Source organism: Pelodiscus sinensis, chromosome 18, assembly GCF_049634645.1.
Source record: "Pelodiscus sinensis isolate JC-2024 chromosome 18, ASM4963464v1, whole genome shotgun sequence".
NCBI classification, from domain to species: domain Eukaryota; kingdom Metazoa; phylum Chordata; order Testudines; family Trionychidae; genus Pelodiscus; species Pelodiscus sinensis.
Genome location: NC_134728.1, coordinates 33,013,541 through 33,149,193, shown reverse-complemented (window position 1 = coordinate 33,149,193; position 135,653 = coordinate 33,013,541). Strand labels below are relative to the sequence as shown.

General features: G+C 66.3%; 4 protein-coding genes across 7 annotated transcripts in view; 1 reads left to right on the top strand and 3 right to left on the bottom strand.

The window, feature by feature from the left end:
• Nucleotides 1-4,491, top strand: part of GSS (glutathione synthetase) — a 15,058-nt gene extending 10,567 nt beyond the window's left edge. For both annotated transcript variants that reach the window (XM_075901487.1, XM_025181443.2), the window contains exons 8-12: nucleotides 1-34; nucleotides 621-815; nucleotides 1,085-1,166; nucleotides 1,755-1,944; nucleotides 3,445-4,491. The exon at nucleotides 1-34 is cut by the window's left edge and continues 33 nt beyond it. In XM_075901487.1, coding sequence (XP_075757602.1) covers nucleotides 1-34; nucleotides 621-815; nucleotides 1,085-1,166; nucleotides 1,755-1,944; nucleotides 3,445-3,568 — 625 coding nt within the window. In that variant the 3' untranslated portion in view covers nucleotides 3,569-4,491. The remainder of the gene's footprint in view (nucleotides 35-620; nucleotides 816-1,084; nucleotides 1,167-1,754; nucleotides 1,945-3,444) is intronic.
• Nucleotides 4,492-6,377: 1,886 nt separating this feature from the next.
• On the bottom strand, nucleotides 6,378-47,890 carry ACSS2 (acyl-CoA synthetase short chain family member 2). 2 transcript variants are annotated; one of them, XM_075901485.1, is made up of 18 exons: nucleotides 47,715-47,890; nucleotides 44,610-44,805; nucleotides 24,790-24,881; nucleotides 24,158-24,261; nucleotides 23,863-23,935; nucleotides 23,264-23,339; nucleotides 21,739-21,853; nucleotides 14,613-14,750; nucleotides 14,266-14,436; nucleotides 13,381-13,514; nucleotides 11,747-11,879; nucleotides 11,351-11,407; nucleotides 10,950-11,030; nucleotides 10,204-10,312; nucleotides 9,993-10,061; nucleotides 8,845-9,021; nucleotides 7,954-8,028; nucleotides 6,378-7,666 (listed from the first exon to the last, which is right to left on the bottom strand). In XM_075901485.1, exons 1-18 carry the CDS (start codon nucleotides 47,836-47,838, stop codon nucleotides 7,539-7,541), a joined length of 2,052 nt encoding a protein of 683 aa, XP_075757600.1. In that variant the 5' UTR covers nucleotides 47,839-47,890; the 3' UTR covers nucleotides 6,378-7,538. The 2 variants fall into 2 exon arrangements, with proteins under 2 accessions (XP_075757600.1, XP_075757601.1); XM_075901486.1 differs by lacking the exon at nucleotides 47,715-47,890 and adding an exon at nucleotides 47,239-47,370.
• Nucleotides 47,891-67,272: 19,382 nt separating this feature from the next.
• LOC106731525 (uncharacterized) lies at nucleotides 67,273-75,331 on the bottom strand. The gene is made up of 3 exons (XM_075901551.1): nucleotides 75,313-75,331; nucleotides 71,824-74,283; nucleotides 67,273-71,754 (listed from the first exon to the last, which is right to left on the bottom strand). Exons 1-3 carry the CDS (start codon nucleotides 75,329-75,331, stop codon nucleotides 70,913-70,915), a joined length of 3,321 nt encoding a protein of 1,106 aa, XP_075757666.1. The 3' UTR covers nucleotides 67,273-70,912.
• A 3,383-nt stretch (nucleotides 75,332-78,714) lies between these two features.
• On the bottom strand, nucleotides 78,715-120,665 carry MTCL2 (microtubule crosslinking factor 2). 2 transcript variants are annotated; one of them, XM_075901484.1, is made up of 15 exons: nucleotides 119,730-120,665; nucleotides 104,255-104,479; nucleotides 102,207-102,365; nucleotides 100,585-100,647; nucleotides 92,233-93,414; nucleotides 91,021-91,161; nucleotides 89,324-89,449; nucleotides 88,717-88,947; nucleotides 87,855-87,962; nucleotides 86,888-87,055; nucleotides 86,014-86,244; nucleotides 85,067-85,138; nucleotides 82,958-83,028; nucleotides 80,972-82,376; nucleotides 78,715-80,387 (listed from the first exon to the last, which is right to left on the bottom strand). In XM_075901484.1, exons 1-15 carry the CDS (start codon nucleotides 120,351-120,353, stop codon nucleotides 80,238-80,240), a joined length of 4,956 nt encoding a protein of 1,651 aa, XP_075757599.1. In that variant the 5' UTR covers nucleotides 120,354-120,665; the 3' UTR covers nucleotides 78,715-80,237. The 2 variants fall into 2 exon arrangements, with proteins under 2 accessions (XP_075757599.1, XP_075757598.1); XM_075901483.1 differs by having other exon boundaries at nucleotides 91,021-91,164; nucleotides 119,730-120,664.
• Between the last annotated feature and the right edge of the window lie 14,988 nt (nucleotides 120,666-135,653).

The following is a 135,653-nucleotide window of genomic DNA, read 5'->3' as shown; positions in this document are numbered from 1 at the left end:
AGAAGGCTATGTGCCACAGAACTATAACAAACAGGTGGGTACTGGCTGCTTTTAATTAACTTCACTTTGTATTTGTTTTGTATCCTGAATGGAATCGCTCATCTGTAAATTACCTTGGGAATCCCCTAATTATCTGAGCTTCCGTGCACCCCTGGCATTTGGCTATTGCAGGGGTGAGGAATATCTGGGCATGGGAACAGATTTCTTCTCGAGTTTCTCGCTGCTCATTGTCATGTTTATAGAAGCAGTTGAATGCCTTTACTAAGCTGAAGCCGACCCGTTGGCTAGGAATGTATAGGGCTGTCCCTCTGTCTAGCGGTAGTGCCTGGCCTGGAGAAATGCATTAGGACCGCTTCGGAAAAGTCCCTAGACTGAAATGGATTGTTTAGGGCACTTCCAGAGCTTCCACCTCGATCACGTTAGCAACGCTGAGCTGTCCGTCCAGTGGAGAATAACCAGGTTGACGTGCTGCTTGTCGGTAGCAGCAAGGGACCCCCTGGCTTTGGTCTGCATGCCTTCCGTGTGGGCCTTTCCTGCCCGCTGAGCCTGCATGCCGATGGCTAGCTCCAGGAAGTGGAGTGCACCCGGGACCAAGTGACTCTTGTTCTGTCTCCCCTTAGAACTGGGAGGCGCGGTTGTTGATGGAAAGGTCCAAAGCGGTGAAGTGTCCTGACATCGCTACCCAGCTTGTTGGGACCAAGAAAGTGCAGCAGGAGCTGAGCCAGCCAGGAGCCTTGGAGAGCTTGCTGCCCGACTGGCCTGAGGCAGTTGCTCGGTTAAGAGCGACCTTTACTGGCCTCTATTCCCTGGATATGGTAAGTAGGCTCGTGTGTGCGATGCGTGAAGCAGCACTTTGTTCCGCCTGCTTGGGTTTGATTGTGCGAGCTGTCAGTCACTCTGCCGCCCAGGACACAGGGTGACAGCCGCTGGGAACTCTCAACCCCGCGTCCCCTCCAAGGCTTTGAGCCTCCCTTTCTGGCCTCTTCCGCGAGCTGTGCTCTCTCTGCTCCCCTCCAGAGCGCAGCCAGCTGGCTGCGTGTCCCGAGGCACAGGAATACGGATCGTGCTCTCTCTCTCCCACTAGGGCGAAGAAGGTGACAGGATGGTTGCTATGGCCATTGCTGACCCGGAGCGCTTCGTGCTGAAGCCTCAGCGGGAAGGAGGAGGTATTCAGCTTCCCTGAGGTGGGGCCTGTGAGCTACAGAGCCCAGCAGCCTTTGCCTTTCTCTCGGACGTTTGCTTTGTATGGTCATTGCAGTGCCTGGGCCTTAGGGCACCATAGCGGGCCCTTTCCCAGCTGTGGCACTAGGTGACTTAAGGCCCTCTTAGCCCCTGTGTGAGCATCATCTGTGCTGCCCAGGCAGAACCGGCATCTTCCTCTTGCCAGCACCCCGTGTTGGCTTGTCAGGGTTTTTGTTTTCCTGCCGATGTAACATGATGAGGCTTGTCATGCTGACCTGTCGGTGCAGGCTGCTCCGTGGCCATGAATCTGGCCAGCGGCAGAGCGAGCGTATCAACCCATGCCCCCCCCCCCCCAACAGTGCTGCTGATTGTACTTGTCCCTCAGCGCTCACCCCCCACACACCAGGACCCAGATCAACAAAGCCAGGCCCATAACATGGAATCTGAAATTCCCTGGGGAGCCAGTGCGGATCCTTCCAGCAGGGTGACTGCAGACTGTGTTGCTGGGGGGCCATTTGAGTTTCTTCAGGGCCATCTGTGACTTGCTGAAATGTACGATTGTGTGTTCTCAGGGAACAACCTCTATGGGGAAGAGCTCAAGCAACTTCTGGAGAAGATCAAAGACAGCCCCGAGAGGACCTCCTATATCCTAATGGATAAGATCACACCTCGGCCCTCGCTGAACTGCTTGCTCAGGGCTCACAGCCCCCTGGAAATCTCCAGCTGTATCTCTGAGCTGGGGGTGTTTGGTGTCTACATCAGGTGAGGAGTCGGCTCTTTGCAATAGTGCTGTGCCCAGCTCTCAGCCCTCCCCTGGGTTCTGGTGAATTCACACCGCTCTGGGAGGCTGCATTCCAGTGCAGCCGCCAGGTGAGTGTGCGGACGTGAGAGTGCATAACAGAAATGCAGCTGTTAGCCACTCACAGGCGAGGTTGGGTCTGTGTAGTGCACGGCTACGTCAGTGGCACACCTGCACTCTGCTAGGGCCGGCCCATCGTGCTTCAGCCTATGGCTAACTCCTGCCGCTCGCTGCGGCCCTGCCGCCTGAAGTAGAAAGGTTAGTGAGCCGGGGCAGTCTGCGAGCCTGGGGCTGCAGAGGAAAGGCTGGCGATGGCAGGTCTCCACGAACCCTGCGCCGCTCAGTTCTGCAGCGGCTTCGAAGCTATTCCCGGCCAGGGGGTTTCATGGCATGCCCCATGCCCTGGGCAGGACTGCTAAGACCAGTGCTTCTCAGCCAGTGGTACCAGGACCCTTCGGGGTACCTGCGAGGAGTCTGGGGAGTGGGGGGGAGGGGTACATCCACAACTGAACTTGGGAGAAAACTGAACCTGTCTGTTTTCCAGCACTTTATTCTTTTTGTACTTTTTACACCCAAAAATGTCAGCGCCCGCCTGGCTACGATTAAGTTGTTTGAACAAATGTGTTGCAATGGTAGAAAAATGTTTTGTGTGTGTGAAAACTGTAGGTACTGGGGGTACTTACAGGTTTTTTTTAAAGGGGGTACTTTATTTAAAAAACAAATAGCTTGAGAAACACTGGCTTGGAGCACAGCTTTCCCTGGGCTCCGTGTGTTCCTGCCGTGTCGGCTGCTGCTTTGACTCCCCCCTCCGCCCCCCTTTGGTTAAAGAAAACAGCCCCTCCCCGGGCCCTGAGAAACACGGCCATGCTTTCCAACCCCACGGTGTGTGAGCAGAGTGACAGACCTGTCCCAGCAGCACTCGCAGCCCCGGCGTGCCCCCGTGAGGAAGAGCTACTTTGACTGGCCGGTGCACACGGCCAGCACGCCTCCAGCAAGGGGAGCTCTTGAAGAAACTGAGAAATGGAACTAGCGCTGTAGGAAGTGTCTCCGTTGTGCAAACATTTGAACGCGGCCGCGGCTTTCGTTTCCTGCCACGTGTTAAGGCATAAGGCCTGACGAATCTCCTCATGTGCCCCTGGAGCGCTCTGGGCGGGGCTGGGGGCCACTGGCTGTGGGATTGGGCTGGTCTCTGGGTGAAGCAGGTGCAAGCTGACTCAGGGGCAGGGTCCGTTGCTGAGTCACCCAGCACCGAGCAGTCCTGGCCCAGGACTGGAGCTCTGGGCCCTACCGTCGTTCAGGTCTGTTCTCCGCTGAAGAGGCCTCACGGCTGGGTCAGAGCCTGTTTGCACACGTCCCGCCCTGGGCTGTGCGCAAGGGGACCAGGCCCCTCAGCTCAGGGGCAAGGCCCGACGCTGCATCCAGCTTTGCATGCGGCAGCCACTCACCGTACGCTTCCATTGCAGGCACGGGACGGACCTGGTTGTGAATAAGCACGTCGGTCACCTCCTGCGCACCAAGGCCGTTGAGCATGCAGATGGCGGCGTGGCGGCTGGGGTGGCCGTACTGGATACCCCCTATCTGGTGTGAAGAGGACAGCTCCCACTGTGCTGCTGGGCAGGGCTGGCATTTCTGTTGGGGATTGTTTGATACATGGCTGCAGTCAGGGCCCCAGGGCGTTCCCCCTCCTGGCCATGGAACGGGCCAGCTCCTTTTATGCCACCCCCTCCCCTTGAAAGACTTGGCTTCTCCACTGGTCTTCCAAATGTCACATTCCCTAAGCCACCGCCCTGTCCCCACCCTGCACCGGCAGCCAGCTGTGCATGCCACACTGAAGTGGCTGGAGTCGAGCTGAGGCTCGCCTGGCGATCAGAGCTAGGAGATGACAGCTGCCTGGATGTGCCTTAAGTGCCTGGTCCAAAGGCTTAAATGTGCCTTGGTTTGAGCTTGTGCTCTTCCACACTCTGCTGCTCAGGGGGTTGCTGCGGCTCAAGGCCAAATCTAGGGCAGCGGGAGAGCAGCTCGGTTTCACAGAGAGGGAGCATGGATCTGGGAGCAAGGCCTGAGCCCTAAGCCCTCAGCAGGCTGAGTGGAAGTCAGGTCTCCTACCCGCTGCCTGCTTCTGGAGTTGGTACATGAGCTTAGCCAAGGCAGCCCTAGCTGTGCTGAAACACTGGCCCTAATGTAAAGCCAGGACTCCCTGCCCCCCGCGCAGTGTAAAGGCAGCAGGCTAGAATGATCAGCCCAAAGGCCCATCCAGCTGTGTCCTGTCTGCCCACAGTGACCAAACGCAGGTGCCCTAGAGGGAGGGAACCCCCCTGTGAGCCCTCCCCTGGCCCCCATTCCCAGCTTCTGGTGAACAGAGGCCCAGGGCCATCCCTGCCCAGCCTGGCTAAGAAGCACGGGGGTTTGCTGAAAGCAGCAGGTACAGGGTTGTGGGTGGGTAACGAGCCAGGTCCCAGTGTAATGTAACTTGGCTGGAGCAGTGAATAAAGGAGAAAGGCCTGGTGGCAGCAGGGGAGTCCTGCTTACTGCGCTGAGCCCTGGGTGCGGGGCAGTCGTGTGAGCAGCCAGCCCCTCAGTGGGTCTGGGTCAGGCTGTGGAGGGCTGCTGGTCTGCTAAGAGCCTGTTGATCCCTTCTCTGCACACACTGGGCCCTGAGTAAAGGGGGGGCGTGGCCTATGCCAGGCTGGGGCGGTGCTAGTAGCCTTAGCCCATTTTGAAAACCAAGATTTGCTGTTTGAAGGCGTTGCCCTGGCAATGGTGCAGGGGGTCTGGCTCGTGGTAGAAGAGGGCAGGCTGCCTGGGCACCGTGGTACCTTCTGGGATGGCACAGGCTGTTCCAGGGGCCTAACACACTGAGCAGGTTAGGCTAGTTAACAGCTTGACCCAAGCCAATCCAAGAGGGCGCCCCTGAAACACTGCTCCAGCCACATGCTGCAGGGAGAGCCACGGGGGCTCGCTTGCTGCTGGCTCCAGAAGAACGGGGCCTCATGAGGAATGTGGCTGTAGGTAAGCCGGGCTCGTCGCTGCCCTCGCACGCAGGAACGGCTGGGCCCACATGCCACAAGGGGCGATATTGGCTAGTGGGTGGGCTGGTAGCGAGCGAGACCAGCGCCATGTCACAGCGAAATGGGGGCCCTGCGTTACCACGCGAGGAGGGACCATTCAAGGGGTGGTGGCCTGCACAGGGAGCCTGTTGGTACCGGGTTACCGCTGGTTGTACTGAGCTGTAATCTGGCAGCTGGCCCGTCCATGAGCGTGCCCGCCTAGCAGCTGTTTAACCCCCCAGGCTCATCTTGCCGAGGGGCCGATACAGAAGTGTTCACCCACAGGTGCCTTGGGTGGGTGGGGCCAGCTGTGGGGGGTTCAGCACGGTTCAGGCCTGCTGGGCAGGGTTGACCCCACCCCACCCGCCAGCCCCTGCAACCCTGAGCAAACCAGCACCTGCCCACATGTCAGTGTTCACTCAGGGGCCCTGCCACAGGCCAGGTGCTGAACGCTCCCTCCAGGGCCAGGCCTGGTTTCAAGTTGCACCTTCCTAGGGCAGGGCCAGGGCAGCTGAGAGGGAGGCAGCGTCTTGGCCAGGGATGCAGCAGCTGGCTTGGGAGTGTATCTGTACACCAGGAGGGGCAGAGCCGCACGGGGGGGGGGGGGGGGGGGTACACCAGAAGCATGGCAGGACAAAGGGCCGCTAAAGGCCACTCCCTCCTGGGCCAGCCACTGTCATTACGCTGGTCCGAGCCCCCCTCAGAGTTAACCCGAGGGACTCGGCCAGGCCCTGCTGCCATGCAAGGGCCCCCTGGCCCTCAGCGCTGAGGTGAAGATGCTGGTGTCTGACTGGGACACAGGGTGGGGGGCAGCAGGGGGAGCCCCTGGGGGCAGGGTGCTGGGGTCACTCAGCAAAGTGCCCACCCCGGCGCAGTCGCTCTGACTGACCCCGGCCACGGGCCAGGCCTCAGCCCTGCTCCCGGCAGCCAAAGGGTTCCAGGCCCCCAGGCGGGGGAGCTGAGCCTTGTGCAGCACCTGGAGAGCCACACGCAGCCCAGCAGCGGTGCACACAACACTGGGGGGAGCCCAGCTGCCCAGCCTCCCCTCTCCAGGAGGTAGCCGGCCGCTTGGGGCTCCAGCCGATGCACCAAGCCTGAGCAGGGGCTTTGATCTTCCTGCCCAAGCCAGGACACGGTCCAGTCATGGCCCCACCCAGCCCTGGCCCTCAGGCAGGAGCCTGTGGCTCTGCACCCTGAGAGTGACCTGGGGCCGAGCTCCCTGTGATGCAGTTACACGCCCACCGCTACATGCCGGCTGCAGCCGCAGGAGTGAGGGGCAGGTCTGGGGGGATAAGCGGTAGCCTAAGTCCACGGGGCACCGCCTGAGACGAGCAAGCAGCCACTGCGCCGCCAGGCCGGGCTCACGTTTATTCCAGCGAGAACCCACTTCCAGCCATTTTCCAACAAAATCACAGACCAAGATTCAAAGGACACCGGGGGGGGGGGGGGGGGTTGAAGCAAGGTGGAGGACCACAAAGTAGCAAGCCCCTGGCAGCAGCCCACAGCCGGCAGAGCCGCGTGGGAGGTACAAGCCGGAGGTACGCACAGCACGAGAACAGCGCGCAAGCACCTGCGAGCAGGGAGCAGCCAGGGAAATGCTGGCGGCGTCCGGGGGGGCTTGGCCTTGGGATGGAGCTTTGAGGGGTCGGAGCCGATTCAAGTGCCGGAGTCACGGGGCAAGGCCCACGCCGGCAGCCACGAGGGTTGTGTAAGTTACAAAACGAGCCAGGCAGCTGTTTGCAACAGGAACCCGCCCCAGGCCGGGGCTGGAGCTGAGCAGCAGGGACGGAGCAGAAACCCACCCCCAAGCTGTAGCCAGCTGGCAGGATGCTCATGGGGGGCTCACGGCTGTTGGGGTGAGGTCCCAGCTGAAGGCAGCCTGGCCATGCTCAGGCCTTGCCCTCAGGGTTCTGGGAGAGGAACAGAAGGCCCTGGCTGCCCCTTTCCACCGGCCTGGTCACCTTTGCCACTGCCCCAAGGCACCGGGCTGAGCACCCCCTTCGATGAACCAGCCCAGCATGAGCCACAGGCAGCCGCACTAGGACACTGGAGCACGGCCAAGGGAACCCAGGCCCCCCGGCTCCGGTTCCCTCCTGCGCCCACTGCTCCGGGGGGCCTTGTGCAGGCAGAATCCAACTGCTGGGGTCAAGCAGTGACCGTAGCCAAATGGGGGTACCAGCACATCCCCCAGGCCTCCCCCCATGCGGTGCCCTGCGCTCAGCTGACCCGCCGTGGCGGGAGGGGCTCGGGGGGGCAGCCGCTGGCCTCGCCCCTTGCACGACGAGCAGGACGGAAAAGGAAATGGCGAGGGACGGAGGCTGATTCCAGATGCGCCAGGCCGGTTGGCAATGTAACGCACCTCCCCAGAGGCACAACACGAGAGCCCGGCCAGGCCCGTCTCCTCCCTGCCGGCGCCGGCGTCCCGCCCGCGAGTGCAGCGCTCGGACAGAGGGCGCCGCTCGCCCAGGGCCGGGCGCGCCGGCGTCTCCTCAGGATGGCCCAGCGGTCGGCTACTCGGCAGCCTCACAGCGCTGCTGGAACAGCTGGCTGATGACGGCGGGATCTGCCACCGTCGAGGTGTCCCCCAGCTCCCGGTCGTTCTTCGCAATCTGCCGTAAGATGCGCCTCATGATCTTGCCTGTCGAATGGAGCAACGCGGGGATTAGCCGCAGCCCCAGCCAGTCAGCCCGTGTCCGCAGTCAGCCCTGCACGAGCCGCATGGGGACAGATTCCTCCCGCGCCCAGGCACACCAGAGACCTGGGCAAGCTAGGACCATTCCCAGCACGAGGGGCCCCCACCAAACCTCCTTCCGCTGCCCCCCCAGCACCCCGGTGACTCCGTTGCTCTAAGGAGGCCCGGCCTGCAGAGGCCAGGCGCTGTGCCGCTTCCCAGCGGGGGGAGCAGGTGACCCGGGGGGACCGTACCTGAGCGGGTCTTGGGCAGGCCAGGCGCGTGCTGGATGTAATCGGGGGTTGCTATCGGCCCAATTTTTTCTCGGACTAGAAACAAGGGATTTGCAGGAGCGTTATGGTGCTGGAGCGATTTTTCAGCCCCCAGGACTCAGTGAACCCCCGAGCAGCAAGAGGGGTGCGTGCCCAGGGGCTGCGCAGCAGCGACTCCGAGACCACCGCTGTCGGCACGGCACGGTGCCTGCCGCGCGAGCCCAGTTGCTCTGGGGCGGGAGACCCGCGGCTGGAGGGGAGGAGCGAGCACGCGGCTCTCCACGGCAGGACTCACGCCTGCCCGCTCCAGCCTCTCCCTGCCGCCCGCAGGAGGCCCAGGACACGAACCAGCTTGCCCCAGGCCGTGCCATGGAAACAGCCACCTTCAGCATCACACGGCACCCAGGGCCAGCCTGATGGGCCCCCAGCTTCCCCAGGCTCCCCGCGCGGAACGGCTCTTCACGCCCGGCCAGAGACAGCGGGCCCACGACTGACATCCCCGGACACGGCCCAGAGCCGCCCGGCTACGGCGAAAAGGCAGCAGCAAGAGCAGCCCCCGAGGGCCCACGCCCCAGCTCACAGGTGCAGGGCCAGGCCTGCGGCCTCACAGGCTCCGTGCGCCGAGGGGGCTGAGCTCCGCGGCAGAGGTCGCCATGGGAAGCAGGAGCCTCATGGGGCTGCCAGCAGCACACGAGCAGCCGCAACCTCGGGGATCTGGACGGGGGCTCCGCCAGCCCCGGGCCGGGACGTTGGGCCCAGTCCTGGCAGGGCACGGGGGTTCGCTCGGCCAGGGGCCTTCGCCAGGCCCAGCAGCTGCTCCCCACGTCTCTGGGGTGGGGCCCCGCCGAAGCACCCTCCCCCCCCCACCGTTACCTTGGTTTCTCAGCTCGTCCCTCAGGGCCTTGGTGAACTCGTGCCCGTCCCGCAGGGTCACAAAGCAGTAGAGGCACTCGCCTTTCACGGGGTGGGGGTGGCTCACCACGGCCGCCTCGGCCACGGAGGCGTGTCCCACCAGCGCCGACTCCACCTCCGCCGTGCTCAGCAAGTGGCCTGCAAGGAAGCAGAGGCTGCGCTTTGGGGCCTTGCGGGGAGCAGGCCCACGTGCCGGTCGGCAGCCTGCTGGCCTGCAGGACGGGGCAGGCTCCACTCCCCGGCCCGGAGGCCCGACGAGGGGCAGGCGCTTTGCATGGCAGAGACACGCATCCGAGCGGGCCCCTCGCTGGCTGCCGCTCCCTGCCGGCTGTCGCGCTGGGACATGCTCGCCCTGCGCAGGGGGCCCGTAGGAGCTGGGGCATCACAGGCCTGGGGCCGACACACACAGGCCACCGGGCCTGGCCCAAAGGCCGAGGGAGCAGGTAGCCAGAGGCTGCCCAGGACAGAGCTCAGGGCCAGTGACTCCAAGCCCTCCCCACGCAGCAACAGCTCCGCCTGGGGACCTGTGGCGGGTGGAGCTGAGGGGCCGGAGCGCACGTGGGGGGCATTCTGGGGCACATGGGAAAGGGACGGGGTGCTCCGCGCGGGGAGACGGGACAGGACATTCCCTGGCAGGCAGCCCTGAGCCCCAACGCGCGGAGACCGGGCACTGCAGGACTGCGGGTTTGGAGCCAGGTCGCTGCAGGCGCGATTCTCTGCCTCGCCCCACACCCTGCCTTGTGCTGCGCTGCCAAGCGCGCTAGCCCCGGGCCCAGCGACCCCTCGGCCTGCCTGGAGCTCAGGGGGCTCCGGATCTCGGTCCTGGGGAAGGGGGCGGGCAGGAATGCGCCACAGGGCTCCAGAGCCTGGAACTGGGACACGGCTCCGCCCCGCCCAGCTGGCGGGAACCACGGGCCCCGTCACAGGCTGGGGGTAGCACAGGGCCCAGGCCGCCATAGCAAGCGCCGAGTAGCCCCCCGCCGGGCCGTACGCTGGCAGGCAGGACTCGCCGCGCCGGCTGGGGGGAGGGGGTTCCTCCCCGCTGGGCAAGGCTTGGCTGGGAGGCTGCGCTCTCCTCCTCTCCCCCCGGCCCCAGGGCCCGGCCTCACCGGAGACGTTCAGCATGTCGTCGATGCGCCCCGTGATCCAGTAGTAGCCGTCCTTATCTCGCTTGCAGCCTGCAAAGGACCAGCCACCGCGTGAGGCCGCCGCGCCAGGGCCAGGAGGCGGGGAGCAGCCCACAGCCCGCCGCGCAGAGCAGGGACGCCGCGGGGCCACGCACGCTGCCAGGCCCCACACACGGCTGCTGTCTGGACTCACCATCCCCCGTCACATAGTAGCCCGGGAACTTCTTGAAGTAGGTGGTCTCGAAGCGCTCGTGGTTCCCGTACACCGTCCGCATTATTCCAGGCCAAGGCTGCTTGAACACCTGAGGGGACGCACAGACGCGGGGTCAGCAGCCTAGGCTGTGGGGCACAGATGGTGTCCAGAACAGAGATAACAGCCTGTCCGCCCTGCTCCAGAACGGGGCCAAGAGCCCCCCCCGCCCCCCCAGAACAGAGACAACAGCCCGTCCGCCCTGCTCCAGAACAGAGACAACAGCCCGTCCGCCCTGCTCCAGAACGGGGCCCAGAACCTCCCCAAAATAACTCCCAAGCTGCCTCTGCTGGAGAAACTTCCAAGCCGGAGTTCCAAGGGCCGGGGATGGAGAATGCCCCCAGCTCCGCGGGAAGGGTTGTGGGGCAGGGCAGAGCTGGTCCCCGCTAGGAAGGGCACAGGGGGGCTGTCCCCGGGGCAGCCGATGTCCAAGGGGGCACTGGCCTCTCCACGCCCTATTCCCGCTGCCACGAGAGCAGCCAGCTGGGAGAGCCCCCGGGGCTTCCTAAGGGGAGGAGGATCCCGGCCAGTGGCCCAGGAGCTCCGATGCCCCCGCAGGGCTCCCGGGCGGCTCCCGGCAGAGGTGCACGAGGGACCCTTGGGGAGCTGGGGAGGGGGAGGGCCCGGCTTGGAAGCGCCTGCCCCCCCAGCAGGACCCGGCCCGTCAGCGCAGGATCCCAGCTCCTTACCAGGTAGCCTTCTGCTTCCCCCTCCAGCTCCTCGCCGCACTCGTCCAGGATGGCGGGGACCACGCCGAAGAAGGGGAACGTCTGTGGGGGACAGCGCAAACTCACGCCCAGCCCCAGGCCCGGGAGGGTGGGAGGGCCTGGCTCTGGGGAGGGGCTCAGTCCCGGACAGGAGCCCCAGGGGCTTGGCCCCACCTGGCCAGGCTCTCCCAGGGGCGCCGAGCCCCCCTTATCCAGGGAGCGCAGTCGCGCCGGCGCCGGGCCCAGGCAGCGGCGCTCACGGAGGGGCCCAGTGTCGCTAACCCCCCTCTCCCCCAAGTCACTGGCCCCCGGGAAGTCGCCCCAGCAGGAGGGCACCAAGCGGAGCCCCCCCAGCCAAGGGCGCCCAAACGGTCCCCACTCACCGCGGAGCCCGGCTTCATGGGCGTGGCAGCGGGCAGAGGGGTCAGCACGTGGCCACCCTGCAGGAGGAAGCAACGATCAGCCCTCGCCCGGCCCGGCCCCCGCAGGCGGGACGCGGGGGCGAGGGGCCAGGGGCGGAGCGCAGAGAGGCAGGCGAGGGCCCGGACCGCACGGCCAGCAGCCCAGCTGGACGCCGCGCACAGCCCCAACCCCCGACCGAGGGGCAGGCCTGCGAGCCGAGGTGCCCCAGGCAGGGGCGGTTTGTCCCTCCCTCGCCCCAGCGCCGTGGGGGCAGCGTGGCTGCGAGGCCCCCGGGCCAGTGACACACACGGGGCTGCCTGGGGCCCTCGGAGGAGCTGGACGCCCGGGGCAGGGCGCGGGCTGCGGGGGGGACTCACGGTCTCCGTCTGCCAGAAGGTATCCACGATGGGGCACCTCTCCTCCCCCACCACCCGGTAGTACCACAGCCAGGCTTCGGGGTTGATGGGCTCGCCGACCGTGCCCAGCACCTTCAGCGATTTGCGGCTGTGCCTGCGGCGAGAGGCGGCGAGTCGGCACCCGCCAGCGGAGAGTCGGGCAGGCTGGCGCGGAGCCCCAAGGGCCCGGGCACCAGGGACCCGCCGACGCGCTGGCAGCCGGGCACGCGGCAGGGGCCAGTCCGGTCGGCCTGCGTGCCCAGGCAGCGGCTGCTCCACCACCCGGCCCACCCCTCATGACGCTGGGAGCAGCGGCCGGCAGGGGGGGCCAGGGAGCAGCGGCCGGCGGGGGGGGCAGGGAGCAGCGGCCGGCGGGGGGGGCAGGGAGCAGCGGCCGGCGGGGGGGCAGGGAGCAGCGGCCGGCGGGGGGGCAGGGAGCAGCGGCCGGCGGGGGGGGCAGGGAGCAGCGGCCGGCGGGGGGGGCAGGGAGCAGCGGCCGGCGGGGGGGGCAGGGAACACCCCCCGGCAGGCGCCTCCAAGCCCAGCACAGCCCGGCGTCCCGGCCTCGGCTGCCGGCTCCCATGGGCCCACGCCCGCCCCGCCACGCACCCTCGAGCCCTAGCGAACAGGCCAGCCACAGGCAACGCGCCGCACGGCCACGGCCCGGGAGCGCTCAGCCACCCCTCCCCCTGCCCGGTGCCTGCGGAGCTGTTGGGCCTTCTCCCGCCCACAGAGCTCTCGCCCCCCCCCCCCCCGCCGCCGGGCACCCGCAGAGCTCTCAGCCCCTCTTCCCCCCCCACCAGGCGCCCACAGAGCTCTCGCCCCCCCCCCCCCGCCGCCGGGCACCTGCAGAGCTCTCAGCCCCTCTTCTCCCCCCCACCAGGCGCCCACAGAGCTCTCGCCCCCCCCCCCCTGCCGCCGGGCACCCGCAGAGTTCTCACCCCCTCCCCCCCCACCGCCGGGCACCCGCAGAGCTGTCAGCCCCCCTTCCCTCCCCCACCAGGCGCCCGCAGAGTTCTCACCCCCCCCCCCACCGCCGGGCACCCGCAGAGCTGTCAGCCCCCCTTCCCTCCCCCACCAGGCGCCCGCAGAGTTCTCACCCCCCCCCCCACCGCCGGGCACCCGCAGAGCTGTCAGCCCCCCTTCCCTCCCCACCAGGCGCCCACAGAGCTCTCGCCGCCCCCCCCCCCCGCCGCCGGGCGCCCACAGAGCTCTCGCCCCCCCCCCCCCGCCGCCGGGCACCCGCAGAGCTGTCAGCCCCCCTTCCCTCCCCCGCCAGGCGCCCAAAGAGCTGTCAGCCCCCCTTCCCCCCCGCCAGGCGCCCACAGAGCTCTCGCCCCCCCCCCCCCCCGCCGCCGGGCACCCGCAGAGCTGTCAGCCCCCCTTCCCTCCCCCGCCAGGCGCCCAAAGAGCTGTCAGCCCCTCTTCCCCCCCGCCAGGCGCCCACAGAGCTCTCGCCCCCCCGCCACCGGGTGCCCACAGAGCTCTCGCCCCCCCCCGCCGCCGGGCACCCGCAGAGCTCTCAGCCCCTCTTCCCCCCCCACCAGGCGCCCACAGAGCTCTCGCCCCCCCCCACCGGGCACCCGCGGAGCTGTCAGCCCCCCCACCAAACTTACTTCTTCACGGGCTCGTCGCCGAACTTCATGAGCAGCCGGATGGCCGTGGGCGCCGTGTAGAACTTGGTCACCTGGTACTTGTCGACGATGCTCCACATGCGGCTGACGTCGGGGTAGATGGGCAGCCCTTCAAACTGAGCGAGAGACGGGGTCGGGACAGGCCCGGGGAGCTGCCGAGTGAGGCTGGGCCCGTCTCCTCCCGCCCTGGGCAGGAACAGCGCAGCCCGAGGACGGCTCTGAGCCCCCAGCCGGCGCCTCCACGAATCCCCCAGGCTCCGCAGCTGCGCACAGGGAGGGCCCAGGGACGCCGAGGACACAGCTGGGGGGGGGGGTAAAAGGCGAAGGGAGGAGCAGAGACAACCCTCTTCGCACCTCCCCTGCTCCTCCCAGGCCCAGCCCCTGCCCCCGGTCTCCCTTGGCTCTGGCCGCCAGGCAGGGACCGGCCGGGCAGAGGAGGCCTGGCTCCAGCCCCTCCTCAGCACTGGGCCCGAGGCTCTGCCCTGGTGCTCCAGCAGGGAAAGTGGCTAACGCCAGCCACGACACCAAGGCCAGCCCACCGGCAAACCCTGCACCCTGCTTGGGAGACCAGGGGCAGCACCCTGGTCACCGCGGGGCGCGCACGCCGGCTCCCGCCGGGCAGCACCCTGGTCACCGCGGGGCGCGCACGCCGGCTCCCGCCGGGCAGCACCCTGGTCACCGCGGGGCGCGCACGCCGGCTCCCGCCGGGCAGCACCCTGGTCACCGCGGGGCGCGCACGCCGGCTCCCGCCGGGCAGCACCCTGGTCACCGCGGGGCGCGCACGCCGGCTCCCGCCGGGGCTTACGCACTCCCCAGAGATGCCCCAAAGCAGCACACTGGAAGAGGCTCCAACCCTGCAGAACTTACCAAAACGCTGGTTGCCCCATTGGCCAGCGGCCCGTAGGTGAGGTAGGAGTGCCCAGTTATCCAGCCGATGTCGGCCGTGCACCAGTACACGTCCTCAGGATGGTGATCAAACACGTACTTAAAAGTGGCAGCAGTGAAAATCATGTATCCACCCACCGTGTGCACGACGCCCTGCAACGAGAACACGGGCTCAGCCACCAGCGCCGCGCAGCCGGAGACGCCGCCGGGCACTCGGCACTCCGCAGCGGGCTCCAGAGCGCAAGTGCCAGGCGGGCCCCGTTCCCATGGTCCGTGGGCTGGTGACCAGGCGGGACTGGCCTGGCCAGGCGCTGGCCACCGACCAGTACCTTGGGCTTCCCCGTGGAGCCGCTGGTGTAGAGAACGAAGAGCTCGTCTTCCGCGTCGCACCACTCCGGCTCGCACTCCTTGCTGGCGTCCTTTACGAGCTCGTGCCACCACCGGTCCACGCCCGCATCCCAGGGAGTCTGCAGGACAGGGGAGAGGGACAGTCAAAGGCCTCCTCGCCCCTCCCTTCTGCCCCCGCGCTCAGAGTTCGGGTGGGGGCCGAGACGACGGAGACACATGAGACGAGTCGGGCAAGTTGCAAAGGGGCGGAGAAAGCCAACAGACATTTTATTTCCCCTGCCCACGAGAGCCAGGGCTTGGCTGGTAAGATCAGCAGGCACCCGGCCCACCTTGCACCCCTCAGCCTGCGGAGCCCGAGGCCAGGGACACGGGGAAGCCCAAAGAAGGAGGATTGTCCAAAGAGAACCGGAGATGTTGCTGCTGGCCAGGATGGTCAGGGATGTCTCGTGGGTGCTGGGGGGCTCCCTAGTCCCTGCAAAAAGGGGATGGATTTCTTGCTGAGTTCCTTCCCTCGGGGCACCTGGCCCCAGCCGCTGGCAGCAGACTGGATCCCGGGCTGCACGGACACTGCTCTGCCCCAGCCTGGCCGCTAAGCCGGGCATGCTACAGAGAGGAGCTGCTGGCCCTGGGTGGGATGTGGGTCGCCCATTCCTCCAGAGGCCTCTGCCCTCCTGGCGCCCCTCGCTTCACAGCCACACGGCGCCACCCAGCCCTGCGGCGCCGTGCAGCACGTGACCCGAGCACCCTGCAAGGCAGAGCAGAGGGCTCCGGACAGCACCTCCGCTCTGGCTTCAGGGCCATTTTTAGCAGCTTCCTCGGTTTGTCCATCCCCTGCTCTAGGGGCCTGTGGTACAGCCGAACCGGTCCTACCAGCTAAGGGAAGGGACGGGACAAAAGGGAGTGTTGGGGGAAGGGGCTGTTGCTGGCTGGGAAACATGGAGGGAACTGCCTGGGCTGAGGGGCTAGGGGTGATGCACCCCACCCCAAGGGGCTGAGACACCCTGGCCCTGACTCCTGTAGCCACCTCACGTCTGTGCTGGGCTGTGTCCTGGAGAAGCAGGAACCCCCCGTTCTACTGGCTGGCGAGTCTGTTCTGGCTGCTCCGGGGGTGCAGGATCGGGGGGACCCCGACGCGCCGTCACCCCGCTACTCCCTGGTTCCTGCAGCTCCAGAGACCCTGCCCACGGCTCCCAACTCGCTCCAGGATGGCCTCTGGAACCCGGCTTCTGCCCCTCGGCTTGGGCCAGGCGGGCGCTCATCCCAAACGACACGGCCTGGCCAGCCAGGCAGGCGGCCCCAGAGACTCCCCCAAAGGGCCTGAGGGATCAGCACCAACTCCCCTGGCTCGAGCACCCAGTTCCCTCCCGCTGCCGGCCCACCCCCGGGCACAGCCGGTCAGCGCAACCGGAGGTGTGCCACGCCCACGCCCACACCCACCCCCGGGCACAGCCGGTCAGTGCAACCGGAGGTGTGCCACGCCCACGCCCACCCCTGGGCACAGCCGGTCATTGCAACCGGAGGTGTGCCACGCCCACCCCTGGGCACAGCTGGTCAGTACAACCGGAGGTGTGCCACACCCACGCCCACCCCCACCCCCGGGCACAGCCGGTCAGCGCAACCGGAGGTGTGCCACGCCCACGCCCACCCCCACCCCCAGGCACAGCCGGTCAGTGCAACCGGAGGTGTGCCACGCCCACGCCCGGGCACAGCCGGTCAGTGTAACCGGAGGTGTGCCACGCCCACGCCCGGGCACAGCCGGTCAGTGCAACCGGAGGTGTGCCACGCCCACGCCCGGGCACAGCCGGTCAGTGCAATCGGAGGTGTGCCACGCCCACGCCCACCCCCGGGCACAGCCGGTCAGTGCAATCGGAGGTGTGCCACGCCCACGCCCACCCCTGGGCACAGCCGGTCAGTGCAACCGGAGGTGTGCCACGCCCACGCCCGGGCACAGCCGGTCAGTGCAGCCGGAGGTGTGCCACACCCACGCCCAGCGCAGCAGCAGCTTGCCAGCAGGACCAGGACACCTGGCTGCCGCCCAGCTCTGCCCACCGACGGGCCACCCGAGAGCAGGCGGCCAGGCCCACGGCCCTGCTGGGTTACTACAGGGCGGTGGCACCAGGCCATCGCCTCCTGGATGAGCACACACTGTTATCAGCTGAGAGCCCTGCCTGCCAGCTGGGGCAAGGGCCAGGCAAGCTCCTGCCTGCTCAGATGAGCCTTCTCCGTCCAGACAGAGCCCCCGGGGCAGCCCTTCCCCGGCGGGGGAGTTCCCCGGCCCGCACTGGAGGGTTGGCCGGCGCCGGGGGTCAGCAGCGCTCTCCTCGCCCAGACCGGCCGGGGACGGCAAACGGGGACCAGGCGCGAGAGTCACTTTCCAGCACAGCCCCTGCGGGCGGCCGCCGCTGACCAGGCTGTCTCCGCGCCACCCAGCGGAACCGGCCGCTGCCCTAGCCACTCACTGGGCACCGGGACGGGCAAACCCCACACAGCACAGGAGACAGGCTCCGCAGCGCCGCCGCCGCCCCCTCGCACGTAACACGAGGCCCCGCCCTGCCCGGCCATGCAGCCGCTGTGCCCGCGGGGGACGCTGCCGCTGGATGGAAATTCCTTCGGGCGGGTCTCTCCGGGTGCTCAGTCTCCTGTCGAAAGCCCGGAGGGAAGCAGAGGCCCACACTGGCGCTTGGGCCGTGCCCGCGCACGTGGGGGCCCCAGGCTGGCCCAGCAGCCAGCACTCCCGGTGTCTGGCCGATGGACGCTCAGCCAGGATCCTGCCTCTCGCTGCCATCTCCAGAGCCCCTCCCCTCTGCCAGGGGCCACGTGGCCCGGGACACAGCTGATGGGACGCCCAGGGAGCGCCAGGCCCAGGCCCACAGCAGCATCGCGGCGCACTGGAGCGGATTCCCCGGGGGAGGCGCTGAGCACCCTGCACCCGCCCAGCCAGGCGGCAGAGAGCCTGCTGCTTGATGGTCCAAGGTGCCCAGGCGCCCAGGGCCAGTCGCACACCAAGAGGGCGGCGCGCTGCTCACCAAGAAGCCCAGCCCAGCTCACCAGGCGCAGCACGGCCAGGCAGGCTGTGACGGCACGTTGGGATCCCCCACCTCCTGCACCCCCGAAAGGGCACGAACAGACTCCCCCAGCCGGTAGAACAGAGGAGTTTATTGCTTCTCCGGGATACAGCCCAGCACAGACGTCACCAGGTTACAGGGCAGGCCTAGGATGCCTCAGCCCCCCTTGATATGGGGTGGGGGGTCCGGCTTCTAACCCCCCAGCCTGTTGCTGAGGCTGCTTCCTCCATGCTCCCAGACAGAAACTAACTCACTCTCCTCCAGCCCTGCCCCCCAGCCAGGGGCAGCATCCCCCTTCCTTTGTTCCTCTCCATGGGGGGTAGCTGGTCAGACAGGTTTGGAGCCCCCTTTGCATAATGACCAGACAGCAGAGGTCACCACAGCCCTAGCAAGGCCCCCCCACTACGTCACAGGCCAACACCCGGCGTCTCCCCAAAGCTCGGCCCGCCAAGCCCTTCCCAGGCTCGCGAGCGACCCCCTCGCCTCTGCGAGCTGCAAAACTGAACCCCGGGATGGGCAACTGCAGCCCACTGGGGCCACCTGGGACCTGCACCCCCCGCAGAGGGGAGCCCCGCACTTCCTAAGCCCCCCCAGAGCTTGGGCTGTGAATCGGCTGAGTTATAGCCCTCCACAAGTGGGGGAGGAGTGGAGGACGGACTCTCCCCCCCACCCCTCCCTGCACTTGCCCCAGCCCCCCTCTCCCCAGAGCCCAAAGGACCACTCACCAGCCGGTCGAGGGGGTCAAGCTCGGGAGGGAGGGGCTGGAGAATGAAGTCCCCCCTCGGGCACTCACGGGGCTCTCCGAGTGCCGTCCCCGCGGGTGTCGGGGGTGCCCCTCGCCGGCCGTCAGAGCCTTTTCTTAGCAGCGCCTATGGCCCCCCCCTCCCTCCCGACTGCCCAATCTGCTGCAGGCTCCCGAGCACCGGGCCCCCCGTCCCCAAGAGCCAGTCTCCCCTCTGGCGCGCCCCACTCCACAGCAGGGGGCTTGGACTCGTGCTGGAGCGAGGGACGCGGGAGCAGCCGGTCCAACCGTGGCCGCAGGGCTGGGAGCGTCTCGCTGCTGCCCGGTCGTGTCCTGCACCGTGCACAGGCGGCCTTGGCGCTGGCGGGTCCCCCGATCCTGCACCCCCGGAGCAAGAACAGACTCCGCCCGGCGTAGAACGGAGAGGGGTTATTGCTCCTCCAGGACAGCCCAGCGCAGACGGGATGTGGCTACGGGGCCAGGGCCAGGATGCTGCAGACCCCAGGGTTAGGGTCCATCACCCCTAGGCCCCAGCTTAGCCTCCTCTCTCCCTGCTTCCCAGACAGCCCCTGCCTGCCCCCCAGCCAGGGGCTGGTCTCCCCCTCCTCCCTTTGTCTGTCCCTGGGGGGCTGAGCCTGGGTGCCTGGTTAATCCACATTTGGGAGAGTCAGTGAGAATCTCCCGGCACCGTGCAGGGGCCCCGGGTCGCAGAGCAGACAGCCCCCCACTGCGCCGCACGGGGCTATTAGGGAGACCGCGGTCTCGGCTCCGGGTTGGCCCGTCCACGCCCTCTCCACAGGCCGCCCAAGGCTGGCTCTGTCAGCGCTGCTGGCTCCGGAAGAGCTCGGCCCACGGGCAGGGGTCCCACTGGGTTAACGCTCGCTCCCTGGGGGCAGTGGAAGCCCGAGACTCGGCCTGGGCCCCGAGTTCACAGGGCGAGTGGCTCAAGGTGTTTTCCCAGGAGGCCATCTCAGGCGCAGCGCCCTGGCCTGGCCCCACGAGCGCGGCAGCACTTCTGGGCAGGGCCCCGGAGCGCCCACGGGAGGCTCGGCTGTAGCCAAGCTGCGTCTCAGTATCGGCTGCAAGGCTAAGTGCGGCCTGCAAAGATCTGGTCACTCCTGAGCCTCTCGCACTGTGTGCTGGCGCGCGAGGGGGGGGGGGGGGGGGGGCGCCAGCAGACACCAGGTGGTCGAGAAGTGGGGAACTTGCAGGCAGCGAGGAAACAGCCCTCGTGTCTGAGGCGAATGGAATTAGCAGCATTGGCAGAGCCGTGGGGACAGGCAGAGACCCCCTGGGCCGCCTGACACCCCCGCGAGGGCAGCCCCGGAGAACACCGATTGACCCGCAAATCCAGACTCCAAGGGGCACTGACCCGTGTAAGAACGGGGGCTCTGGCCATGGCCTCTGGGTTCAGCCTGAGGAACCCGGCTCCTCACTCAGCCTGGCCTGGCCAGTAAGACACACTTGAGCCACGGCGCACTGGGACCTGCACCATCTGCAGGACGTGCGTGTGGGCGTGCTTGTGTGCGTGTGCCTGCTTGTGCGTGTACATGCTCGTATGTGCGCGTGCTTGTGCGTGTGCACGTACATGCTCGTGTGCGCGTGCATGCTCGTGCACGTGCTTGTGCATGTACGTGCACGTGCACGTGCGCTCTCTTTCCCTTTTGTGTTGTTAGGAAGTGCGGCGTGTCGCGAAGCTCCTGGGGATGCGTCAGAGCCTGACACTCCCGGTGTCACTCTCCTTAAATCCAGGAGCGGGCGTGGCCACACGGTGACGCTCTCGCTCTCCTCCCTTCGAGACAAAACACGTTGTTTGGAGGAGTTGGGGTAACTCCCTGGAAAAACGAGGTCGAGGGAAGGAGTCCGGAGGGGGGGGGGACTTAACGTCTCTCTTCTCTCGTTTTCCCAGCGGAGCTGGGACCTGTGCAGCGGCGGAGGGAGCGTTGTCCAGGCTGTCTGCGAAGGAGGGAAGGCCGTGGCAGGCTCCAGCGGCCGCGCGAACAGGAATGGGGGGCTGTGCCGTGCGTGCCAGCACTAGGACTGACACCCAGAAGCGCTGGAGGGAGGGGCAGGAGCAGGCAGGAGCAAGGCTCCAGCGTCCCAGTGCACAAGCAGTGTGGAGGAGGGGGGGGGGGCGCGCGGGCTGCAGGGGGAACCTCGAAGGGCCGCACGTGGCCGGCGAGCTGCCCAGATGGTCCGGACGGGGCGTGGCCCTGCCACGAGGGCAGGGATTGGACTTGATGGCCTCTCCAAGCGCCTGTGAAAGTTGCTCCCTGCCCTGGGAGGGGCGAGCACCCGATCCAGTAGAGCCGGGGGCAGCATCGGCCCCAGCCCCGCGTCCCCGCGGCGACAAGCCGAGAGCCGCAGGACCGCAGAGCCAACGTTGCACTTGCAGCCCCGAAGGAGGGGCGGGGGCGTCCAGCCAGCCTCCAACCCGGCACCTTCCCGTTCCGCCCAGCCACCCCGCCCACTGCCGCCGGCTTCGCTCCCAGGCACGGCGGAGCCAGGCCCGGAGCCGCGATCCTCAGGGCACAGGCGAGAGCTCCGGCGAAGGGCGTGACTGGCAGTGCGGGGGAGCTGGCAGCGGGGCTCCTGGGCTGCGCACGGGCACCACGCGACTGCACGCCCCTCGGCAAAGCACGGACACACCACGGCCCGAGCGCCTCCCGCCCGACGTGGTCTCCATGCGGCTCCCTGCGGCCCCTGGCCCGGAGCGAGTCGTCAGCGCCGCAAGGGCGCTCCGCACAGAGCTCCCGCCGGGCTGGGCAGGATGGGCCCAGGGACCTACCTAAAGTGGGAGCTCCCCTCCCAGGCCCCCTCCGAGGGCAGCGGGCCATTGCGAATCGCTGAGAAGCCCCTCGCCCGCCCCCCTGCCCGGGGAGGGGCCGCTCGCCCGAGGGCCCCCGGTGGTTTCGAAGGCGGCTGGGTTCTCTCGGGGGACGCCCTGACCCCCAGCGCGCTGGACGCTCGCTGACAGAGCAGGGCCCGGGGCTCGGCCCAGCGCAGCTCACGCCAAGCGCCCGGCAGCTGCAGCTGCTTGACCTCTCCGACAGGCGCTGGGTTTGCTCCAGGCTCAGCTGACGGGGCGGCCGTGCCGGGAGAGAGAGCAGCCTGCACTGGGAAGGGGGGAACGGAGCCGTGGTGCCTGGCACCAGCGGGGCTCTAGGAGTCAGGGGTGGGCGGGGGGTCCCTGCGAGGTCACGTCACACGGTAATTCGGGGGGGACAAGAGCAGGAAGGCTGCGGACGGGGCGCCCCGAGACCCTGAGCCATCCCTTTGGCTCCCCCCGCGGGGACTCACCGGCACGTCCTGGCACAGCCTCTTCAGGGGAGGCGACTTGCCGCACCTCCCGCCCGACACCAGCGCCTCCCTGCCCAAGTGCTTGACCACGATGCAGGTCCTCAGAGGGGCGTCCCTGCCGAGGGAAGGGAGGGGAGAGGAGGGGCCATCAGCCTGCGCCCGGCACACGTGGGCACTGCCCTGCCCGGGCCTGCCGGCGCCGCAGTCCCCAGGCAGCCGCGAGCCGCGTCGGCTCGCTCCCCAGCCGCCGGCTCCTGGGCTAAGCGGAGGGGAGTCTCCGTCTCTCCCTGGCGCTGACACCGGTGGCTCGGCCCGCGGCGGCGCTGCACAGCGGGGCAAGGCCCACCAGAGCTCCGAGCTGGGCTCCCAGCTGCTCGGGACGGCGTTTCCCAGTTAGCGAACCAGCGCGGGGGCATCGGGGAGGCCGGCTCCAGCCGTGGCGACCGAGCACACGTGCGACACGAGGTCAGAAGGCCTGCCGCGGGGACCCGGCCCAGAGGCACGCTCAGCCCCGCCGCTCCGAGCGAAGGGGTGTCTCCGCGTCTCTGGGCGCACAGCAGGGCTCTCCCGTGGCGGGTCGCTCACTTCCAGCCCTGTGGCCGGGCCGTCTCCGACGGGCACCAGCAGGCGCCCACAGAGCGGGCAGCGCTTTCCGAACGACCAGCACCAGCCAGCAGGCCGCCCAGTGCGGCACTCCTCGCACGCAGAGCCCACCGAGCAAGGGCGACGAGCCCCCGGCCACCATCCCACACCCAGGAGCGGGCCCAGAGCCCCGTGAAACCCAGCAACGCAAAGCTCGGACGCCCCCCGCCCCGCCCCGCCCCGCAGGACGAGGCTGCAGGGTCAGGCGGCTGAGCCCTTGTCACAGGTGGGGGATTCTGAGCCACTGCGCAGAGCAGGGACCCAGCCGGGCAGCCCCTGTGCCTGGCTGAGGAGAGGGAAGGAAGCACGAGGCGGCAGCGTGTTGGTCAGGACCCCGCGGACCCAGCGCCAGCCGGAGCGGCCGCTGTGAGGGGCCGGGGCTGGGAGGCAGCAGAGCAGGTCGGCCTGCGTCCCTCTGCCACCGTCTCCCCGTGCTGGTGCCCCTGAACGACTGTTGCCCCGCCCTAAGCCGGTGCCTGGGCCTGCCGGAGCTCAGCCTGCGCCCAGGCCTAAGCTCCCTGAACGGGGAGGAGCCCGGCCGGAGCTAGGGCCTGGTGTACCGGAGCACTGGGACCCTTCGTCACCCTGCCCAGAACCAGGGCTCGGCCCGAACACAGGCCAGAGCGCCCCAACCCGGCCTGGCCGCCCTCCAGGCCCGCACCCGGGCGTTTCAGTAGGAACCCGCTGCCGCCAGCTCCCTGCCACGGCCCTGACCGGAAAGGCCCCTCCCGCGCTGGCGCACGGGGCTCTGCCGCGTGGCAGGAACCACCCCGTACGGAATTCCCCTGCCGGCCCAGAGCCGCCTGCAGCGCGCACCCCCCCATGGGCGGGCGGCTCCGCGGCCGCGAGGTGCATCGCGCCGCGCCCTCCGGCGGGAACTCACTTGTCTCTGCACTTCTGCAGGGCCTCGTCCGCGATCTGCTTCAGGTTAATCAGCTTGTCCCCTCTGTAAAAGGCGTCTGCAACACAGCGAGCGAGTCCTCACCCGGGCCCTCCGCCGGGGCAGCCGGGCGGGCGCACAGGGGGGCCCAATTCCTCCTGGGGACGGGTTCAAATGTAGCCTGCCCAGACCCCCTGGGGACGGCCGGGGGGAACAGCCTGCCCGGCCACGTCGGCCTTCCCCGCGCCCCGGCGGGGGGAATGGCACTGCCGTTGCCACGGAAACCCCGGCTGGGCTGCCGGGCAGACCTCACGGCGCCCCACACGGACGGACACCCTGCTCTGCCAAGTGCAGACCTGCAGCCACCCGGCCCCGGGTCAGGGCACCACCGCAGCGATGGCAGCCAGCGGCCCCTGGGCCTTTCCAAGACGCCGGCTGTGCACAGCGCTCCCAGCGCTCCCCGGTCATCAGAGAAAGGGAAAGTCCCTCCTGCACTGCCAGGAGCTGCCCAGCCCGGCTCGGCCGCGGGACGTCGGCTCCCGTCACCAGCCGCTAGCAGAGCTGCTGCCGTAGCATCGGCCCAGGCCAGCCGGGGGCGTTACCTGCCGTGATGAGGAGGGAGCAGTTGGAATCGAGGATCCGTTCGCAGAGGGATTCTGCAGAGAAACCTGCAAACTGACAAGGACACAGTCATTCAACTCGGAGCACAGCGGGAACGCCCGGGGCTCCCCGTGGAGCAGGACGGGGGGAGGGGCCCAGGGCGGTGGCGGAGCAAAGCAGGAAGCGCTCCGCTTCTGCACTCCGGCCTTTTCGCAGGGCACGGGCCCTAGGAAACGGCACCACCCACGTACCCACTGCCCACCCCCCCGCCGCGGCTCCCCGCTGAGCACGTCCTACCACGATGGAGTGCAGGGCCCCGATCCTGGCACAGGCCAGCATGGCCACCACCAGCTCCACGATCATGGGCATGTAGATGGAAACTCTGTCTCCCTTCTTGACGCCTGGCAAAGAGAAGGGCGATTTCCCAGGCTGGCAGAGCGCGGTGCCCGCTGCTCCTCACAAACCCAGCAGGAGGGGAGGGGTCGCCGCCAGCCACGTGCCCCTCAGCGGGCCCCAGGCGAGTGAGCGCAAGCTCGTGGCTCAGCTGGCGGGCGCAGGGCCCTGCCGAGGGCTCCCAGGGACATTGGCCTCGGCGAGGGACCCCAATGCTCCAAGGGGGATGGCGACACGGCAGCCCCTGGCCCGGCTACGCCAGGTCCCTGCAGACGCACGATCACGCCCGGGCCCCTGGCTGGGGGAGGCGCCAGGAACGGTTCTCGGGTGCCAGCTCCCTGCGCAACGGCTTCCGGCTCCAGCCAGGTGCCGGTGCAGCTCAGCCAGCCACAGGGGGTGGTGGGATCGCCCGCTCAGCGGCTCTCAGCCCTTTGGGGACGTGGGAACCGGGCCCGGGGTACAGGCCGCTGGAGCGCCTGGCGCCCCGCCCAGAGGCAAAGCCACCTCCCACATGCGAGCCGGGGCTCAGCACGTACCTTGTGCCCGCAGGACATTGGCGAACTGGCAGACCTGGTGCAGCAGCTCGCTGTAGGAGATCACGGTGGAGTCCCCGGGTTCGTTCCCCTCCCTGCGAAGCCAGAGAGCACAAGGGAGTCGGGGGGGGAGCAGCAGCTGGGGAGCTCAGCACAGCCGGGCGCCTCCAGGGACTGCCCTTCAGAGCAGAAAGGGCCCAGCCTGCCCAGCCCCAGGGGCCACGCTCGCCCCAGCAGGAGGGTGTATCCGGAGCCAGAGCCCGGCTGAACCCCCGCTCCGGGCAGGGCAGCCGGGAACGCACCGAGCAGCAGGAACTGCCAGTGCCCCGAGGCCAGGCACTCGCGCTGTGCTCCAGCGCGCACCGGGCCTCTTGCACGGCTCCCGCGCTCCTGGAAACCAGGCCAGGCCTCGGCCCTCCCGCCCCACCAGCTGCAAAGAGAAGGCCCAGGGCAGGGCAGAGGGCTCCCTTCCCCCGCACTCCTGCCCTGCCGCGCCCCAGGAAGCGCCTGCCGCCATGCAAGACACCCAGGGCCTTGTTTCCAAGCGGATAACCTGCTGCAGCCACCCCAGGGACGCGCACAAGGCCGGGCGCGCGGCTACTCGAAGGGTTAACGGGGGTGCAAAGAACGCCAGCCCGCAGACTCAACGGGGGCCCCTTCCAGCCGCCGGTCCGGCCAGTGCACAAGCAGCAGCCACGTTCCCCGAATCGTCAGCCCCCCCCCCGCGCGGCCAGGGTCGGCCCGAGGGTTGGCGGGGCCCTGGGCAGAGCCTGCGCCCGCCGGCCGCCGGGAGGAGTTTAGGCCCCTCGGCACGGCAGGAGGGGAATCGCTTTAAAGCGCAGCACGTTCAGCACGGCCCAAGGGCGGGCTCTCCCCCGTCCCAGGCAGCGTGTGCTCAGAGCTTGGGCAGCCTGGCTGGCTTGCAAGGGGAGGGGGGAGCAGAGCCACAGCCCAGGGCTAGGAAGAGGCAGGTGGGTGGACACTAAGACCAGGGGTGCCCCAAATGTTTGGGTGCTCTACGCAGCTGCAAACGGGTAAGGAGGGCTCCGGGCACACAGCATGGCCCTGGCAGGGCGTCAGACGCACGAGAGGAAACAAGCGCTGCTTTGGGGGCGAAGACAGAACCGTCCCCCCGCGCCCCCAAGGCCACCCTGCTGCAGGGTCCCGGGGGCAGAGTGCCAGCGTGGGAGCCCGGCGCCAGCAGGTCCTGCTGCTGAGTCCTAGCTCACGCTGGGCCCTGCCCACGTGAAACAGCAGCGCGGCCGACAGTGGCGTGCACATGCTGCCCACGCACTGCCTCTATCCGCACGCAAGTCTGCAACAGGCCTCCAGGCACTGGCAACGGACCAGGGGTGTCTGCCTGGCAGGTGCAATTCAGTGTCAGACGTGCCCAGGAATCCCTGCTGGAACACGCAGGGTATAAAACAGCGGGGACTAAATCAGCTGTTAACGCTCAGGAGAGATCTCAAGTCATTGTGGAGAATTCCCTGAAAACATCCACTCGGCGGGCAGCGCAGCCAGGAAAGCAAACAGAATGTTGGGAGTCATTAAAAAAGGGAGAGAGAGCAAGACAGAGAATATCTCATTGCCTCTGTATAAAACCAGGGGACCCCCACATCTTGAACACGGCGTGCAGATGCAGTCACCTCATCTCAAAAAAGACTCGCTGGCGCTGGAAAAAGTTCAGAAAAGGGCAACAAAAATGCTGAGGGGTTTGGAACGGGTCCCATCTCAAGAGACATTAAAAAGACTTGGACTTTTCAGCTTAGAAAAGAGGAGACTAAGGGGGAGTTTGATGGAGGTCTATAAAATCACAACAGGTGTGGAGAAAGTGAATAAGGAAAAGTTATTTACTTGTTCCCATCATATAAGAACTAGGGGTCACCAAATTAATTTAATGGGTAGCAGGTTTTAAACAAACAAAAGGAAGTTTTTCTTCACTCAGCACACAGTCAACCTGTGGAACTCCTTGCCAGAGGATGTGGCGAAGGCCAGGACTTTAACAGGGTTCAAAAAAAGCTAGATAAAATCATTGCAGTTAAGTGCATTAATGGCTATTAGCAGGGCTTGCCGAACTGCGGCAAGCCCTGCTCGCCAGCCGCGCTGTCCGACAATCTGCGCATGCGCAGATCGCCCGAACCCGGCTCTTCCGGGTTGCCATCTACTCGCCATGGGCGAGTAGATTGCATTATTTGTTGAGCCCTGGCTATTAGCCAGGATGGCTGAGGAATGGGATCCCTAGCCTCTGTCTGTCAGAGTGGAGATGGATGGCAGGAGACGATCGTTCCCTGTTCTGTTCACTCCCTCTGGGCACCTGGCATTGGCCACTGTGGGCAGACAGGACTCTGGACTAATGGACCTTAGCTCTGACCCAGCCTGGCCGCTCTTATGTCTTGATCACGGGCCAGCGTGGCCGCCTGCAAGGCGAGGCCAAACACAGGGTGAGAGGGGAACTGAGGCCTGCGCAGGAGGCTTGGGCCCTGCAAACGCGAGACCGTTGTCAGACATTTCCCGCCCTTGCTGAGCTCGGCTCTGCTGCCAGGGGAGGCGCTGGGCACCCGTCTGTGAAGAGACCTGCTTGGCGGGCGGGCAGGGCGGGTCACTGGCAGCAGATGGCACCCCCGGGCAGTGGAGCTGCCAACGCTGCCTAGCGCAGCTCACTGGGCTTGTGGGGCAGGGAGCCGGGTAAAGCTGCCAGGGCGTCTCGGGACCACGGCGAACCCGGCCCCCTGCAGAAGGGAACAGCAGGGCACAGCTCTTCCGCCCACAGGCCCGGGCAGCGCGGGGCCAGGCTGCACGAGGCGGGAGCGTGTCCGGGCACAGGTGCAGCGTGGCCTGGACAGCAGGCAGCTTTGCTGTAGCCAAGGACACGGAGCAGCATGTCTGCCCCCCCGCCCCCAGGCTGTCTGGGGAAGCCAGCCACATCGTGGGGTGACCTAGAGGCGGGAGACGCAGCAGACGAGTGAAGCCCTCGGCGCCTCCCTCTCCTGCTGGCTGGCCTGGCTCCCTCCCCAGGCGGCACTTGGCTGCATTTAATTCCTGGGCCATTAACACATTCTTGCATCAGCAGCCAGCTCCAGCTCCCGCTCCCGCCCGGGCAGGGTGGTGCCTGCTGGGCTCAGATGAGCTGATCAGTCCACCAGGGTGCAGCAGCCAATGAGAGCAGACAGCACAGCCACCCAGCGCTCTGCCCAGGGTCAGAGCACTGGGGAGACGGCCACAGGGCCGGGAGAGGGAAACCGAGTCAGAGGCCAGGACAGAAGGGAGCACTGAACCCTCCTGTCACGCTCAGTCCAGAGACCTTTGCTGCCGCCACCCTGGAGCAGATCAGCGAGAAACAGCCCCCGGGAGAACCCGCAGCCCTTCGCTGTGAACGTCACCCCCTGTGCCGGCCGCACGTGCCAGGACTCGCCAGCTGGCCCCGGGCTCCTGCAGACAGAGCGCGTCGCGCTGAACAGCCACAGCCAGTGCCCAGGGCCTGTCCCCGGCCTCCCCCTCGCTCCTGGGGCCTTCGGCAGCCCCCTCCCACGGGCCCGGCTGGACTCGGCCTCCCCCAGCAGGCATCCCGGCCAAGCACGGCTGGGCGCTTCGCTGCCCCGTTATCAGCCCCTCTGGCACAGCCCCTCCCTGGTCGGTCCTTCTCCCTGCCTGTGCACTGACCGCGCTCACACACGCCGAGCCCCGCCAGCTGGCTCCCTCGGGGACAGCTCACCGCCCCCGCGTTTCGCCCGCACGGCTGCAGGTCAAATCGTCCCCCACCCCACAGAAAACCCACTGTCCCCCCGCCCAGCGCCGCTAGCGGCCACGAGCACCGGGAACCTCTTTCCTAGGCGTGTGGATCGCGCTGGCTTCCCAAGGCACGGAGCCGGTGGGCACTTCCCGGCCTTCTCCTTTTCTCTGCCCCCAAGGCAACCAAACGGGAAAACGGCCGTCCAGGGCCCTCCGCTGAAGAGGCACCTCCCGCAGCCCGACCCCCGGGAGCGGTTAGCCAGAGCCCAGGCGGGTGCACTGGAAGGGAGGCAGGTCTGGGGCAGGAGGCTCGCACGCTCTCGGCACGCATGGGGAGGGGAGGAGGAGCCGGAGGACGCGCCGCGGCAGCCACCCCAGTCCAGCAAGGCCGCCGCGGTAACGGCAGTGATAACGCAGCAGCCGGCCCCAGGAAGCCTGCCCCGAAGGAGGGAGGGAAACAGGAGACGCTGAGGTGCCAGGAAAGCAGCCTGGGACCAGCCCAGGAGACCGGGGGGCCAGCAGGGGCCACAGAGGAAGGGCTGCCAGCCCAGGGAGAGGTGGGCAAAAGCCACCCCTCAGCCAAGGCCCAGAGGAGGCTGCACGGGAGCCCGGCAGAGCTCCGTACCGGGCGGGGCGGGGGGCTCTGGCACAGGCCGCCCGAGAGCTCTGCACATGGCAAAGGGCCACCCCTTCGCCAGCAAGGTGGGTGTCTGAGGGAGCGGGCACAGGAAGTAAGGGCTCCCCCGGCACCCACCGCCCCGAGGGATGCCAAGCACCTGCCCCCACACGAGCCAAGCACCAGAGAGGCCTGGCGGGCCCCAGTGAGCCCAGGCCAAACCCCACAGGCCCCATGGCAGGGCCATGGTCCAGGCTGGCGGGGGAAGGCGGAGAAGCCGAGCGAGGAACAGGGAGCGCTGCCGGGCTGTGGGACAGGCCGCTCCCAAGGAGGCGCGGCCCCACGGCGCGGAGCAGCCGGACTGCGCCTATGTCAGAGCGTCACCCCCCCTAGGGCAGGGTGTGACGGACCGGGCCGTGTCTGGGCACAGCTGAGGGCGTCCGCTCAGGGCGAAATGCTCAAATCCAGGGCTCCTTACAGCCCCCAGACTGGTGACCTCTCCAAACAGGCCACAAACCAGTCCCACCGAGCGCTTCAGCAGCCTGCCTGAAGCCTCACGAAGCAAAACCCCTCCGACACCCCAGCAATATCCGTGCCCCAGATGGCCCCGGGCCTATACACACCTACTCCCACCTACCCCGAACAAGTCCTGTCCGGTTCCAAGAAACCAGCCACAGATCCCTGGTCAATTTACCCTCTGGACCTTACCACAAATCACGCTGAGCCAATCCTTTAGAATCTAACAACTAAAGGTTTATTATCACAAGAAAGAAAAGCCTGAGAGTGAGGTTGTTAAAGGATAGTACGTTACATGCACCGAATCTCCCAGTCCTCGATGCAGGCTCTAGCAGAGATGTTGCAGCTGCTGGTTTAAAAGTTCTTGTTGCGCATCCTAGAATCAGGATGGGTTCACAGGTCTTCCGGGCTCTTCGATCCCTGCAATGCTGACTCTGGGATGAGAACAAAATGGAGTCCCCCACATGGCCTCTTTATCCCTCGTTCCTGGCCTCTCTCTGCTGCAGCTCTTGGGCCTCCGCCCTCATGCTTTAGGTGTGTCCTTGGCCCATCGAGTGCCATTGTCCCACAGGGCCTCACTAATTAGCATGTCCATAGGCCAGGCTCCGCCCAATGCTCAACCACATTCACAGAAATATTCAGCTTCCACACAGATACAGATTCCTACCTACACACACACAGACATTCTACACTCACATAAATAGCGTACACAGGATCAGCAGACAGTGAGCTTCTATTCAATACCTCACATGCCCCCTTCTATACCATTCTTGGGGCCAACAGCCCCACCTATGGGTGCATCAGTGATCTGGCTGCTCCCCTCAAGATCCAGTAACGTGACACCCCCAATGCAAAACTGATGCAGTGGAGTCACTGCTAATGGACAAATTGTGTCCATCAGGCACTACAACAAGTGCCTCACACAACAAGCTGCTGCCTTTTACAGGCAGAGCTTTCTCCTGAATGCCTTCTCCCAGCAAGGCCTTGTCACCTGCCTCAGTTACTGCAACCTGCTTGCTACAAGCACTGCCAGGACTCTCCTCCCTATGAGCTTCCTTAAGCAGCAGTTCACCCTTCTCTGGCTCTGCAGCAGCATAGCCCTGCTGAGCCACAACCAATTCCTCCTGAAATTCCTTTACTCCTTGAGTCCTCCCTGGCCCCTCCGGTGGATTCACAGATAATCCCCTCTCAGGCATACAGACAGACTCACAAGATACAAGGTCAGAGGCACCTTTTCTCCCTTTGCAGCTCTCTAGATGGCTGTAAACTTCCTCAACATCATTAGGCTCCAGAGTTAACATGCCCTGATTCCCTCCTTGTGCCTGGGCTAAGGGGTCACCCTGGTCCCACAGAGTCACTTCCCCCTCTTCCAGCAACACAGCAGCATCAGGCACAACATCAGGGTCCCCACTGTCTGGTCTCTGGGGTTCTGGCAAGACACTGCCTGGATCTACCCAAGTCACAGCATCCTCCTCCCCAGCAGACACAAACTTAGAGACACCTCCTTTCTGGGCCTTCTTTGTATCCAGACCCAACTCTGGGACAACAGCCCTGCTCTCAGCCAACACAGGCTGTGGGGCACCTTCCTCAGACAAAGGAAGAAACCCTTCCCCACACACAGACAGGCAACCAGAGACAGTTTCTCTCTTGTCCCAATACCCCTGGCTAATTTCAGGCATAGAGCTAGACACTGAGACAGCTTCCTTTACTGCCCCACTGCTACTTCCACCAGCCAAATCGCCAGCTTGCACACACTGTGCTTCTTCACACAACTCACTTTCAGCTTGTGCAGGTTCAATTTCACAAACCTCACCAGCCACCAACTCCTCAACTAAAACTTCACTCTGGCCAGCCACTCCCGACTGCCCCAGAGAAACATTTCCCTGACTTCTGGGCCCTTCCTGCCCTGGTTCTGATTCCAGCATCACCTCTGAGGCATCAGACAGGCCCTCGGGTCCCTCACTCACAGGCTCACTGCCCCCCTGCACAGACACACAGCTATCTGCCACAGGCACACATGTAGAGACACTTTCCCCTTGGTTACAGTAAAACTGGCCAACCCCAGAAAACTCTCTCTGATTTCTGGGCTTTTTCCTCCCTGGTGCTGATTTCAGCCTCGCCTTTGAGGCACTAGACAGGCCCTTAGAAGCCTCACTCGCAGATTCATGGCTACCCGCCACAGGCAAACATTTAGAGACGCTTTTCTTTCGGTTACAATAAGATTGACTAGCCCCAGAAAGCTTCCCAGAGTTACCTGTACCCCCCTCACAAACCCCACACATGCTTCGGGGCTGGGCTACAACATTACCCCACATGCTCACACGGTCACACACCGAACTTTCAGGAGGACATGGTTCCTTTTATGCTTCAATTCTTTTGGGTTGAAGTTCAAATCTGGCAGCTTTTTCCCGGCCTTGATTGATTTGTCTGTCCCACTCTGCCATTCTCTCTGCATGTTCTCGGTCTCGCCTCTGTATTCTCTGTTGTGATAGCAGACGAGACTCCTCCACTTCTCGTTTACATCTAAGTTGCTTTCTCCTCACTGGATCCTGCTCTCTTATTTCTTCTGCAGCATTTCTGACCATTAACAAAAATGCCAGCTCCGGATTAGAAACTTCCTCATTAAAGGCAATGCCTCCTTCCAAGCACAAGAGTTCCAGAGCTTCTCTGTCCAGACTTTCATACTGTAGCTCACTCACTGCAGCTGCTCTTTAACCAACCAAACTCTCAGTAGCTAAAATCAAATTTAGACAGCGTGGGGTCCTGATCCCAAAGCTCAATTGACCAAGATCTGTGGATCCTGCCGACTATGCCACTGTGACGGACCGGGCCGTGTCTGGGCACAGCTGAGGGCGTCTGCTCAGGGCGAATTGCTCAAATCCAGGGCTCCTTACAGCCCCCAGACTGGTGACCTCTCCAAACAGGCCACAAACCAGTCCCAGAGTGCTTCAGCCGCCTGCCTGAAGCCTCCCGAGCAAAACCCCTCTGACACCCCAGCAATATCCGTGCCCCAGATGGCCCCGGGCCTCTCACACAGGTGGGGGGTCCTAGCACCCAATCCCACCTACCCCGAACAAGTCCTGTCTGATTCCAAGAAACCAGCCACAGATCCCTGGTCAATTTACCCTCTGGACCTTACCCACAAATCACACTGGGCCAATCCTTTAGCATCTAACAACTAAAGGTTTATTATCACAAGAAAGAAAAGCATGAGAGTAAGGTTGTTAAAGGATAGTACGTTACATGCACCGAATCTCCCAGTTCTCGATGCAGGCTCTAGCAGAGATGTCACAGCTGCTGGTTTAAAAGTTTTTGTTGCACATCCTACGATCAGGATGGGTTCACAGGTCTTCCGGGCTCTTCGATCCCTGCAATGCTGACTCTGGGATGAGAACAAAATGGAGTCCCCCACATGGCCTCTTTATCCCTCCTTCCTGGCCTCTCCTTGGCCGCAGCCGGTCACCTGGCCGTTAGCCTCTCTCTGCTGCAGCTCTTGGGCCTCCGCCCTCCTGCTTTAGGTGTGTCCTTGGCCCATCGAGTGCCATTGTCCCACAGGGCCTCACTTTAGCATGTCCATAGGCCAGGCTCCGCCCAATGCTCAACCACACTCAGAGAAATATTCAGTTTCCACACAGATACAGATTCCTACCTACACACACAGACATTCTACACTCACATCAATAGCGTACACAGGATCAGCAGATAATAAGCTTCTATTCAATACCTCACATGCCCCCTTCTATACCATTCTTGGGGCCAGCAGCCCCACCTATGGGTGCATCAGTGATCTGGCTGCTCCCCTCGAGATCCAGTAACGTGACACAGGGGACCAGCCAGAGCCAGCTCCGTGGCCTGCCGCCTGCTCCCCTGTCCCCGCCCTACGTGGGGGAGGGCGCTGGGCAGGGGCACGGGCAGATCCTTCAGCTCCCCACCCCGCTGCCCCCTGCCTTGGAGCTGCCCCCGTCTCCTGCTGGCTGGGCAGGGTGGGGGAGGCAGAAAAGGGGGGCTGCTGTCAGGTGTCCCCGCAGGGATGGAGGGACTTGGCTGGCTGCTTGTGGGAGTAGTGCAGGGCCAGGGTGAGTCTCCTTAGCCCCACAGCACCCCCCCCAGGAGCCACCAGCTGGAGCCCACACCCCGACCCTGACCCCTCCTAGTCCCATCCCTTAGCCCAAGACCACAGCCAAGCCCGGTGAACGTGAGGGAGGGGGGACGGAGAGAGCAGGGGCAGGGCCTGGAGGAGGCGGCAGGACAAGGCGTTTGGGTGTGGGGCAGAGCCTGGGGTGCACGTCAGTCAGGCCCTTGGGCTCAGCACGCCTGGGCCCCGTCCGAGGAGACACCGTTACACGGGGGGGGGCACAGTGGGGGAGGGGTATCTGCCTGGCTACCACAGAGGCAGGGCGAGGGAGGTGTGGGCCCGGGTCGAGTGGCCGGGGGGGGGGGCACAGCCCGTGTGCACGGAGGGGCAGACCCAGCGTGCCAGAGGGAAGCAGACCCTGCCGAAAGCCCTGGTGCAGGCGGCTACTGGGGGGAGCGGGGGGAGCGCGGGACGTAAAATGGCAAGTTAGCCAGGAGGGCCCGAGACTGCCACTAACTTGAAACCTGCCCCTCTGCCGGCCCGCGGGCTCGCATGCCGCCGGGAGACCTGCTCCGGGTGACCGCTCAGGAGAGCGGCCTGCCCGCCGGCGGACCCAGCGCCAGCTCGCACTGGCCAGGAAAACAGCCCTGAGGGCAAAGCCCCTCATCGGCCGCGCTGCCAGCGCCCTGGGGCCCGGCCGAAACGCTCCCCCGGGCCTGAGACGGCAAATGTAACCCAGAGGGAGTTGGCAGCCTCTGGCCAGGAAGTGCTGCGCGAGGCCGGAGCACACCCCACAAGGGACAGCGGAGAGACCTGGCTCCCAGCACGACGACAGCGCAGACCCACCAACCTTGCGGCCAGCGGGGCCGGCGCCCAGAAATGGCCCAGCCAGTCAAACCGGGGTGACTGGGAACGCTCGGTGGCCAAGAGACACCACGAAACCAACCACCCATAAAGGGAGGGGGGATTTGCCCTGGCAACCGGGACGACGAAACACTGATCCAGAAGAGAGATGGGGCGGAAGGAGCCTCAAATCCTGCCCCTCCGAAAACGGGAACTGGCGCAAGGCATTCGGCTTGGACAGAACCCCCCAGGCCACGCGGAGCGACCAGGGTGTGCGGTCCCCTCGCACCGACTGACGCGCCACGCCACGGAGCTGCAGGGACTCCCCACGCAGCCAGCCCTGGCTACACAGCCTCGCAGCAGCTCAGCCGGGCAGCCAGCGCCCGCCATGGCGCGGTCCCCCGAGCCCAGAGGCCACTTCCAAACGGCGGTGGCTGCGCAGGATGCGTGTGCATAGGAGGTTCCGTGGCCCAGCCAGAACCGATCCCCAGGGGCCCCGTAGTTACCGGGGGAGGGGGCTGGCGGCAGAGTGATTTCTGCAAAGGCCTCGGCTTTGGACCCCACACTCCCCGCCCCCGGTCAGAGCATTCCTCGTGGCGAGCCAGGAAGCGCGACGCGGCCCATCGGGCCCCTGGACACAGGGGGGCTGGCAGGCGCCCATAGGGACCCGCTGCTCTTCGGCCGCTCAGACCCTCTCCTCCGAGGAAGGGGCTTTGCCCACCAACGCTCCTGCCCCACCTACACATCTGTGTTCTCTGTGGTGCCCCAGGGCCGGTGCGTTGCGCCTGAGCGCTCCAAGGGCCTCCCACGGGAGGGGTCAGTAGCCCCGGTCTACAGCTAGGGAACCGGAGGCAGGAGCCCAGTTACCCAGGACAGCGGCAGAGCAATTCTAACCGACTCTGGGGCGCCCCGTAGATGCCCAAAGCCGGGGCGATTGTGGACCCTTCAGCCCCGCTCCACAGTCACTTCTGCAGCGATTCAGGCCCCGGCAGAACCCCGGGGATAAACCTCGGGAAGGAATTTGTTTTAATGCTCCGGTCTGGCCCCACCCTGGAACAGTGTCTATCGCCTGCAGAGGCCCTGGGCCCGGCCTGGCCGAGTGACACTTCGCTGGTGTCTGAATGCAAGCTGCAGCCGTTAGCAGCACAGAGACTCCAAGCAGCAGCTCCCTCCTCCCGCGCCCGCGCTGCATTAGCGTGCTGCCTTTCGGGCACGGAGGCTAATTCAAGCAAGGCAGTAAATTCGGAGCCATTCCCATTACTCACAGCCGTCAGAGCCCCAGCCGCTGCCAGCAGCTTTTAGGCAGATTACACGCGCTCTTTGCAATCCCAAGCCGGCTCTGCACCGTGCAGCCCTGACGGCCCCGTCACCCGGCTGCAGACGGACACTGCTCCAGAGCACGGACTGGCTCACGAGCGTCTCTGGGTGGGATCGTTTCGCCTGCTTTGGGGAGCTGGGCAAGGGCAGGTACCGTGTTTCGCTGGCCTGTCGACTCTGCCTGGTCACGGTTACTAACTACCCCGCCCAGCCAGCAGCCTGCATGCCCGCTGGGGAAGCAGAGCAGATCAGTGTTTTGCACGGCCTCAGTTAATCCTACCGTCTCCGAGGCAAGTCCAAGCCCCTTACGGAAACTCTTCCTGTGACACCTTGTGTTTCACCGGGCAAGCCCCAGACTGCCAGGGACGAACGTGTCAGGTGACTGCAGACGCTGGCCAAGTGCTCAGCAGCCCCACGGAGCTCCCCAGGGGAAGCGTCTCTCTCCCTCCTCCACAACTTCGGCTTGCGCGGCTGCCGGCCTCGCCGGTAACTGCCCCTCAGAGACCCCAGCCCACCCCTGCTGGCTCAGGCCCAGGCGGCACTTGTTAACCAGCACGCAGGTCGGCAATTGGGACGCCCCCCCTGGGACCGTCCAGAGCCACAGGCAGCCTCGTGACCCCTCTGCCTTCGCAAACGGGGCTTGTTGGTGTCACACTGACAGAGCCCTGCGAGGACACAACACTGGCACCTGCATCTGATCCACACACACAGTCCATGGGCATCTGCAGCTGCGGGTGCAAAGCGGGGATCTGCAGACTGGCAGTGCACTACCGGGACCCCAATTTGCCAGCCAGCCCAACTCCCTAGGTAAGACCGAGTACAGCCTGGTCCCCAAGCCCGCTGGAAGGGCACCCGCCGTAGTATCCAGCACATCACCGGGTGCTCCCAGACATCACCAGCCCCGGCCTCCTTGTGTCGATTTCACACGGGAGGCAGCGGCGGGGGGAGAGACTGCCTTCCCTTCTCCTGGAGGGAACCCGGCTCTCCGTGTTAAAGCCCTCCAGTGCGTGTCCATATGCACCGTTCCCATCCGGGGGAATTACCGGCCTGCCACCTGCTCCCCCACGCGACAGAGGAGCCAAGGGCCAGTCACAGCACGTTTCAGGAGAATCGCTGTGGATCTGAGGGGACACACTGCGTTGGAGCAGCTGGTAAAGCGTCAGCCGTCTGACCGCCCCGGTGCGCTGCTGCTCAGAACCTGCCTGGCCCCCCCGGGAACATTTAAAATAGATAAAAATGCCTAAAAATAAACCAAGATAATATCGTGCACCACGACTACAAAACCACGTCTACAGCTGGCTCAGGGAGGGAAAGGGTTACCAGCGTCAGCCTGACTGGCATGCTGACTGGCGGCCGGTTAATGGGTGGCCCAGCCCCGCGGAGCAGCCCCCGCCCGCAGCATGGCGCGGTGAGCCCTGCCTGGTCCAGCTAGAGCAGTCCCCGGCCCCTGCTGTACAGGGCTTGAATCCCAGTGGCTCCCTTGCTGGCTCGATAGCCCAGGTCCCGCCATTCTCCAGCACTGTCCAACTCCAGATCTTTGTGCTTTTCTCTCCTGGCCAGTCGGGGTCAAATGTTCCCCCCAGGCTCCAGCAAGAGGTTTTTATAGATCAGCACCAGGCTGCAGCGCACAGGCCTCTGACAGTGCCCCGCGCCAGATGCGCCGGAGCAGCGGCGCTGGAGCTGCGGCGCTGGAGCTGCAAGCAGCTCCGGGCAGCACGTCATGATAAACCGCTCTGGGACGGAAGAGAGAACTGAAGTCCCTGGGCTGGGCGCTCTCGGGTCGCTCAGTCGGCTCCTGGTGTCCCGAGTGTCACGTTACCGGAGTTTAAGGGAAGCAGCCAGGTCACTGCTGCGCCCATGGGGGGTGTTTGCCCCAAAAGTGGGTACGAAGGGGGCCATGTAAGGTGTCAAATGAAAGCTTCCCTTTTGCTGAGTCTGTATCTGCTCTTCACACACCTGTATAATGTCTGCGCGTGGAGTTACGGATATGTACTCTGCGGTAATACTGGGAGTTTCTCTGTCTGTGGGCTCAGCCTATGAACATGCTAATTAGCAAAGCTCCCGGGAACAATGGGCCTCTGAAGGCCAAAGACACACCCAGCCACTGGCCATGTGACTGTCTGCAGCTTGGAAGAAGCCAGAGAGGGGTATAAATATGCCATGTGGCATCCTCCATTGGGGATCCAGTTTTGCTCCTGATTCCAGATGCAACCTTGCAGGGAACAGCGAGCCGGGAAGAACTGTGGCCTCATCCTGACCTAGGATGCACAACAAGGACTGTTAAGCCAGCAGCTGTAACATCTCCGCTAGAGGCTGCACCAAGAACTGGGAGATTCGATGCACGTAACGTACGATACTTTAACAGCCTCACTCTCAGGCTTCTCTTTCTTGTGGCAATAAACCTTTAGATGTTCGATTCTAAAGGAGCGGCTCAGCGTGGTTTGTGGGTAAGGTCCAGAGTGTAAATGGATCGGGACCTGGGGCTGGTTTCTTGGGACCGGACAGAACCTGTTCAGGGAGGGTGAGATGAGGTTCTAAAACCCCTCACCTGTGTGTTAGGCCCGGGGCTGTTTGGGGCAAGGAGAGCGCTGGCGTGTCTGAGGGGTTTTGCTCGTGAGGCTTCGTGCTGGCCAGACAGGCAGCTTAGCGCTCTGTGAGACTCGTTTGTGGCCTGTTTGGGAAGGGCCGCCAGACTGGGGGCTATAAAGAGTCCCGAGTTTTGAGCAATTCGCCCTGAGCTGACGCTCTCAGCGGTGCCCTGACCTGGCCCGTCACCGTGTTAGAGGAGGGTGCAAACACCTGCAGGCAGCGGTGGGATACCCTGCCCCAGACACCGCCCCGCGCATCTCTCAGAGGCTGGCGCTTTGATCTCGCTGCCAATCTGCATTAGCTGGGACTTCTCATCCAGGTACCCTCTCCGGGGGCAGCAGGGCCCCCAGATTTACTAGCGGTGCCCCCACAGCACGAACGAGCAGGGAATGACCTTACCCCTGGCATGTCACCTGAGGCGCACCCCATCCCTGGGCTCCCCTTGCCCTCAGCAGGGAGAGGAGCCAGCGGACAGGTGAGCAAGCGGTCCATGAACCAGGGCAAACCTGCTGCAGCAACGCGAGGCCGCTCTAGCCCCACGACTCAGGCGGGCTGGGCTGCGTGCAGCTCAGGGAACGCTCTCCCGGAGCAGCGGCTCCTTCCACAGCGGCGTGTACTGCAGAGTCCAGCAGACAGACGCTCTCCGGGGAGACATTCTGGAGCTAGTTATCGGGGTGGGCCATGGCGACGGAGGAGCCCGACTGCCCAGCTGCCCCAAGGAGCTTTCCTTGGGAAGAGCACTGCCCGGCAGCGGCACTAAAGGGGAGGGGACTCGAGCAGAGGGCCTGTACTTCTCAAGGCCTGGGTCCCTCGGCGCGCAGGGCCAGGTGCAGCCAGGCTCACGGACCCGCAGACTAAGGCCCCCTCAGTGCCGTGAGCCACGCGAACCATGGCTCCGAGGCGCGTGTCCCTTTTTCAGAACCGGCCCGGCCCCAGGCAGCATGCGGCCGCGAGACGCTGACCCAGGCACCAGGCCTGCCCAGTAAGGACACGTGCGGAGTCACCGGAAGAGTCTTTCGACCGCCCCCTTTGCGCTCTGGAGCCAGCTACCGGTGGGATTTAAACCCCCCTGCCCAGGGCATGGAGGCAAACGCCACGACAACCCCCCAACCCGGATCGCTGCAGCGTGCCGGGCAGACAGACCACTCCGGCCCCGCTGCCGCAAGCCACACCAGCAACAAGCGGCCTGTCCCGTCAGGGTCACGCCGGGCTTCTCGGGTCCCGGGCCACAGGCAGTTGGTCAGTTTCATTCACGCACAGGCACATTCCGAACAGCCGGGCGCGTGGGAACTCTCCTGGGGGAAGAGAACTCAAGTCGAAGCCCAAAAAGCAAGAGCGCTCCCTTCCGCCCCCTTCGCAGCTGCCAGGAGGCCGGGGGAGGCGAGAGCAAAGAATCGGCCCCTGCCCGGGCGGCAGGGGGAAAGCAGGGGCCAGGTGTTTGGAAGGACAGAAAGAGGAGACGTGATGTTTACCGCACACTAGCAAGGTAGCAGAAGAGGAGTCGTGTCTCTGCACCCCCCCCCAGCGGCCCCGGGGAGGGTCCTGGCACACGCCCCTCTCTGGGCAGGCAGGGACCAGGAGCTGCCATCTCACAGATGCATCTGCCCGATGGGTGAGGTCCCCCCACCTCTGTGGCTAGCAGGGTCAGTCCTCTGGCTCCAGCACCTTGGGTACAGCTCCCAGGACCTGCAGGGTCCCTGAGCAGGGAGGCTGGAGGGTCGGAACAGAAATGCAGCAGCCAGCATGACACCGGGAACGCGAAGGGCAGGACGAAGGGAGAGCCAGCGGGCGAGGACCACGCGGGACGCGGCGCAACCGTCTCTGGGAGGCAGCGGCCTGGCGTGCGCAGCAAGAGGGAGCCTGACCAAGTCAAGGGAAACAGAAGCGGGCGGAGCAGGCAGCCAGGAGCATCGCACAACTGTACACAAGCACGTGCGCCAACTGATGAGCACGGCGACAACGCTGCCCGGGTGCTAAACGCGGCACGACCACGCTAACGGGGGGGGCCCTAACACCCCGCTAATCGGATCCGACCAACACGGAGACAGCCAGACCCGCTCCGGACGCAGGGCAGCGCAGCGCTGGCGAGATCACAGGCGTGCAGCCCTTGCCAATTTACGTTCTGCTCTTTGACCAACCCTGGCAGTAGGTTATACTCAGCAAATCCTGCCGTACACCGGGGGGCGGATCGCCTTAGGGCCACGGACCCACAGACAAGTCAGTCGGGGGCCGTACACAAGCGAGACCCTCCCCACGTGCCCCTCCGTAGATTGTGCGCGCTCCAGCCATGCGGGTGGGGGGCTGGAGCACCAGCACGGGCTCCCCAGTGCTGAGCCTCCGGGGCCAGACCCAGGCATCCGGCCCCCAGGCCTGAGGACGCCGCAGGTCCACAGCGAGCACAGTGGCAGGAGTGGGGTGGCCAGGGAATTGTGGCGGGGACGGGGGCATGCCCAGTTCTCAAGCCCGGCCCCTCAGCGCCTGCGCTTTCTGCTCCGGACTCGGGGCCTGAGACGCACACAGAGGACTTGCCCCGGACGGAAGCGTTGGTTTAGATGTCCAAGCCTCGTGCTGGATGCTTTCACCCCCGCCCCAGCTGCAGCCCCTCCCTGCCCCCGCCCTGGTTTGCCCTGCCCTGCCGCGGACGATGGGCACGAGAGCAGCTTTGAGTTTGGCACAACGGGGCTTCTGGAGCAGCACTCGCGAGCCCCTGCGCCGTACTGTCGTGCGGAGCCACGTCGGCGCGCTGGCACCAGGGCACGCCCCCGCCAGAAGGGCCCCTCAGCTGGACGAGTCTCTGGGCCGTATTGTCGTGCAGAGCCACGTCAGCGCGCTGGCACCAGGGCACGCCCCCGCCAGAAGGGCCCCTCAGCTGGACGAGTCCCTGAGCCGTATTGTCGTGCGGAGCCACGTCGGCGCGCTGGCACCAGGACACGCCCCCGCCAGAAGGGCCCCTCAGCTGGACGAGTCTCTGGGCCGTATTGTCGTGCGGAGCCACGTCGGCGCGCTGGCACCAGGGCACGCCCCCGCCAGAAGGGCCCCGGCAGCTGGACGAGCCCCTGCGCCGTATTGTCGTGCGGAGCCACGTCGGCGCGCTGGCACCAGGGCACGCCCCCACCAGAAGGGCCCCGGCAGCTGGACGAGCCCCTGCGCCGTATTGTCGTGCGGAGCCACGTCGGCGCGCTGGCACCAGGGCACGCCCCCGCCAGAAGGGCCCCTCAGCTGGACGAGTCTCTGGGCCGTATTGTCGTGCGGAGCCACGTCAGCGCGCTGGCACCAGGGCACACCCCCGCCATAAGGGCCCCGGCAGCTGGACGAGTCTCTGGGCCGTATTGTCGTGCGGAGCCACGTCGGCGCGCTGGCACCAGGGCACGCCCCCGCCAGAAGGGCCCTGGCAGCTGGACGAGTCTCTGGGCCGCCCCACGCGAAGGGACGGGCTCAGAAGCGAAGCACAACTCCTGCTGGAGCCCTGGGGGGGCGACGGGGACACGCCCTTTTCCTGCCCCACACAAGCCCAGTGCGCTGAAACGCACTGCTCCTTCCGCAGGCGAACCCACCACGCCCACTGCAGTCGCTGCGGCGGCACGCGCGCCGAATCACGTTGCTTGTGGCCCTGCATCATTTCATCTGGGAGACGTGGATCTGCCCTCCCCGAGGTTAAACCCGTAATGAGGACAAATAGTCACTTAGAGGAGAGTTCAGCCAGTCAGCCACCGAGTTTAATCACTTAAAGCCTGGCAGAAATCCACGCCGGCAGAAGACGACAGATTTACGTCTGGTTTTGTCTTGCCAGGGAAAAACGCCCCGGGAGCGAGAGAGAAAGTCCCCCCATCTGCTGGTGCCACCGGGGCAGTCTGGCTCAAGTGGTAGCTTAAGTGTGCTTGGGATTTTCTCCTTTCGAACGGTCACCCGACTTTTAAACGAGTCTTCCACGAACAGTCTGCCCTACAGCGTTCTCGCCCGCCCGTGCCAGCCAGCCACGGCACACGGAGCTCAGGTGAACGAGCCAACACCTCCCACGGGAGAGCCACGTGCCGAGCAGGGCAGAGCTGCAGCAGGGTTCCCGGAAAGGGCTCCAGTTCCCAAACAAGTTGGACACACTTGGCTTGGCCACGGCCAGAGTCCTCGCCTGGGGCGCCGAGGGCGAGGGCACAGAGGGAGCAGGGAGCCGAAGCAAGTTAGTTGTAACGTCTGCATTCCCTGAGCTCCTCGCTGCACCCCCCCTCCCCTCCCGTCACCTCCCCCTCCGCACGCTGCACGCACCCCGCCGGGCAGGAGGAGGGAGCGAGACGCAGAGGAAAAGCTGCCGCTGCAATCAGGCCTGGTGCAGCACCTGACGAATTCCAGGCCCGGCTCCTTGCAATGCGACGTGATGCCGAGTACGGCCGAGAAAGGTCCCGCTGCAGCAACGCAAACCGCAAGCTCCTTCCCAAAGGCAGGCAGCCGGCAGGGCTCGGGAGCAAGTCCCCACGTGAACGGGGCCAGTGCTGGGATGGACATGCCGGGGGGACTGGCAGGCGAGGACACAGCTCCGCTCTTCACCGCGAGTGTGGGGGCTGGGCAGAGCCAGCGGTGCCTGGGCGCTCCATGTGCACAGACCCTTCCTTACGGGCACCGGGCCCCTCTGCTCTCCTCCTCCAGAGCCCGGGACGCCCCGCGTCTGAGGGCGGCAGCATCCCAAGCCCAGAGCACGGAGGCAACGCAGGAAACAGCCGCCCGCAGGCTGGGCTCGCAGAGGGGCGCGCCCTGGGAGTGGAGCCCCCTCCCACCTGTCAGAATAAATGCCCAGGCACCCTGGCTAGCCGCTGAAGCAGCAAAGATCCTGCCAGATGCTTTCTCTCTCCAATTCCCCCCGATATTTGCTCCTTCGTAACGCAGCCGTTCACGTCCCCCCACGGCTCAGACTTGCAAGGCCATTCATTGCAACGGCCGCAGGCTTTTTTAAACAGAGCTGAAGTAAAACTGCCAGTTTGTGATCGTCACTTCCCCCTTTTAAGGATGATTCATGTTTTGTGCCCAAGAACACAAGGAACCAAACCGCCTGAGCGTGATCAGAGCCAGCAGGTGCAGGAGCCTCAGAGCTCTGCCACCTCTCCCCTGCCTCCAACAGGCCACCACTCCCCTGCCACGCCTCACTGCTCAGCCCACGGCCTCGCTCCCCGGCCCCCTCCCAGCTGCCTGGCTCCCCAGGGCTGTCCCTGCAGCTGCACGAGGGGCAGGCTGGCTCGCTGCCACGGGCAGACCAGCGTTTCAAACCCGCTACTTACCCACACGGGCGCTGCTGTGGTGCGAGAGGAGTCGCGTTACGGGCGCGCACCCCCAGAGCGGAATAGACACCATGAGCCCTGCAAGGCCACACTTCCCCTTTGGACTTAGAGGCCGAGGCAGTGTCCGGGAACTCGAGTTTTGCCTCCCGATGGGTTGTTACGTTTAACACCTCAAAATACCGGGCAGTGACCGCCCTGGGACCTAGCGAGCCTCAGCGCTGAGCACTAACTGCTACGCACCTGGGGGTTTTACCGAACGATCCGGCACGGGGGGGTTTCTATGGCTTGTGAGGCAGGAGCAGGAAGAGGCGTCCCGAGCGGCAGGGACAGACAATAAAAAGACTGTCAATTGTTCCTGGAGCAGGAGATGCCCAGGAACGAGCTGCAAGGGGAAGAAACTGGAACAGGTGGCTACAGCCTCTACTCCTGCTACCGACAAAGCGGGTCCTACTGCCAAGGGACTGAGTGAGGCAGGAGACCAGAGAGAAAACGGCTGCTCCGTGTCCTGAGAAAGCAACAGTTCTGCTGCTGCGAGGGGGTTCACCATGGCATGCCACCAACTCGGCTCTGGTCTCCAGCCTGGCCACATTGCGACAGTGTCTTCCATTGCAAACTTCAACAGCAGCCAGCTGCACACAGTCCCCGGTGACGAGCAACTGAGCCGTATCCTCTCCCCCGCAAGAAACTCCTAGCTGCAGGTTTCCTCACCCAGCCTGAATTAACACAATATGGGATCTCCAACTTAATTCCTGTCACTCGGGCAGCCCCCTCGGCCCCGGCCCGCAGCCCCCGAGATGCACGGCCAGAGGCCGAGCAGCACTGCCCCAGCACGACACAGACATGACACGACACGATACTAAAAGCAGATCGTTACCAGTAAAAAGCAATTTTGTCCCCAAGTTTCTTTTCGTTGACGTTTCTGTCCAGCAGGTTGTAGCAGATGTTGGTGGTAGCCCCTTTCATCCATTCGATAAAGATGGGCCCTTTTGTCACATCGAAGTTGTATTTCAGAAAGGATCCCGAGGGTTGGGTCCTCCAGTAAAACTCCTTGGCAATGTCACCCCAAAACTCTGCAAAAACAACAATCGGACCTTAAGTGACAAAACACGGCTCAAGACACGTTTCACATCTGGAGAGAAAATTCAGGAACAGGGTCAGATTCAGCGGAGGCTGCAGACCTGCCACACGTCAGGCAGCGAAAATGTGCATGCGCTCAGGCTTCTTTTAAAAGCAGCTTTTGCCACCCACATCTAGTCCTCCTCGAATAACAGAATCCAAGCGGGAAGGGCCCTTGGGAGCTCGTCGAGTCCCATCCCGTCCTCCTGACAGGGCCAAGTATCGTGTAGACCAGTGGTCTCAAACTCTCATCCCGTGGGCCAAATCTAGCTGGAGCCACTGCACAACCTGTCCTGGGATTCATGGCAAGCTGGGGGCCCTGTCCACCTCCCCCTTCCCGCCAATGCCCCGCCCTCTAACCCTGGCACCCCCATCCCCAAGCACGTGGCTTTCCAGGCCAGGAGTTTGAGACCTTGATCTAGACCATGCCTGACGGCATCTGTCCAACCTGCTCTGAAATCTCTCCAGCGATGGAGATTCCACAACCTCCCTGGGCAACTTATCCCAGTGTTTCACCACCCGGACAGTTGGGAAGTTTTTCCTAATGTCCAACCGAAACCTCCCTTGCTGCAGTTTAAGCCCCTTGCTTCTTGTCCTGTCCTCAGAGGCCAAGGGGAACCATTTTTCCTCCCTCCTCCCTGTGACACCCTTTTAGGTACTTGAAAGCCGCTCTGTTGTCCCCCCTCAGTCTTCTCCTTTCCAAACCAAACAAGCCCAATTCCTTCAGTCCTCCCTCCTAGCTCGTATTCTCTCGACCTTTCTTCATTCTTGTTGCTCTTCTCTGCACCTTCTCCAATTTCTCCACATCTTTCTTGAAATGTGGTGCCCAGAACTGGCCACAACACTCCAACGGAGGCCTGACCAGCGCAGAGTGGAGCGGAAGGAGGACTCCTCGCTCACACAGAACCGGTTCCACGCAGATTACAGGACACAGCATGGAAGCATTTTACCTTCCTCCAAAACCGGGAGCAAACATGTTGCATTTCAACCTGGCAATTTCCCCCCGTTCAAGGGATCCCTTTCCAGCGGTGTCCTCACACCACGCAGGTTGTGACCACGCCCTCGCTTTCTAACAACGCCCCACCCTTTCTCAGGGAGCAGATTTTTCCACTATTCCACTTTGACCTTCAAAGTCATGCTGAAGTAATTCCTGGGGACACGGCCACGTCCTGTGTCTAAGGAAAATGGACGGTGCCCAACCGATGCCCCTGCCTGCCAGGCAGGAGGGCATTGCCACTTCCACAGGAGCAATGCTGCCACAACCCACCCGGTTCTGATCGACTCAGCTCTGCACCTGGCACCGGGCAAGCAGAGACGTGACCAGGAAGCACTGCACGCGAGGGGCAGGCAAGGGACAGGACGGGCGTGAGGCCTGCGAGCTGCAGCCTCGAGCGCACAGGAGCCAGGGCCAGCAGAGGGACTCCAGCTACTTCCTCCGCCTCCGCTGCCAGCCACACAGAACGCTGCTAGACAATTCGCCCCATGCTCAGTGCCCGCCATAATCATCCCCCCACCTCGGCACCCCTCCCCTCGCTACACCCGATCCAAGCTGTTACCAGCCCAGAGCCCGGGAGAACTCTGCCCCTGCACGCGGGCCAGCTGACTGCCCGTTTGCCAGCCTCACACAGGCGTTCGTGTCTGCACCACTCCACCTAGCGCGCAGAAAACGATTCCTGGGCCTGCACCATCAGCAGGCTGGAAGTAACTTACATCTCTTAGGGGTACAGTCATAGCCACCCACTGGGAGCAGAGGGCTTGCCAATACACAGGCTGTCCCGGTGCAAAGTGGGACAAGGCACGCCCTGAAGGTAAGGGGTGGGGCCAGTTCTGGCATGGCCTAGGGGAGGGCAGGGTGGTGGGTTCAAGTCCTCCGGGGGCCCCTCAGGACAGGCGGAAGGGGGTTGAGATACTGTGGGGTGGGGCAGGGTGTGGGGGGCTCAGGGCAAGGGGTGGAGATGTGGGGAGGGTGAGGGTTATGGGGTGTGAGGAGGGGCTTGGGGCAGAGGGCTGGGGGAGGCGCAGGAGTGGGGGGCTCAGAGCTGGTTGGGGTTGCTGGGGGGGGCTGAAGCCCCCATACCCATTCGTACCAGGGCGCTGCTTGCTCCTCCCTTCCAGCCGTCAGGGAGCGAGAGGAAAGCACACAGCTCGTCCACCCCCCCGACAGTGCGGGGCAGGAACAGCAGCGTCCTGGCACAAGTCTCGGGGGGGGGGGGCACTCTCCCCTAAAAGCCCCCCTTTGGGAGCCGGGACTGGGACTGCCCCAGACAAGTGAATGGAGGCCGTGACCCCAGCCGGCCCCTTCCCCTGCCTGCCGCTCAGCCCATCAGCGCGGAGCGGAACCCCGGCCCCCAGCTAGGAGCGGCCCCCTCCCCCCGGCTCCTTCCTACCGGGGCGCACCGGCTCGACCAGCCGCCGCCGGGGGTGACCCTCTGGGTGCCACCTCCTGCGGCCCCGCCTGCGCTGGAGCGGGGCCCCCCGGGACCCCAACCGGGCTGGGGGCGTCGGGCAAACTCCGCTGGCCGGGCAGGCGGGGCCAGACGCGCGCAAGCAGCGAGCTGAGCGGGCGGCACAGGGCGGTCCTCGGGCAGCAGGAGCCGCGCGGGCCGGGCAGACCCGGAGCCGGGCTGGCAGCGCAGGGGAAGGGCCCGGGGGCGGGGCGCAGACCCCCCGGCCAGGCACGGGGCGGGACCAGGCCCGGCCCGGAAGCGCGGCGCGGGCACGGCTGGAGGAAGATCACGGTGCGGGCGGGGCTGCGGCTGCCGCGCCCCGGGGCCGGTCGCTCCCGCGGGCTGCGCTCGGCACCGGGCACCGGCTCGGCCGGGCGGGGGCTCGCTGGGGGCCGGGACCCGCCCGCCCCGCTCACCCTGCGGCTCCTCCAGCGAGCGGCGGTAGCGCTCCCGGTAGGCGGCCAGGCTGGGCACGTGGGCCCCCCGCGCCAGGCTCGGCGGCGCCGGGAACAGCGCGTCCCCCTCGGCCGGCAGCGCCATCGCCCCGCCGCTCTGAGCGCGCCGCCCGGGAGCCGCCCGGGAGCCGCCAGGCCCCGCCCCCGGCCCCGCCCCCGGCGCGATCCCGGCCCCGCCCCCGGCCGGGCGCCCCCCCCCGTGTCTCTGCCGCGCACATGGCCCGTGCGCCCGCCCTGCCAGCAGGGACACTGCTCGGAGCCCAGCGGCCGGGCAGTGCCAGGGGCTGCTGGGCGAGGAAAGCCCCTTGCCCAGCCCCCGCCGGCGTGAGGGGCCCTGTCCTGGCCCGCACCCAGCCCGCTTCGGGCCCTGCCAAGTGCCTGCCGGCCTGAGAACTGCGGGGCCGGGGCAGGGAGCCCGGGCCGGGAGCCAGAAAATGCTGCTCCCTGCTGAGTCACTGCACGGCCTTGGGAAACACCCTCGCTCCTGACTCCTCTTGAGAGAACCAGGGACCCGCGGGCCAGCTTCTTCCTGGGCTCTCTCTGCAAAACTCGGACAGTTGAAAGCGGCTCCGGGGCCACGTTTCAGTGCACGAATTGGAGAAGGTGCAGGGAAGAGCAAGCAGAAGGGTGGAAGGTCGAGCGCACATGAGCTAGGGGGGAGGCAGAAGGAACTGGGCTTGTGCAGGTGGGAAAAGAGCAGACAGAGGGGACAGGAGAGCGGTTTCAAGGCGTTTGGAGGAGGAGAGAGAAAACTTGCGCTTTGGCCAGAGGCGTAGCGAGGGTGTTATGCGCCCGGGGGCAAAGGCAACATTTGCGCCTCCCCCCGCCGCCATGTGGCACCGCCCGAACCTGGTGCACAGCTGAGGGGAACTTGTACCGCATCTTCCACCCCCGGGCTCCCGCATGCACTAACCCGCCGGTGGAGATGGAGGAGGGTCGGGCTTGGAGCAGAGAGGAAGGGAGGAGGCTCCAGCTGCCGGTGCCAGGCGGAGTAGGAGCATGTGAGCTGAAGGGATAATGGGGGAGCAGAATGGGATTACATTGGAGCCTCCCTAGCATGGTGCCCAGGGACAACTGCCCCTCTGGCCCCCTCGCTACGCCACTGCCCCCCCTCCTGCAGATCTATCATCTTATGCACGTGCAAGATCCGTGAGAGCCGTCCCATGCACCTGCAGTTAGTGTCTGTGGCGCCAGCTTCTGGGTGGTGTCTCAATGATGCCACATTCACCTCTAGAGGGGGCTTCCCAAAGCAGGCCCTTGCTGCAGACCCCCAAGGCATCCACAGGTCCAGTCTCCTTTCAGTGGGCCCACTGCCCAGGGCTCATTGATCCTGGATCTGGCTTCCATCCCCTCTCCAACCCTTGCAACTGCCCAGAAGTACTCATCTTCCGCCTTCTCCATTCCCACCTCATTCACCCCACAGGGCCAGTCTCTGCCTCACTTGTCCTAGGGACTATTCTACCGAGACATCATACAAAGTTTCCATGTAAAAGGACTCGCTACAAAGCTAAAAACTTCAATGAGAGAATGATTAATACAGAGACGTGTCTACATCTGCTGCAGGGAGACACCTCTGCCTGCCTCCAGCCCTCTCCCCAAGGCTACATCTACACTGGCATCCTTTTCCAGAAATGCTTAAAACGCAACAGTTTTCCGTTATAAGTATTTCCGGAAAAAGCGCGTCTACATTGGCAGGATGCTTTTCCAGAAAAGCATTTTTCCCGGAAAAGCGTCCGTGCCAATCTAGACACGCTTTTCTGCAAAAAACCCCCATCGTCATTTTTGCGATTGGGGCTTTTTTGCGGAAAAGAAATCTGTGCTGTCTACACTGGCCCTTTTCCGGAACAGTTTTCCGGAAAAGGGCTTTTGCCCGAACGGGAGCAGCATAGTTTTTCCGGAAAAGCACTGATGATTTTACAGTAGATTGTCAGTGCTTTTCCGGAAATTCAAGGGGCCAGTGTAGACAGCTGGCAAGTTATTCCAGAAAAGCAGCTGATTTTCCGGAATAAGTGGCCAGTGTAGAGACAGCCCTAGAGTCTACAGCCCCATTACAAAGCGGGGGAGTGGAAGGAAAGAGGCTGAGGCCCATCAACGGGACTGAAGCAGTCATGAGCAACCCATGCCCGGGAGCCATTCTCCTGTCCATTGCTGGTGCACTGTTGCTTTAGGCATGCTGAAATGCAGTCACCTCTAGGGTGGGCTGGACAGCTGTTTAACACCTGCACAAGGTTTCAGGCAGGGGGCAGTGCGGGCTGCCTTCCTGCAGAGCCCCCATCAGAACTACTGTGCCCTCCTGACTTAGGAAAAGAATAAACAGGAGGATTGGAAATTAACCCACTCAGTCTCACATCCCCTAGGCGGGGAATGAGCCATCTACATTAGGCCCCAGCTGGAGTATCATGTCCAGTTCTGGGCGCCACATTTCAGGAAACGTGGAGAAACTGAAGAAAGTCCAGAGAAGATCAACACAAATGATGAAAGGTCTAGTGAACATGAGCTATGAGGCAAGGCTGAAGAAATTGGCCTTGTTTACCTTGGAAAGAGAAGACCCAAAAGGGACATGAGATCAGCTTTCAAGTATCTAAGGTTATGTCTACACTAGCCCCCTAGTACGAACTAGAGTGGCTAATGTAGGCATTCGAAGTTGCAAATGAAGCCCGGGATTTAAATATCTCGGGCTTTATTTGCATCTTCCCGTCCGGGCGCCATTTTTAAATTCCCCTAGTCCGAACTAACTGCCCGCGGCTACACGCGGCAGTCAAACGTTAACTCCAACTAAGTCCATTAGCCTCGTGGAACGAGGTGTAACAGTTAACTCGAACTAAGGACTTAGTTGGAGTTAACGTTTGACTGCCGCGTGTAGCCGCTGGCAGGTAGTTCGGACTAGGGGGATTCAAAAATGGCGCCCGGACGGAAAGATGCAAATTAAAGCCCGGGATATTAAAATCTTGGGCTTCATTTGCAGCTTCGAATGCCTACATTAGCCTCCCTAGTTCGAACTAGGGGACTAGTGTAGACATACCCTAAAAGAGTATCATGAGGAGGAGGAAAAATTGTTCTGCTTGGCCTCTGAGGTTAGGATGAGAAGCAATGGGCTTAAATTGCAGCAAGGGAGGTTTAGGTTGGACATTAGGAAAAACTTCCTGTCAGGGTGGTGAAACACTGGAAAATTGCCCAGGGAGATTACGGAATCTCCATCCCTGGAGATATTTAAGACCATGTTAGACAGACGCCTGTCAGGGATGAGCTAGGGCAACTCAACTTTGGAAGCCCCAGGGGCCACACTGATACTTACAGAACATGCCGAGGGCCTCAACTTAAGCGTGGTTGCATATGCAGGCAAATCTATACAAATAGCTTCTCTCACACGGACAGGCATGAATACAAAGATTAAGGCAAGACTACACAGCACACAGGCCCCATTTAAGTCAGCTCTGCTGATGTTAATAAAATGCAACATTTACCCGACTTCTACCCATGTGACAGCACTTTTCATGAGCAATGACAGTCCAAGAATTTAACTACTAAACGGCATCTCAACAGAAGATCATTACACTGACTACTTTTTTGTTTTGGCTCCCACTCGCCGGCCACGTATTGATCCCCACATAAACCCAAACTGCACTGCTGGGTGCAAACAAACTGGCCATGGGCAGCATGCCAAGCTATTAATAAATATTTTATAACCCTTTACCTTTTCTCTCTGCTGCCATGTTTCCTCTCCTTGCTCCATCATCTCCCCTGGTGCCTGCTGCCCCCCAATTCCTCACCCTCCTCTGCTGTCCTGACTCCTGCTCTTCTCACTGCCCTCAGCCCTCCTGCAACCTGCCCCCTCCACCAGCCCTTCACTCCCTCCTGTGCCCACTCCTCCAGTAGCCCCACTCTGATCAGGTGAGCTACCCCTCCTCATCCCCTCTTCTAACACCTCCCTCTACACACCTGTCCTGCCTCTCTCCTCTGGTGCTGGTCCCTCCCCTGCAGGTGTCTGCCCTTCTGCTTCACCCCAGAATCCCCTGGCACCTGCACCCTCCTGGTGCCTCCCCCTTCCCTCACTGCCCCTGCCCCCTTTGCTCTCTTTTTCCCTGATACCCATCCTCTCACCACCCTCTGCCCCATTCCTCTCATGCCCCTGTGCCCTCACACATGCCTTGCTCCATCCCCCTTTCTCATGTCCACCCCTCCTTTCAAGCCTTCTCCCAGCACCTTCCCCCTTCCCCCTCTAGACCCTAATGCCCTTCCCCTCTCCTCTCTTCTCACAGCATCACCCTGTCCCCCTCCCACTGACACCTCCCCTTTTCCTCGTTGTCTGCACTTGGACCCCTGGCATTTGTCTCTCCTGCACCCCCGTCCCTTGGTACCTTCCCCTTTCTTCCCCCTCCCCCTCCACACAAGCCCCTTCCTCTCCCACCCCTTCCCCCTAGTTTTCCCCCTCCCCCCACACAAGCCCCTTCCTCTCCCACCCCTTCCCCCTAGTTTTCCCCCTCCCTTACCTTCTGCCTTCTACTTTGCGGGGCCAGAGTCTGTGCCCGGGCCGCGGAAGACCCCGGACTCGGAACCCGGAGCTAGGCTGCACAGCGCAACGCAGCACCTCGCAGTTTTAAAGTCCCGGGCTGTGATGTCATGTCATACCTGGGCATCCTTCCTGCTTACCTGCAAACGCTGCTCATGGCAGCAGCAGCAGCTGGCAGCATGCGTGGGCAAGGGGATGCCGACTAAATGCTGTACAGGCAGGGACGGTCTGGGGCTGCGGGGGGGACGCCCATATAACTCGCCGTCCATGCCAGGTGAGCCTGCGCAGTGTGCGCTCGCTCTCACCCCTAGCGTGGGGCCCCAGGGCAATTGCCCCCCCATCCCCGCTTCACTACGCCTCTCTCCTTGGCCTCTGAGGACAGGACAAGCAGCAATGGGCTTAAACTGCAGCCAGGGAGGTTTAGGTTGGACATTAGGAAAAACTCCCCACCTGTCAGGGTGGTTAAACACTGGGATAAGTTGCCCAGGGGGGTTGTGGAATCTCCATCTCTGGGGATATTTAAGAGCAGGTTGGACAGACACCTTGGTCTTGGTGCTGGGTCCTGGCATGGGGGCAGGGGCTGGACTTGACCTCTGAAGGTCCCTTCCACTCCTAGGATTCTGTGACTACACACATACTCCCCAGGGTTGCACAGACATTACCCCCGAACGAGCAGGGACACAAAAGCGAAGCTTCTCGTTCCAACGAGAGACTGAGGCACACAGATGCCTGGGCCCCCGCATGCGCAGGGCGCAGATGAGCGAGGCTACGCCGACTGGCCGCCACTAGCCTCCTGCTCCCGAGGGCGTGGAGCGGCGCGAGCCAGGCACCAGCCAGCGGCCTGCTCAGTCAGCGCCCCCGGGATTAAGGCCGTGTCATTCTGCGGGCCGTTGCTTCACGCCCTTGTTTGCAAACATCACTGCTCCCAGCACCTGAGCAGCAGCATCTCTGGGCCAGCTGGGTCCTTCCTTCCCCTTCCGACGGCTCCGCCCAGCTCTCGCCCCGCCCCAGCGCCCCGTGACGGTTCCCCTGCTCCAGCCTTGCCGGCCCCCTGGCAAGTAACAGGCTGAAGGAAATGGCGAGGGGAGACAAGGAACTCGGGGTGGGGGGGCCTTCCCACCCATTATCTCATGCTGGCCTGTGCTGCTGCCTGTCGGAAGAGCCGTGCCCGGGGTTCTGGCTGGCGTGCCTGGTCCAGCGGCAAACACACTGGCGGGTGGCGGGACCGGCTCCCCTGCTCCACGCGGGGGCTGATCTGCTCCTGAACCTCTGAGTAGGCTGGCAGGTGTTGGCGTGAGCAATGCCAGCTCCCTGCTGCCCTGGGCACAGGGGCGGGGAATCACACGGCAGCAGCACACAAACCTGGGCAGGTGGATCAGACCCAGCCCAGCTGCAGCCTTGGACTCTGAGAATCCGTCCAACAGCTTTGGGCTCCTCACAAGCCCCGTGGAGGGCGGGCAATGGCCTCTCCACCCTGCCCCATCCAGTGAGCCAGGCCTGCAGCCAGCCGCAGCCCTGGAGCAGAAACCCAGGGGTCTCCCGCCCTCCAGCGGCGAGCATCGGGCATTGCAGACGGGGAGTCCGGGTCCAAATTAGCTGCATCTCAGCGACCACCCTGCCCAGCCCGCGCGGTCGCCATTCCGGTTTCGGAGCTCCTGCTTCTCACCAGGTGTGAGACCAAATTGGACCTTGCAGGGCAGACACAGCTGTGAGCTGTGAGCGTTGCCGTTCCCCGGGAGGAGACCCACAGTGCCACACGGTGACCGCGCGGGCCGGCACGGCCAACCCTGCTGCTCTGCAGCTGCACGGGAAAAGCCCCGGGAAAGTTTGACTTTCAGTTCCCGTGCGGCCAGAGTCGGAGCAGGCAGCGCCCCTGGCTGGGGTGGACGAGAGTTTTGTGAGGGCGCGGGGCCTAGTGAAGCGCAGGGCCCAGGGCAGCCAGCCCGCTCGCCCTGCCCTATATCCGCCGCTGCTCCTGGCCATGAGTTCCCAGGGGTGCAGCGAGCAGCAGCATGGCACCTGGGCCTGCAGCTTAAGGCGCACCGTGGTTAACGTGGCTGCCGTCGTGCTGTGACGCTCAGTGGGGCACAGGCTGGGTCCGTGCTTACGTGGCAATGGCGTCTTTGCGGATAGCTGGGGCCAAGGCCCAGAGAGACCGTCTCCCGTCTGCCCTTTCACGCAGGGAAGGAGACGAGTGCATTATGGCCGCTGACGACAGGTACCTAGACCGCTTGTGGCACAGGCTTGGTCCCGGCGTGCACCGGGAGGGCGCATGGACCGAGGGACAGAGCCCCGCAGCATCGCTTTCACGGGGGACGCTACTTGGAATCGCCTGGGGCGTCCGAAAAGCGGGTGCTGAACAGGCAACTTTTAACATAGTCGCCCCAATCCCCAGGGCAGCCATGGCCTGCGTGTGCTGGGCAGAGCCTTCCCCCAGCCAGCTCCAGCGCCGGCTCCGGGCCCTGCCTCGGAGCTCAGCACCGAGAGCTCCAGCGCACCCTCGCAGGGGCGCTTGCCAGGCTGCTTCCCAGTGGCTCTCCCTAGAGTGAGTGAGTCATTCGACGATGGCCACCACGCGGGGCTCCCAGAAGAGCTGGACGGACGGCGGCGTCCGCCCCGCCCCCAAAGTTCTCAAAGGGGGCCTGGCGAAGCCGAGGAGCTGGGAACCGTGCTCCGGAGGAGCTGAGCATTTCCCGGGCCGGGGCCGGGGCATGCTAGTGACGCGGGGCCTGTCCGAATGGGCTGGCAGGGCAGCGGAGTCTCCTGCTCTGGCCACCCCACAGCCCTTGGCCTGCAGGGATGGGATGGGGAGGTGGAACAGAGCTGTGCTGCTCCTGATACTCTGGGGCGAGGACCCACCCGGGCGCTGGGGCAGGGCGGGGAGGCGCAGCCAGCTCGCTTGTGGCTTCTCCCCGCCCTTGCCCCTCGCTCTGCCCAGAACGGCAAGGCAGGGCATTCACTGACCCCCCCGGCTGCCACTCAGGGAGACGTGCATTACCCCCCAAACAGCACGGCAGCTCTGCCGGGCCTGGGCCAGCGCCTCTCTTCACTGACTCAGGCTCTGCTGCCTCTCCTTGGCACCTGGGGTCCCTGAGGTGCACGAGCCACGTGGAATCGGTCCCCTCAGCGTGTGCAGCCTGGCATGATGACACCACGTGTGGCGGGAGCCAGATTTTCAGCACAGGGAGTGCACCTTGGGAGCTGAGCTCTTCTGGCCTTGAGTGGAGCACGGAGCCTGCAAACCTGGCCCCACCGTCTGCGTACAGCGTGGGAACCCTGCTGCCAGCGCAGCATTAAGGATGCGTGCTCGGAAGGGGGAAGCAAAGCGCGAATGAGTAACCTTAACTCTGCCCCTTGCACACAGCCAAACGGTACTGCCAGCGCTTGGTGGCTTCTGTTGAGATTCCCGATATTTGGTATTTTTCTTTACAGGTCCTGGAGTCAGGTGGTTACATAGCTCTCGGCTTTCGTTAAAATAGTAACAACGTAAACAGCGAATAGTCTGGCAGCCCCTTAGAGACCGACAACACTTGGCGATGGGATCCGGAGCTCTGGAGGGCACAGCCGGCCTCTCCAGATGAAGTCTCTGCCTTTGTGATTGTGGAGAAAATGCCCCCCCTTGTGGCTCAGAAACCAGACCACAGAGACGCAAACTCATCTTTTGTAAGAGCTTGTCAATTGTTTAGCCGGTTTCATGGTTTCGAGGGGCCTGCTGCCGAGCGTGTGAGCCCTTGGGGTTGGCCGTCTCCCGTGCAATCGGCTTCACTGCACGGCTCCCGCCGGCGGCGTGTTGAACACTCTCATAGTACATGCCAGGGATGGGTCTCAAGCGGGAATCCCGCACACACATCACATATCGGTAGCACAAAGGGTGCACCGGGCTCCATTCAACGCTCTAGAGCAGGGGGTCTCCACGGCTCACCTGGCTCCATGCAAACCTTTCCACAGACCACTGGCCAGCCACCCCTGATGCCCAAATGGGTGCAGGAGGGGTTGGTGGCGCAGGGGCTGGGCAGGAAGTAGGACACAAGCAGGCCCGACAGGGGGAGGGGGCAATTGCACCAGGGCCTGGCCATTCACAGGGACTTAGAGCTCCTTTGAACTGCCACGGGGTGACAGAGTGCCACTCTGCATGGCTTTGAGGCTGGGGTGCGGGGGGTGCCAGCACCATGGTCCAGGTGGTGCTAAGGACTGACTGCCCTCAGCCCCACCTCTTCCAGGGGTGCGGAGCTGGCCCCCCCACCTTGCCCCGGGGCCCATGGTGGCTGTTGGCCCTGCTGGGTGCAGAAGCAGGCTGGGGGTGGGGTGTTTGAGCAAGAAGGAAAATGCAGAAGCAGGCTGGAAATGTGGGGGTCTGACCAGGAGGGAGGGTGCAGGAGTGGGGAGGGGGTGTGGGATCTGGGAGTGCCCCCGTCGTTCTCAGGCAATGTCTAGACCACAGAGTTTTGCCGGGATACCGCTGGTATCCCGAAAAAACTCCACCGCGTCCGAAATAGTTTCCAGAAAAGCGGATGGGTTCTTTCAGCATCCTTGTGCTCCTCTCAGTGAGCGAAATAAGGGATGTTCCGAAAGAGGAGGTTTTTCTGAAATTTGGCCCCGTGCAGACAAGTCAAATTTTGGAAAAGCCTCTTCCCCCCAAAAAAGTGGCAAAAGCTACACAAATTGAGGTTTGCAATGTGCGTATCTTTTTCCGAAAAACCCTGCAGTGTAGACCAGCCTCAGGCATTGCATTCCAGGCACCGCCTCCCGCTGCTCCCATTGACCACACATCCGGCCAATGGGAGCAGAGGGGAAAGCCTCCCGGCAGTGTGGGGAAGGGGGGAATCAGCATGTGAAGCCGCTTGCTCCCGCTGTGAACGGGATCTGGCCCATGAGGCTCGGGGCTCCCCCTGCAGCGGGAAGCCGGTGTGGGTGCAGCAGTCTCGCGGGTGGGGGGCTGCCACATTATTGGCTTTGCAAGCGAGCAGACAGATCACGGCTGCACCCGGGGGGGCGTGTGCCCCGAAGTCGGCCATGTGAGGTGTCAAACAAAAGCTTCTGTTCTGCTGATTCCGTGTGCGCTACTCATGTGCGTGTGTGATGTCTGTGTGGGGAGTTATGCATATGGGCTCTGGGCTTGCTACGTGAAGGGGCTCTGCCTGAGACAGAGCGGTGGGTCTGGGCTGCCGGGTGTGAGGAAGGACTGGCCAGTCCGTGACTGTGCTAATTAGCCTGGCTCCAGGGACTGTGGCTCACAGAGAGGCCCACACACCTGAGGAATGTGTCTGGAAGCCTGCAAACCAGCCAGGGCGTAATGGCTGCCGACATGTGGAACACAGACAGGTCACTAGACCATGTGATCAGCTCCAGCTTGGGAGACACCAGGAGTGAATATAAAACACCATGAGGTGGGCTCCATCTTATCTTCAGTCTTGCTACTGATCCCAGATGCAGCCCTGCGGGGACAGCGGGCCGGGAAGGATTGACGACCCATCCTGACATAGGACGTACGCCAGAGCTAGCAGTTTGTAACGTCTCTGCTAAGAGCCTGCACCAAGAACTGGGTGCCTGGGGCACGTGATGAATTCTCCCCAACAACCTCACTCTCCACCTTTTCTTTCTCTTGTTAATAAACCTTTCGACTGTAGATTCTAAAGGCCTGGCCCGGCGGGCTCTTGCGGGTAAGATCCAGAGTGTAAACTGACCAGGGACCTGTGGCTGGTTCTTTGGGATCGGGAGGGTCTGTTTGGGGGAGGTGAGATTGGGTTCTATAACCCCGCACTGGTGTGCAGGCCTGGGGCTGATTGGGGCACAGGGAGAGATGGGCTGTATGAGGGGTTTGCTCGTGAGGTTCCTGCTGGCCAGACTAGCAGCTGAAGTGCTCGGTGCAACTGGTGTGTGGCCTGTTTGGGAAGGTCTCCAGTCAGGGGCTGTAAGGAGCCCTGGTTTTGAGCAATTCGCCCTGAGCGGTGCCCAGCTGGTCACAGGGGCTGAGCTGTGGGTGGCACCTTGCGAGCTGCTGCTCTAGAGCGAGCTGTAGGAAGTCAGCTGCCAGCTCACCGGGAGCCACTCCCCGCCTCCAGCACCGGTTTGCTAAGGAGCCCGGCAGAACCCCCACCGCAGGGCTCCAGGCAAACCCGCCCAGCGAGCAATCGGTGAGCACCAGCTCGGCTGAGCGCAGGAGCCGCGGTGCAGCCACGCGTCACAGGGCCCGGCGTGGCCAGGCAGTTTCTGCTCCATTGCTCACACCCACGAGAGACACTTCCCCAGATCCCAGAAATGGCGAGAACCCTCCCATGCAGCATCCCGGGGAGCAGGAGTTGGAGAGACGCTAGAGCCTGGGAAGCAGCCTGCCAGCCATCGCCAAACTCGGCTTCTCCCCCGTGGGAGGCAGCCTCCCAGACAGCCACTCAGTCGGCTCCTCAGCGCTGGCAGCAAGGGGGCCCGTCGGCAGCCAGCGTGTGGGGACGCGTCGGGGGAAGGGCCAGGCGAGGGACAAGAGGCTCTGGTGGTCAGGCCACGGCACGGCTGCCAGGACTGCAGGTTTCCCCGGGGTTTGCGGCTGTGAGACAGAGGCCAGGTGCCAGGTCGGTGTGTCCCAAACAAGGCAGCCGGCTGCTCTGGGTCCTGGCCAGCACGCTCAGGGGAGCGTTCCCTGCTCCTGGCCTCTGAGGCCGTCTCCCCGGCTCAGGCAGCCACTGGGAGCTGCAGCACGGAGCTGCCCTGGCCAAGTTCCCTCTGGGGCTGCACTCGCCTGTGCCTCACTAGGGCTCTGTAGCCGCTTGGCGTTTCCCAGGGAATTGTGGGAGGACGCCCTGGCCCCCAGGGAGGCTTCTGGAAGGCACCGGCGCACTGCCAGCACGAGAGCGACCTAGCCTGTACCCTCGCCGCGCTGGGGGGGGGGGGGGGTTCCAGCCGAGTGGAAGCGACACCCCGGCCCCGGCCTGTACCCTCGCCGCGCCGGGGGGGTTCCAGCCGAGTGGAAGCGGCACCCCGGCCCCAGCCTGTACCCTCGCCGCGCCGGGGGGGTTCCAGCCGAGTGGAAGCGACACCCCGGCCCCAGCCTGTCCCCTCGCCGCACCGGGGGGGTTCCAGCCGAGTGGAAGCGACACCCCGGCCCCAGCCTGTACCCTCGCCGCACCGGGGGGGTTCCAGCCGAGTGGAAGCGGCACCCCGGCCCCAGCCTGTCCCCTCGCCGCGCCGGGGGGGTTCCAGCCGAGTGGAAGCGGCACCCCGGCCCCAGCCTGTACCCTCGCTGCACCGGGGGGGGTTCTAGCCGAGTGGAAGCGGCACCCCGGCCCCAGCCTGTACCCTCGCTGCACCGGGGGGGGGTCCCAGCCGAGTGGAAGCGGCACCCCGGCCCCGGCCTGTACCCTCGCCGCACCGGGGGGGTTCCAGCCGAGTGGAAGCGGCACCCCGGCCCCAGCCTGTACCCTCGCCGCGCCGGGGGGGTTCCAGCTGAGTGGAAGTGACACCCCGGCCCCGGCCTGTACCCTCGCCGCGCCGGGGGGGTTCCAGCTGAGTGGAAGTGACACCCCGGCCCCAGCCTGTACCCTCGCCGCACCGGGGGGGTTCCAGCTGAGTGGAAGCGACACCCCGGCCCCAGCCTGTACCCTCGCCGCACCGGGGGGGTTCCAGCCGAGTGGAAGCGACACCCCGGCCCCAGCCTGTACCCTCGCCGCGCCGGGGGGGTTCCAGCCGAGTGGAAGCGACACCCCGGCCCCAGCCTGTACCCTCGCCGCGCCGGGGGGGTCCCAGCCGAGTGGAAGCGACACCCCGGCCCCAGCCTGTACCCTCGCCGCACCGGGGGGGTTCCAGCTGAGTGGAAGCGGCACCCCGGCCCCGGCCTGTACCCTCGCCGCGCCGGGGGGGTTCCAGCTGAGTGGAAGCGACACCCCGGCCCCGGCCTGTACCCTCGCTGCACCGGGGGGGTCCCAGCCGAGTGGAAGCGACACCCCGGCCCCAGCCTGTACCCTCGCCGCGCCGGGGGGGTCCCAGCCGAGTGGAAGCGACACCCCGGCCCCAGCCTGTACCCTCGCCGCACCGGGGGGGTTCCAGCTGAGTGGAAGCGGCACCCCGGCCCCGGCCTGTACCCTCGCCGCGCCGGGGGGGTTCCAGCTGAGTGGAAGCGACACCCCGGCCCCGGCCTGTACCCTCGCCGCGCCGGGGGGGTTCCAGCCGAGTGGAAGCGGCACCCCGGCCCCAGCCTGTACCCTCGCTGCACCGGGGGGGTCCCAGCCGAGTGGAAGCGACACCCCGGCCCCAGCCTGTACCCTCGCCGCGCCGGGGGGGTTCCAGCCGAGTGGAAGCGGCACCCCGGCCCCAGCCTGTACCCTCGCCGCGCCGGGGGGGTTCCAGCCGAGTGGAAGCGGCACCCCGGCCCCAGCCTGTACCCTCGCCGCGCCGGGGGGGTTCCAGCCGAGTGGAAGCGGCACCCCGGCCCCAGCCTGTACCCTCGCCGCGCCGGGGGGGTTCCAGCCGAGTGGAAGCGACACCCCGGCCCCGGCCTGTACCCTCGCCGCGCCGGGGGGGTTCCAGCCGAGTGGAAGCGACACCCTGGCCCCAGCCTGTACCCTCGCCGCGCCGGGGGGGTTCCAGCCGAGTGGAAGCGACACCCTGGCCCCAGCCTGTACCCAGCCAGGCCGGCTAGCTGAGGTGTAAAGCACCAAGCTCGGCGCATGGGCCTGGAGGGGCCAGCGGCATGGCGGAGCATGAGCCTGTGTTGCCTGCAGGGGAGAGGCAGCCTCCGAGCCGGGCATTCTCAAGCAACAGCCCCGCTCTGGCCAGCCCACGTGCTCCAGCATCACGAGCCTGCTTAAGAGACATGTCGGGGCCAGGCTTCCGAGCCCGGGAGAGTCGCTTTTCCACGGGGGCTAGAAACGTCCCGTCCCACACCACACGCAGCGAGGAGCAGGCGGCCACCAGGCTCGGAGCGGGGCGTTCGGAGCCACAGCCGATAGCGTGCGTTTCCCAGCGGCACCCTGCTAGCCACATGGGGTCCTTGGGCTGCCTTTCCCTGCACGCTCTGGGCCTGCAGGCTGAAAGCTGGGCCATGCCTGGTGGGTGGCAGGCGGCGTTTGGCTCGTCATCCTCTGCTGGAGGGCGGCGAGCCGGCAGGCCAAGCAGAGAAAGCCGGCTGTGAGAGAGCAGGACGCTGTAACCCAGCCATATGGACCAGAGCACGGCAGACGGGGTGTGACGTGGGGGGGCTGTCTGCTTTGGGACCTGGTGTCCCCACCTGGCTGTGCTGTGATGGGTGATTCCCACGGACTCACATCTGGCTGCGGAGGGGGGTGCAGGGTTGGAATCCCCAACGCGCCATCACACGGGGGGGGGGGGGGAGTACCAAAAAGGGTGTACCCAAAAGGACTGGCCTGGCCCAGCCAGAGCCCAGGGATGGATGGAATAGGCTCTATCACAGCCCGGGATGGGTTTTTCCTGGGCGGAGGGGTGGGGGCTGCAGCAGCTGCTGTGCTCTCCCAAACACGGAGACTCGTCCCTGGGGGACAGTGTGCGGATGTATACATGGCTGCACCCCCGGCCCCTCACAGGGCTGCCTGCCCCATAGCCCCAGCTGGCTGTGCAGGCGGAGGATACACACCTGGACAGCAGGGGCCGTGTGCTCTCACACCGGCAGCGTGGGGACCAGAGGTGTGCAGAGCAGCAGGCTGGCAACCAAGACTTCCTGGCTCTCTTCCCCTCTCCCTCAGGAACTCACCTGGTGAGCGCCGGCCGCTCCAGCCTGGCAGGTGCACATGGACTGCTGCCTGCAGCATCGGCGCAGACTTCTGCTCCAGCCGGGAGTGTTCAACCCCCACCCCGTGCCCAGGCCCTGCCCCCTCCACCGCTTCCCTCAAGCCTCTGCCCCCACCCACCTCTTTCTGTGTCCTCCCCCAGGCAAGCCATGTCCTCACTCCCTCCCCAATGCCATGAAACAGCTGGGAGTGGGGGGGCAGAGGGGGAGCTGAGCACCTACGCATGCAGGTGAGCAAACCCCCAACTTGCACGGGGGACTCGTGCCACGTGCACAAGCTGTGCACTAGCAGAAATGCCTGCATATGTCTGACCATTTGACCCCGAAGGCCTTTGCCCCTCAGTTTTCTCCAGCAGGAGGGGCAGACGAGGCTGCTCCGTCCCATCCCCAGAGGGCTGAACACTGCGCTGCAGGGGACAGGAGTGACGCAGCCTGGCCTGTTGGAAGCAGCCCTGGAGATGTCAATGGGACATGAAGAAAATGACGTTGCGCCCTGTTGGGGTAAAACCCCCCACAAGAGCGTCTGGCGGGGAGTTTCGGGGCCACACGCTGGCGCCCCCCGGCCTCTGCCTGGGATCTCAGCAGTCCCTGGTGAAGGACTTGCCGGTCCCCCCGCGAGGGCCTGCGCGCCAGTCCGGGCCCAAGGGACACCCCTGGAGGAGGGGGTGGCTCTGAGCAGGGCTTGTAACCAGCCCGTATTTCTCCCGCGTCCTTTTGAGCCCACATTTTCTCGCAGCCTCTGGCCTAAAGCTGCGGGGACCTGCTGCCCGATTCCCCCCCCCCCCCCGCTTCTTTACTGCCTCCGCCCACTACCTGCGCCGGTCCAGCAGGTGCTGCGTCGCCATGGAAACCGCCTGTGGCTCCCATGGAAACGGGAGCAGCCAGGCCAGTGGAACCGTGGCTCTGGAAAGGCTGCTCCAAGCGGGTCGCTCGGCTGCCTGGACAAGCCCACTGGGGCGCGGACCTCTCCTACCCCCCAGGGCCCGGCCTCAGACACCAGAGCCCCCTGGGGCCTGCCACAGGGGATGGGGGCAGGGAGCCTGTCCCCTTCCAGCAGGGCTGGGTGATGGTGCCGGGAGACAGGCCAGACCGAGCCTCCCCCCAACAAGAGCCAACCCCCCGCTGATGTGCAGAGCTGGGCAGTGAATTGCTCCCGGCTGCTGGGCCTCAGAGTCTTCCGGCTCCCCCAGCACCGTGTCCGGAGCCACGCCGCCACGGTCCGTGTCCCCGCGAGAGGCCGGCGAGAGTGGTCGCAGGCCGGGCTGTCATAGTCCATGTTTGCTACCCAACGGGCTAAGGGCCCGTCGCTGGGACAGGCCGGGGTAAGAGGGGGAGGCTGGAGCCCACAGGCTGAGACCGGGCAGCATGAGTCTGGGCGAGGGGATCAGAAGAGGCTTGTGGGTCGCTGATAGAGCTGGGGAGGGTTTGGACTAGGGCTTGGGGCTGGGCTGGCTTTGAGCCCATAGTCAGAAGGGGTACGGTCCAAGCCACTCTTCTAGGGCTGGCTAGTGCAGGAACCCACATGGGGTGGGGATGAGGGGTGGAGCCCATGGGTGAGATGTGGGGATGAGGGGTGAGGCCTGTGGGTGGGATGTGGTGACAGGGCAGGTCAGGCCTGTGGGCGGGTGGGGAAGGGAGGTGGGGCCCATGGGTGGGAGGTGGGAACAGGGCAAGTGGGGCCTGTGGGGCAGGTGGGATGTGGGAATGGGAGAGGTGGGGCCCGTGGGTGGGATGTGGGGACAGGGCAGGTGGGGTGGGTGGGGACCATGAGTGGATGTGGGGACAGGGCAGGTGGGGTCTGTGGGGCAGGTGGGATGTGGGAATGGGACAGGTGGGGCAGGTGGGGCCCGTGAGTGGGATGTGGGGACAGGGCAGGTGGGGCCTGTGGGGCGGGGGCGGGTGGGGCCCGTGAGTGGGATGTGGGGACAGGGCAGGTGGGGCCTGTGGGGCAGGTGGGATGTGGGAATGGGACAGGTGGAGCGGGTGGGGCCCGTGAGTGGGATGTGGGGACAGGGCAGGTGGGGCCTGTGGGGCGGGTGGGATGTGGGAATGGGACAGGTGGGGCGGGTGGGGCCGGTGGGTGGGATGTGGGGACAGGGCAGGTGGGGCCTGTGGGGCAGGTGGGATGTGGGAATGGGACAGGTGGGGTGGGTGGGGCCGGTGGGTGGGATGTGGGGACAGGGCAGGTGGGGTGGGTGGGGACCATGAGTGGATGTGGGGACAGGGCAGGTGGGGCCTGTGGGGCAGGTGGGATGTGGGAATGGGACAGGTGGGGCGGGTGGGGCCGGTGGGTGGGATGTGGGGACAGGGCAGGTGGGGCCTGTGGGGCAGGTGGGATGTGGGAATGGGACAGGTGGGGTGGGTGGGGCCGGTGGGTGGGATGTGGGGACAGGGCAGGTGGGGTGGGTGGGGACCGTGAGTGGATGTGGGGACAGGGCAGGTGGGGCCTGTGGGGCAGGTGGGATGTGGGAATGGGACAGGTGGGGCGGGTGGGGCCGGTGGGTGGGATGTGGGGACAGGGCAGGTGGGGCCTGTGGGGCAGGTGGGATGTGGGAATGGGACAGGTGGGGCGGGTGGGGCCGGTGGGTGGGATGTGGGGACAGGGCAGGTGGGGCCTGTGGGGCAGGTGGGATGTGGGAATGGGACAGGTGGGGCGGGTGGGGCCGGTGGGTGGGATGTGGGAATGGGACAGGTGGGGCGGGGCCCGTGAGTGGGATGTGGGGACAGGGCAGGTGGGGCCTGTGGGGCGGATGGGATGTGGGAATGGGACAGGTGGGGCGGGTGGGGCCGGTGGGTGGGATGTGGGGACAGGGCATGTGGGGCAGGTGGGATGTGGGGACAGGGCAGGTGGGGCCTGTGGGGCAGGTGGGATGTGGGGACAGGGCAGGTGGGGCGGGTGGGGCCGGTGGGTGGGATGTAGGAATGGGACAGGTGGGGCGGGTGGGGCCGGTGGGTGGGATGTGGGGACAGGGCAGGTGGGGCCTGTGGGGCAGGTGGGATGTGGGAATGGGACAGGTGGGGCGGGTGGGGCCGGTGGGTGGGATGTGGGGACAGGGCAGGTGGGATGTGGGAATGGGACAGGTGGGGCGGGGCTGGTGGGTGGGATGTGGGGACAGGGCAGGTGGGATGTGGGAATGGGACAGGTGGGGCGGGTGGGGCCCGTGAGTGGGATGTGGGGACAGGGCAGGTGGGGCCTGTGGGTAGGTGGGGACCGGGGTGGGGCCCGTGGGTGGGATGTGGGGTTGAGAGGTGGGGCCGGGCCGGTGGGTGGATCAGGGGCCCAGGCGTACCTCAAGGCGGTGGCCATGTCTGAGCTCAGGGCAGGCGAAGTGGTTGTGTGCCCCTGGCTTTGTGTTGCCATGGGGCCGTGTTGCTGTGGCCTGGGCTCTGCCAGGACACCCCTGTTCTGGCCCCGGGGCTGCAGCCTGACAGACTGCGGCAGAGCAAACAGGCCGGGCGGGTGTGAGGAAGGGTCGGGGGTGCCCCAGGGCATCCATGGGGGGCTGCCAAGCTTCACCCAGCCCCCCTCCTCCTCCTTCCCCGCTGGGTGTCAATGCTGCCCAGCCCCATGGAGCAGGCGGGCAGAGCTGGGGTCCTGCCTTGACTCCAGCTTGGGCAAACCTCCCACTCCCTCCGGCCCAGCCCGGGATGGAGCCAGGCGGCTGGGGGCAGCCCCTCTGCCCGCGGGTCGGGGCTCCCGAGCCAGTGAGATCAAAAGTGCCGAGCGGGAGATCCAGGCTCTTAGCAACCCGCTCGCTGGGCCCTGCAGGGCCTGGGAACTGGCTGGGGACTCCGCACAGACGGGCCGGGAAGGGAAAGGCCCCAGGGCAGGGGGTGAGGGCAAACACTCAGCAGTGAGCTGTGTCAGCAAAGCCGCATGGCAAAGGCATGGGACAGGGGGTGGCGGAGCCCCCAGATGCTGCCTGGGGCGGCCCCGGAGGGCATGTGCCGTGCTCAGAGCAGGGTGGGTCTCGGCCCAGCCCGGGGGAGAATCCCCATTCACCGGCAGAGCTGAGCCGCAAAGACCCCAGCCCCTGGCGCCTCAGGCTGAGCAGTTAGGACCCGTCATTGTCACAGCCGCCCCCCGCGCCAGCCACATGCCTCACAGGCCCTGGCCTGCACCCCCCGGCCGGGACTCAGGCAGCACCGTGGGGGAGGGTAGCTGGGAGCCCCGGGGCCCAGCTGGGAGCACGGTGCACCCGCTTCCTAGGGCGCACGGTGCACCCGCTTCCTAGGGCGCACGGTGCACCCGCTTCCTAGGGCGCACGGTGCACCCGCTTCCTAGGGCGCACGGGGCACCCGCTTCCTAGGGCGCACGGCGCACCCGCTTCCTAGGGCGCACGGCGCACCCGCTTCCTAGGGCGCACGGCGCACCCGCTTCCTAGGGCGCACGGCGCACCCGCTTCCTAGGGCGCACGGGGCACCCGCTTCCTAGGGCGCACGGTGCACCCGCTTCCTAGGGCGCACGGTGCACCCGCTTCCTAGGGCGCACGGTGCACCCGCTTCCTAGGGCGCACGGTGCACCCGCTTCCTAGGGCGCACGGTGCACCCGCTTCCTAGGGCGCACGGTGCACCCGCTTCCTAGGGCGCACGGTGCACCCGCTTCCTAGGGCGCACCCGCTTCCTTCACCCCGGCCCCATCCCCACCAGATCGGCTCCCCCGGTAGCATCAGGCCCCCCGTCCAATCTGCTGTCCAGGCACTGCTGGAGGAGCAGTGAGTATCCCTCCCCCCACACCACGGACCCTGCCTAGCTCAGGGGGATATCGGGCCAGGCCCCCCTTCCCACTGGGCCCAAGGCCTTTGCCCAGGACTTAGTGCTGGCCTGGGAGCCATGGAGCCTGCAGGCCTCTCTCCATCCCCAGGCCAGGTCTGGCAAGGACCGCATCCTCCCCTTGTCCCCATTCAGCAGCCGGAGGCAGGAGACTGCCGGAGAGGCCAAGAGGATGAATTTCAACACTGCCACCCGGCCGCTCCGCCGCTTGCTGGAGGTTCCCGCGGAGCCGGCCCAGCACACACCGTGGGCATTTCGGGGTCGGCGCTCACTCGCCCCAGGGAGCCAGGCTCCGCCCCCACCCACAGCCTGTCGGCCAGGCTCTCACCAGACTCGAACGCGCCCCGCGCTCCAGAGGGTGCAGGAGCAGATGAAAAACGGAGGCAGGTAGATTCTAGGGTGGCCCAGGGAGCCTTTCTGGCAGCCAGCAGGCTGCAGCGTGGCCCAGGGCTCACGGCCTTGGCTTTGCTTTGCCAGCGTCAGAGAGGACGAGGAGCCGGAGATTTGGAAGAGGTTTTAATGGCTCTCTGAACAGACAGACGTCTCTTTTCTACAGTAATTCAGTGTAAAAAGGCCCAGTTCCAGACACAGTGGCTGGAACACCTGGACTAAGAAATCCAGCGCCAGGAGCCCGGCTGTTTCTAACACCCCACACAGACTAACCCGAGGACGGTTCCACAGCACACTTTACAAACCCTGGGCCAAAGCCCAGCAGCCCCCAGGAACTATTTACAGCGAGACCCTCTCTTTGGACACATCCCCAGGCGGGGAAAGGGGACCGGGCGCAGCGCCCTGGCGGCACGAGGCTTTGCGCCCTCCTGACGGAAGCGAGGGTTGCAGGTGTCCGCAGAACTTTGTCGTCAAACCTTCCACCCCAAGCAGGGAGCCTCCAGTCGCCCCAGGGGCACTCGCTTCCCCCAGGAAAGGAGTTTTGCCTCCCTCCAGGGGCTGCTCGGCCTGGCTGGTTTGCTGGGAGGGGAGGACGGGCAGTGAGGAGCAGCTGCGCTGTGGCCTATGGCATGCCAGAGCCGGCTGGAAGGTAAGGCGATGGCTGGGGACGCCTCGCTCCCACTGTGCTCCCAAGCGGGTGGGACGGAAATGAAGTTCTCAGCAGCTGCTACATCCTTTGGGCCAGGTTCTCAGCTGGCTGCCACAGAGCGGTGTGGCCACCGGCTCCCTGGGGCTCCGCCAATGGGGGCCAGCCGGCTGTTGTCCCAAGGCGCTGAGCACCGCCTGGGGGCAGCTGGAAAGCAGGCAATGCCAGCCCCACCCCTTCAGCTCTCCCAGCCCCTGGCCAGGGACCCCCCAGCCAGCCCCAGTGCCCGGGGCAGGGAATCAGCCCTGCGAGCCAAGCACCGAGTCAAACGCCCCTTCTGCTGCTGCCATTAGCCCCTCGCTCCCCACGCTCACTGAGGTCGCCTCTGCCCAGCAAGACATGACCCCGCAGCGGAGCCTGCACGCCAGGGGAGCTGCTCCCACAGGCAAAGCGCCGGGCCAGGGGGCTGAGGGGGGAGGGGGCAGATGCTGAGCTCGCACACGGCTTTGGGGGCATCCCTCTCCTTACATTTTTGAGTCACGGCCCCTTGGCAGCGTGTGTCTTGCTCCCCGCGCTGGCGGGACGAGGGCGGTTTTCCTGGAACAAACCCCCTGGAAGGCCTGCCTGTCCTGAGGGACACTGGAACTGCAAACTGTGCCCAAAGAAACCCCTCCCCAGCCCCCCACCAGGGCTCAGACTGCCGGGGAGGGGAGGTGCCTGCCCTGTGCTCAGCGAGTGGGGGCAGAGGCAAAAGGGAAACACTAAGGACCCAGGGGCAGCAGTGGGTCGGGAGTTCCAGCCTAATGTGGAAAAGGGACGGCTGGGAAGACGAGGCAGGTGGGACCAGGCTTCACACCGGGGAAGGCAACTGAGGCTGGCGCCTGCCCAGCAGAGGCCAGGCTGGGCAGAGGCTGAGGGGGGAGGCCAGGGAGATGATGGAGCACGGGGTTCCCAGGGGGCTCAAGGTGCTTCCGGCCTGTGCGCCAGTGCCCTTCCTCGCATGCCACTGGCTCCGCCGCAGCCCAGGCTCGCTCGGCCTGCGCCGGATGCGGGCGCTGGCCTTGGCGGGGAGGGGCAGGGCAGGCGGGGAGCTGGAGGAAAGGGTGAGGAAGCACAAGAGCAGCGCCCGAGGCAGAGGGTGGAGTGGGGCGCTGGAGGAGTGCGCGGTGAGTGAGGTGCGTGGATGGGCTGGGGCAGGAGGAAACGGGCGAGGCGGGAGGCTGAGGGGGAGCGGGAGCTGGTTTCACGGAAACCCAGGGACGGGTCCAGAGGAGCAGCGGGGGGGCTGAGGCAGGAAGGGGTGGAGGCCTGCGAGGAGCAGGGTGGGGGATGGGGGGTTCAGGGTGGTACGTGGGGATCAGGGCGTGCAAAGGTGAGGCGTGGGAGCCGGAGGGGAGGGCTGGAGCCCATGGGGCGGGGAGGAGGAACCAGAGCGGGACGGCTGAGGGGGAGGCCGGCAGGAGCAATAGCTGACCTGAGGGAGCGAGGGCAGAGGGGCGGGGGGGGGGAGATGAAGACGCACGGTGCAGGTGGGGACAACAGAAGAGGGGAGGGGTGAGTAGGGAGAGACAGGAGAGGAGGAGGGATGGGGGAGTCCAGCAGGGCAGGCTGGGCAGAGGAAAAGCACGCTGGGGAATGGCGGTGGCAGGGCGGGGGAGAGGCTGGGTGCAGACGGGCTGAGAAGCACAGGCAGGGAGGATGGCAGACACATGCAGGTGTGGCGGGGGGGAGAGGACAGGAGCTAAGGAAGTACGCGTTGAGGGGGGCAAGAGGTGGAGTCAAGTGAGACTGAGGCCAGGAAATGCCCTGGGGCTGGGGAATGGGGCGGAGATGGAGAGAGTGAAGGCCAGAATGGGGAGGCACAGAGACCTGAGGGGATGGGGAGGGCTGTAGATGAGGAGCCATGGCAGGGAGGGATGGGGAGAGAGGAGGGGCACAGGGAGATGGCAGGTGGCAAGGAGGCAGACCTGAGGGGATGGCGAGGGCTGTAGATGGAAGGAGGCAGCTATAGGGTGTGATGGTGGGAAATCGGGGGCAAGTGGTGGCTGTAGGTTGTGAGTGTAGGAGATGCGGTGGAAGGAAGTGGCTGTAAGGTGTGAGATGGGGTGGAAGGAGGGCGCTGTAGGGTGTGACAGTCGAAGATTAGGGTGGGAGGTGGTTGTAGGGTGTGATGGTGGAAGATGGGGTGGCAGGAGGAGACTGTAAGGTGTGACGGTGGGAGATGGGGTTGGAAGGCACTGTAGGGTGATGGTGGGAAATGAGGTGTAGGGTGTGATGGTGAGAGATGAGGATGGAAGGAGGGCGCTATAGGGTGTGACAGTGGGAGATGATGGAAGATGGCTGTAGGGTGTGATGGTGGGAGATGAGGTTGAAGTGAGGTGTAGGCCGTGATGGTGAGAGATGAGGATGGAAGGTGTCTGTAGGGTGTGATGGTGGGAGATGAGGTGGTAGGAAGGGGCTCTAGGGTGTAATGGTGGCAGACGGGGTTGAAGGAGGGAGTTGCAGGGTGACGGTGGAAGACAGGGTGGAAAGAGGTGGCTCTATGGTGTGACGGTGGAAGATGGGTGGCAGGAGGAGGCTGTAGGGTGTGATAGTGGGAGATGGGGGGCAAGAAAGGACTATGGGTGTGATGAGATTCTGTGGTGGTGGGGTGTAGGATGTGACGGAGGGAGATGAGGCAGTAGGAGGAGGCTCTAGGGTGTGATGGTGGGAGATGGGTTTGAGGAAGGAGATTGTGGAGCGAAGATGGAGGCTGTAGGGTGTGATGTGGGAGATGGGGAAGCAGAAGGGGGCTGTAGGGTGACGGTGGGAGATGGGGTGGGAGGAGGCTGTAGGGTGATGGTGGGAGATGGGGTGGCAGGCAGAGGCTGGATGGTGACGGTGGAAAATGGGGTGGTAAGCAGGGGGTGTAGGGTGATGGTGGGAGATGGGGTGGAAGTGAGGTGTAGGCTGTGATGGAGAGAGATGAGGATGGAAGGAGGGGGCTGTAGGGTGTGATGGTGGGAGACGGGGCTGAAGAAGGGAGTTGTAGGGCAACAGTGGGAGACAGGGTGGAAAGAGGCACCTGTATGGTGTGACAGTGTGAGATGGGGTGGATAGAGGTGGCTCTATGGTGATAGTGGGAGATGGGGGGGCAAGAAAGGACTATGGGTGTGATGGTGAGATTCTGTGGTGGTGGGGTGTAGGGTGTGACGGAGGAAAAGTGGTGGTGGTAGGCAGCTGTAGGATATGATAGTGGGAGATGAGGTGGTAGGAGGGGGCTCTAGGGCGTGATGGTGGGAGAAGGGGTGGAAGCCAGGTGTAGGGTTTGATGGAGCTCGGGGACGGGTGGTGGCTGTAGGCTGTGATGGTGGGAGATGGGATGAGGAAGGGAGCTGTGGGGTGACAATGGAAGATGGTGGGAGATGGGGTGGTAGGAGGGGACTGTAGAGGGACAGTGGGAGATGAGGTGGAAGTTGGGGACTGCAGGGTGTGATGTGGGAGATGGGGTGGGATGCAGAGGGTGTGACAGTGGGAGATGGGGTGGGAAGCTGTAGGGTGTGATGGTGGGAGATGGGGTGGAAAGCTGTAGGGTGTGATGGTGGGAGATGGGGTGGGAGGCGGAGGGTGTGATGGTGGAGGCTGTAGGATGATGGTTGGGGATGGGGTGAGAGGCAAAGGGTGTGACAGTGGGAGATGGGGTGGGAAGCTGTAGGGTGTGATGGTGGGAGATGGGGTGGGAGGCGGAGGGTGTGACGGTGGAGGCTGTAGGATGATGGTTGGGGATGGGGTGAGGCGGAGGGTGTGACGTGGGAGATGGGGTGAGAGGCGGAGGGTGTGATGGTGGAGGCTGTAGGGTGATGGTTGGGGATGGGGTGAGAGGCGGAGGGTGTGACGGTGGGAGATGGGGTTGGACGCGGAGGGTGTGATGGTGGAGGCTGTAGGGTGATGGTTGGGGATGGGGTGAGAGGCGGAGGGTGTGACAGTGGGAGATGGGGTGGGAAGCTGTAGGGTGTGATGGTGGGAGATGGGGTGGGAGGCGGAGGGTGTGACGGTGGAGGCTGTAGGATGATGGTTGGGGATGGGGTGAGGCGGAGGGTGTGACGTGGGAGATGGGGTGAGAGGCGGAGGGTGTGATGGTGGAGGCTGTAGGGTGATGGTTGGGGATGTGGTGAGAGGCGGAGGGTGTGACGGTGGGAGATGGGGTTGGACGCGGAGGGTGTGATGGTGGAGGCTGTAGGGTGATGGTTGGGGATGGGGTGAGAGGCGGAGGGTGTGACAGTGGGAGATGGGGTGGGAAGCTGTAGGGTGTGATGGTGGGAGATGGGGTGGGAGGCGGAGGGTGTGATGGTGGAGGCTGTAGGATGATGGTTGGGGATGGGGTGAGAGGCGGAGGGTGTGACAGTGGGAGATGGGGTGGGAAGCTGTAGGGTGTGATGTTGGGAGATGGGGTGGGAGGCGGAGGGTGTGATGGTGGAGGCTGTAGGATGATGGTTGGGGATGGGGTGAGGCGGAGGGTGTGACGGTGGGAGATGGGGTGGGAGGCGGAGGGTGTGATGGTGGAGGCTGTAGGGTGATGGTTGGGGATGGGGTGAGGCGGAGGGTGTGACGTGGGAGATGGGATGAGAGGCGGAGGGTGTGATGGTGGAGGCTGTAGGGTGATGGTTGGGGATGGGGTGAGAGGCGGAGGGTGTGACGGTGGGAGATGGGGTTGGACGCGGAGGGTGTGATGGTGGAGGCTGTAGGGTGATGGTTGGGGATGGGGTGAGAGGCGGAGGGTGTGATAGTGGGAGATGGGGTGGGAAGCTGTAGGGTGTGATGGTGGGAGATGGGGTGGGAGGCGGAGGGTGTGATGGTGGAGGCTGTAGGATGATGGTTGGGGATGGGGTGAGAGGCGGAGGGTGTGACAGTGGGAGATGGGGTGGGAAGCTGTAGGGTGTGATGTTGGGAGATGGGGTGGGAGGCGGAGGGTGTGATGGTGGAGGCTGTAGGATGATGGTTGGGGATGGGGTGAGAGGCGGAGGGTGTGATGGTGGAGGCTGTAGGATGATGGTTGGGGATGGGGTGAGAGGCGGAGGGTGTGACAGTGGGAGATGGGGTGGGAAGCTGTAGGGTGTGATGTTGGGAGATGGGGTGGGAGGCGGAGGGTGTGATGGTGGAGGCTGTAGGATGATGGTTGGGGATGGGGTGAGGCGGAGGGTGTGACGGTGGGAGATGGGGTGGGAGGCGGAGGGTGTGATGGTGGAGGCTGTAGGATGATGGTTGGGGATGGGGTGAGAGGCGGAGGGTGTGATGTGGGAGATGGGGTGGGAAGCGGAGGGTGTGATGGTGGAGGCTGTAGGGTGATGGTTGGGGATGGGGTGGGAGGCGGAGGGTGTGACGGTGGGAGATGAGGTGGGAGGCGGAGGGTGTGATGGTGGAGGCTGTAGGGTGATGGTTGGGGATGGGGTGAGAGGCGGAGGGTGTGACGTGGGAGATGGGGTGGGAGGCGGAGGGTGTGATGGTGGAGGCTGTAGGGTGATGGTTGGGGATGGGGTGAGAGGCGGAGGGTGTGATGGTGGAGGCTGTAGGGTGATGGTTGGGGATGGGGTGAGAGGCGGAGGGTGTGACGTGGGAGATGGGGTGGGAGGCGGAGGGTGTGATGGTGGAGGCTGTAGGGTGATGGTTGGGGATGGGGTGAGGCGGAGGGTGTGACGGTGGGAGATGGGGTGAGAGGCGGAGGGTGTGATGGTGGAGGCTGTAGGATGATGGTTGGGGATGGGGTGAGAGGCGGAGGGTGTGACAGTGGGAGATGGGGTGGGAAGCTGTAGGGTGTGATGTTGGGAGATGGGGTGGGAGGCGGAGGGTGTGATGGTGGAGGCTGTAGGGTGATGGTTGGGGATGCGGTGAGAGGCGGAGGCTGGAGGGTGTGATGGTGGGAGATGGGGTGGGAGGCGGAGGGTGTGATGGTGGAGGCTGTAGGATGATGGTTGGGGATGGGGTGAGAGGCGGAGGGTGTGATGTGGGAGATGGGGTGGGAAGCGGAGGGTGTGATGGTGGAGGCTGTAGGGTGATGGTTGGGGATGGGGTGGGAGGCGGAGGGTGTGACGGTGGGAGATGAGGTGGGAGGCGGAGGGTGTGATGGTGGAGGCTGTAGGGTGATGGTTGGGGATGGGGTGAGAGGCGGAGGGTGTGACGTGGGAGATGGGGTGGGAGGCGGAGGGTGTGATGGTGGAGGCTGTAGGGTGATGGTTGGGGATGGGGTGAGAGGCGGAGGGTGTGATGGTGGAGGCTGTAGGGTGATGGTTGGGGATGGGGTGAGAGGCGGAGGGTGTGACGTGGGAGATGGGGTGGGAGGCGGAGGGTGTGATGGTGGAGGCTGTAGGGTGATGGTTGGGGATGGGGTGAGAGGCGGAGGGTGTGATGGTGGAGGCTGTAGGGTGATGATTGGGGATGGGGTGGGAGGCGGAGAGTGTGACGTGGGAGATGGGGTGGGAGGCGGAGGGTGTGATGGTGGAGGCTGTAGGGTGATGATTGGGGATGGGGTGGGAGGCGGAGGGTGTGACGTGGGAGATGGGGTGGGAGGCGGAGGGTGTGATGGTGGAGGCTGTAGGGTGATGGTTGGGGATGGGGTGAGAGGCGGAGGGTGTGACGTGGGAGATGGGGTGGGAGGCGGAGGGTGTGATGGTGGAGGCTGTAGGGTGATGATTGGGGATGGGGTGGGAGGCGGAGGGTGTGATGGTGGAGGCTGTAGGGTGATGATTGGGGATGGGGTGAGAGGCGGAGGGTGTGACGTGGGAGATGGGGTGGGAGGCGGAGGGTGTGATGGTGGAGGCTGTAGGGTGATGATTGGGGATGGGGTGGGAGGCGGAGGGTGTGACGTGGGAGATGGGGTGGGAGGCGGAGGGTGTGATGGTGGAGGCTGTAGGGTGATGGTTGGGGATGGGGTGACAGGTGGAGGCTGTGACGGTGGGAGATGGGGCTGCAGGAGGCTATAGGGTGACGGTGGGGGTGGGCATGTCGGGGGAGGTGGCAGATGGAAGGGGGCAGGGAGGCAGAAGGGGGGCACTGCTGGGCATGAGGGCACAGGCGGCGTGACAGGCCTGATGCGGGTCCATGGGGGGGCGGGGCAGGTTGAGATGCATAGGGGGCCTGTGGCAAGTGTTTGCTGGGAACGAGGGCGTGGGAAGGAGGGTGCTTGGGGAGTGTTGGGGGCACATGGTGCTGGGAGTGGCAGAAGGGGGACTATGGGGGCACATGGCGCTGGCAGAAGGGGGGCTGCTGAGCAGGAGCTGGGCTAGGGTAGGGGCAGCCTGCTGCAGGGAAGGCTGAGGGGTGTTGGTGGGGTCACTGGAGGCACAGGGAAAGCCAAGGGGTGCTGGGGGTGCAGGGAAGGCCAAGGGGCGTTGGGGGGTCACTGGAGGCACAGGGGAGGCTGAGGGGTATTGGGGGGGTCACTGGAGGCACAGGGGAGGTCAAAGGGCGCTGGGGGAGGCCACTGGAGGCACAGGGGAGGTCAAAGGGTGCTGGGGGAGGCCACTGGAGGTACAGGGGAGGCCAAGGGGCATGGGGGTGGGGGGAAACCGAAGGGCACAGGGGAGGCCAAGAGGCACTGGGGGAGGTCACTGGAGGCTCAGGGAAGGCCGAGGGGTGCTGGGGGGCTCACTGGAGGCGCAGGGGAGGCCAAGGGGTGCAGGGAGGCCACTGGAGGCGCAGGGGAGGCCGAGGGGTGCTGGGGGGCTCACTGGAGGCGCAGGGAAGGCCGAGGGGTGCAGGGAGGCCACTGGAGGCGCAGGGGAGGCCGAGGGGTGCTGGGGGACTCACTGGAGGCACAGGGGAGGCAGAGGGGTGCTGGGGGGCTCACTGGAGGCGCAGGGAAGGCCGAGGGGTGCAGGGAGACCACTGGAGGCGCAGGGGAGGCCGAGGGGTGCAGGGGGGCTCACTGGAGGCGCAGGGGAGGCCGAGGGGTGCAGGGGGGCTCACTGGAGGCGCAGGGGAGGCCGAGGGGTGCAGGGAGGCCACTGGAGGCACAGGGGAGGTCGAGGGGCGCTGGGGGGGCTCACTGGAGGCGCAGGGGAGGCCGAGGGGCGCTGGGGGGCTCACTGGAGGCACAGGTAAGGCCGAGGGGCACTGGGGGGCTCACTGGAGGCGCAGGGGAGGCCGAGGGGCGCTGGGGGGGCTCACTGGAGGCACAGGGGAGGCAGAGGGGTGCTGGGGGGCTCACTGGAGGCGCAGGGAAGGCCGAGGGGTGCAGGGAGGCCACTGGAGGCGCAGGGGAGGCCGAGGGGCGCTGGGGGGCTCACTGGAGGCGCAGGGGAGGCCGAGGGGCGCTGGGGGGCTCACTGGAGGCCGAGGGGCACTGGGGGGCTCACTGGAGGCGCAGGGGAGGCCAAGGGGCGCTGGGGGGCTCACTGGAGGCGCAGGGGGGCTCACTGGAGGCGCAGGGGAGGCCGAGGGGCGCCGGGGGGCTCACTGGAGGCGCAGGGGAGGCCGAGGGGCGCCGGGGGGCTCACTGGAGGCGCAGGGGAGGCCGAGGGGCGCCGGGGGGCTCACTGGAGGCGCAGGGGAGGCCGAGGGGTGCAGGGAGGCCACTGGAGGCGCAGGGGAGGCCGAGGGGTGCAGGGAGGCCACTGGAGGCGCAGGGGAGGCCGAGGGGCGCAGGGAGGCCACTGGAGGCGCAGGGGAGGCCGAGGGGCGCAGGGGGGCTCACTGGAGGCGCAGGGGAGGCCGAGGGGCGCCGGGGGGCTCACTGGAGGCGCAGGGGAGGCCGAGGGGCGCTGGGGGGCTCACTGGAGGCGCAGGGGAGGCCGAGGGGCGCTGGGGGGCTCACTGGAGGCGCAGGGGAGGCCGAGGGGCGCCGGGGGGCTCACTGGAGGCGCAGGGGAGGCCGAGGGGTGCAGGGAGGCCACTGGAGGCGCAGGGGAGGCCGAGGGGCGCAGGGGGGCTCACTGGAGGCGCAGGGGAGGCGCCGTTGGCACTGCAGCCAATCTCTGCACCGGGCCAACCCTCGCGGGTCGTTACGCCCCCTGGGAGCCAGGCAGCGGCCCCGGCCCGAGGTTGAGGGCGCTGGGGAGCGTGGGGCTGAGAGCAAGGCCCACATTAGCTCTGCAGGGCCCAGTGTACTCCAGGCAGCTGTGCTCTCCGGGCTGGGCCCCTCTGCCCCACCCATCCCTGGGGATGAGCCTGGGGCCACCGGGGGAGGGATGTGAGCGCCAGAGCCGGGGAGGCTGCTAGGGCGGGGGGTGGCTTGGGAGCATGGCTGCTGCGTCACGGAGCTCTGCCCCGGCCTGGCTGCGCAGCGGGCGGGGGCCATGCTGGGAGGGACGGGATCTTGGCTGCGGGCCCCACGGGAGACAGACCAGGGTGGGGCAGCAACGTGGTTTCCCAGCCCGGCCGGGTGCCAGCAGCTGCTCCTGCCGGGTGTGGCTGGGGCAGCCTTGCCCCCCCTCCCCCCCCCACTCCACCAGGCTGACCGGGGGCACTAATGCTGGATTGTTACTGACGCGGTGCCAGGGGCTGAGCCCTCCGGCCCAGGGAATCTGACCCTGCCCGTCTGCGCTCCTCGCACAGGCAGTGCCCCCTGGCCCCCTCCCCCTCCTGCTGTGCCCGGAGGCAGAGCAAGGGACTGGCCAGCCGGCGGGTCCTCGCCCCCTCAGGGACCGACCCCAGGCCAGGGAGACGTCAGCCCTGTTGGACAAAGGGCGCTTGGGAGGTGCCAAGGTGGGAGGCCGGGGGGCCGTGCTGAGAACACAGCACCCGGGGGGGGGGGCGCCCAGCAGGCGTGGGAAGTTTCTCAACCCGGGGGACAAGGCCCCTCAGGGGACCCGAGACGGCCGGGGGGGGGGGAGGGGGCATCAACACGACTGACATTTGGAGAAAACGGAATTGAAGTTTTACAGAACTTGAGTATTTTTGTACGTTTCACCCCCCAGCCTGCGGCCCTGCCTGGCACCGGGACGTTGTTGAAACAAACGTGTTGCAATGGTGGAAAACAACGGCGAGAGCCGTGCCGGTCCTGGGGGACTCGCACTGGTTTTTAAGGGGGACTCTCCATGAAATGCTGAGACACTGCTCGGGAGGGCTGGGGAGGCCCCCGGGGTGGGGGCAGGAACTCACTACCCTGGAAGGGAGGAGCAGGGCTGATTCCTAACCCCGGGGGGGGGGCGGGGAAGGCTGCAGATGGAGATGGATCCGCACCCCCTTGCCAGAGGGGCCCCCACCACTGGATGGCTCTGACTCTGGCTGCTCCAGGCTCAGGCAGCACCAGGCAAGGGGGGCAAGGCTCTGTCCTGCCCCACGAGCCAGCCCCAGCAGCACCTGGGCAGGCTGCCACCTCCTGCCCTAGGACCAGCAGGGAGGCTTGGTGCTGGCCTGCCCAGCTGAGCGAGGGGAGCCCACAGCAGCAGCAGCCGGCTCCAGCCCGGGGCTAGTGGTGGCAGCAGGGGGATGGAGATGAGCCGTGGGCTGGGCCAGGGACCAAGGTGGGAAGTGGGGTATCCCAACAGCCCCTCCTGGAGCCGCTGGGGTCCTCCCAAGGCCTGCCCAGCAGCTGCTGCTCCTAAACCAGCCAGCAGGGGGCGGCCCCCCAGCCTGCGCCCCCCCCCCCCCCCCCCAAGAGCAGGCGAGGCTCCCGGGAGCAGCCCGGACCCAGCCCAGGGCACAGAGCTGCCCTGCAGCAGGGGATGGGAAGCAGCTGGGCTGCCTTGGCCAAGGGCCGGGCAGACCTGCAAGGGCAAGTGCGCGAGAGGCGGAGGTGCCGGGGCTCGCGGGAGGGGACGGAGCAAAGTGCCTTCTCGGCGGGGTGCTGGCGGGGGCCAGCAGGGGACTAGCCAGGCCTGGTCCCCCCCCCAGCCTGGGTCGCCCCCCCTCCCCCAGTGCTGCTGGCTGCCGAGCTGGACGGACGCGGCCACCAGCACCGGGAAAAAGGCCGTCGTGGAAATGAGAAACCACCTTCCAGAACGCAGATCCTTTTAAAAACCCAAAGCCACCTCGTTCCCAATGCAAACGCCGAGTATTCCCCGCGGGCGCTGTGGCCCGCATGACCACCACTGCCCCCGGCTACGGGACAGCCCCCCCCACCCAACGCCTGCGCGACACCCACCCCCGCGCTCCCCCAGCTCGGCTGCTAGCAGGCTGGGCCGGCAGCTGCTGGCTCCTCGGGCCCCAGGGCCGGCCCGGGCGTGCACCGGCTCGCGGCGTGGAAGGCCACAAGTCCCGGCCAGGCGGCCCCAGCGCTCGCAGGCCCAGCGCGGTGACGAGACGGGCCAGCCAGGCACGGACACAGGAGCTCTCGGCCCTACCCAGCGCGTAGCCCGCGGCCGCCGACTGACAACGAGCACCCGGGCTGAGAGCCGAGCCGTGGTAAGGGGGCCCAGAGCAGCTCCAGGTGAGCCGCACACGCCCCGGTCTCTCTCGGCCCTGGGGCTCAGCTGCCACCCGCTGGGCTGGGCCCCTCACACCCTCCCCCCGTGCTCCGGGGGGAAGGGCTAGCTCTCGCCCACCGCGGGCCGTAGCCTGCACAGCCCCTGCTGCAAGGGGCATCTATTTTTAGCCCCAGCAAGCTGCTGGTGTGGGGCGGCCTCCCGGCTGACAACGCTGGCTTCTCGGTCACCCTCCCCCCGCCAGCCACCTGGCATTTGAACGCCCCCCCCGGCCCAGGGCCCGGAAAGGCCTTCAGCTCCGGCGCTGCTGCTCTGAGCTGAGCCGGCGCCAGCCGCCCCCAGCAATGGGGGTTACGGAGCAAAGACGGAGCCAGGCCCTGGAGCAGCGGCGCAGGGGGCCTGCCCCACACCAGGCCCCCAGCATCCCCTGGGGGATGGGTGCGGGGGGAGGGAGGACCGGGCGCTGGACTTTTGGTAAGGGCCCAGGCCCCCCAGGCTACAGAACTGCTCAGGCCACTGATGGGGCAAGAGGCCCCGGGCGTAGGCAGCCGAGTCCATGCGCTGGGGACGCCCGGCCCATGTGCTGCCCACGCCTGTCCCCGGGGAGCCAGGCAGGGCCAGAGTGCCACCCCTCCCCGGCGGGAGAGTCCTGGGGCTGCAGGGCAGAGGCAGGGCCCTCGAGCTGCATGTCGGGGCCAGGGCTCAGTGCTCTCGCCCAACGCCCGGGGAGAACGCGGGGGCTGCCCCGATGCCCGTCTCTTCGCTCGCCTGCCCTGCCTGCCTGGGAACCGCTACCCACGGTGCGGAGGTGGAGGGCACCGGCAGGGGCACCCCAGGCTCCACGCACGCCGCCTCTCTCCCCTGCAGGCGCAGCGAGGATGGCAGGCTACTCCCTGGGGCGGAGACGACTTCCCTCCGGCTCTGGGACCGGGGCAGGCCGACGCCGCAAGCCCCCGTTCCCGCCTCGCCAGGTCCCTACCGGCGGGGGAGGGAGACGCGCGGCCCCGCTCGGCTCTCCAGGGCGGCCCCGCGGGCGTGTTCGTCAGGGCCGCCGAAAGCAGACACGGCCTGGCCCAGACCCCACCGGCCTCCCTCACTCGCTCGGCGGCCCTGCCTTCTCCTCCGCCCGGCTGGGCTCCGTGGGGTGCAGCTTGCACGTGGACGGGGAGTGCCGCAGGGCAGAGCGCGAGGGCCGGGCGAAGCAGGAGGTGAGGGACTGGGAGCTGCAGTCGCAGGCGGTGTCCTGTTGAGAGAAAGGGGGGGGCTCGGTGTGGCGGGAGCTGGGGCTGGGACAGCCTGGCCCCCCAGGGCAGCTCCCTCTGGCTGGGGGAGGGGCGAGCCAAGGGGGCTGCTCGGGAGCCATGCTGCAGCGGGCCCAGGGCTGGCACTGGGGGAGCCCCGAAGCCGAGGGGCTGCCCCGAAAGCCGGCTCGGCAGCGTGACGCCAACGGGAGCACGAGGAGCCGCGAGTGCTGAGCAGCTGGGTGCTCCCCCGCCCCCCCTTGCGCTGCCTCCTCTGGTGGGCACAGCCGCTTGGCAGCCGCTTGCTCGGTTTGCGGCTGCGCCCTGGAGCCAGCGTCCCTCGCCAGGGACGAGCGGGCTGCCACGCCGGCCACGCCAGGACTGGGCTCCAAACGCCACGAGCGAGCCCAGGGAGGGACGCAGCCCCCGCCTCGCGGTGCCTAGCTCTGACCACCAGAGCCTGGCCCAGATGGCGGGATGGATCGGCGGCCGCCCGGCTGCGCTCATCCCCCAGGAGCGCCTGGCGCCAGCCCCGGGCAGGGGCAGGCCACTGGGCTAGAGGGGCCGACCCAGCCGATGCGCTCACCTCGCTGGCCATGGCGGAGATGATGTCGGGGTCCCGCGGGGCCCCGTCTTTGCTCCCCTGGCTCAGGGCAGGCCCCTTGGGCTCCTCGCTGCTGCTCTGCTTGGGGCCCTTCTTGGGCACACTCCGGGCAACGCTCTCCGAGGGGTGGCCGGCGGCCGGCTGGGCGTGCTCCTGCTTTTTGGGGCCGTCGTCTCCCAGGGAGTCTCTCTTCTCCGGGGCGGAGGTGGGGCTCTGCGCCCGCCCGCACACGTTGCGGAAGAACTCCTGCACGATGCCGTACTTGGGCCCCTCGGCCTTGGCCTTGCTCTCCGGACAGCCCGGCTTCCAGATGGACTCGGTGCTGCCCGCGTGCTCCACCACGTTGAACAGGCTGGACAGGCCGTCGTTGATGTTGCTGAGGACGGGGCTGTCCCGCGTGGTGGTCGACCGAGCCCAGGCCGACCCGTTCTGCTTGCTCTGATGGAGGTTCCACAGGCTCCTGTCCTTGGAGCCGTCGAGCTTGGCGGAGGAGCGGCGCTGGAGCTTCGGGGAGCCGTACTTGGGGGAGCAGCAGGGGCGCTCGATGCGGGAGTGCACTTTGTCCAGGGAGGAGGAGATCTGTTTGCTCCGCACGGCCATCAAGGCGGAGCCGCGCGGGGACCAGCTCTTGCTGTGGAGGCTGGCCCGGGGCGCGTCCGTCTGCAGGCCGACGCTCACCGTCTGGGTGGTCTGGGTCCCCACGCTGGCCAGCCCCGCGGTCTGGCTGGAGGCGCTCTTCACCTTCCTCTCCAGCGAGCCGGAGCGGATGGCCTGCCGCACGCAGTTGGTGATCTCCTTCATGTCGTCGCTCATGTTGCCGGTGATCTCGAAGGCGTGCAGGGAGGCGGGGAAGGGGGCGGGGGCCCCGGCCTTGTCGGGGCTGTGGCTGTCCAGCAGGTCGCGGTGCTGCTTGGAGAAGTTGCACAGCCACCTGCTGTAGGTGTTCTCCGAGCGCCCGGGGCCCTCCAGCTCCGTCGGCTTGGCCATTGTGAACAGGAAGCCCGGCTCCGTCATGACCTTCCCCTCCTTGCTGGGGAGCAGCGGCGCCTCCAGCCTTCGCGCCACCGGAGGGCTGTAGTAGATGCGGATGCCGGTCTTGTCTGGGGCCGTGTAGCTCCTCTGCATCTGCTTCTGGGCCGGGCCCTGCCCAGGGAGGCTGCTTGCCCAGGACGCAAGGCCCAGCGTGTCCTTAGCCAGGCTGGCAGGGGCGCGTGGCTCTGGAGGCACATATGCGCCGTTTTTGGGGTGGCCTCCGGCAGGGTCCGTCGTGCCAGGAGGCAGCAGCTGTGTGGCTGGGGCCCCCTTCTTGCCGTGGGCGTGCTCCGGGAGGTAGGGCGAACAGTCCAGCAAGCTCTCGAACTCGGACATGGAGGACACGGACTTGGTCCTGGGCGGAGAGAAGAGGGAAAGGGGCCGTCGTGGCGGCTCGCAGATGCTGCAGATTCCCGGGGGCGCCCACACCCCAGCCTGGGAGCGGAGTTTGGAAAGCAGCATCTGTTGGGGCTGCGCTCCCCCGTCCCGCCCACGCACCAGCATGAGGGCCCCAGCCCTGCGGGACCCCCCACCCCCGAGTCAAAGCCCGTGTGCGAGGACACCGAAGAGTCCAAGCGGCTGGGGATCCGCAGGGACCCCGACGTCACCCGGAGCCGCCTTTGCTGCCGGCACGAAACCACTCTCCCTCCGCGGGGCTCCCCTGGCAGGGTGCAGCAGTGTCTTCCTGAGGGCAGGACCATGTGGAAGCCAGGCTAGCACCCTGCCAGGGCCTTGGGGACAGATCTGAGCTGCAGGGTGTTTGCAGAAACAGAAGTGTCCTTGGGCTGATGCCCCCGGGACGTGGGGTCCTGGCAGCCCCTCAGCGCACATGTTCACCACCCAGCGGCACCCCTGGGCAGGCGCTGGAACCCCCCTCGTCCCAGCGCCAGAGGTGAGACAGGCTGGCCGCCTGCACCGGGGGCGCGTCAGTCTCACCTCTTCAAACCGGCTCCCTTGGGGTCTGTCTCAGCCGCCGTCTCTTTGTCCGCGATCTTCTCGTTGAGCGCCTGGAATGACACAGGACACCGGCCCTAGTGGGTAAGGCCCCGGGCAAGGCACGTCCGGCCGGCGGCCCCCAGGCCTAGCGGGTAAGGCCCCGGGCAAGGCACGTCCGGCCGGCGGCCCCCAGGCCTAGCGGGTAAGGGCCCCGGGCAAGGCACGTCCGGCCAGCGGCCCCCAGGCCTAGCGGGTAAGGGCCCCGGGCAAGGCACGTCCGGCCAGCGGCCCCCAGGCCTAGCGGGTAAGGGCCCCGGGCAAGGCACGTCCGGCCAGCGGCCCCCAGGCCTAGCGGGTAAGGGCCCCGGGCAAGGCACGTCCGGCCAGCGGCCCCCAGGCCTAGCGGGTAAGGGCCCCGGGCAAGGCACGTCCGGCCGGCGGCCCCCAGGCCTAGCGGGTAAGGGCCCCGGGCAAGGCACGTCCGGCCGGCGGCCCCCAGGCCTAGCGGGTAAGGGCCCCGGGCAAGGCACGTCCGGCCGGCGGCCCCCAGGCCTAGCGGGTAAGGGCCCCGGGCAAGGCACGTCCGGCCAGCGGCCCCCAGGCCTAGCGGGTAAGGGCCCCGGGCAAGGCACGCCCGGCCAGCGGCCCCCAGGCCTAGCGGGTAAAGGCCCCGGGCAAGGCACGTCCGGCCGGCGGCCCCCAGGCCTAGCGGGTAAGGGCCCCGGGCAAGGCACGTCCGGCCGGCGGCCCCCAGGCCTAGCGGGTAAGGGCCCCGGGCAAGGCACGTCCGGCCGGCGGCCCCCAGGCCTAGCGGGTAAGGGCCCCGGGCAAGGCACGTCCGGCCGGCGGCCCCCAGGCCTAGCGGGTAAGGGCCCCGGGCAAGGCACGTCCGGCCGGCGGCCCCCAGGCCTAGCGGGTAAGGGCCCCGGGCAAGGCACGTCCGGCCGGCGGCCCCCAGGCCTAGCGGGTAAGGGCCCCGGGCAAGGCACGTCCGGCCGGCGGCCCCCAGGCCTAGCGGGTAAGGGCCCCGGGCAAGGCACGCCCGGCCAGCGGCCCCCAGGCCTAGCGGGTAAGGTCCCCGGGCAAGGCACGTCCGGCCAGCGGCCCCCAGGCCTAGCGGGTAACGGCCCCGGGCAAGGCACACCCGGACAGCGGCCCCAGGCCAGGTAGGCACGTCCGAGCAAGGGCACAGCTCCTGGCAGCCAGGCCGCCTGGGTCCAGTCCTCGCTCGAGCACAGCCTCACTGCCCCCAGGCCCTCTACCCAGGGGCCCAGCGGAGACCTAGGCCACCCGCCCCAGGCCAGGAGAGCCGCGTAGCCAGGCCTCAGGTCTCTGGGCCGTGCCCCTAATCTCGGTGCCACTGTAACCCGCCGCAGAGCGATGACCCAAGACCTTGGGTGCCGAGAGCAAGGGGGCAGGCTGGCTGGACCGAGGGCACGGGGCCACTCCCCCTAACACGGGGATGGGCAGTGCCCCCCTCACACTTCCCACCCCCAGCAGGCGGAACATTGCTACGTGCACCACCGTGCAGGGGCCGTGCGACACGTCACTCTGAATTGGTGCACATAACAAAATTCATGTGGCGGGGCCAAGGGGTTCGGAGTGTGGGGGAGGCTCAGGCCTGGGGCAGGGGTGCAAGGGTGTGAGGGCTCCAGTGGGGATACGGGCTCTGGGGTGAGAGAGGGGGTGGGGTGCAGGGGCCCCAGTGGGGATACGGGCTGGGTTCAGGAACGGTGTGGGGTGAAGGAGGGGGTTCCGGGGCTACTCCCCTCACAGCAGCACCTGGGCAGGGGAACACCCAGCGGCTGCAGGGGCCCAGGCTGGGCACCAGGGCCGGGGCTGAGCTGCTAGGACTTGCTACAGGATCAGGGGCTGGGCAGGACTGGGGCCGGAGAGGGCCGAGCCGCTGGGGCCACAGGGCCTGGGCCAAGAGCTGAGCTAGGTGTGGGCAGCCCCCCCGGCTGCGGCAGGTCCCCGGCCCGCGGGGCAGCTCAGCTTACAGGGTCGGAGGGCTGGGCCCAGCGTGCCACGTGCCACGCTCCACCCCAACCCAAGGGCACGGGGCTGCGCGTCTCCGCCCCCAGGACCTGGCCGCCCGCCCCAGCTCACCTCTTTCCAGCTGCCGCCCTGCTTCTCGCCCGGTGAGTGGCTCACGGCCCAGCGCTCGGCTCCCTTCTGCAGCTGGGGAATCACACAGGAAGGAGCCGGTTACTCCACACGGCACGCGGAGAGGCCTGGCCCTGCCACAAGGGCCATTCCTGCCTGGGCTCGGCAGCCCAGAGCGCTCCCGGCCGGCCGCGGGGTCAGACAGGCTCCTCCCGCCCCGCCCCGGGCTGGGGCCACGGGCTGCTGCCTGGGGTGAGGGAGAGCCACACACCGGGCAGGCCCCTCGGCTCAGGGGCCAAGTTCCTCCCCCAGGGATCAGGACACGTCAGCTAGCAGGGCCCAGGCCTGCATTTACCTAGTCACCACAAAGTGTGAGCCACTGTCCACAGGGAAGGGGAAGTGTGAAAATGTGTTCACACAAGCATGCACTAGTCAATCATGTAAGCACGTGCAAAGGCAGGCTGCTACCACTTGCACAGGAAAGAGCGTGGCATTGGGTGTGCCTGCCTATGCTCGTGCGAGCATGCACGGGAGAGAGTGTGGCATTGGGTGTGCCTGCCTATGCTCGTGCGAGCATGCACGGGAGAGAGGGTGGCATTGGGTGTGCCTGCCTATGCTCGTGCGAGCATGCACGGGAGAGAGGGTGGCATTGGGTGTGCCTGCCTATGCTCGTGCGAGCATACACTTGCACGGGAGAGCACGTGGCTGTGGGTATGGCTGCCTACGCTCGAGGGAGCATGCACTGGTGTATTAAGCCGAGCAGAGTCCTGGCTCGAGAGTTCACGCTGGCACGTTCATACAACCCCCCGTGAGCTGCGAGCACTTCTGCTCAGGAAAACGTGCCCATGCATACACAGGAGCGGCTCTGCACACGTGAGCCCGGCCACACGCACGTGTACGCACGAGGCCGTGCTCCAGGCGTGTGTGCATGCACGGGGGATGGCCCCCACCTGGTTGAGTTTGTTCTGCAGCTCTTTCACTTGCTGCTCCGCCTGCTGCTGCTCCGCCTGGAACCTGCTCAGCAGCTCCAGCTTCTCCTGGCTCCAGTTCCTCTCGCTGATCTGCAGCTGCTTGGTGAGGTCCATGACGGCGCCGTAGGACTCGGCCAGGAGGTGCTGGTGCTCCTCTCGCTCCCTCTTCAGCGCCCGCTCCGGGACCCCTTTGCCAGCCTTCGACTCCAGCTGTGGGACCCGAGGGCAGAGATCAGCGCGCAGGCTCGGGCCCTTGGGGCTGCCTGCCCACGGGGGCCTCAGCGTCCCAGAGCCGCTGCGCCACGCTCGGGCGCTGGGCACCTCGGGCCGGCAGCCCCGCTCGGAGGCTCCACGCTGGGATGGCACCGCTCATCCGCCAAGCAAGGAGCCAGATCCCAGCAGGGCAGCGGCCGCCTCCGGGAGAGGGGCCGCCCCTCCCAGCCCCGGCTCCTACGAGCTCACGGGGCCGCCCGATGCACCCTCCACCCGACTGGCTGCGGGACCCGGGGCGGCTCGTCCCACCTGCCGCCGACGCCCTGGTGCTGGCTTGCCCGGCTCCCTCACTCTGGAGCCCGACGCCTGCCCCAACCACTAGGCGTGGCTGCCCACAGGCCGGGCCATGCCAGCCGTCACTGCACGCACTGCTCCGCCTGGGCTCCCCACAGCCAGGACCCCCCACGGGCCAGCATGATCGACGGGATCCCTGTCAGTCCGTTGCTATAGAAACTCCCGGCAGGAGCAGATTGCTAATGAGGCTTCCCACAATGCACTGCTGGCAACCCCGGCCCCAGCGGGTCGGGCGCAGGGCTGGGAGCTGCAGGCGGCCAGGCCCTCCCCCCCCCCGGCCGCTCACCTGGGCGACGTGGCACTTGAGCTCCGTGCGCTCCACCTCCCAGGCCGCCTTGGCCTTGGCCAGCTGCTGCTGCAGCTCGTCGGCGCTGCGCCGCTCCTCCTGCAGCTCCCGGCACAGCTCCTTCAGGGCCCCCTTCATGTCAGCCAGGGCCTGCGCCGACTCGCTGGGCTGCCGGACACGGAGGGGGGTGAGCGGGGGCAGCCGGGCACCGGGCCATGCTCCAAGCATCAGCCGTGTTCCATCGGGGCCAGCCGGGCCGCCCAGCCTCTGCCCCACGGCCGGGGGAGGCAGGTTCGCTCCCGGCCTTCAGCCCTCCCGCAGACGCCCAAGGGCGATGATCCCGCATGGGGGGCGCAGACGGAGCCCAGCGCCCCTCCAGGCAGAGCCGCCCACACGCTGCAGGCAGCCCCAGGGATGGGAAAGGCAGGCTCCTTCGCACTGCCAGCCTTCCAAGGGCGCAGCCCGGGTGCAAGGCACCGTGCTCTCAGCAGCCGAGGCCCAAACACACAGCGGCTCTGGCCAGACTGCGCTCGGACATCGGGGGCACTGGCCCAGCAGGGAGCCCGCCCCTACCAGCTGCCTGGGCGGGGGGAGCTGTGACAGGTGCCCAGTGCCCAGCCTGGCAGCCAGCGCCGACCAATGGCAAAGCACCGGGCCGGAGCTGCGCAGGCCGGGACACCACCCCCCGCGAATGCCTCTTCCAGGGTGTGTCTGGCACAGACCTGCCCCCGGGGGGGACCCACATTCCCATGTTACTGGGCTCGTGGCTCCCTCGGCTCCCCCAGCCTCAGTGCCTATGGCAGCGTGAGCCGTAGCTCAGAGACCCGGCGGGACCTGGCTGTGGCGGGGCTGCCAGCAGGGGGCGCTGCGCACTGCCCCACAGGCCTGCCAGCCCAGGGCCCCAGGCAGCCCGAGCCCCCGGCTCTCTGCTCGCTCTTGGCACTGGCACCCGCCCCGCCCCGCTCACCGTGCTCGGGGGCCAGGCGTCGCCGGCACACATCTTGTTGTCAGCCTGCTGCGGGGGTGCCAGCTCCTCCTCCTCGATCAGCAGGTAGAGCTCTTTCACGCTGCTCACCTGCAAGCACAGCAGACCATGGGGCAGCGGCCTGGACCCAGCTCCAGCCCAGCTGCTGTTCCTTGTTCTCCCGCCTCCTGCCAGGCCAACCACAAGGAGGCTGCTGTCACCGGGCCCGCCCCGCAGGTGCTGGGCGAGCGCGTCTGCCAGGCAGCGCCTGCCCGGAGCTGGCACTGAGCGGGGCAGCTGCCCGGGCTTGGCTGGAGCCGGACAGCCCGCAGTGCGCACGAGCAGCGATGATGCAGCGGCACAGCCTGGAGACTAACAGGCCCCAGCCTGTCTGCTTGGACACGGAGCCGGAGCTCTGAGACACGCCCCGGGCTGGCTCCGGACCCTCCTGTTTCCTGCCCTGTGACCTCCCGCTAGCGCGTGACCACTGTGCGCAGCTGAGCGCGGGCAGGTTTCCAGCAGCCGGCCCCGGAGCCAGAGCAGCGGCAGTAGCCAGCCCCGGCGCCGGAGCCGGAGGAGTAGCCAGCGCCGGAGCCAGAGCCGAAGGAGCAGCAGTAGCCAGCCCTGGCACCAGCTCCGCCCGTGGGACCAGTGACGTGGATGGCCGAGCCCTCCCGCGCTCCATGCTTCCTGCACCGCACCCACCCTCCCCTGCAGAAGGGGCAGCGGCCGGCCAGCCTCGCCCGGGACGTGGCACAGCAGGGGCCCCCAGACTGGCCTGCCCGGCTCCTGCCGTGACCGGGCTCCGGGGGCTGCAGAGCAGGAGGCCACCCTCCGCCAGACGCCCCCAGCCCTGGCTCCCTACCTCCAGGAAGCCGTCGCCCTCGCTGGGAAGGGTCTTCCCCTGCCGCCAGAGCCTGAGGAACCACTTGAGCTTCAGGGCGAGCAGCAGGAAGTTCTGCCTGAACTGCTGCGATTCCTGCACCAGCAGGTTCTTCTCCTGGCTCCAGAACTTCTGCTCCAGCCGCCGCTGGAGGCCCAGGCTCTGCAGCTCGAAGTCCCGCCGCAGCAGCGCCTTCTGCTGCTCTTCCCGCAGCTGGGGAGAGGCGCGTGAGAGGGGCCTGCGGGGCGGGGCTGCTCTCGCGCCCTGGCCCATGGCACGGGGCCACCCAGCTCTCTGGGCCAGGAGGGGAACAAGAGCTGCTGACGTCAGTCTCGGGCGCTGGGGGGCAGGGAGAGCCCACGGGCCCGGGCACGCTGGAGACCTCGAGGCTAGCGGGGACCGGGGGGTTCTACGGAGCTGCTGGCCGCAGGCTGCCACAGAGACTCCCCCCGCCAAGGGGGTGGCCAGGGCTGCCTGGAGCTTGCCCAGGAGGTGCTGGGAGCAGGGTGGGGCTCTGTGCTGGTCTCCCCCAAGGCCCAGCCTGGCTCGTGGCTGCCCCCCCCGGCAGGGGCACAGACGCCACGCTGACCTGGCAGATCTTCTGGGAGAAGTTCTCCAGCTCCTCCTTCCTCAGCTGCCTCTCCTGGGCCAGCTGCTCCTGCAGGCCCCGCAGGCTCTCGTGGGCTTCGGCCAGCACCAGCTGCAGCTCCTTGATCTGCAAGGAGGGGGGAGGGGCTCAGCGCCCGGGAGGACGGGGGGAGGGCCCAGCGCCCGGGGGGCGGGGCTCAGCACAGGGGGGAGGGGCGGAGCCCAGCGCAGGGGGGAGAGGGGGGGGCTGCTTGTGGCCTCCTAGCAATCACCGCTCCCCAGCACAGGGGCGCGGAAAGGCCCTGGCCCGGCTGTGCTGGGAGGCGGTGAGGCAGGCCAGGGCTGCCAGCTGGCCAGGCCCCCTTGGCTTAGCCGCAGCGCACAGGGAGCGGCTCCGAGACACGGGGCACCCCAAGGCACCGCGCCGCCTCTCTGCCCATGCACCGGCCCTGCCAGGCTCCGCTCCCGGGAGGCGCCAGGCAGCAGGGGGCTGGTCTACGGGGGTGCTGCTCACGGGACCCCTGGCATGGGCAGCGGGTGAAGGCCCATCTGGGGAAGACAAGCCCCAGCCCCGCCCCTTCTGCCTGAGCCCCCCCAACACCAGCCCTGAAGCCTGATGTCTCCTGGCCGGCCGGAGGCCTGGGGCTGCCACCCCTTGCCCGCGTCCCCGCCATCCACGAGCCCTCCGGCCCACCCCTGCCACCGGGCCCATCTCTGGAGCTTGGTTAGTGCAGCCCCACTGCTGGCTGGCGTCCCTCACCCTCTCGTCTGGGCTCCCACCGGGATCCAAGCCTCATGCTGATGGCGCCAAGCGTCACCCAACCCTCTGGCTGGCTGGCAAGGACTGGGCTTGGCCCCAGGTGGGGTGGGGAGGGAGGCAGCTGAAGGGGCAGGCTGGGCTTGCCTCCTGGGGTCTGGGATGACGGGGTAAGCGCAGGGCTTCTCAGCGCCTCAAGCCAGAGCTACCCCCGGCTCGCTGCCTGTGCTGCGCACCAGCCCTGGGGCTCGGCCATTCCAGCGGCTCAGAGCACCGGCTGCAGCCCGGCGCCAGCAAAGCACAACGCCCGCGGCACGGAGCCTCGCAGCGCTCCTGGACAGCCACACAGGCGGGCTTCAGGCCAGGCCGGAGCCTGGGGCCACTCGCTAGGGGCGAGCTGCCTGACAGCCACGAAGCAACCGGAACCCCTCGCGGGCCAGGCAGCCCTGGGGCACCGGCAGAGCCCTGTCAGACCTGCTTGGGGCACTGTAGGGGCCAGCGGCATCGCCCGGCGAGTCCCTCTCCCGCAGCCAGCTCCGAGCCGTGCCCGTTTGCACAGGGGCGTGTCCTGCCGGGGGCAGCGGCCTGCAGTGCCCAGAGCACCAGAGGCTCTGTGGCAGCCTGGCACCCTCTCAGCCTCCTCTCCTTCTCCCACCACCACCGGCTCCTTGGCTCGGCCCCCTGGGCTCCGCGGTGCCCTCCCCACACCACAGAGGGGTCTCTCCCAGCGCCTCTCTGGGCCGTGCTGCTCACCCAGCTCTCCTGGGGCGCACCCCCGGGGCCCCGGCAAAGCCTCTCCTGTCCCCTGACAGGTGCCCAGCACCCAGCCTGGCAGCCAGCGCCGACCAATGGCAAAGCACCGGGCCGGAGCTGCGCAGGCCGGGACACCCCCCCCCCCGCGAATGCCTCCTCCAGGGTGCTGGGCTGGCTCGCCCACCTACCTCGGCGGCATAGGAGTCGCTCTCCTCAGGGCGGTGGGGCTTGTAGCTCCGGGGGTCCGCGTCCATGGCGCTGGTGCTGCGGTACAGGTCAGGGGGCCGGCTCCCCGGGGCCTCCCACTCGGGGCCGTCCCTAAAGTCTGGCTGCTGCATGCATGGGCACGTGGATGAGAACGAACCGAAAGGGCGGGAAGAAAAGAAACACAAACCAAACGCTGGGTCTCGGGCCGGCGGGGGCTACACGGCCACGAAAAGGATGAAGAGGAAGAGGAGCTTCAGCGCCGTGGCACACGACAGGGTGGAAACCAAAAGGACACACAGGATGAGGAGACAGGCGGGCTGGGTTGTTGGGGGGCGGGGGGAGAAGAGAGAGGGAAAAAAGGTGCAAACCCCAGTTACGGTGCCTCGCGGGCGGGGAGGGCTACACCCGGCAGCATGCGGGGAGAGAGAACTCTGCACCAGGAGAGTGTGCGTCGACAGGGCCCTGCTGCCCGGCCCCCTGGCTCCCGCCGCCCCGGCCCCCTGGCTCCCGCCACCCCGGCCCCCTGGCTCCCGCCGCCCCGGCCTGGGCAAGGTCCCACGGGCTGGCTGGTTTGGGGAAGAGCGTGAAGCCCAGGGCTGGCGTCCCTCACTCCCACGGGGTCACACCTGAGGTGCGGCGGCCACGGGTCCTGCTGGAGACACTCCTCGAGGGAAGCACCAGCCGGACTCTCGAGGGGGGAGCCCGTTGTGGGCCCCCCGCATGCCGCTGCCCCCAGTTCCCGGAGAGCACGCTCGGGGTCCCGCTGGCGCCATGGGGCCTGTGGCTCACGGGCTGGGCAGCGTCTGGCCGAGAGCTGACAGCAGCCCCTGCCTCTGTCCCACGCACGGTCCCCTCCCGCCTGGCTGAGGCAGGGACGGAGCCCCCAGGGCACCCTGCGGTAGGCTTGGACTAAAGCGCCCTTCCCCTGCGGCTGGCCAGGCCCCCGCACCCCGAGCCCACCCCTCTGCCTGCCCGATGGCCAGGGCGCCCCCTCCCCCCACACACACTCTCAAGAGCAGAGCCCTGTCTGGTCTGAGGCCACCACCATGCAGGGGTTGTTAATTGGAGCTGGCTCCGGAGAGGCCCGAGGGAGGCCACGTGCCAGGGGGCTCAACTGGCTCAAGCAGGAGGCGAGGCACGGCACGGCACGGCACGGCACGGCGCGCAACCACCGCTGCATGGCAACCGCCTACCTGGAGCTCAGAGCCGCGCTCTTTGTGGGAGGCCTGGGTGCCGGAGCTGGGCAGGAAGGAGAGAGGGTCGCCCAGGTGATCCACCTTCCTCAGGAAGGAGCTGAGCTCCTGCTGCAGGAGCCGCAGCCTCAGGAAGATGGCGTTGATCAGCTTGGAGTCGCTGGTGCTGTCGCTGTTGCCCGTGGCCTCGCTCAGCACCAGGTCCACGCACTCCCTGTCCAGGCAGAGCTTGAGGCCGGAGGCGAAGCCGTTGGCGTCCGCAATCAGCACATCGATGGCTTTGCTGACGAGCGCAGCCTGGTCCCGGACGCCGTGCAGCGCCTCCCAGTCCTTGGCTCTCAACGGCCGGCTGGGGCTGCTGTCCGGAGACCTCCCGCTGCCGGGCCCCCTGGCCTCAGGCTCAGCCTCCCGCCAGAGAGGGCTGGGGATGCAGTCTGCGGAGTCGCCGGCCTCGGCGTCCGTCTCCAGCGCCGGCCGGCCGCTCTGGCAGGAGGCCAGGTCGCAGCGCTGCAGGTTGGACAGCAGCACCCGGTTCTCGTACTGCAGCTTCTTCACCTTGCCGCTGAGCTCGCTGATCTGCACCTTGGCCGTGGCCAGCTCCTCCTGGGAGGGCTCGCTCACCACCGAGCAGCTGTCCTCCGACAGGGCCCCGTCCAGGTCCAGCTCCGACCTGTACTTGCTCAGCTCGGCCACCAGGACCTTGTTCTGCTCCTCCAGCTCCAGCAGCGAGCGCCTCAGCAGCTCGGCCTCCTCCTCCACGAACTGCAGGTGGCGCCGCAGCTCCCCCGGGCTCTCCCCCGAGTCCCCAAAGCCGGCGGCGGCGAAGGCGAACCGGCTGTCCGGGCCCAGCAGCTCCTTGTCGCCGTGCCCCCTGGCGTCGTCCATCTCGGCCCTCAGCCCGCGGTTCTCCACCTCCAGCTCCACGATCCGCCGGCTCAGGATGTTGGCTTCTTCCTCCACGAGCTTCAGGTGGACCTTCAGTTCGGCCTCCCGCGAGTGCGGGGAGTCCGCCAGCTCCTCCAGGGAAAGCGAGCTCTCCAGGTCCCCGTGCAAGGAGCGGTATTTCACCAGCTCCTCCCGCATGCTGTCGTTCTCCTTGGCCAGCTTCGTCAGCTTCTTGCACATGAGCGCCGACTCCTCCTTGGCAAAATGCAGCTGGCACTGGAGGTCCGCGCTGTCCTCCTAGGGCCAAAGCGCACAGCGTGAGAAGCCGGGCTGCGAGCGAGTCCCAGAACCCAAGCACCTTTGTGCTCCAACGCAGGCCAATGCTACTGCTGGAGGCTCTAAGACGGCCATGTGGCCCCGCTGCCTAGCTGTGGTGTGAGCCCACAGGGCTGCGCCAGAGCACGAGCCGGCAGCACCAGCCGTGGCTTCGGACGGCCCTGCCTCGGGTCTCGCTGCCGCAGAAACGGGCGGTGGAGGCCACCACCAAGCGGAGCTGTGCCCTCACGCCTGCGGGCAGAATCTGGCTCTTGGGACACGTTCGCGGAGAAACACCAAGCAAACTGCTCCGCAGCCGAGACCGTGCCAGTCAAAGTCCCTCAGGCCGGCAGAACGCCACGCTCCAGGCGCTCCTGTGGCTGGCCCCCGAGGCTGCCCGTGGAACGGGGCAAGCGCGGGAAAAGACCACGGAAAGCCGCTGATCACGGGGCCTCGGGCCCCCCGGCTCTGACTCGCGCCCCGAAGCCCAGCTGCACTGACCGGCAGCCACTGGCTTTCAGCTGGGTTCCACTGGACCAGGCAACATGCTCTGGGCAGTGCGGGGAACAAGCCCTGTGGAAGAATCGGCCCCCGTGCAGGGCTCCCCAGAAAGCCTGGCCCGGCTCTGCAAGTGCAGATAGTGCAACCCCCTCGGGCGCCCAGCCGCCCGGCCAACAGGGCCCAATTGTTCCCAAACAAAGCCGCAGCTTCCCGCTCGCTCCTGGGCCCTCCCTGCACCCAGCCAGCTGCAGGCCTGCCCTGGGCCTGTTCTGAGGTGGGGGGGGGACGACACAGCCGCTCTGCATTCACACGGCGCTGGGCCTGTTCTGAGGTGGGGGGGGGGGCACAGCCGCTCTGCATTCACACAGCGCTGGGCCTGTTCTGAGGTGGGGGAGGGAGGGGGCACAGCCGCTCTGCATTCACACAGCCCTGGGCCTGTTCTGAGGTGGGGGGGGCCACAGCCGCTCTGCATTCACACAGCCCTGGGCCTGTTCTGAGGTGGGGGGGGACACAGCCGCTCTGCATTCACACAGCCCTGGGCCTGTTCTGAGGTGGGGGGGGACACAGCCGCTCTGCATTCACACAGCCCTGGGCCTGTTCTGAGGTGGGGGGGGGACACAGCCGCTCTGCATTCACACAGCCCTGGGCCTGTTCTGAGGTGGGGGGGGGGGACACAGCCGCTCTGCATTCACACAGCCCTGGGCCTGTTCTGAGGTGGGGGGGGGACACAGCCGCTCTGCATTCACACAGCCCTGGGCCTGTTCTGAGGTGGGGGGGGGGACACAGCCGCTCTGCATTCACACGGTGCTGGGCCTGTTCTGAGGTGCGGGGGGGGGGGCACACAGCCGCTCTGCATTCACAAAGCTCTGGGCCTGTTCTGAGGTGGGGGGGGGACACAGCCGCTCTGCATTCACACGGCGCTGGGCCTGTTCTGAGGTGGGGGGGGGCACAGCCGCTCTGCATTCACACGGCGCTGGGCCTGTTCTGAGGTGGGGGGGGACACAGCCGCTCTGCATTCACACAACGCTGGGCCTGTTCTGAGGTGGGGGGGGACACAGCCGCTCTGCATTCACACAGCCCTGGGCCTGTTCTGAGGTGGGGGGGGGACACAGCCGCTCTGCATTCACACAGCGCTGGGCCTGTTCTGAGGTGGGGGGGGGACACAGCCGCTCTGCATTCACACGGCGCTGGGCCTGTTCTGAGGTGAGGGGGGGGGGGGACACAGCCGCTCTGCATTCACACAGCGCTGGGCCTGTTCTGAGGTGAGAGGGGGGGGACACAGCCGCTCTGCATTCACACAGCGCTGGGCCTGTTCTGAGGTGGGGGGGGGGCACAGCCGCTCTGCATTCACACAGCGCTGGGCCTGTTCTGAGGGGGGGGGGGGGGGACACAGCCGCTCTGCATTCACACAGCGCTGGGCCTGTTCTGAGGTGGGGGGGGGGACACAGCCGCTCTGCATTCACACGGCGCTGGGCCTGTTCTGAGGTGGGGGGGGGGACAACACAGCAGCTCTGCATTCACACGGCGCTGGGCCTGTTCTGAGGTGCGGGGGACACAGCCGCTCTGCATTCACACGGCGCTGGGCCTGTTCTGAGGTGGGGGGGACACAGCCGCTCTGCATTCACACGGCGCTGGGCCTGTTCTGAGGTGGGGGGGGACACAGCCGCTCTGCATTCACACAGCGCTGGGCCTGTTCTGAGGTGGGGGGGACGACACAGCCGCTCTGCATTCACACGGCGCTGGGCCTGTTCTGAGGTGGGGGGGGAGGACACAGCCGCTCTGCATTCACACGGCGCTGGGCCTGCCCTGAGGTGGGGGGGGCACAGCCGCTCTGCATTCACACGGTGCTGGGCTTGTTCTGAGGTGGGGGGGGGGGGACACAGCCGCTCTGCATTCACACGGCGCTGGGCCTGTTCTGAGGTGGGGGGGGACACAGCCGCTCTGCATTCACACGGCGCTGGGCCTGCCCTGAGGTGGGGGGGGACACAGCCGCTCTGCATTCACACGGCGCTGGGCCTGCCCTGAGGTGGGGGGGGCACAGCCGCTCTGCATTCACACGGTGCTGGGCCTGTTCTGAGGTGGTTGGGGCGCATGGGGGGGGGCACAGCCGCTCTGCATTCACACAGCGCTGGGCCTGTTCTGAGGTGGGGGGGGGCACAGCCGCTCTGCATTCACACGGCGCTGGGCCTGTTCTGAGGTGGGGGGGACGACACAGCCGCTCTGCATTCACACGGCGCTGGGCCTGTTCTGAGGTGGGGGGGGGGACACAGCCGCTCTGCATTCACACGGCGCTGGGCCTGTTCTGAGGTGGGGGGGGGGACACAGCCGCTCTGCATTCACACGGCGCTGGGCCTGCCCTGAGGTGGGGGGGGCACAGTCGCTCTGCATTCACACAGCGCTGGGCCTGTTCTGAGGTGGTTGGGGCGCATGGGGGGGGCACAGCCGCTCTGCATTCACACAGCGCTGGGCCTGTTCTGAGGTGGGGGGGGCACAGCCGCTCTGCATTCACATGGCGCTGGGCCTGTTCTGAGGTGGGGGGGGGGGACACAGCCGCTCTGCATTCACACGGCGCTGGGCCTGTTCTGAGGTGGGGGGGGGGGGACACAGCCGCTCTGCATTCACACAGCGCTGGGCCTGCTCTGAGGTGGGGGGGGGGGGACACAGCCGCTCTGCATTCACACGGCGCTGGGCCTGTTCTGAGGTGGGGGGGGGGGCACAGCCGCTCTGCATTCACACGGCGCTGGGCCTGTTCTGAGGTGGGGGGGACACAGCTGCTCTGCATTCACACGGCGCTGGGCCTGTTCTGAGGTGGGGGGGGGGGGGGACACAGCCGCTCTGCATTCACACGGCGCTGGGCCTGTTCTGAGGTGGGGGGGGGGACACAGCCGCTCTGCATTCACACGGCGCTGGGCCTGTTCTGAGGTGGGGGGGGGGACACAGCCGCTCTGCATTCACACGGCGCTGGGCCTGCCCTGAGGTGGGGGGGGCACAGCCGCTCTGCATTCACACAGCGCTGGGCCTGTTCTGAGGTGGTTGGGGCGCATGGGGGGGGCACAGCCGCTCTGCATTCACACAGCGCTGGGCCTGTTCTGAGGTGGGGGGGGGCACAGCCGCTCTGCATTCACATGGCGCTGGGCCTGTTCTGAGGTGGGGGGGGGGGGGACACAGCCGCTCTGCATTCACACGGCGCTGGGCCTGTTCTGAGGTGGGGGGGGGGGGGACACAGCCGCTCTGCATTCACACAGCGCTGGGCCTGCTCTGAGGTGGGGGGGGGGGGGGACACAGCCGCTCTGCATTCACACGGCGCTGGGCCTGCTCTGAGGTGGGGGGGGGGCACAGCCGCTCTGCATTCACACGGCGCTGGGCCTGTTCTGAGGTGGGGGGGACACAGCTGCTCTGCATTCACACGGCGCTGGGCCTGTTCTGAGGTGGGGGGGGGGGGACACAGCCGCTCTGCATTCACACGGCGCTGGGCCTGTTCTGAGGTGGGGGTGGGGACACAGCCGCTCTGCATTCACACGGCGCTGGGCCTGTTCTGAGGTGGGGGGGGGGGACACAGCCGCTCTGCATTCACACGGCGCTGGGCCTGCCCTGAGGTGGGGGGGGCACAGCCGCTCTGCATTCACACGGTGCTGGGCTTGTTCTGAGGTGGGGGGCGCACAGCCGCTCTGCATTCACACGGTGCTGGGCCTGTTCTGAGGTGGGGGCACAGCCGCTCTGCATTCACACAGCGCTGGGCCTGTTCTGAGGTGGGGGGGGGACACAGCCGCTCTGCATTCACACAGCGCTGGGCCTGTTCTGAGGTGGGGGGGGGGGACACAGCCGCTCTGCATTCACACAGCGCTGGGCCTGTTCTGAGGTGGGGGGGGGGACACAGCCGCTCTGCATTCACACGGCGCTGGGCCTGTTCTGAGGTGGGGGGGGGGGGACACAGCCGCTCTGCATTCACACGGCGCTGGGCCTGCCCTGAGGTGGGGGGGGCACAGCCGCTCTGCATTCACACGGTGCTGGGCTTGTTCTGAGGTGGGGGGCGCACAGCCGCTCTGCATTCACACGGTGCTGGGCCTGTTCTGAGGTGGGGGCACAGCCGCTCTGCATTCACACAGCGCTGGGCCTGTTCTGAGGTGGGGGGGGGACACAGCCGCTCTGCATTCACACAGCGCTGGGCCTGTTCTGAGGTGGGGGGGGACGACACAGCAGCTCTGCATTCACATGGCGCTGGGCCTGTTCTGAGGTGGGGGGGGGACACAGCCGCTCTGCATTCACACAGCGCTGGGCCTGTTCTGAGGTGGGGGGGGACGACACAGCCGCTCTGCATTCACACGGCGCTGGGCCTGTTCTGAGGTGGTTGGGGCGCATGGGGGGGGCACAGCCGCTCTGCATTCACACAGCGCTGGGCCTGTTCTGAGGTGGGGGCACAGCCGCTCTGCATTCACACGGCGCTGGGCCTGTTCTGAGGTGGGGGCACAGCCGCTCTGCATTCACACGGCGCTGGGCCTGTTCTGAGATGGGGGGTGCAAGGGGGAGGGCACAGCCGCTCTGTGCTCAGACAGCGCTCCACACCGCCCTGCGGACGGCAGCACACCCAGCACAGAGCTGGTTTGTCTAAGGGCTGGGACTGTCGATGGTTCATTGCCTTGGGCTGTACAGTCACCGAACGCCCTCCCCCGCCTGACAGCTGCTGAAGGGTGGTCCCGTAAGCCCTCCCGTCTCTGCCTGTGCCTAGAGGGGGGAGCCCAGCTGGGCCCGTCTGGCTGTTCTGCCCGCGGACCTGTGGGGAGACTCCAGCGCCTGTGGGAGACAGTCCCCTTGGGGAGGCTGCCACGGCCGTGAGTCCTCTCCCCGCTGACAATGGTGCGGCGAGCTGGGCCGGGCCGGCACCGATCCCCAGGCTCTGTCAGGGCAGCCTTCCAGGGCCCCCTCGCCCAGGACAGAGCCACGCCTGGGTGGTGGGGGTCCGATCCCAGAGGGGCCAGAGCATTCCCACGCTGCGCCCTGCATCTCAAACCAAGCCAGGCTGGGCCCGGCGCCATGTGTGCCAGGCAGGCAGCCGGAGAGCCAGCCCCGGGGAAAAGCTCTGCTCCGCGGCACGTCACCAGCCAAGGCCCCGGGCGCCTTTCCTGGGCTGCCCCTGGGCACGAGGGCGGTTTGGCTCCCTGAAGATGAGCTCACGCCCAGGGCCCGCTGGCTGTAAATCCCAGGGAACGCTTTTCATTTCCTGCTGCAGGGCGGGAGAAGGCGAGTGCCTAGGAACGCTGCACCCTGGGGACAGACGGATCCCTCCCTCCCTCCCTCCTTCCCAGGAAACGCTCGGGATCGGTTTTCCAGATGGCCAGTACAGTTTGAAAATTCAAATGCAACTGCCACGCCTGAGCTGGCGTCCCCCTCGGACGAGCAGCCGCTCTCAGCTCTGCCAGCTTCCCGGGCTGCTTTCTGAAACCCAGGAGCGGCTCCCAGCCGTCTCGCTCGCGGCGTGGAGATGGGCAAACCCCCAGGGGACAGAGCAGCCGGCACGTGGCCCTGTGTTCCCCTGCGGCCGATGCCCGAGCCGTGACGCACTGTGCGCTGCCGGGGGCAGGAGACAGCCCTTAACCTGCCCTATCCGGGCCAAACTGCCATGCGCCCGGCAGAGATTTCCACATAGGCCTTAGATAAAAGCCGCGTTTTCAACCCAAACTGCCCGCAGCTCCCACAGCGAACCCACGGGCAGATCTTCAAAAGGGCTCCGCTCCGCTCATGCTGAACCCTGCTCGGGGGTCTGCCCGGGAGCTCAGCTCGTCGGAGCTTTGCCACCTCACTCCTGCAGATCGGCACTCCGGGCGGCCAGGGCGAAGGTGCCTGGCGCTCCAGCAGCACGCAGGTGACAGGCCCTGTCTGAACGCCACCATCCCACCTTTCGCCCTGGCCCCTCGCCCACAGCCCAGGGAGGAGCACGGGAGGAAACACGAGGGGAGGCGGGAGGATGAACCAGCTCCCCAGTGAGCGCCGGGCGGCTCTGGAGACAGCAGCGCAGCCGACAGCGATGTTACCGGTCAGCCCTGTCCTGCCCCCAGCCCGGGTCAGCCCTCGCCAGGCTTTTCCCGCGTCCGCGCCCGCAGCGACATCTCGAGCCCGCCCCGCTCGGATTAGGAGACAGTCAAAGTGGCCGAACGCCCGACAGAGACCAAGCCCTCCCCTGTGGAGCCCGTCTCGGCAGGGAGACCTCACGGCACCCACTAGCCCGGCTGCGTGCGGCAGGAACAGGGCCCACGCCGCCGCCCCTGCGCAGGCTGAGCCTGTGACCGATCTCACGGCGGAGCCGGGACGCTGCTCTAGCCAGGCGCCCGGGAACGGGCAAGGGACCTGTCCTCTGATGCCCGCCCGTGCCGAGCCCGCGTCCCAGGCCAGAGCACTGCTGGGGCAGCCATGGGACGTTCTCCGGAGACGAGCCCAGCTCGGCCTGAGTCAGCAACACGGCTCTCCGCACGGCCCTGGCCCGGAGGCCCCCAGCACCTTGTGCGCGCGGCCAGGTTCCAGGCCCAAAGCCTTTATGAGAACCCCCCCCCGCGCCCGCCACTAGGCCCTGCTGGCCAGGCCTGGACACTGCCGGCTGCGCGGTGCCCCCACCCTGCCGCTGACGGAGCCCTGGGCCGACGGGCTCAGGACAGGTACCTGGACTGACGGCTTCTTCTCCGGCTTCCCCAGAGAGCGGGAGCCCCGTTTCCGCAGCGAGTTCTGGGGGGAGCAGAGACGAGGGTTACGCAGAGCCGTGCGAGCCGCGCCCGCGCCCCACCCCTCTGCTCGCTGCCCCACCCCAACCTCCCAGCCCCCGGGAGATCAATCGACCCGCTTCAAAGCCGGACCCAGCGCCTGCCACGCCACCTGCTCAGCGAGCTCCCCTGCCCACAGCCCCCTGCCCGCGGCCAGCCTTGGCCACGTGTCGCGAGGGGGGGCCGGGCAGAGCTGCCGGCAGCTCCTGGAATCCCTCGGCACTCACGGCTGCTGCAGGTGGGAGTGCCCTGGGCACCGAGCCAACCGCAGGGAAGTGCAGCCAGCCGGGTCGGGGCTCCCATGGGTTAGAGCGGCACAGCCGGGGCTGCAGGCAGCACGCCGATTCCTGGGTCTCCCCACTAGGCCACGCTGCCACCCCCGTTTCTAGGAGCAGCCAGTGAACAGGGGGATGTTCCTCCCGCGAAGTGGTGCCTGGAGCTAAAAAGGCCTCTCAGCACCCTGTGCAGCGTATCTAAAGCAGAGCCTGGCGCCACCTCTCCGGCTTCTCGCCAGCGCCCTGGGAAACCTGCATCGGCACAGAAATCCCAGCACACGCCTGCCGGAGCCGCCCAATACAGTGCCCCGGGCCCGGAGCCGCCCCCTCGGGCCAGGCTCCCCGCAGCGCGGCACGCTGCCCCGGGCCCGGAGCCGCCCCCTCGGGCCAGGCTCCCCGCAGCGCGGCACGCTGCCCCGGGCCCGGAGCCGCCCCCTCGGGCCAGGCTCCCCGCAGCGCGGCACGCTGCCCCGGGCCCGGAGCCGCCCCCTCGGGCCAGGCTCCCCGCAGCGCGGCACGCTGCCCCGGGCCCGGAGCCGCCCCCTTGGGCCAGGGCATGTGGGTACCGGCCCTTTGCCAGGCAGATCGGTGGGGAGCCTCGCACGCGGCGGCCCGTCCCCAGCATGGAGGGCGCCGAGCAGGCTCCAGTGGGCACCACGCTCCTGGGCTGCTCCTACAGCTTCCTGCCTCCCCCCGACCTGCACCCCTTGTGACGTAGTGGGGGGCTGTGCACTCCAGGGCCCGAGGCCCACTCTGGGGGGCATTCGCTGGTCATGGGCCGTGGGCAACCCCTACTGGCCTGCGTCTGAGCACTGCCCAGCGGGGGGCGCCCCAGGCCGGTTCTCACCTGGCCAGGAACCGGGCTGCACAAAGGGAGGGGCGGGGAGAGTGTGGAGAGGGGCAGTGTTGGGGCCCCGCGGGTCGGACGCACTCCAGTCAGCCACGCCAGCTGCCCAGGGCGCCTGCCAGGGTCAGGGCCTGCCGGGACCCGCCCTGCCGTGAGGTGCAAGCCGCGCGCCCCGAGGTGCACGTCCCAGCAGCGCTAGCGCCAGTGGGCAGGGAACAGGACTCCAGGCCGGGGGCGGGGGAGACCGGTCCTGGGAGGGCTGGCAGGGTCGCCACTCCCTGGGCGCGCTGCCGAAAGGGGAGCAGAGAGGCCTGCGGGTTCCCAAGTGCAGAGAGCCCGTAGCCCCACCCAGCCTGCCCCCGGGGCTCAGAACACCCCCGCGGGGGCCGCCCGGCCGCTCACCTCCCGCAGCTTGTCCATCTCGGTCTGAAGCACCTGCTTGGCCAGCTCCGTCTCGACCAGCCTCTGGCGCAGGTCCTCGTTCTCCTCCTCCAGCCTGGCCCGCTTCTTCTCCACCACCGCCAGCTCGCTGTGCAGCCGCACGGACACGTCCTTGGCCACCTGCCGGCAGGCAAGTAGCTCACACCGGCTGCCCGGGTCACAGAGCGCACCAGAGAGAGGGGCACCCGGGTCCTCCCGCACCCGCGGCCTTGGGGACTGAAGAGAGCCACCCGGAACCCCTTACCGCCACGCCGATCCTGCTTCTGCATGCCCGGCAGTGCCCTAGGAACGTGGGCACAGCTGTGGGGCTCCATGGGGTGGGGGCTTTGATGAGCAAAGTGCCTGGGAACCCAGCGGGCGGCATAGGGCCGGTACAGACGGACACCCCAGGACAGAGCCAGGCGCCTGCCTCGCCAGTCACCACCCTGGTGGGGATGCGGCCAATGCCCGACACTCCTGGGCTCTGACCTGCCCAGCTAAGCCAAGCTCCCGCTGCGAGCCCGTCCCAGCGTCAGCAGGGCAAGCAGGGGCTGCAGAACCCGCCCCGCTCTCAGCCCGGCAGGGCCAGCCCCTGCCCCAGCCCCGCTGCTCTGGGGGCGCAGGGGGCTGCAGTGATACTAGACAGCCTGAGCTGCATGCCTGGGGGCCTACCGGAGCCGCGGGGTTTCCAGGAGGCGCAGCCCAGGGGAGTGTGGGACCAGACCCAATTCCCTAGCCCCGTGGCACCAGTCACGTTTCCTAACCTCTCGAGATGGAGGGCCAGGGTGCCATTCAGACCCAGCGCCCCGCCGCCCGCAGCTACCCTGCCTGACAGCACTGCACCAGGAGCTGGCTGTGTCAGGGCAGCAGCATCGGGGGCAGGGGCAGCGGGGGGGGGGGGGGGCAGCGGGGCAGTGTCCAGCACCCTGGCGGCAGGAAGCAAGGTCTGCCCTGCCATCCCCAGCAGGGTTTGGAGTTTGTCCCCCGGCGTGGGCAGCGGCCGTCTCAATGCACCCCCATCCCGGCCTCCAGCCAGTGCCGGGAGCGTTTGGCACACTGCTTTTCCAGGGTCAGCCCCTGGGCCCAGCTGCTCAGCACTGCCGTGTGGGGTCCTGTGGGGCTGCCCCCAGGCCCGGCTCAGCGGGGGGACCACGCGCTAACCTGAGCCCTGCAGCCGGGGGCTCTGCCTGGGCAAGGGAGATTACAGAGCACAGGCCCAGAGACTTCCCGTGGGAGGGAGAGGAAGCCAGGCCCTGCCCGGCTGCAAGCACCCTCCTCCTCCCCCGCCCCGCAGGGACTGCAGCGCGAGCCAGCTGGGGAGCTCCGGAGCCCTGCAGGGACTGGCCCGAGGGGGGCGAAGCGGGCTGTGCAGCCAGCCGAGGACCAGGCAGCGCCCTGCAAGCTGCTGGGTGCAGGAGCCCTGCTGAGAGCAGGCTGGTCAAGGCAAGGGGCGCCCGGCCACTGCGACTCCGGCGACGGGAGCCACGCGACGACACGGCAGCAAGGAAGGGCTCCAAGCCAGCTGGAGGGAGCCTGGCCCCGGCCCGGCGAGAACGCAAGTCAGGAGGCTGACCGGTCTGGGCTGCCCCAGATAGCTGCAAGCCAGGGCCAGAAAGCGCCTGCGGGATGCGTCTGCGCCGCACCTCCAGCTGCACAGCCCAGGCCCCGCCACGCCCATGCCGCAGGGGCGTCCCTCGCTGAGCAACCCCCTCGCTGGGGAGCGAGGGTCCGTCTGCGGGGCCCTGGGGTGTGGCGGCAGCACCCTGGAGCTCGGTCCCAGCTCACCCTACAGCTCTGCCCCAAGGAACATGGGTCACGTGCCACGGTCACCATTCCGCCCTGCCCCACGGCACCACGCCCCACGAAACATGGGTCACGTGCCACGGTCACCATTCCGCCCTGCCCCACGGCACCACGCCCCACGAAACATGGGTCATGTGCCACGGTCACCATTCCGCCCTGCCCCACGGCACCACGCCCCACGAAACATGGGTCATGTGCCACGGTCACCATGCCGCCCCACCTCTCACCTTGACGTCCTGCTCCAGGCTGTGGATGAGCTCGCCGTCCACCTGGCCGGTCTGTGCCACGCGCAGGCTGCGCCGCTCCGCCTTGCGCAGCCGGTACTGCAGGATGCGGCAGGTCTTGCTGGCCTGGTCCAGCTGCTGCCGGAGCTCCTGCAGCTGGTAGACATCCTCCTCCATGTAGACGTCTCTCATCTCTAGCATCTCCGCACGCAGCTCCTCCATCTCATCCTGGGACAGAGGGCCGCGCATCAGGGACAGCCCGCACCAGAGACCCCCCGGCCCCCGAACACCAACCCCAGCCTGGCGCCCCACAGAAAAGCTCCTTCCGCCAGGACTGCCCGTGCACCAGGCCCCCAGCCCCGAGCTGCCCTCCGAAACGACCTTGCATCCTGAGGCCGGGCTGGGGGTCCTTTGCCACAACTCCAGCTAGCACCAGCCCACTCAACATGCGGCAGGACAGCGGGGCAGCTGCAGCCCCAGCCCCACCGGCCTCTCTGAATTGAGCCCCCCTAGCTGCCCAGGCCCGCTGTGGTCCCCTCTGTGCAGCGCAGGCCACGGAGCAGCCCCACGATAAACCCTAGGGCAGGTCTGCGAGAGGAACAGCCGGGCCTACAGGAAACCTGCCCCGGGGAGAACTCTCAGGGACCCCTCCCAGCTCCAACGTCAGCGCGATCCCGGCCCCAGTGGGCAGGTTCAAGCCAGACCCCTCCCCCCGCAGCAAAACAGCCTGGGGGCTTGGCCCAGGGCCCGGGGTACCAGGAGGGACCTCAGGCCGAGGAGCCCGGCGTCGAACTCTCAGCCCCTGGCTCCAAACCCCGAAGGCCACCGGCCCACAGGCCCCTTGGAGCCAGGCCCGGCACCGGCAGCGCCAGGCAGCACGTGGCACGAGCGGGGCGAGTGCTCTGCCCAGCCAGGCCCGGGGGCCCCGCTGGGCCGGCTCAGAGGCCAGCAGGGAAGCAGCTGACGGGGCCACACGAGCGCAGGTGCCTAGGACCCTGCAGGGCTTCGCAGAGGCACCGAGTCCACAGCCAGACCAGGCCTCGCCCTCTGCCGGCACCGCTCCCGCGGCCTCCGGAGAGCGGGCGGGCGGGCGGGCGGCCCCTCGCTCTCTCCCTAGCCGGCCCCAAGGCTGCGAGCTGCCTGCCCGTCCTTCCCATCGGAGATCCAGGCTGCACCTCTGCCCCCCCTCCCCCCCCAGCGCCACTGGCTCCCCCACACGTTCTGCAGGCCCCTTCCCAGCCAGAGGCAACGGCTTTGCTTGGCAGGCGGGCTGGGGGCTGTCCCGGGCTTGCGGTGCAGGGCAGGCTGGAGCTGGGGGACGGGCTGTGGCCGGCCCGCACGACAAGGCCACGCAGCCGGAGCCTGTGGGCCCTGGGGAGGCTCTGGCCGAGCTCCAGCAGCTGCTCCAACGGCCACGTTTCCAGCCCACGCCCAATCCCTGCAAAGCCAGCCAAGCCCTGGAAGTGACCCCAGCTGGGCAGGCAGCCCAGCCCCGCAGCAGGGACAGGCCTGGGTGGGAGCAGGGAAGAAAGGAGCCGCCCCCTGTGCAAGTTCCCTTCAGGCAGGGCCGGGGGGACAGGCGGCCGGGCCGGGGGGACAGGCGGCCGGGCCGGGGGGACAGGCGGCCGGGCCGGGGGGACAGGCGGCCGGGCCGGGGGGACAGGCGGCCGGGCCGGGGGGACAGGCGGCCGGGCCGGGGGGACAGGCGGCCGGGCCGGGGGGACAGGCAAGTCGGGGTGAGCCACGTCGCCCAGGCAGAGCCGGCCCAGCGGTAGCAGCTGGGAGCCAGGACCCTGGGTTCCCTTCTGGGCTCACCCGCTGCCGGGGGCAATTCACGGGGCTGCTTGGTGCCTCTGGCGCCCCCCTGGAAAGGGAGCCCTGCCGAGGCACCTGCTGAGGCAGCCAGGTCAGCCTTTAGGGCTGTACAGGAGTGAGACTGGGATCCTGCCTTGCCTCAGCCACCCCCCACCGCCGCCCGCCCCCCCAGCACAACAGTCACCATGTCGCTGGGCGCCCCGCGACCCCCCCACAGCACAACAGGTGCCGCGTCTCCGGGCGCCCTGCTCCCTGCAGTGAGAAAAGGGTCGGGGGCCGCCTGGCTCAGCTGGGGCAGCGCGACAGAAGCGGCAGCTCAGCCCAGGGCGTGCGGGCGGACAAGGGAGAGCTCTCCCCCGCGCCGGCTGTGCAGCAGGCTGCCCTGGGCACGTCTCACGCTGCAGCCCCAACCCCACAGCCATCACCCTGCGTCCCCGGCGCGAGGGGAACTCCAGGCGTCCTGCAGGCGCGGCCCCTCGCCCGGGGCCGCAAGTCCCTGCCCTGACGCTCCGGCTTTCCCTGAGCAGGTTCGGGGGTGGGGCCAAGGTACGAATCCCCCCGGCCTCCCATGCGGCGAGTCCCTGGCTGTGGCCGTCACGGGGCCTCTCGCCCGAGCCAGCGGGAACAAAGGCCCAGCAGCCCGGCTCAGCCGGCACGTCAAGTCCGATGAGAAAATGAGGCATCATCTCCCGGGGCACCCAAGGCTGCGGCTCAAAGCGCCCGCACAGCACTGCCCCCCCACGCTTCCCGGCCCCAGGCACGTACACCCCAGGGGGCTGGGCTCCAAGCCCCACTCGCACGGGGGGGCCGGGGGGCTGGGCTCCAAGCCCCATTCGCACGGGGGGCTGGGCTCCAAGCCCCATTCACACGGGGGGGCCGGGGGGCTGGGCTCCAAGCCCCATTCGCACGGGGGGCCGGGGGGCTGGGCTCCAAGCCCCATTCGCACGGGGGGCCGGGGGGCTGGGCTCCAAGCCCCACTCGCACGGGGGGGCCGGGGGGCTGGGCTCCAAGCCCCATTCGCACGGGGGGGCCGGGCTCCAAGCCCCATTCGCACGGGGGGGGCGGGGGGGCTGGGCTCCAAGCCCCATTCGCACGGGGGGGCCGGGGGGGCTGGGCTCCAAGCCCCATTCGCACGGGGGGGGCGGGGGGGCTGGGCTCCAAGCCCCACTCGCACGGGGGGGCCGGGGGGCTGGGCTCCAAGCCCCACTCGCACGGGGGGGCCAGGGGGCTGGGCTCCAAGCCCCCTTCGCACGGGGGGACCGGGGGGGCTGGGCTCCAAGCCCCATTCGCACGGGGGGGGCCGGGGGGCTGGGCTCCAAGCCCCCTTCGCACGGGGGGACCGGGGGGCTGGGCTCCAAGCCCCATTCGCACGGGGGGGCCGGGGGGCTGGGCTCCAAGCCCCCTTCGCACGGGGGGACCGGGGGGGCTGGGCTCCAAGCCCCCTTCGCACGGGGGGACCGGGGGGGCCGGGCTCCAAGCCCCATTCGCATGGGGGGGCCGGGCTCCAAGCCCCATTCGCATGGGGGGGCCGGGCTCCAAGCCCCATTCGCACGGGGGGGCCGGGGGGCTGGGCTCCAAGCCCCATTCGCACGGGGGGGCCGGGGGGCTGGGCTCCAAGCCCCATTCGCACGGGGGGGCCGGGGGGCTGGGCTCCAAGCCCCATTCGCACGGGGGGGGCCGGGGGGGCTGGGCTCCAAGCCCCATTCGCACGGGGGGGGCCGGGGGGGCTGGGCTCCAAGCCCCATTCGCACTGGGGGGCCGGGGGGCTGGGCTCCAAGCCCCATTCGCACGGGGGGCTGGGCTCCAAGCCCCATTCGCACGGGGGGGCCGGGGGGCTGGGCTCCAAGCCCCATTCACACGGGGGGGCCGGGGGGGCTGGGCTCCAAGCCCCATTCGCACGGGGGGGCCGGGCTCCAAGCCCCATTCGCACGGGGGGGCTGGGCTCCAAGCCCCATTCGCACGGGGGGGCCGGGGGGCTGGGCTCCAAGCCCCATTCGCACGGGGGGGCCGGGGGGCTGGGCTCCAAGCCCCATTCGCAGGGGGGCAGCGCTCCATGGTTCCCCTGCCTCCCCCCTTCCGCAGCCCTTTCTACTTTGGCACCGGGCGAGTGGCGACGCCGGCGACCTAGCAGAGCCAGGAACAGAGCCTACCTCCTGCCTTCCCACCCAGGGCCCCGGCGCTCACTCGCCCCCCAGGCTCGGCCGTGTCTGGGCCTCGGGGTCCAGGTGGCTCCGCGCGCCCCAGCCCGCCATGCGCCATTGCCCAGGCCAGAGGGGGACACGTCTGGCCCAAGGTGCACAGAGAAGCCATGAGCAGGAAATGGAGCCAGGGAGCCTGGCGTGAATCTGCCCAGCAGGAAGCCCCCCCAAGAGCCTGCTCTGTGACCTGGCCCAGGCCCCCCAAGGCGGCCGCTGTTGAGCTGACAGGCAGCCAAGCCACCCGGGGCTACGAGCCCAGCTGCTCCCCAGAGCCCGGGGACGCGCGCAGCCCGCAGAGCCCAGCTCCTCTTTGGCACCAGTTAATCGGCCGCGGCCGGAGGCCCACACTGCCGGCACCCCCGGGCGCTCGGCGCTGAGGGGAGCGTCTGTCCTAACAGGCCCCGTGTGCCGGGCCGTGGCTGCCCGGGGCCCTGCCGTCACGGTGCGCAAGGGGGACACACAGCGAGCGCAGGGAGAGCGCGGCCTCGCGGGCGACGCGTCTGGAGAAAGGCAGCAGCCTGGGAAGAGAGCAGCATTGTTCGAACCACGGGGGCTGCCACTGCACCCAGCGAACGCGGCCCCGGGCCAGGGCGTGCGGCGGGAGCAGCAGCCTGCCATGCTGAGGCAGGGCGGGGTCACTGGAGCGCCTGGAGGAGACCAACGCAGGGGCGGGGCCGGGCAGCACAGAGCACAGGACACGGGGGGCTGGGGAGAAAGGCCTCCAATGTAAGGAACCCGGCACCCCCAAGAGCTGCCTGACCTCACAAGACCAGCCTCAGATGCCAAACAAGACTCACGCACGGAACCAGAGGCCAGCACAGAGCCAGCAGCGCCTCAGGTCTCGCACGCACCCCGCAGCACAATGGCTGGGCAGCCACGGAGCCAGGGCTCCCTCCCCTGCCCCAGGGCTCACGCCACCACCCCCCCAGCACTCCTGCCTGGCACACATGCGCGCACACCCCAGCGCTTGCGCCCGATACATGCACACACCCCAGCACTCGCGCCCAGCACACGCACACCCCCTGCTTGTGCACACACACCCCAGCGCTCATACCCGGCACATGCGCACAACCCCCCCCCAGTGCTTGCACCGGCTCACGCACACCCCCAGCGCTCATGCCCAGCACACGCACACACACACCCCAGCACTCATTTCCAACACACACGCGAAGCCCCCCCCAGCACCCACCCCCCTCTCTCACGCTGGGGATTCATGACTGCAGAGCTCTGCTCTGCACACCCCCGAGACAGCCTCCGCTGCTGCCCGCGACGCCCCTCGCCCCCTTCCCGCGGGATTACTGGCCCTGGCTTTTTTATAACGGGCAGGGACAAAACACTAGAAAGGGTTTAAAACACATGAAACACCTGACGTGAAATCGCGACTCCGCGGAAGCCGGCGGGCGCTCTGCCACTGGCTCAACGGGCACATCTGCACTGTGGCGACCGCACCGGGCTGGCCGCTTCACGCCGAGGGGGCGCCCCTCCCTCGCGGGGTCCCATGGCCACTGCCGCTAAGCAGCCCCTTGGCCAGCCCCGTGAGCCCGAGTGGCAGGCACGGGCCGGCGGCGGGATTTTAACCACAGTGCCGCCAGGGCCAAGGTTCAGCGCCAGGCGGGACAGGCCCCCGCGCAGTAAAGGCTGCAACCAAGCACGGAGCCCAGCCTCTCACGACACCGTTCATCCCAAGCTCGTTCAGGCTAGCGGCGTTCCACAGGGTTCAGGTACGTAGCCCTGGAGCCCTTGACTCCTCGCGGCACGGCAGTCAGCTCCCCCGAAGCCGGTGTGCACGGGTGCCAGCTGTTAAGCCAGCTCCCTGCAATGGGAGCCACATCCCCACTTCAGACAGACCTGGCCACAGGCTGGCTCCGGCACACCCAGCAAACAGAGACCAACCGCACTCCAGAGCGGGCCCAGGGAGAGAAAGTGAGCCTGGTCCAAGAGCCGGGACATCCCACAGTACTGGTCTGTAAGACGAGACTCCTGGCACAGAGATCGGGCACAGAGAGCACGCTTAGTACGTCTGCGGAGGATCCCAAGCTGGGAGAGGGGCAAGTGCTCTGGAGGACGGGTCATAATTCAACATGACCTGGCCACACTGGAGAAATGGTCTGAGGGAAACAGGATGAAGTTTAATAAGGACAAATGCAAAGTGCTCCACGTAGGGAGGAACAATCCGTTTCACACACCCAGAATGGGCAGCGGCTGTCTAGGAAGGTGCTGCAAAAGGGATCTAGGGGTCAGAGTGGACCACGAGCTAAATGACTCAACAGTGTGCCACTGTCGCAGAAGCAGCAAACAGGATTGTGGGAGGCATTCACAGGAGCGTTGTGAGCAAGACACGAGACGTCATTCTTCCGCCCTACTCTGCGCTGGTCAGGCCTCACTTGGAGGATTGTGTCCAGTTCTGGGCACCGCATTTCAAGAAAAATGTGGAGAAATTGGAGAGGGTCCAGAGAAGAGCAATGAGAATGATGAAAGGTCTAGAGAACACGACCTATGAGGGAAGGCTGAAGGAATTGGGCTTGTTTGGTTTGGAAAGGAGAAGGCAGAGGGGACACGAGAGCGATTTTTTAGTACCTAAAAGGGTGTCACAAGGAGGAGGGAGAAAAATTGTTCCCCTTGGCCTCTGAGGACAGGACAAGCAGCAATGGGCTTAAACTGCAGCAAGGGAGGTTTAGCTTGGACATTAGGAAACACTTCCCAGCTGTCCGGGGGGTCAAACACTGGAATAAGTTGCCCAGGGAGGTTGTGGAATCTCCACCCCTGGGGATATTGAAGAGCAGGTTGGACAGACGCCTGCCAGGGATGCTGGGTTCGGCCGTGAGGGCAGGGACTGGACTCAGTGCCTCTCGAGGCCCTTCCAGGGCTGGGAATCGAACCCAGCAGGGAGCCAGCGGGGGCTGATGCAGGGTAATGCTGGTCTCTGGGGCGTTAACTGGGGGGAGCCGGGGGCGGTGGCAGTGCAGGGGCCAAGCCAGGCAGAAGGGCTCACTTGAAGAGCAGGCTGCAGAGGCCAACGGGGCTTGCTGCTCTCCCTGCGCGCATGTGGGGGGGGGCCCAGAGGAACACCGCAGCCGGAAGCCACAGGGCGGCAACAGAAAGGCAGGCAAAGCCAGAGGCCGGTGGAAGGGCAGGGAGCAGCCGCCGGGCGAGAGGCTCCCAAGCGGAACGCTCAGGCCAGGTCCCAGCAAGCGCCAAGGCCTGCGAGGGGCGGCAGGGGCGAGGCGGGCTAGGGGGGCGGAAGGAAAGGGCGGGCGGGCGAGCAGAGACGGGAACACGAACGAAGGCAGAGCAGGGAGCCCGAGTCAGCAGGATGTCGGGGAACCGGGCCAAAGCCCAATGACCTTTGCCTCAGACTGGGCAGCTCCCCTGGCAAAGCTGCTCGTCAGGAAACGAGAGAGAAGCACCAGCAGCTGTCGGGCTGAGCACGAGCAACCCGCCCAGGAGTTCGAGAGACGCTGCCCAGCGAAGGACCTGAGCTGCCAAGCGAAGCATGAACTCGGGCCGCGAAGGCTCTGGAGAGCGCTGGGGAGACCCAGACCGTCCCAGGAGCCTGACATAAGACGTGGCAGACAGGACCCAAAGGGAAAACGAGCTCCGTCTCTGCAGAGGAAAATCCAGCCTGCTCCAGTTCTGGGCGGGGGGGGGGAGAAATCAGCCAAAAACCGAGGCTGAAGGAGAACCAGGAGACACCGCTTGGATGCTCAGTGAGCCCCGGAGAGACTCCCCAACAAGAGAGAATTCAGGAAATTAGGCTGGCCCAGGTCCATTGCTCAGGGGTGTGAAATCCACACTCCCAAGTGAGGGACTCAAGCCTACCACCCAGGTGTAGGCAGCCCCAGGGCCAGCCGGCTGCCGCCTGGCGGGGAGCTGCTTGGTACACCAGTGGGAGAAGGCTCCTCTCGGCCCAGGCTGTGTCACGTTACCGGAGTTCAAGGGAAGCAGCCAGGTCACTGCAGCGCCCATGGGGGGGTTTGCCCCAAAAGTGGGTACGAAGGGGGCCATGGGAGCTTCCCATCTACTGAGCCTGTACATCCTACTCATGTGATTGTCTAATGTCTGTGTGTGGAGCTATAGGCATGGACTCTGCACGGAGACTGGAAGTTTCTTGGTACGTGGCTGAGCAATGGGCTCAGCCTATGGACATGCTAATTAGCAAGGCTCCAGGGACAATAGGTCTCTTAAGTACCAGAGACCCACCTGGGAAGGAATCTAGGTGCCTGGCCACTGACCACGAGACTGTCTGCAGCTTGGAAGAGCCAGGCGGCAATATAAATAGGCCATGTGGCCGACTCCATCTTGGTGCTCAGCTCAGCTCTTCGTCCCAGAGGCAGCCCCACAGGGATCAACGAGCCGGGAAGAACTGTGGACCCATCCGGACACAGGATGTGCACCAAGGACTTTTAAGCCAGCAGCTGTAACATCTCTGCTAGAAGCTGCACCGAGAACTGGGAGATTCGATGCATGTAACGTACGATACTTTAACAGCCTCACTCTCAGGCTTTTCGTTCTTGTGGCAATAAACCGTTAGATGGTAGATTCTAAAGGACTGGCCCAGCGGGTAAGATCCAGAGTGTAAATTGATCAGGACCTGTGGCTGGTGTCTTGGGACCAGACAGAACTCGTTCGGGGAAGGTGAGATTGGGTCCTAAACCCCCCACTTGTGTGTTAGGCCCGGGGATGTCTGGGGCATGGAGAGAGCTGGGGTGTCCGAGGGGTTTTGCTCATGAGGCTTCTGGCTGGCCAGATCGGCAGCAGAAGCGCTCAGTGGGACTAGTTTGTGGCCTGTTTGGGAAGGTCTCCAGAGCCCTGAGTATGAGCGATTTGCCCTGAGCGGACGCCCTCAGCTGAGCCCCGGCCCAGCCCAGCCTGGCCCAGGCTGCATCCACACTGACCCGCGCCACAGGCACAGCTGTGTTGCAGCAGCCAAGCTCCGCCAGGAATCAGACTGAGGAAGAGAAAACACAGAACTCAGCCGCTCGTGGTCACCTGGCGGGAGGCGCCCCGCGGTCCCCACTCTGACCCCAGCGGCCGCTGGGCCAGATGCAGAACGGGGAGGCAGCAAAGCGAGCAGGCGACCCAGTAGTCTGGGTCTCATGTAGAGAGGAGCCTGGGAAGACCCTCAGAAAGCCCTAAAACCAGAGACCGACGCGCAGGCAAGTCCTCGGAGCACGGTGACAGCAGGGCAAGGCCCAGGGTCACTAACACGGACGGGCTGCACGTTACTTGCTCCCACTCAGGAAAAGTCCCTGCCCCATTTTGGGCAGCGCAGACGAGGTATCTCAGGGACAACCCCGGACAGACCCGCCCCTGGAGAAAAGCAGCTCTGGAGCTGGGCTGTGCCTATTGCATTGCAGCGCTGGACACCCTGCCCTGCAGGAAGCACAAGGGGCAAAGGGCCAGCCACCAGCAATGAACCTGCTGCACGGGCGCCGAGAGATTTAGGATCCAGCCTGGCAAACACGCCCGCCTGGGCACGATTTCCCTGTCGTGCGCAGCCCCCGGCCCGAAGCCAGCAGGGTTGGGCTTACGGAGCGGAGTGACTCGGCGCAGCAGGTTATAACTGCCCCAAGGACGTTTCGTACCATGCCCCCGTCACACCGAGACCCCCTGGCACCAACCACTGGGCGCGAGCGTCGCGGGGCTGCCAGGACAGCAGAGGGAACGCCCCCTCCTGCCTGCCGGCACAGCGAGCGACTGCCAGCCCGGAGGGGCTCTCCCGACGCAGGTCACTGCTGGAGAGGACGGGGCCGCTCGCACCGGGACAGACAGGGAGGAGCCTGCGTTCTGCGTCGGGACACGAGGGACGGCAAGCCCAGGCGCAGGAGCAGTGTCCGTGCGCGGCGAAGGGGCTGCGGGCAGGGCGGGATGGGACGGGGGCAGAAGCCCATCGCTCTGCCGCAGCTGGGCCGCGCTGGGTGGCTGTGATCCGCCTGTCAAAGGGGATTACGAGCCAGCAACGACAAGGCGACACCTCCGCTGAGAGTCCAGAACAAAAGCAGCAGCTTTCAATTAGTGCCAGGGAGGGGATCAGGCCAGGGCTTGCCAGGGAACCGAGATGGGACTCCCACGGGGACGAGCAAGAAGGAAACTGCCAAGGCTTCCTGACCCCACGACAGGCTGTGCCCTAAGCCCCCGGGCCCCGACCCACGGGCACAGCTGACCCCACCCACTCCGCTGCTGCAGGCCTGCGCACGGGGGCCTGGCACAGCTCAGGGGATACAGGCCAAGAGCTACGAAGCACCGAAAACAGCTCCTGGGCCCCTCCCAAAGGGTGCAAGGGCCACATTTAAACCCACTACCCAGCCCCACGCAGGGCTGCCGGCTGCCACCAGGGCTGCACACACGGGTGACAAGAGCGACCATCCCCGATGCGCGTCCCCCCCGATGCGCGTCCCCCCCGATCCGTGTGGCTGCTTGAATCACGCCAAGGCCAGCAAGACCTTGTCTGCCGCTGCCTCTGCTCCAGGTAGGGTCTGTTCTCAGCTGCCCGCTGAGCCGGCGCCAGGGACAGCACCTGCTGCAGGAGAACGGGGTTGTGGTGCCAGCGGGCCTGGGACAGACCTGGCTGAGGGATGGGGGACCAGCCCCTACCCCTGCTCCCCTCTCGAGTCTGGGGCCAAATCCTGGCTCCAGGGGCCTCTCAGCCCCTTTACCCCTCTCAAGCCGGGACACAAAATCAACCAATTGCCTGTGAAAACCTTGCCCGGCTCCAGAGCTGCGGCCTCAGCCGGGGCAGGCGCGGTGGTGAGGGGATGTCACCGGCCAGGCAGGAGCGAGGGCAGCGCGTGTCCTGCAGACCAGGCCGGCTCCCATGGCTCTAGGCGCTGTCCCGAGCCGGGAGCACGTTGGCACGGGGCCAGGGTTTGCGTCTGCGCGTCTCGTTCTGCAAGCGAGCTGCTTTCCGGGCCAGTCGGCCCCGACAAGGGGAACGCCGGCCCGGAGAGCTGGGAGCCGCTGCGCTCCCGGCTTCCACGGGGCTCCAGTGCCTCGGCCTCGCCTTCCACAGAGACGCCCAGCGCCAGGCTGGCATCAGCGCTTCGGAGCTGCAGTACCGGAGGGGGCAGGGCGGCGCGGCCCGGCTCCGTCCCACAGGGCTGGGCAAAGCACCAGCTCCAGCACATCTGGGCTGCATGGAGGTTGGGCTGTAGGGCCAGCCACAGCCCCCACCCCGCCAGCAGAGCCAAACAGGTCGGGGCAAGGCGAACAAGTTGCAGCTGAGGCTTGCTCCAGATTCGCAACACCTGGCGCCACGCCAACGCAAAGGGGCAGGGTTTCAAACCCAAAGGGGCTGCAGAGTCTCGTCCTCACCCCCACCCCACAGTCAGGCCCACGCAGCTGGCAGGTTGGCCCACGCGGCGCCCTACGCTCTGCGGCCACTGGCACGGGGGCAACTCCCAGGCAGGAGCAGAGGCACACGGAGCCACAAGCCCCTGGCTTCAGATGGGAGCTGTGGCCATCTGAAAACCAGCAGCAGCCTCTGGGGTCCTGTCACACTGGGGTCCGGTGCCTCTGCCGGAGGAGGTGTGGGGGGGGGGTGCCCACAGCAGATCAGCAGCACGGTCTTTGGGCATCTCCTGTTCCGCGAGGTGAGAGCAGGAAAGAGCATCGACCGGCCCCGCCGAGCACAGCGCCCCCGGGGGCCCCACCGAGCACAGCGCCCCGGGGCCCCGCCGAGCACAAAATAGCACAAAGCAACTGGGAAGGCTGTTGGCAGGGGAGGGGCGCCGAGAAGCCAAGCCGGGGAGGAGCAGAGCCAGGTTGGAGCCCTGGGCAGTGGCAGGTCTCCGGCCATCTGTCAGTGTCGCCTGCCTGAGGGGGGTTGGGCTGGAGGTTCTGCCCTCCCCTTGGCCCACACTAGAGCCCCGGTGCCCAGCAGCTGCTGCAGGATCACATCGCAGCCCGCCACGGGGGCAGGCAGGCAGGCAGGGGGGCTCTTAAAGGCACAGCCCCTCCCTGGGACGCGCTTGCCTTCGGAACATGCAGGGGAGGCTCTCACTAGACTCCGGAGGCGGCTCAGGGCAGGTGCCCGCAGCAGAGCTCCCGCCCCCAGCTCCGGGAGGAGTCAGCGAGGGGCAGTCCTCTCCTCCAGCACCCGGCGCAGAGCGAGGCCGAGGGACCAGCCGTCGGAGTCAGAGGCTTCGGGGACAATCTTCCCGGCTTCTGCCCAAGTGCTCTTCCGGAGCGACCAGCACACCCAGGGTCTCTGCCTCGTCCCTGCTCCCCAGGCCAGGTGCGAGCCGCCAGCTCTCCGGACAAGCCCAGAGCTGAGCCGAGGAGTCTGCAAAAATCAGAGCCACCGAGACTCCACTCCCCACCAGGGGCTCCACGTGGCTCTGGTTCCAGCCCATCTTGCTACCGATCAGACCCAGCAGGTTCGGCACAGCACAGAGATCCTGCCCAGCAGGGCTGCTATTTTACCAAGGGACTCCCACCAAAACATCCCCTCTTAGTCTTAGTCCCGTGGGCCCCTGGGCAGCAGAGAGGACGGGGGGTGGGGGGGAATCAGTGTATTTGTTTTGCATCGCGACATCGCCCAGACGGGAAGCAATACTCACTGGGGAACCCCCCAACTGCGCTTTGCAAGGAAAGCTTCTGCCACCCAGGGCGTTGGGGGAGGGGGGCTGCCAGCTCGGCAAATATTCTGGCCCACTCAGTCATTTGGAGCAAGGGTGGGTGGGTTGAGGGTCCAGCAGGGGGTGCAAGCTGCAAGGTGAGGCCACCGTGGAGGGGCCTGGGGTACAGCGGGGCCTCCAGGCGAGGGCACAGGAGGGGTCTGGGGATGCTGGGAGATATGGCCCTGCTGCTCCCAGGCCGGGGGCTCAAACTTCCAGCTCGCTGGAGCAGTTGTGCAACGTGGCCCGGGGTCCTGGCGGGGGAGCGGGCCCTGCCCTTCCTGCCATCGGCCCGCCCTCTCCCTCCCATGGCACCCCCGCCCAAGGACAGGGCTTTGGGGATACCAGGAGGGCCTGGCATGGCGCAGCAGCAGTCAGGACCCCCCCAGAGAGGCAGAGCAAGCGGACCCTGCAACTGCCCTTCCCTGGCGTCCCTGCCGCAGCACCCGGCTAGAGATGGGAAAATGGGAGGTTTGTACACATGTAGCCACTGAAACTAACGCCAGCCGCTGTTACACCAGCTCCCCCACGAGCACTGGCTCCCGGAGCCGCGTGTCCCCCGCTGCTGCCTCGGAGACCCCCCGGCAGACTCTCTGGACTGTCTCCTAGACGCTCCGACTGACTTGCTGATCAACGCTTCCCTCTGGCCTTCACACCGAGCAGCCCGAGAACATGAGTCAACGTGGGGATCGTTCTATCCCGCGGCTCCCTGGAACCTCTCTACCACGCTGGGTTTCCTGTGCAGCCCTGCGGGAAAAGCTGCAGAATTCACACAGCAACGAGCTTTCCCCGGCAGCGCACCGCAGGGCGCGTCTGGAGCCCAGCGCAGGACTCCGCGGCCCCGGGCAGGGGCTCAGGAGAGTAACCGGAAACAAGCTTCGAGTACGCGGATAGACAAGTGCGAAAGGCGCGATCAGAGCTGCTGACCCTGGCCCACGCTCCCCATGCGGCGGAGCGTCACTCATCCGCCCGGACCTCGTCCCTGGCATCGGAGAACAGCGTTACGTTCCACAGCCTGTACGGCGTTCCGCGACTGAAACGCGGAAAGCCTGCTACCCTCGAGGGCTCGCAGCCCGCCACCAGCCCCGGCCGAGCTCTGCTTGGCGAGTGCCTAGCCTCACGGCCACAGAATTGCTGCTTTCCCTTTGCAAGCAAAGAAGCGTCTCGCCCCACGGCTGCAAAGCAAACCCTCCAGAAGTGACACCTGAAGCCAACCTTGCACCGGCTTCCTGAGCCTGCAGCCCCAGCGCCTCTGCAGAACACGGCCGTCGCCCTCGCGAAGGGGGAGCAGCGGCACGGCTGAGAAATCCACCCCAGCAGAAACCCTGCCCCTTTCCGGCCCAGCAGCAGAGGTGACCAGGGAAAGGTGCTGCCACTGGCACCGCCGGAGGCCTCGCGGCTGACCCCTCCCAGGGGCAGTAAGAGGCGTGTGCCACGCAGTCACCAGAAAGGAGTCACAGCTGGACAGACAGAACTGTTTCCAACGCACTCCGGGGCTTCCCAGCTCGCTGCCCAGCAGAACCCAAGCGCCGCCCTCCTCGCCCAGCGGGGAGCAAGCGCTTTGCGGACGGACGCGAGGCCTGAGCAAGCGTCCTCGTGGGGTCCCTCTGCCCAGCGCTCACCTCGGAGCTGAAATCCCAACACGCCCATAACCGCCTGGCCTCCGCCTCCGAGCTGCTCTCTCTGAGGCATCGGCAGCAGCTGGGGCCAAGGCATAAACTCCCCTTTCCCAACACGGCCCCGTGTGACGTGGCCCTCCCGACACAGAACCTGCCACACGCAGCCCAACCTGCACCACGGCCCCTGGGAACACCTGGGGGCGGCCCATCCCTGCAGCCTGGCCAGCCTCATTTGCCGGCTTTCTGAGCCCTTTCCCTCAAAGCACGGTCCCCTGTAGTCTCCAGCCTGCGCATCACAGAGCACGCCGCGCAGTGGCACCAGCTCCCTATTGCCAAAGCCCTTGTAACCCATCGACAATCCTGGTTCAAGGGCTAATGAATCGGACGGCAGAGCCACGGGCCTGGAAAAAGGCCCGAGGCACATGCAGGCGCCAGGCTGGCAGTGCATGCGAGGAAGAGCCAATGGAAACGACGCGATTTGGAAAATCGACTCCCGAAACGAGGCGCAGGCTGGGCGAGCCAGCCGCTGGGGTCACGGGCGGTGGATGCTCACAAGGGCTGAGAGAGCATCGCTTTGCTGTGAGCGGCCAGGCCCGGCAGAGCACGGCAAACTGACTCTGTGCTGAGCGGCCCCTGCCCTGCGCCAGGGCTACCCCCGCACCAGGCAGGCGGGCAGGGTGTGGCACAGGCCCCAGGAGCGGGGGCCCAGTTTGGAGCAGTCGTGACTTGCTGCGGAGGGCGAGGAAAGGTCCTTCCATTGCCATGGCGACTCCGAACATCTGCAGCAGCTCTGCTCCGGGCGGAGGGGCCTGGCCTAGAAGCCACTTCCTGCCAAGGGCTTTCAGGGAAAAACCCTCCCGGGGGGGAGAATCCCAGGTGGGCAGAGCCCTCAGGAGCCATCAAGTCCAGCCCCCTGTCCAAGGCAGGACCGACCCAACTGCCCGAGGGGGAGCGTGAGCCAGGCACCTGCATCTTGTGCGCCAGGCTCCCAGCGGCCCCGAGTGCCCGAGTGACCCGCACCCCGAGCCTTTCCGCCCAGCGCCCGCCCGTGGCAGGCCCAGCCAGGCAGAGTCCGGCCGCAGGGCATCGAACCGGCAGCAAGGCGTTTACAGCGGTACTGGCGTTCCGGGAGCGCGAGACGCGCGAGTCCCTGGCAGGGGGGCTCGGGGCTCGCCCCGACCTCACCCAACACCACCCGAGCGGCGTCCCCCGCCCGCCCCCGGCCCCGCACCTTGAGATAGTCGTTCTCGGAGCGCAGCTCCTCCAGCTCCCGCGCCAGGCCCTCGGGCCCCGCGTCCAGCAGCTCCTCGGTGAGGTCGGAGAAGGCCAGCGAGGCGCTGAGCGGCAGGCGGCTGCTGGCCATGGAGCTGGAGGGCTCGTCGGGCAGCGGGGAGGGGCCCGCGGCGAGCCGGGCCGGGGCGCTGCCCGGGGACTCGGGGTCGCTGCCGCCCAGCTCCAGCGAGGGCAGCTTGGCCTCCTCGGCGGCGCTGCAGTCCGAGCCCTCCGAGCTGCTGTCCGTCAGGCTCCGGGCGGGCGGCGGCTCCTCCCCGGCCGGGCCCCGGCACCGCCCCTTCGACTTGGCCCCGGCCCGGCCCGGCGCCCCCTTCCCGCAGCTCCGGCCCCCGGCGGCCTGCGGCGGCTTCCCCTTCCGCTCCGGCCGGCCGCCGCTGCCCCCGCCCGGCCGCCGCTGCCCGGGCCCCGCGCCCGGCTTCCCGCAGAACGCGGCGGGCGCGCCGGGGTGGCTGCGCCGGCTCTTGGCCAGAGACCAGCCGGGCACATCCTTGGGCCGGGCCGGGGACGGCGCCCGCGGCAGCTTCTTCTTCTCGGGCGGCGGCTCCGCCTCGGCCGCCTCCATGCGGGCTGCGCGCAGCTCACCGGCGCCGGAGGCTCGGCCCGCAGGGGCGCATCCCCCGGGCCCGCGGCTGGCTCCGGGCTGGGCTGGCCGGGCGCTGCGCTGCGCTCTGAGCTCGCCACGGGGCTGCCTCCTCCGCCGGCCGCAGCGCAGCGCGTCTGGCTGTCCCCGCCCCGCGGCCGCCGAGACGGTGACGCGCGCGGTCTGGGAACAAAAGGCGGAGAGGGGCGCCAGCGGGGCGGGGATCCTCGGGGCAACAGCGACCCGCTCCGGCCGGGCCGCGAGGGGGACCGGCCCCGGCACGCCCGGAGAGCGCAGCCAGGAAAAACAAACGGGGCCCCGCCTGCGCCGTCCGCTCGGGCCTGGTGCCGTTCGGACACCCCGAGGGGAGCCCCTGGACACTCCCCCGTCGTCCCCACGCCCGGCCCAGCCCGCGTTCCAGCTCGCCAGGGAGACCGGCTGGAAGCTCCTTCATGGAGCCCAGCACCTGTCCCCTTCTGCAGCATCAGAGAGGCCCGAGCATCTCCGCCCCTTTCTGGCTCCTGCACAGCCCTGCTGTGTGCACCCCCCAGCCCCGGCCCACAAGAGCCCTCAGCCTCTCCTGGCGCCGCCACGCCGGCTAGCGATAAACCAGGAGGGGGCTAGGCAGGTCGGTGCTCTCTGACTATTGGGGTTGTTTCCCTTCCTCCCTTGGGTCACATACCCAAACAGAGTTCCCCGGCCTGGTCCCTGGATGCCTTGGAGGAACATGGGCTCAGTCTGAGGTTCTAGGCTTGGGGTCCCCTTCTGGCTCCTTTATTATGACCTGGTGTCCCTCACGCCTGTACTGGACAAGGAGTCCTGTGGCACCTTATGGACTAACGGACGGATGGGAGCATACACTTTCGTGGACAAAGACCCACTCACATGCATCGGACGAAGTGGGTCTTTGCCCACGAAAGCGTATGCTCCCATCCGTCTGTTAGTCCATAAGGTGCCACAGGACTCCTTTTGCAGATCCAGACTAGCACGGCTACCCCTCTGATGCTTGACTCCTATACTCATTTGCCATTATTCGGAGGCACCATTTGGGGAGCACAGTTTGGGGATCTAGCAGTTTGGGGATCTAGCCCTCCGGAATTTTGTACAAAGTGGTCTACACAGCCTAGCACAGAGCTTCACGGGGAGTCCCCAAAACTGGCTGACCAGGCAACACGATGGCAGATAAACTTCAATGCTGCAAAATGCAAAGCAACGCACAAGACAAAACAGTGTCAGAGGGGGAGCCCTGTGGGTCTGTTTCAGCAAAAATAATGAGGAGACCTGTGGCATCATAAAGACTAGCACATTTATTTGGGCATCAGCTTTGCTGGGCTAGCATCCACTTCCTCAGATGCGAAATATAATCCCAAACACACGTGCAAACCATTGGTGTCTAAATTAACCGAATCCATCAATAAAGAGATTGTGGAGTCCTTGTGGATAGTGGTCTGAAAATATCAGTTCCCTGTCCAGTGGCAATGAAAAAAGCTAACCGAGTACTGAGACGCCTTAGGAAAGGGATCGATAACAAGATACAAAATATCATCTTGCCATTTGATAAATTCCCATATTGAGCATTGTGTGCAGATTTAGTCACCCCATCTCAAAAAAGAGCGGATTTGGGAAAGGTACAGAGAAGGCAACTGAAATGATCAGGAGCGCTGAACACCTTCCGTATGAGGAGAGATGAAAGAGACGGGACTTGTCAGTTTGGAAAAAAATGATCAAGAGGGAGACATGACATGTCTATAAAACTATGAATCATGTGGAAAAACTGAATAAGGAATGTTATTTACTCCTTCACATAGCACCAAGAACTAGGAGTCACTCAGGGTATGTCACTCAGGGTAGTTCGAACTAGGGTGGCAGTGTAGACATCCCCTCAGTGAAATTGATAAGCAGCAGATTTCAAACAAAAGAAAGCATTTCTTCACAGTCAACCTATGGAACTCCTTGCCAGAGGATGTTGTAAGGGCCAAGACTATAACAGGGTTCACAGCAGAACTAGATACGTTCCTGGAGACTAGGTCCCTCCATGGCAATTAGCCAGGATGGGTAGGAATCCAACATCATGTTCTGCTTGTCCCTCGCCTCTGTTTGCCGGAAGCTGGGAATAGGTGATGGGGTGGATCACTCAGTGGTTGCCTGTTGTGTTCATTCTCTCTGGGGGCCTGGCATTGGCCCCTGTGGGCCAACAGGACAGTGGGCAGGATGGACTGTTCTCTGACTCGGTCTGGCCGTTCTGATGTTCTTCCATAGAGTCCAGATGTATCTGCCCCGGCTGTAACCACTAGACCTGGAGCAGAGAGAGCCCAGGAGTCCCGATGGGGGGTCTCTCTGCAGAGTTAGGAACAAAGAACGAATGTGGATTGCAATTCTAAACCCAACAGTGTCCCTTGCTACGAGGTGGCAGAACATGTTAGTACTAGAGCCGAGCGGGGCTGTTGTGTCAGAATTAGACATGGGGCTCCTGTCAGCCAGCCACTAAATTATCTGACAAAAACCTTGAGTTTTCACGTGCCTAAGTAGCCCCTGGAAACATGGTTCAATTTGCCCCCCCCCCCATTAGTTGTAATGTCCCCCAACTTCAGTTGGTAACTGGGTTCAGTGGCTCCTCCCCTTAGGCTGAGGGAGGGGCCTTTAGATGAGGGCAGATATGTGTCCACCGAGATCTTCAACAGGTGCCCCAACCTACCACCCCCGGAAGCTTTGGGAAATGCTTCTTGGCAAATGCGGTGCAATTCTTTTTAGATATGATCCCAGACGTCTGTTCTTCAGTCTCGCCAAGAAAATCCCTGTCTTTGCTGTAGCTGCCGTTACACACGTTACACTTCCAAAATGCCATAGACATGGGAGGACTTGGAGCACGGGATGGGCCTGCAGAAATACAGCGAAGCAGACAGGGGAAGAAATACTCCAGATTCTCCTGCAAAGCTTCCAGAGCACTTTCATGAACAATTCTGAGCCCCTACTTAAACCCTTCCCCTATACAGAGCCCCTCCCCTCTCCTCCCTCATCCTGCTAATCAGCATGGAAATCTCTTCACTAGGAGGGTGGGAAAATCTGGTTTGAGTCTTTTTACTATTAATGTGACCCTCAGATTCACCTCGTGCACACAGCGCCTCCTGGTGGCTGGCCCCTGCAGGTCTTTGGCTCAGGGAAAGGCTTGTCCTTGGAAAAATAATCGATCCATGGGTAAGTAGGGGGTAGCCAGGGGAACGGCGTGGGTGTGGTTCATTGCATCAGGCCCTGCCCTTGTATCCCATCATATTTCCCAGATTGCTATGTAAAATGTTCACACGGCTGCAAGAAGGGGGTGTCCTATGGGACCATGTGTGTTGCCTCAGATGATTCGTCCACGTACTGCACTGAGGGCCACGCATTTGAATAAAGCCTCAAAATGGTTCTTGCAAGTTGTGTGGGGAGGGCCAGACACTCCAATTTGCATGTGCAGTCTACAGTGCATCCCTGCACTGAGCAGGCCTCGAACTGTCCCGGGTGCATGCCGAGAGCCAGCTGTACAGCCCCAAATCACACTTGCACTGGGTGAGAAGGCAGCAGGCACCGCTCAGTCTGCTCTGGCAAAGGCCTTGCTGCTCAGATCCCTGCGCTCAGCAATCTGGAGGGACAGGTGGCCCCTGTAAGGGCAGGGCGAGGACACAGCTGTCTGGCTAGGCGGTTTCAATACCACTTTGCACCACAGCCGGGACGCCCCAGGTAGCTGCAGGTGGCTAACGCCAGCAAACACAGCGCCCGGGCGATTTCTTTTCCTCTCCAGCACAAAACACAAATCCAGGCGAGTACCCAGCAAGCTGCAGCCACCTGAGTTTGAAATAGCAGCCTGGTGCCTAGACCCCTGAGGCCTATGGGGTCTCCTCATGGACATGTTTGGGGGCCTCTGCTTTGCAGTACCCCAGACTTTACTGTGACCCACAAGTACAATAAACGCCATCCCCAGGCGCCTGTGCTCTCTACAGGGCCGAGGCAGCTGGTAGAATCCCCCCCAGTGCCGTTCCGCTGGCCTGGTCGAGGAGAGGAGCCGGGAACGCCTCTTGGGAGCCTCAGCTGGCAGCACGCCGCCTGAGGAGCTGCCGGGTGACTAGGCTGACATGGCTGCACCCATCTGCGGGGAGCCGCTTTGTCTCAAGCCGAGCCCCGGGAAGTCATCGGTTCCAGGCGGGGCCGGGAGGCTCCACGCGACGGCGAGCGCCATATCCGCAAGAGCCCACGGCAGAACTCCCAGCGCCCGCAACGCCTTCCTGAAGCTCCCTCGCCAGTCACAGGCCCTTCCCTGCGCCGACACCCTAGGTCTGCAAGGACGGAGCCCTTTTCCTTTGCAAAGCTGGTGCTGACGCCAAGACCTTTCCCTCCACAGAGCTGGGGCTGGGAGGCTTTCAGCCGAGCCAGGTCCCCGGGGCCACCCAGCACTGGATTGCCTCACCCAGCAAAGGAAAGCTGAGTTTGCCATCCTACAGCCCTGGGGCTGGCCGGGACCTGCTGGGCCACTGAGCCGGTTCCTGGCCCCTGCCGGCAATGCCCTCCTATCATCCCAGAACCCATTTCTCACACTCCTTTCCGAGCCTGGCCTGGTCTCCCCGCCACATCCTGCAGGAGACTCGGGCTCCGCTATTTAGAAATCAGCTTCCGCTTCCCAGCCAGTTCACGGCGCCTCAGAACCTTGGGACCCTGCCAGGGGCCTTGGGGGGTCAGCGAGTCCAGTCCAGTCCCCTCCCTCACAGCAGGACCCAGCACCATCCCTGACGGGCGTCTGTCCAACCTGCTCTGAGGTATCTCCAGTTTGCCCTGCACCGGCCCATTAAGGGCAGAGCCCCAGCCCTGAGGGAGGGCGGCGAGTGAAGCCCCAGGGCCGGGCTGGGGGCTGGATAGAGAGGGACTCCTGGTGGGCGGGGGAGAGCAGGAGGATTCCTGGGGAAGGCAGGCAGGGCTGGGGAGGCTCTGGCCAAGTAAGCCCCAGGCTGCAAGGCAGGGGCAGCGGGCCCACACCCCTTTGCCAGTGCTGAGTGGCCGTTACAGATGCAGCCTGCCCCCGAGGCAGGGGCTAGATGGGTCACTGAGGCCAGGTGAGGACAGAGGAACTGGATGTTCCCTGGGCAAAGAACTCGGGACCCCTGGGGAGGGGCAGAGCCTGGAGTGTGCAGTGCACTAAACATTCCCCCCCCCCCCCCCGGAAGGGGATGCAGAGAGACTGGCGTGGGCACTGCCGGGGGGCCGTGTCCTGAAGAGGACTCTGGGGTTAAGGAACATTGGGAGATACCCGCTGGAGGGAGGCGCCCAATGAAACAAGCTAATTCCCCAAGGCAACCAGCGGAAGGTGCCATGCTGGTGAGTCTGCTGCGTGACAGACGGGGATTCCACAACCTCCCTGGGCAATTTATTCCCAGGTTTCACCATCGGGACAGGCAGGACGTGTTTCCTAATGCCCGACCTGACCCTCCCCTGCTGCAGTTCAAGCCCCTTGCTTCTCTCCTCGGAAGCCAAGGAGAACGGGTTTTCTCCTTCCTCGTGATGCCCTTGTAAGCTGCTCTATCTTTTTGTGCTTGTGCCAATAGCATCCCTTAGCGCCAATAGCTGCTCTAGCCTCATAGAGAGCGGCTTGTACTTACCGAGAGCAACCAGAACTTCTCAGCCTCCCTTTGCCAGGCTCCTGTAGCTTCTTCCCATCTGTTCCTCTGATCGCCCTAGTAGCCTCCCCTGCACCTGTTCCATTTAAATTCACTCTCGGCCCTGGGCCCATCACCAGTGATCTGTGCCTTTCAAGTGACCTTAGTCCCGTGGCACCTAGAGACGACCACAAATGTAGATCTAGTGCCACAGGTGTCAGTGGGTAACACCCACTCACTCCGGTGATGTGCGGGACATTGTTCACCCCAGACGTGCTGCGCTTTCCTCTCTCCAGGCCCCTCCCTGCCCTGCCCCACCCCGCCCCAAGCCCTAGGCCACTCCAGAACCCTCCCTCCCTTCAGGGTGCTAGGGTGTGTTCTGAACGGCCCCGTGTCCCCAGGCCCTGGGGATGAGCGAAGCTCACGCTGGTGGCAGCCATGCTCTGCTCAGTCCCCCGGTTCCTGGACAGCGCCTGCATCCAGCCCAGACCCCCAAGCAGACCCAGGCCCGGTGCTGCTGTAGCCGACCAGTGCGAAGGTCGAAGAGGAACGGCAGAGAAATCCCAGGGGCGGGATAAAGCCAGTGAACAGAGCAGAGCAGCCGCGGGAAAGCAGGCCCCAGAGCTACAGGCTGTGGCTTCGTGCCTTCCCTGAGCCGGGCCGCGAGCCCCACACGCAGACTCAGTGGGCCACCGGGAGGTCTGTCTTGGTGCGAGGAACAAAGCCCAGCCACACAGCCCTGGAGCGGGCAAGGAGTCACTGACCGGACGCGGCGCAGGCGGGGCTGCCTTGAGACTGTTCCACGGGACGCCTGAGGCCGGAGCCTGCAGCCCAATCCAGGCAGGCGGCAGAGCACGCTGAGGCCAGGGTGACCCCTCTGCAAGATTTGCTGGTCGCTGTTGGAACCATCTTTTCACAGTGGTGAGCAGCCAACGCCCGCGGGGGGAGGCGAGTCTCCCTGGGGAGAGCAGCCAGGAGAAAGGGAGGCTCCCCCCCCCCCCCGTGAATGAGACTCCTGCTGGGCTACCCGGGCTGGCTCCAGGATGTCCCGGCACTGGGCTCCGCACTGGCCATTGGCAGGGGAGGGGCAGTGGCACCGGGGACCAGAGGAACAAAGGACTCCCCGGTGCCCTGAGCAGCTCCTCTGTCTCCATGGCAGCCGTCCCCTCCGGCCTAGCCCGGCCGTCTCTCTGGGCAGCGGCTGTCACTGCTCATCCGGGGGTGCAGGGCAGAGAGCGGGCTGCAGCCAGGACCCACGGCGCCGGCCCTGCCCGCTGCAAAGGGCCGTCCCTGCTGCCAGGAGCCAGCCTCCGGGAAGCAGCAGGGACCGAGTGGAAGGAGGCTTGGAAACGCGAGCTCGGGCTGCTGGTGCGGGGACCGAGCACTCGCTGGACCAGCACGGTGCCGCCGCCCCTAGTGTTGCTGGGCAGCTTTGCACGGCCGCCCTGGGGTGGGCTCTGCCCCTCTCGCCCCAGCGCCCGGGGGCCTGGCTGACACCCGGACACTGGGTCCTCCCCCCTCACACTCTGGGGAGGGGAGTGTGGGTCTCCAGAGCCAAACTGTGCAGCTGGACCCAACCCAGCTCAGGAATGGGCCAAGCCCCGTCCCCCCCCCCCAGACGTTTGGTGGGACGTGCGGATCCAGACTCCGGCTCCATCCTGCCCAGTGCCAGGCCGTGGGCAGGGGCTGCTGTGGGGGCGGAGGCGGGTTTCACCAAGGCGCAGGGTATCCGTGCGCTGCTGGGGAGGAAGCAGGGGCCAGACCAGTGCAGGAGGGGAGGGGCCAGGCGGTCCTGAGAGAGCTGAGCCCATTTTTCAGCCCCAGCTAGTCGACCTCCCCGCAAGATGCAGCCAGGCAGGTTCCTCCCTCTGCCCGGGGACATGGCGCTGGGCCACTCCCAGGCCGGGCAGGAGGCGTACCGGGCCGGTGCTCGCCGAGTGGGAGGGAGGGAGCCAGAGTCCTGCACACCCCATGGCAGAGGCGCCAAGAAGGCAGCTGAGCTGGGGGAAACCCGAGCGTGTCCCTCGAGAGATGGGCGAACGTGCCCCGGGGCCCCGGAGTGCCAGGCCACGGGCCAGGGGAGGAGCGCTGGGCTCCTCCCGGCCGGCACGGGGCGGTTGCTGTGGCGAGGCAGCCTGGACCGCCGGTTGCACTGGCCTTGAGCGAGCTGCTCCTTAGGGAAGGATTCAATCACTGGCAGGGAACCGCAGCCGCCAGCTTCCTGAAGACTCAAATTGAAAGCTACGAGCTTAACCAGCCCCCTGGGCCTTCCGCGGGCCTGGAAGCCAGCCAGCCCGGAGCCTGGGCTGTGGGCGGCCGCTGGGGCTCCCTATGCAGAGACAGGCCCTGCTTCGCTATGGAGCGCCCCAGGGCCCAGCCGCAGGCCTGGCAGGACACTGGGGGGGGTCAGGCACCGCTGCAAAGGGAATCCCTGAGCCTGCGAAGAGCCGTTGGCAAAGGGGCAAGCGTGCGGCCCCTCGCTCCCCGCGCCCCCGTGCCGCCCGTCACTAGTGCGTGTCACGGGCACGCCCCACGGAGCCCTGCCCAGCTGCCCCCGCATTGGCTCCGGCAGTTGCCTTTGTGCTGCGGGGTCGACTCACGGGGGGCAGTGTTATCCGACTGCCCCCGTCCACCGGGCGCCACAGCAGGCCCAGCGCTGCTCCGTCTGTCGCCTGGACGTGCCAGGACCTGGGCCCAATCCCTGCTGCTGGGCAGGCCGCCATCGCCATGGGAACAAGGGAGGCTCAGCAGTGTGACGTAGTGGGGGGGCCTTGCTAGGGCTGTGGTGACCTCTGCTGCCTGGTCATTATGCAAAGGGGGCTCCAAACCTGTCTGACCAGCTACCCCCCATGGGGAGGAACAAAGGAAGGTGGGATGCTGCCGTGGCTGGGGGGCAGGGCTGGAGGAGAGTTAGTTAGTTTCTGTCTGGGAGCATGGAGGAAGCAGCCTCAGCAACAGACTGGGGGGGTTAGAAGCCGGACCCCCCCCCATATCAAGGGGGGCTGAGGCATCCCAGGCCTGCCCTGTAACCTGGTGACATCTGTGCTGTGCTGTATCCTGGAGAGGCAATAAACTCCCTCTGTTCTACTGGCTGGTGGAGTCTGTCCGTGCCCTTTCGGGGGTGCAGAAGGCGGGGGACCCCAACGTGCCGTCACAAGCAGCGCCAGGCTGTAGCAGGCGCATGCTGGGCTCTCTGCCCCCTGAGCCCTCCCCACACTGGGCCCTCAGGCGCGGCTCCCTCTGACCCAGCGGCTCGGCCCTGTGCGCCTGGGCCCTGCCCCTCCCGTGCCATGTCACTGAGCTGGGGGTGCCACATGGGCACCCCCTGGCCAGGGCTGTTTTCGGTGCACTGGCTTCTGTGTGGGGAGGGGTGCACAGCGGGGAGGCTGCCCAGCTCCTGAGCCCACCCGTGGCGGCTCTGGCTGCATGCAGAAGTGGCTGCGCGTTCACACCTGCAGCGGGCCTTCTCCGCATGCCCTGCTGGGCCACGGCACGCCTGCCTGGGTGCACTCCAGCCCGTGACCCAGCCCGGGGGGTCCCACAGCAGCATGTGCTCTGAGGCAGGAGGCAGGGTTGGGTTGCTTGTTAGCACAGGCTGCATTCCCAGCCCCTAGCCTTGAGACACCTGGGACAAGTCCTTCTGCTGCCCTGTGCCTCAGTTTCCCCAGGTGTAATGTGGGGGCGGTAACGCTGGCTCAGCAGTGTCAGCTCCCATTGCTAGTGCAGCAGGGAAGGCGCCTGGGGGTAGCACAGTGACCAGGAGCCAGACGCCGCACCAGGACCCCAGCCTGCCCACGAGAGGAGCGTTAGGGGCGGGCCCCGGGGGGGTGGGGACAGAGCAGCCCCAGCCTCCGCAAAGGGCCACGCCCGCCCCAGGTGCCCAGCCTTGCTCTGACATTGTGGCTTGTGGCCCCGGGGGGCAGAGCAGCCCTGCTTTTGGGGTGCCTGGGAACATGCAGGCCCTGCCCCACGCCTGCCTCTGGCTGCCGCAGGCAAAGCCGAGCCAAGTTGGGGGACCCTTGGCCCCGTGACATGCTGAGACCAGCCTGGCAGGGCCTGGGGGTCTGCACTGAGCCCTGCACCTGGCAAGGGGGGGCCAGGCTATTTATAGTCACATGCAGCCTGCCCCCAATTAAGGGATCAGAGCTAATCCACTGCCCAGCCCCGCGCTGGCTCCCGGGCTAGCCCCGCAGCCCAGGATTATGGCTAACCAGATTAGCTGCTGCTCCAGCAGAGCGAGGACCCCAGGGGATTGGGGCGGGGAGGGAGGCTCTTCCCCAACTTGCTGCTTCCCGGCTGCCATGCAGAGGAGTGGGCCACACGCCACGGCCGGGGGCACGCGTGGGGGGGAGGCGAGGGGGACCAGACAGTACGTGCTTCTAACAGCCAATCCCCAGCCTCTGCTCTGCACAGAGGCTTGTCCTGAGCATCCGGGGCTCCTTTGGCATCTCCAGCGTCCAAGGGCCCCGCTGGCTGTTTAGCCGGCATCCTGCTTCTGACGTACGTACAGAACATTTTGCTGTTACTTGCTGAGGGTTTGCCTGGCTGCTCTTCACGCTCCTTTCTGGCTTTGCTGCTTATGTTTTTACACTTCATTGGACAAGGTCCCCCAGGTAAGCGTGCCCCGGCCGGCCGGGGGAGGGCGGGAGCCGCGCACTGCCCCATGCTCTGGCTGGCTGGAGGAGGGCTGGGGCTGATTTCCCCGCTTGCTTGAGTGACCATGGGGCTGCGTTCACACCATGTCCACATTTACAACCCCCTCCCCTGCAGAAGTCCCTGCATCCGGGCCTGCGCCAGGGAGCAGGTGTTTGCTGTGGCCCGAGGATACTGTTCGGAGCATTTCACAACCTTTTTCCACTCAGAGGATTTGCACCAGCCGCCACCACCCCCGCCCCCCCCGTGCGGCTTGCACATGCGGCTTAAACTCCCCTCCCCAGACCCTCCCGCAAACCAGATTAGTGCTTTGGCATGTGGACGTTAATTATCCCTAATCTGTTTTGTTCCCTGTGAAGGCCTCCCTGGTGGATCCCCTGGGGTCCCGCCGGAAGGCGCAGGGTGAGCGTTGATTAGCAAAGAGCATCCCTGCCCCGGGCAGAGACCCCCCGGCCCTGGCCAGGGCTCTGCAGAGACATTGCGGCTGCAGCTCAGAATTTCCACATTTGTAAGCACATTTCGCACACGCAGAGCACCCTGGACAAGCGAGTGCTGGTCCCAGCGCAGGCAGGGAGGGGCGACCCCGGCTCCCTTCCCTGTAACAGTTCTCAGACACGCCTCAGCGGGGCTGGATTTGACTCCATGCCTGGTCCTCAGCATAAATCCTGTTTGCCATCCTCTCAATGGCCCTGTGCACGAGACTGAAGGAGCCTAATTTCCAGGCCCAGTCTGCACGCCTCTCGTGCACGTGTGCGACAGTCACATCTGGGATTGCTACGTGCCATGGGCAAGAAAGGGCTCTGCCCAGCCAGGCACGTCCGCTCACGTGCACACGCCGAGGTGCGCGGGCAAAGCAGCTGCACGTCGGAAAGGGCTCCAAATGCATGTCCAGTTGTGGTGGCATGGCAGGTCCCCCTGCCTCCTGCACCCCAGTAGTGGCACAAACAGACTCCCCCAGCCAGTAGAACAGGGGAGTTTATTGCTTCTCCGGGATACAGCTCAGCACAGATGTAAGCTGGTTCCAGGGCAGGCCTAGGATGCCTCTGGCCCCCTTGAGATGGGGGAGACTGGGCCCCTAAATCCCAGCCCCTTGCTTAGGCTGCTTCCTCCATCATACCAGACAGAAACTAAAACAACTGTCCCTTCCAGCCCTGCCCCCCAGCCAGGTGCTGGTCTCCCCTCCTCCCTTTGTCTCTCCCTGGGCGCTGAGCCTGGGTGTCTGGTTAATCCACATTTGGGGGAGTCAGTGAGAATCTCCCCTCCCAGCGCAGGGGGACCCAGGTTGCAGAGCAGACAGCCCCCCGCTGCGCTGCACCAGTCTGGGACTGAAACGCCCCTCGGTGCCGGACGTGGCCGCGCCAGGGCCGGGCCTTGCTCCACATGGTAACCGCTACCCTGCCTTTCGCCCTGCTCCACGGGCTTAGCCCCCGGCTGCTCCGGGCCCCCAGCACCTGGGAGGCGGCGAGGCTCTGGCTGGCGCGTTGCGGCGGTACCCGGGGGCTCACACGGCTCTGCAGAGACGCTCAGCTAGCCTGGGGGCGCCAATGGCTCCTCCGTAGCCATAGCAACCAGGCTGCTCTTTGCGCCCGTCTCTACCCAGGTGAGCCTCACACAAGCATCTGCCACGCGGGCTGCTGGGCAGGAGGCTGCAGGGATCAGACGCTGCCCCGCCCGGCTGCTCCCTGCAGGCCCCAGTGGCGCCAGGAGACTCTGGAGAGGACCAGGGAGGGGCAGCTGGAGCAACAGCCTGCAGGGATATGGAGAGGCCTGGAGCACCACAGCGCCCAGGGGAGACCAGAGCTGTCCCTCGGGCGCAGGCCTGGGGGGGAGGACGGACGCTCCCTGCGCTGGCTGGGGACTCGCCCCTCTGCCCAGAACATGATACCAGACCCGGAGTCGGCAGAGGGCCAGGGACCAGGCGGCTGGGAGATGAAGGGAGGCTGTGGGGAGCGGTCTGAGCGCAGGACAGGCAGCCAGGGGGTCGCTGACTCCCCGCCCTCCGTCCCCACTGCCCCAGCTGGCAGCCCGGGGACAGTCCCGTCCGAACGGCGCCGGGGACAGCGGCAGCGTTGGTGGATGGAGTCAGGCTCCCATGCAAGTGCTGGATGGAGGGAAAGGAAATGAACCTGCATGTCCCGTCTATGCCACGGCGTCTGGGCAGTTCATTGGCTCCGGCGCAGGGACGGTCGGACGTGCTCAGCAAGAGCAGGGGCAGGACAGTGACGTCAAGGTCAAAACCCGGTCTGCAAGCATTTGAAAGATGCCAACCCAGGCAGGCGCTGGCCCTTTGAGAGTGAGGAGGCCAGCACCCCTGTGACTGCTCAGACAATTCCCAGCCCTGTGGTGAAGGGAGGGCACCTGGGCCTGGCAGAGTCGGAGAGTGGGTGGGGGGATGGGAGCAGAGGAGGGGTAGCGGGAGCTGAGGAATGGGTGGGGGGGTGGGAGCAGACGAGGGGTAACAGTAGCTGAGGCGTGGGTGAGGGGGTGGGATCAGAGGAGTGAGCGAGGGGGGTGGGAGCAGAGGAGGGGTAGCGGGAGCTGAGGCGTGGTTGGGGGGGTGGGAGCAGAGAAGGGGTAGCGGGAGCTGAGGCGTAGGTGGGGGGGTAGGAGCAGAGGAGGGGTAGCGGGAGCTGAGGCGTAGGTGGGGGGGTGGGAGCAGAGGAGGGGTAGCGGGAGCTGAGGCGTGGGTGGGGGGGTGGGAGCAGAGAAGGGGTAGCGGGAGCTGAGGCGTAGGTGGGGGGGTGGGAGCAGAGGAGGGGTAGCGGGAGCTGAGGCGTGGGTGGGAGCAGAGGAGGGGTAGCGGGAGCTGAGGCGTGGGGAGGGTGGGAACAGAGGAGGGGTAGCGGGAGCTGAGGCGTAGGTGGGGGGGTGGGAGCAGAGGAGGGGTAGCGGGAGCTGAGGCGTAGGTGGGGGGTGGGAGCAGAGGAGGGGTAGCGGGAGCTGAGGCGTAGGTGGGGGGTGGGAGCAGAGGAGGGGTAGCGGGAGCTGAGGCGTGGGTGGGGGGTGGGAGCAGAGGAGGGGTAGCGGGAGCTGAGGCGTAGGTGGGGGTGGGAGCAGAGGAGGGGTAGCGGGAGCTGAGGCGTAGGTGGGGGTGGGAGCAGAGGAGGGGTAGCGGGAGCTGAGGCGTAGGTGGGGGGTGGGAACAGAGGAGGGGTAGCGGGAGCTGAGGCGTAGGTGGGGGGTGGGAGCAGAGGAGGGGTAGCGGGAGCTGAGGCGTAGGTGGGGGGTGGGAGCAGAGGAGGGGTAGCGGGAGCTGAGGAGTAGGTGGGGGGTGGGAGCAGAGGAGGGGTAGCGGGAGCTGAGGCGTAGGTGGGGGGTGGGAGCAGAGGAGGGGTAGCGGGAGCTGAGGCGTAGGTGGGGGGTGGGAGCAGAGGAGGGGTAGCGGGAGCTGAAGGCGTAGGTGGGGGGTGGGAGCAGAGAAGGGGTAGCGGGAGCTGAGGCGTAGCGGGAGCTGAGGCGTAGGTGGGGGGGTGGGAGCAGAGAAGGGGTAGCGGGAGCTGAGGCGTAGCGGGAGCTGAGGCGTAGGTGGGGGGGTGGGAGCAGAGGAGGGGTAGCGGGAGCTGAGGCGTAGGTGGGGGGGTGGGAGCAGAGGAGGGGTAGCGGGAGCTGAGGCGTGGGTGGGGGGGTGGGAGCAGAGGAGGGGTAGCGGGAGCTGAGGCGTGGGTGGGGGGGTGGGAGCAGAGGAGGGGTAGTGGGAGCTGAGGCGTAGGTGGGGGGGTGGGAGCAGAGGAGGGGTAGCGGGAGCTGAGGCGTGGGTGGGGGGGTGGGAGCAGAGGAGGGGTAGCGGGAGCTGAGGCGTAGGTGGGGGGTGGGAACAGAGGAGGGGTAGCGGGAGCTGAGGCGTAGGTGGGGGGTGGGAGCAGAGGAGGGGTAGCGGGAGCTGAGGCGTAGGTGGGGGGTGGGAGCAGAGGAGGGGTAGCGGGAGCTGAGGAGTAGGTGGGGGGTGGGAGCAGAGGAGGGGTAGCGGGAGCTGAGGCGTAGGTGGGGGGTGGGAGCAGAGGAGGGGTAGCGGGAGCTGAGGCGTAGGTGGGGGGTGGGAGCAGAGGAGGGGTAGCGGGAGCTGAGGCGTAGGTGGGGGGTGGGAGCAGAGAAGGGGTAGCGGGAGCTGAGGCGTAGCGGGAGCTGAGGCGTAGGTGGGGGGGTGGGAGCAGAGAAGGGGTAGCGGGAGCTGAGGCGTAGCGGGAGCTGAGGCGTAGGTGGGGGGGTGGGAGCAGAGGAGGGGTAGCGGGAGCTGAGGCGTAGGTGGGGGGGTGGGAGCAGAGGAGGGGTAGCGGGAGCTGAGGCGTAGGTGGGGGGGTGGGAGCAGAGGAGGGGTAGCGGGAGCTGAGGCGTGGGTGGGGGGGTGGGAGCAGAGGAGGGGTAGCGGGAGCTGAAGCGTCGGTGGGGGGGTGGGAGCAGAGGAGGGGTAGGGGGAGCTGAGGCGTAGGTGGGGGGGTGGGAGCAGAGGAGGGGTAGCGGGAGCTGAGGCGTGGGTGGGGGGGTGGGAGCAGAGGAGGGGTAGCGGGAGCTGAGGCGTAGGTGGGGGGGTGGGAGCAGAGGAGGGGTAGCGGGAGCTGAGGCGTAGGTGGGGGGTGGGAGCAGAGGAGGGGTAGCGGGAGCTGAGGCGTAGGTGGGGGGTGGGAGCAGAGGAGGGGTAGCGGGAGCTGAGGCGTAGGTGGGGGGTGGGAGCAGAGGAGGGGTAGTGGGAGCTGAGGCGTAGGTGGGGGGGTGGGAGCAGAGGAGGGGTAGCGGGAGCTGAGGCGTGGGTGGGGGGGTGGGAGCAGAGGAGGGGTAGCGGGAGCTGAGGCGTAGGTGGGGGGGTGGGAGCAGAGGAGGGGTAGTGGGAGCTGAGGCGTAGGTGGGGGGGTGGGAGCAGAGGAGGGGTAGCGGGAGCTGAGGCGTGGGTGGGGGGGTGGGAGCAGAGGAGGGGTAGCGGGAGCTGAGGCGTAGGTGGGGGGTGGGAACAGAGGAGGGGTAGCGGGAGCTGAGGCGTAGGTGGGGGGTGGGAGCAGAGGAGGGGTAGCGGGAG

What these genes read in the sequence shown, in the direction of transcription:
- ACSS2 (XM_075901485.1), bottom strand. Translation starts at nt 47,838, where the DNA reads ATGGCGCTGCCGGCCGAGGGGGACGCGCTGTTCCCGGCGCCGCCGAGC. An exon ending in GGGCCCTGCACTCCATCGTG is followed by an intron (nt 23,936 to 24,157) that starts GTAGGACGTGCT and finishes TGTCCTTGTCAG; the next exon opens with TTTGCAGGTTTCTCTGCAGA. An exon ending in CCTTCTGGCAGACGGAGACC is followed by an intron (nt 11,408 to 11,746) that starts GTGAGTCCCCCC and finishes TTCCTCCTGCAG; the next exon opens with GGTGGCCACGTGCTGACCCC.
- LOC106731525 (XM_075901551.1), bottom strand. An exon ending in TCCACCGTCACACCCTCCGC is followed by an intron (nt 71,755 to 71,823) that starts CTCCCACCCCAT and finishes CACACCCTCCGC; the next exon opens with CTCTCACCCCATCCCCAACC.
- MTCL2 (XM_075901483.1), bottom strand. Translation starts at nt 120,353, where the DNA reads ATGGAGGCGGCCGAGGCGGAGCCGCCGCCCGAGAAGAAGAAGCTGCCG. An exon ending in GCGACTCCTATGCCGCCGAG is followed by an intron (nt 89,450 to 91,020) that starts GTAGGTGGGCGA and finishes CCCTCCTTGCAG; the next exon opens with ATCAAGGAGCTGCAGCTGGT. An exon ending in TGCAGAACAAACTCAACCAG is followed by an intron (nt 85,139 to 86,013) that starts GTGGGGGCCATC and finishes GTGATTCCCCAG; the next exon opens with CTGCAGAAGGGAGCCGAGCG.